The sequence below is a fragment of the Hemitrygon akajei genome, chromosome 5 (assembly GCF_048418815.1).
Source record: "Hemitrygon akajei chromosome 5, sHemAka1.3, whole genome shotgun sequence".
NCBI classification, from domain to species: Eukaryota; Metazoa; Chordata; class Chondrichthyes; order Myliobatiformes; family Dasyatidae; genus Hemitrygon; species Hemitrygon akajei.
In genome coordinates, this window is record NC_133128.1 from 11,750,291 (window position 1) to 11,894,469 (window position 144,179).

The window sequence follows — 144,179 nt, forward strand, 5'->3', positions numbered from 1 at the left end:
TTGCTTTCCTTCTCCCACTAAAACCATAGGTCAATTTGTTTTCAGGTTAAGTAAAGGACACCACTCCTACACTCGTGTAGGATGTGAGACAGATGCCCTAGAATAATGCTAGAAGCCCTAACACAATCGGACCACCATCACCAAATGCCAGGAAGGCCTTGGGATTACATATGTGATTGGCTGACCACTGGCCAATCAGAATGTTTCCCTCCAGAACCTCCAGCCACAGCCAGCTCAGTTTGGCCCAACAGCTAATTGATTGCCTGTAATGCATGTTGAGATGTGCACAAGATATAAAAGGCTCCACAGAAATGAATTCCATGACTTTATTTACTTCTCATTGCTACTCCAACCCTTAACTCATTTTCTTTTTAATATTCACAACATGTGTCATGTGTGCTGTTTATTCTTCCTTTCCCCAGTCAACAGCAGCACTAAATTAAATAGTTGTCGCTGAATAATTGAAATGCAATTAGCAATTACGTTGCAATTTCAGCCTTCGGCAAATATCGTGCAGAAGCTTGAACACAAATTCAGAGCGGAACGCTGAGAATTTTTCATCTCAATTAACTTTGGACAGAGATAAAAGGGAGAGAGAGCAGCCAAGGTCGACAAATCGAAAACACCTTTGAAAATGGATCAGATATCAATTCTGTACCTTTTAAGGGAGTTGACAGAGTGAAAATCCAAGGAATGATTATTTTTTTCCAGACTGCTTTTCAAAATCACTATGCTTGAAGGGAAAGGACAGCCCTACTCTAAAGCTTAAATTCAGAGCATGCACTAGGAAAATAATTAGGTTCAGATGTGTTTTCTTTTATTTCCACTGTGACCTACAAGTGAGAGTCATCCAGCTCTTTAAGGTGTGTTAATGAATCCTATTTTTTATTATCTTCATACATATGCCAGACACAACCAGAATATAAAACAATGGAATATTTCTCCATGCGAAATATTATGAGGGTCTAGAGAGGGTAAATGCAAGGAGGCTTTTTCCACTGTGGTTGGGTGGGACTACAACCAGAGGTCATGGGTTAAGGGTGAAAGGTGAAAAGTTTAAGGGAAACATGAGGGGAAACTTCTACACTCAGAGGGTCATGAGAGTGTGGAATGAGCTGCCAGCTGGATGCAAGCTTGTTTTCAATGTTGAAGGGAAGTTAGGATAGGTACTGTACATGAATGGTAGGGATATGGCCCTGGTACAGGTCGCTGGGAGGAGGCAGTTTAAATGGTTTCAGCATGGAATAATTGGGCTGAAGGGCCTGCATCTGTGCTGTACTTCTCAATGACTAGATTAGGTCATTGGTTCATGTCTTGATGGCAGTGGTCACTTTGTGAGCCAGTGATTGGCCACTGAATGTAAGGAACTGCTTTGTTATCGACAGTGGACTTTGTTATCGACAGTAGCCTTCAATCCACGAACGGGTACACTTTGATGTGGAGTGCACAGGGCAGATCGAGGAATGAAAACTCTCCACATTAAGTCCAAGCTGAGTGTGCAACTAGGCAGGGTGCACTGAGGGCCAGTGGTCCTCTTGGAGGAAAGAAGTCCCGTGGCCCAAGTCCTGAGTCTGCAAGTCCGTGAGTCCACTAGGGAAGTCAAAGGCCCAATATCCATGAGTCTACTGGGGTATGAAGGCCAAAGCTGGCTTGTTCTGGGGTTGGAGGGCTATCTGTTTGCGTGTGCGAGTAGGTGAGTAGGGAGGAATGGGCCTTGTTTTGCTGTTGCTGCTTTGTTTAGAAGAATGGAGGGGGGGGTTATTGAAACCTACAGGATATTAAAAGGCAAAGATAGAGTGGATAAAGAGTGGATGTTTTCAATAGTGGGAGAATCTAAGACCGGAGGGCTCAGCCTCAGGACGTCCCTTCAGAAGAGAGATGAGAGGAATTTCTTCAGCTACAGGATCTGTCAAACTCATTGCCACAGACAATGGTAGAAGCCAAGTCATGGAGTTTATTTAAAATGGAATTTTATAGGTTCTTAATTAGTAAGATAACCAAAGGATTACAGGAAAAAGCAGGAGAATGGGATTGAGAGGAAAATAAATACACCGTGATTGAGTGATGGAACAGACTCAATGGACTGAATGGTGTAATTCTGCTCCTATGCCTTATGATCTTATTTTTACAAGAAAGAACAAAATTAGAAGAAGATATCTATTTTAGTGCAGATGATCAAATTGTTTCTCATGTTGCTAAACAGTAGTGATTAGGGTTTTGCCATTTGATTCAAGAACCAAACGTTTGAAGGAAATCTTCTTTTCTCCAGTCCTTCTGAAGGGTCCCAGCCCGAAAAGTCAACTGTACTCTTTTCTATAGATGCTGCCTGACCTGCTGAGTGTCTCTGGCATTTTGTGTGTGTTGGTTGAAGGGAAATAATTGTTCTTGAACCTGGTGGTGTGAGACTTCAGGCTTCTGTACCTCCTGCCTGATGGTTGCTGCAAAAAGGTTGTTGATGGCAGATGTTGAGGCAGAGTCTCCCATAGATACTTCCAATGTTTCAAAAGATCAAAGTTCAATGTAAATTTATTAACAAAGTACATATATGTTACCAAATACAACCCTGAGATTGATTTTCTTACAGGCATTCACAGTATGACAAAAATAATGAAAAACTACACACAAAGATTTACAAACAAGTATGCAAAAGAAGAAACACTGTACAAATGAGTTGTAGAATACTTCAAAGTGAGTCTATACATTATGGTAATGCACATAAAATGCTGGAGGAACTCAGCAGGTCAGGCAATGTCTATAGAAAAGAGTAAATAGTCGACATTTTGGGCCAAGACCCTTCACCAGTCCTGAAGAAGGGTCTCAGCCCATAACGTCAACTGTTTACTCTTTTCTATAAATGCTGCCTGACCTGTTGAGTTCTTCCACCATTTTGTGTGTATTACTTTGATTTCCAGCATCTGCAGATTTTCTCTTCTTTGCTTTATTTTGTGGAGTCAGTTCAGAGTTGAGCTGAGTGAAGCGATCCATGCTGGTTCAAGAGTCTGATAGCTGAAGGGTAATATTGTTCTTGAACCAGCTGGTGTGGCTAAGGCTCCTGTAGCTCCTCCACAATGGCAGCAGTGAGATGAGAGCATGGCTTGAATGGGGAGGGTCTTTGATCATGGATGCTGCTTTCCTGTGACAGTGCTCCTTGTAAATGTGCTCAATTATGGGAAGGACTTTTCCTGTGATGGACTGGGCTGTATCCACCACAGCTTCCCAGTAGCCCAACATTTTAATTCCTATTCTCATACCCATTATAACACATCAATCCGTGGCCTCCTCTTGTGCCACAATGAGGAGCAATATTTTATATTCCATCTGGTAGCCTCCAACCTGATGGCGTGCATATCAATTTCTCCTTCCAGTGAAAATAATTTCTCTCCCCCTCCCCTCTTCTTCTATTCCTCATTCTGGCTTCTTACTTCTTTTCACCTGCCTATTACCTCCCCCTGGTGCCCTTCCTCCTTCCCTGTCTTCCATGGTCCACTCTCCTCTTCTATCAGATTCCTTTATCTCCAACCCTTGACCATCCTACCCATCTGGCTTCACCTATTACCTTCTAGCTAGTCTTCTTCCCCTCCCCCTCCCTCCTTTTTATTCTGGCATCTTCCCCTTCCTTTCCAGACCTGAAGAAGGCCTTTGGCCCAAAACATTTGTTCATTTCCATCGATACTGCCTGATCTGCTGAATTCCTCTACCATTTTCTGCATGTTGCTTTTGAAAATGTTTCTTATCTTGGGCACTGGTGTTTCCACATCACTCTGTGATGCAACCAGTCAGAATACTCTCTACTGTGCATCTATAGAAGTTTGTCAAAGTTTTAGATGACTTTTAAGGAAGTGGAAGAACTGTCATGCCTTTGTGATGGCACTTCTGTGATTGTCACAGGACAGATTTCAGATAGTCCAGGAGTTCACATACTTGGGGTCAACCATTAGCGACACTCTGTCCCTCGATGCTGAAATCAATAGGCGTATCGGCAAAGCAGCATCGATCTTTGCTCGACTCTCCTCGCGCGTCTGGGAGAATCCAAAACTCGCTACAAAGACCAAGACTGCTGTGAACAATACATGCATTATCAGCGCCCTCCTGTATGGTAGCGAGACTTGGACAATCTACTCCAAGCAGGAGAGGAAACTCAATAGTTTTCACCTGCACAGCCTTCGCCGCATCCTCCGCTTCGCCTGGAGAGAGAAAAAGTCCCAAACTCTGAGGTCCCCTCTCATGCTGGACTTCCCACAATGTTCACGCTTTTAAGACAACGCAGACTGCACTGGCTGGGCCACGTCCATCGTATGAAGGATGGTAGACTGCCAGAGGACATCCTCTACGGAGAACCAGCAACAGGCAAGAGGAATGTTGGTAGACCCCAGCTTCACTTTTAGGACCTCTGCAAGCACGACATGAAAGCCTTAAAAATCAGCACAGTGCTGGGAGGATACAGAAGATGACTGCAACAAATAGCAAGGTACTCTTCAGCAACACCTAGAGCAATGCAAAAGAGTGATCCTGAGTCAGTTTGAGGAGCGGAGAGCACAGCGGACAGCGGACAACAATTCCACAATGCCCTACACATGCAGCAACTGTGGCAGAGCCTGCCGTTCCAGGATTGACCTCAATAGCCACAGTCGACGCTGCTTGACAAACCAGTGACTACCAGAGGCGCAGTACCCATGGTCGACCACGACCGACGGAGGCCACACACACAGGACAGATTTGCTGATAAGGTAACACAAGAGAATTTAAAGTTATTGACCCTCTCCACCTCTGATCCCCTAATGACGACCTTCTGTAGTAAATAATGGTGGGTCAGATGTGCTCATAACGTCCAGAAGAAGGGTTTTGGCAGAATCTCGTTTTTACTATTCCCTACAGCTCCTTGCATCCTTGTACGTTCAAATTGCTGTACCAGACTATGATGCAACCAATCAGGTTATATTCAATAGTACATCTACAGAAATTTGGTAGAATTAGTTAAATACCACAGGTCTTGAATATAGGAAAAAAGCTTCAATACAAACTGTAATGCAGGAAATATTCAACTGATGAGACAGCATCTGTTGAGAAAACAAAGAAAGAATTAACATTGTTAATCTTTTGCCAAAATTACTTGAAGCAGGCTTTAAATTGCAGAGAACGTGTGCATTACTAGAGAGAAGGTTCTTGGGAAACTGAAAGGTCCGACAGAGATAATTCACCTGGACCAGATGGTGTACACCCCAGGGTTCTGAGAGAGGTCATGAAGGCATTAGCAATGATCTTTCAAGAATCACTAGATTCTGGAATGGTTCCAGAGACTGCAAAATTGCAAATTTCACTCCACTCTTCAAGAAGGGAGAGAAGCAGAAGAAAGGAAACTTTAGGCTTTGTTGAAAAGTTTGCGGACGATATGAAGGTTTGAGGAAGTAGAGAGGCCACAGAAGGAGTTAGACAGATTAGGAGAATGGGCAAAGAAATGGCAGATGGAATACAGTGTCAGGAATTGTATGGTCATGCACTTTGGTAAAAAAAAATGAAAGTTTTGACTATTTTCTAAATGGAGAAAAAATACAAAAAAAATCGAGGCACAAAGGACTTTGGAGTCCTTGTGCAGGATTCCCTACAGGTTAATTTGCAGGTTGGGTCTGTGGTGAGAAAGGCCAATGCAACGCTGACATTCATTTTAAGAGGAGTGGAATATAAAAGCAACAATGCAATGTTGCGACTTTATAAAATTCTGGCGAGCCGCACTTGGAGAATTGGGAGCAAGTTTGGGCCCCATATCTTAGAAAGGATGTGCTGAACTGGAGAGGGTTCAAAGGAGGTTCATGAAAATTATTCCAGAATTAAATGGCTTGTCATAAGAAAGCATTTAATGGGCTTGTATTCACTAGAATTCGTAAGAATGGGGGGGAAGGGGGCACGGTAACCTCATTGAACTCTATTGAATGGTGAAAGACCTTGATAGAGTGGAAGGTGGAGGTGACGTTTCCTATGGTGGGAGAGTCTAAGACCAGAGGACACAGCCTCAGAATACAGGGGCGTCCTTTTAGAATGCAGATAAGGATGAATTTCTTTAGCCAGAGAGTGGTGAATCTGTGGAATTCATTGCCACAGACAGCCATGGAGGCCAAGTCTTTATGTACATTTAAGGCAGAGATTGATAGGTTCTTGATACAGGGGGAAGGCAGAAGATTGGGGCTGAGAGGAAAATATGATCAGTCATGAAGAAATGGCCTAATTCTGCTCCTATCTCATATGGTCTTATGATCTTATATATTAAATAAAGTAAGTTATGCAAAAGATAGCAAAGGAATATTGCAATAGTAGTCATTGTCTGTTCAAAGTATCAGAGGCAGAATCATTATCACTGATATATGTCATGACATTTGTTGCTTTGTGATAGCAATACAGAGCAATACACTGTGTACTATAAATTACAAGATACAGTGAATGTTCATGGTCTTCTGCTGCTGGAGCCCACCTACTTCAAGGTTCGATGTGTTGTGTGTTCAGAGATGCTCTTCTGCACTCCACTGCTGTAACGTGTGGTTATTTGGGTTGCTGTCGCCTTCCTATCAACTTGAATGAGTCTGGCCATTCTCCTCTGACCTCTCCAATTAACAAAACATTTTCAACCACAGAACTGACGCTCACTAGATGCTTGTTTTTGCTTATTGCACTCTTCTCTGTAAACACCAGATACTGTTGTGTGTAGCATCTTACTCTGTCAGAAGCTGTCATTTCAAATCAACTCAAATCAAGTTTAACTATCACCCAACTATACATGGATACAAACAAATGAAACAGCGATCCTCGGGGGCCAAGGTGCAAAACATACACAGCACGTTCAAAATAGCAAGCAAGAAACATAGTCATGCAATAAAAATACATATCTAGCCCAAGACCCTGAGCAACAAGTTGACGGTCCAGTTCACAGCACTGGTCTGCAATGGTATTTATCCAAGAGCGATGGATCTGGATCTGAATCTGTATGACCAAGAACTATGCTGCACTTACCTACTGAGTCATTAGGAGAATTCTGAATATTTTATGGCAGCTCTTTGTACTTGGAAGTTTGTTTGCCTTTGAATATCAGTGATTACTGTAATGGATCATACAGTTATGACCACACACAGATTTGTTATTTTTCTCTCTATTTTCCCCTCTGAATGGAACACTTCTTTCCACAGTGCCAGAACTGGGCAATCTTTAAATGCACATCTCTACAAAACAAAAAGAAAAAATTAAATTATGTTGTTTCTTTGGGACAATAATAAATAACATGCATTTACATTTTGAAGTACCTCATCAACATATAATTGATTTGATATCATTATGAAAATATATAGATATTGGTGAAATGGTCTATTTTAATGGAAAACATTTTTGAAGTGAATAACATATAGTTAATAAAAACCATCTGAATCTAAATATAGGTCAACCTTTATTTTATATAAAGAGAACTGATTTATAGTGTGGCCTATATTGTATTGGCACGTCTCAAAGGTTTAGATGATATTTTATCCAGAGGTGCCATATATGAAAGCAAGTACAGCTTTATAACGTGCTTTTAACATATTTGTCGAGATCCTTATCTCTGCAATTAAAGGGGATGCAATAACTTTGAGCTGGATGATGACTGATATAAGGTACAGCTATCAAATCCCCTTCAACTGCAAGACACAGTTGGCAAGGGTGGCGGAGTGGTGATACATATCTACCAAGGTGGTAACTTCCCTCTGCTAACTTGAGCAAGGTATAGCACCTGCTTAACCCCAAGCCCCTCACCTATCAGGGTCACATGAAGCCATAGGAGCAGCTGGTACATATCAGAAGTCCTGGTTATGCGACCATTGACACCAGGCAGACAATCTCTGAAGAGTATTGATGATGGCTGGGCTCACCCCTCTTGTAAAGACACTGTCCAAAAGAAGGAAATGGCAAACCACTTCTGTAGAAAAAATTGCCAAGAACAATCATGGTCATGACTAAGACCATGATTGCCTATGTCATCCCACTCATCCATCCAGCATCCTCTTTGATTTTCTACCATCAGGCAGGAGATTCTGATGCATAAAAACAAGAACGGTTAAGAGAGAAAACAGTTTTTTCTTCCAGGCTTCAGAACTCCCTGTTATGTTATACTTGAAGTGGCACTGGTTAATCTGCTCCATACCCTACAATATTTAATATTAATGCACATTAGTTTGATGAATAATATCTTCTCGGGCTTCCAGCCAGATACTGGTATTGATTATAACCGACATTTCGATGACAAACTCCGCCATCTTCTTCAGGAATGATGCCTGGGCATGTCTAGTCCAGTGGTATTTAGTCCCCTGTATTCCATCCCTCATGATTGGTTAGTCCTCATCCAATCAGGTTTCTGCTCTCCCAACTTGTTTACAATCGAATATATGTCATCATATTTACTGGGAAAGCTCTAGATCCTTTTGCACTTTAGTTTGTTATTTATGCATGATTCATCTGTAGATTTATCCTTACCTTCATAAGTTATCATGTGTGATGTGTGTTATAATTACTGCTGTGCTTTACAACCTAATTCAAGGAAATGTTGTTTTGTTTCTATATACATGGTTATATACATTACATGTATGTATATAGCTAAATGTTAATAAACTTGACTTGACACAGAACATAATGATGATGATGAAGGTTGTTGACAAATATATTAAAAGCGCCTTAAGAAGCCATATTTGTTTTCTTCCCGTGACTGCATAGGTTTTCTCTGGGTGCTCTAGTTTCCTCCCACATTCCAAAAATAGATTTCAGGTTAACTTTAGTAAATTGTGGGTACATTATGTAGATGCTGGAAGAATGGTGGCATTTGCCATGTGCCATCAGCGTATTCTTGATGCAAACGTTGCATTTCACTGTATGTTCTGAAGTACATGTGACAAATAGCACGAATCCCTCTAACCACATAGATGACATACAACAATGAATCTACAACCAAACCTTGTGACACACTACTGTTCGCAGGACTCCAGTCCCCAAAACAGTTCTATTCTACCATCCTCTGACTCCAATTTTATGTCCAATTGGCTGGTGCACCCTGGATCCTATGTGAACTAACCTTTTGACTTTGATAAATCATATATGTTCCATACTGGACATGCAGAAGTCATCCGTGTCAGAAGGGTTTGTTATATTAATGATTTGTATGAAATTAAAAAGATTATCCCTATTAGAATTGAAGCTCACTCCCACGAACTTTAGTTCTGAATGTCATTTGCTTATATTTCATTGTTTGCACAATTTGTTTTTTTCTGCACATTGGGTATTTGACGTTTTTTTTAATGGGTTCTATTGGGTTTCTTTGTTTTATGGCTACCTGTAAGGAGATGAATCTCAAGGTTGTATATAGTTTACAGACTTAAATAATAAATGTACTTTGAAATTTGAACTTTTAAATTTTATTTGCCACATGTACTTCAAAACACAGTGAAATATGCCATTTGCGTCAGGATTGTCCTGAGGACAGCTATAAGTGTTGCCACACTTCCAGTGCCAACATAGCGTGGCTACAATTTACTAACCCTAACCTGTACATCATTTTTTGGTCACAGGAAGAACATAGAAACTCCCCTCTCCTATCAGATTCCTTCATTGCCAGCCCTTGACCTTTCCCACCCACCTGGTTTCACCTATCACCTTCCAGTCAGCATCCTTCCCCTCCCTCTACCTTTTTATTCTGGCATCTTCCCCCTTCCTTCTCAGTCCTGAAGAAGGGTCTCATCCCTAAACGTCAACTATCTTCATTTGCATAGATGCTACCTGACCTGTTGAGTTTCTCTAGCATTTTGTGGGTGTTGCCTTAAATCAGGTTATAACATCTGCAGAAAAAAATAGAGAAAATGGAGTGAGGAGTGGAGTGGTTTCAGCTATTGGATCATCACTATGCCATATGGTATAGAGATGATCCATCTTCCACTACACCTTACATCATCTCCACCTCCCACTACACCTTACATCATCTACACCTTCCACTACACCCATCTTCTCCACCTCCCACTACACCCCACTTCTACAGCTCCCACTACACCCCACATCTTCTCCACCTCCCACTACACCCCACATCTTCTCCACCTCCCACTACACCCCACATCTTCTCCACCTCCCACTACACCCATCTTCTCCACCTCCCACTACACCCCACTTCTACAGCTCCCACTACACCCCACATCTTCTCCACCTCCCACTACTCCCTATATGTTCTACACTTTCCACTACACCCTATACATTCTACACCTTCCACTATGCCTTACATCTTCTACATTTTATGTCTTCTATCACTATTAATGATAGAGAATGTAATACTGACATTTGGTATAGTGATGATGGAGGAGTTAAGTTGAGGAGACAAAACTCTAAAGAGATTGGGGGGGGGGCAATTTTCTGCAAGAGTATGGTGACTGGTACAAGCTTCCAGACAAGGTGGTAATGAAAGATACAACACTGAAACTACATTTGCACAGGTACTTGGATGCTGTGAAACATTCCACATTTTGTGCAGGCAAATGGGATTAGAACAGATAATCATCATGGTCGTCACGGACAAGGTGCATTGAAAGGGCAAATTTCTGTGTGGTACGATTCTGTGGTTCTGGACACCATAATCATTGAAGTTAAGTGAGCAATGGATCTGTTATAAATGGAATTTAAAAACTAGAAGTTGTTCCAAGGCACACAACAGAGACTGCAGATGCTGGAAGTCTGTATCTGCACATGCAAAATGTTGGAGGAATTCAGCAGTCAGGCAACATCTATGGAGGGGAATGAACAAGAGAGGAAAAAGATTTCTTCAGTGTGCATGTAACTCAATGAGACTACACAGAAAATCAATAAACACAAGATTCCCCAGATGCTGTAAATCCAGAGCAACACACACAAATCGGTGAAGGAACTCAGCAGGTCAGTCAACATCTACGGAAGTAAATAAACAGTCGACATTTCGGACCTGACCCTTCATCAGAACTGGAAAGGAAAGGGAAGGACACTAGAAAGATGGGGGACGGAGAGGGGAAGGAGACAAACTATAAGGTGAGATGAAGCCAGATGGGTGGTTAAGTTAAAGGACAATGGGAGAAAGGGAAGAAGAGAATGGAGAATGGGAGAAAGGGAAGAAGGAGAGGAACCAAGTGATAGACAGGTGAAAAAAAGATGCAAAAGGTTATAGTGTGGAGGGGAAGGAGGAAACAAAATTACCAGAAGGAGAGATCGATATTCATGCCATCGGGTTGGAGGGTACCACAATGAAATATAAGCTGTCACTCCTCCACCCTGAGAGTGGCCTCATCTTGGCAGAAGAGGAGGCTATGGACTAACACATTGGAACGGGAATGGGAATTGGAATTAAAATGTTTAGCCACCAGGAAATTCTGCTTTTAGCTGATGGAGCGGAGGTCCCTGACAAAATGATCCCCAAATCTACATTGGGTCATACCAACGTAGAGGAGGACACATCATGGGCACCAGATACAATAGATGACCCCAACAGATTCACAGGTGAAGATTTGCCTCACCTGGAAGGACTGTTTGAAACCCTGAATGGAGGTGAGGGAGGAGGTAAGTGGGCAGGTGGAGCACTTCTGTCACTTTCAGGTACGAGCACCAGGAGGGAGGTTAGTGGAATGGGACAAATGGTTAAGGGAATCATGAAGGGAGTGATCTCTCCAGAAAGTGGAGAGTGTGGGGAGGTAAAGATGTGTAGGATGATAGGTGTCGTGCATTTAATATTTCAGTAGTATTTGAGTAATATTGTAAATATATTGTTTAATTAAGCATTCTTTGTTTACATAATTCATTATGAGTTGTAAGTACTAAGTACATGAATGGCATAAGTCATTATGCCAGCACGTTGTATTTATGCGCCTCACTAGAAGTAAAGAAAAATGAGACTAAACGTACTCGAGTTATCCCCAGCTCTTCCGTGTTTTTATTTTGATTAATTTCTGGAGTTAAGAAGCGTAACAGTAGGAACCCCTTGAAGATGGTGGAAGTTGTAGAGGCTCATGGGCTCATAGGTGAGGACAAGAGGAGCTCTATCCCTCTTAAGGTAGCGGGAAGATGGGGTGAGCATGGATGTCCAGGAAATGGAGGAGATGCAGCAGAAGGCAGCATCAATGGAGGAGTATGTCCTGTAAAGGTAAGCTGCACCTTGGGAACATATGTATGGGAGATGAAGAAACTGAGAAAAGGGAATAGCAATTTTGCAGCAGACAGGTTTGGAAGAGCTATAGTCAAGATAACTATGGGAATCGGTAGGTTATAAAAGGTGTCAGTAGACAGTTTGACTCCAGTGATGGAGGCAGAAAGCTCAAGAAAGGGGAGAGAGGTGTCAGAAATGGACCAAGTAAATTGAAGGGCAGGGTGTAAGTCGGAGGCAAAGTTGATGAAATTGATGAGCTCAGCATGGGTACATGAAGCAGCAACAATACAGTCGTCGATATAGCACAGAAAGAGTTGGAGAGAATTACTGGAGAAGGCTTCGAACATGGATTGTCCAACGTAATTCAATGCCCTACATTGATGCTACCTAACCTTCTGACTTCCTCCAGCATTTTGTGCGTGTTGATTCAAGGCTAGTGAACTATCTAGGTCCCTGTTAGTCATTTTGTATAAAATCTTGTTGAGAGATGTGGCATTGTAGAATGCAAAAGTACAGCTATCAGCATGTGTATAATAAAGATAGATTGGTTTTCAAACATAATAAGATTCAAATAGATTGGGGTGAGAAAGTTAGCTAAAAAGAGAGCAAACTTCTTCAGTATGTTTAAGATAGGTATTTTTGCAACACTATGCTCTGATACTAAACAAGCATGGGCCGTATAATTATAACAATGACTAATTAGCCATTTTGGTTAACGGCCCAACAATTAATGTCCTTCTAATAATGATAATACTATCATGGAGCTGGTTGTATGATTTAAAAGGGAGAAATGTAAAACAAGTTGTTTTTCTTTAGATGAACAATTCAACATAAGAGACTTTTATGCTAAATTCTACAAAGCTGATATGATATGGAGAACAACAAAGAAGACGCTTTAAAAACAGTAGGCTTTCATCAACCAGTGCCTAAGAAGGATTCTAAACAGACGGGCTGACAAAGTAGCCAACAAAACAGTGTAGGAAAACACCAAACAGGAATTGACATAGATGCAAATACACAAACGGAAATGGAGATGCATTGGCCACACCTTGAGGAATCCAACCAACAACATCAACAGGCAGGCATTAAAATGGAATCCCCAAGGAAAGAGAGAAAAGGAATGTATGAAGAACAAATGGAGGAGAGACACTGAATCCAAAATTAATTGATGGGAATGTTCCTGATCCACCATGGAGAACAGAGGACGATGGAGACCGGAGGTCATCAATGGCCTATGCTCCACTGGGAGTTAACAGCCAAGAGAAGAAGAAGATGTTAAGTTTGACAGAGCTGATATGAGTAAAGCCACCTACAAAAAGCTGAAGTAACTCTGTGGGTCAGGCAGCATCGGTGGAGGGAAATTTACAGTCCATTCTTCAGATCAAGACCCTTCAACAGGACTGCGTGCTGATTGAGTTCCTCCAGCATCTTGTTTGTCTGACTCAAGGTGAAGGGTCTGGACCCAAATTGTCAACTATCAATTTCCCTCAATAGATGTTGCCCGACACTCAGAGTTCCTCCAGTATTTTGTTGTTTTGCTCCAGATTCCACATCTGCAGTCACTTGTGTGACCAATGAGTGAAGACACATCAGAGAAAAGTGTTCAAGAATACACTGAAGCCTCTGTAGATCAGTGTTGTGTCCCAGCTGTCTAGATGTACGTGCCAGGACAGTTTAATAAGGAGAGCAAGCTGTTGCCCACGTAGCAGGCTCCCTCACTCCAAGCATCTGAGGAATCCAAAGGAACAAAGAGACTAAAACAGTTTGGCACCAGCAGCATTGCAGGAGTTGGCAGTCAGGTTGACCTCAACATAGGACTGCCTTAGGGACTCCAGTTCCAGATTTTTCCCTAGGGGTTTACTCTTGAAGCCTTCCCCATCAGTGTGTGTAGCCACAAAGCAGCAGAGGTTTGAGATCAGAGTTTTCCTTCTCATAGATGAGTTGCCAACCACGGTTGACAAGAACCATCTACCCGAAGTGACTGTTTTTAAGGCACCAGTAACCTGCCTTTAATCCTTCTCCTGTCAGTAGCATTGGAAAAGAACACTGGCAGGAATGGTGACACAGCAGCAATGGCTAGAATTTCTGGAAGCAATTTGGAAGGTAGAGGATTTATACATCCCAATGAGGAAGAATTATTCTAAAGGTAAGATGACACAACCATGGTTAACAAGATAAGTCAAAACCAACATAAAAGCTGAAGAGAGGGCATACAATAGAGCAAAAATTAATAAGAAATGAGATAATTAGGAAGCTTTTAAAAACCACCAGAAGGCAACTAAAAAAGTCATTAAGCAAGTAAAGATGGAATATGAAAGTAAGCTAGCCAATAATATTAAAGAGGATACCAAAAGCTTCTTCAGATACATAAAGCATAAGAGAGGTGAAAATGGATCTCAGACCACTGGAAAATGATGCTGGACAAGTAGTAATGGGGTCAACAAAATGACAGACAAGCTGAAAAAATAGTTTGCATCAGTCTTCACTGTGGAAGATGCTTCCAATATGATGGAAGTTCCAGGTGTCAGGGGGCATGAAGTGTGTGAAGTTACCATAACTAGAGAGAAAGTTCATGGGAAACGGGAAAGTCTGAAGGTGGGTAAGTCACCTGGACCAGATGGTGTACACCCCAGAGTTCTGCAAGAGGTGGGAGAAGAGAACATGGAGACATTAGTAATGATCTTCCAAGAATCACTAGATTCCAGAAGATTGGAAATCTGCAAATGTCACTCCACTCTTCAAGAAGGGAGAGAAGCAGAAGAAAGGAAACTATAGGCCAGTTAATCTAACCTCAGTGGTTGGGAAGATGTTGGAGTCAATTATTAAAGATGAAGTCTCAGGGTATTTGGAGGCACATGATAAAATAAGTTAACGCAAGGGAAAAGCTTGCCTGACAAATCCGTTGGAATTCTTTGAAGAAATAACAAGCAGGATAGCCAAAGGAGAATCAGTTGATGTTGTGTACTTGGATTTTCAGAAGGCCTTTGACGAAGTGCCAAACATGAGGCTGCTTAATAAGTTACGAGCCCATGGTATTACAGGAAAGATTTTAGCATGGATAAAGCGATTGTTGATTGACAGGAGGCAAAGAGCTGGAATAAAGGGAGCCTTTTCTGGCTGGCTGCTGGTGACTAGTGGTGTTTCACAGGGGTCTGTGTTGGGACCAACTCTTTTTTTTGTTATATGTCAATGTTTGAATGATGGTAGTGATGGCTTTGATGAAAGGTTTGCAGATGATATGAAGACAGGTGGAGTGGCAGGTAGTTTTGAGGAAGAGGAGAGGCTATGGAGGAACTTAGCCAGATTAAGAGAATGGACAAACGTGACAGATGGAATGCAGTGTCAGGAAGTGTATGCTCATGCACTTTGGTAGAAGAAATGGAAGGTTTGATTATTTTCTAAATGAAGAGAAAAAATACAAAATACTGAGGCACAAAGGGACTTGGGACTCCTTGTGCAGGATTTGCTAAAGGTTAATTTGGAGGTCAATGAAAGAAATGAAAACTCCTTCCACAGATGGGACAGGTTTTGACTTAGGAGGTGGACAAGTTGGTACACCATGACCATTAGACATAGGAGCAGAATTAGGCCATTTGGCCCATTGGGTCTACTACGCCATTTCATCATGGCTGATCAGTTCTTACTCTTAGCCCCAGTCTCCTGCACCTGTATCCCTTCATGCCCTGACCAATCAAGAATCTATCAACCTCTGCCTTAAATATACAAAAAGACTTGGCCTCCACCCTGCCTATGGTAAAGAATTACAAAGATTCCCCACTCCCTAGCTAAAGAAATCCCTTCTCATCTCCGTTCTAAGAAGATTCCTCTCTATCCTGAGGCTGAGTCTTCTGGTCTTAGACACTCCCACCATAGGAAACATCCTCTCCACATCCACTCTATCAAGGCCTTTCACCATTCAATAGGTTTCAGTGAGGTCACCCCTCATTCTTCTGAATTCTAGTGAATACAGGCCCAGAGCCATCAAACATACTTCATACAAGAAGCCATTCAGTGTTGGAATCATTTTCGTGAACCTCATTTGAATCCTCTCCAGTTTCAGCACATCCCTTCTAAGATAAGGGGCCCAAAACTGCTCATATTACTCTAAGTGAGGCCTCACCAGTGCTTTATAAAGTCTCAACATTACATCCTTGCTTTTATCTTCTCGTCCTCTTGAAATGAATGATAACGTTACATTTGCCTTCCTCACCACAGACTCAACCTGCAAATTAGCCTCTAAGGAATCTTGCACAAGAACTCCCAAATCCCTCTGCACCACAGATTTTTGTATTTTCTCTCCATTTAGAAAATAATCAACCCTTTCATTTCTTCTACCAGAGTGCATGACCATACATGTCCCGACACTATATTCCATTTGCTCATTCTCTTAATCTGTCTAATTCCTTATGTTGCATCCCTATTTCCTCAAAACTACCAGCCCCTCCACCTATCTTCGTATCATCTACAAACATTGGAAAAAAGCCATCAATTCCATCAACATCAACCAATTCTTGTTTGGCTATCATGCTTGTTATTTCTTCACGAATTCCAACAGATTTGTTAGGCAAGATTTTCCATGCTATGGCCTATTTTGTCATGTGCTTCCAAATACCATGTAACCAGATCCTCAACAATAAACTCTAACATCTTCCCAACCACTGACGTCAGACTAACTGGCCTATCATTTCCTTTCTTCTGCCTTTCTCCCTTCTTGAAGAGTGAAGTGACATTTGCAGTTTTTCAGTCTTCCAGAACCATTTCAAAATTTAGTGATTCTTGAAAGATCATTTGTAATGCCTCCACAATCTCTTCAGTCACCTCTTTCAGAACTCTGAGGCATACACCATCTGGTCCAGGTGACTTATCCACCTTCAGACCTCTCAGTTTCCCAAGAACCTTCTCTCTGGTTATGGTAACTTCACACACTTCATGACCCTGACACCTGGAACTTCTACCATACTGCTAGTGTCTTCCACAGTAAAGACTGATGCAGTTTGTTCGCCATTTCCTTGGTCCCTATTACTACCTCTCAAGCATAATTTTCCAGTGGTCCGATATCCACTCTTGCCTCTCTTTTACACTTTATATATCTGAAAAATCCTTTGGTATCCTCTAATATTATTGGCTACCTTAGTTTCGTATTCCATCTTTACCTTCTTAATGACTTTGTTAGTTGCCTTCTGTTCATATTTAAAAGCTTCCCAATCCTCTAACTTACCAATAATTTTTCCTCTATATATGCCCTCTCTTCAGCTTTTATGTTGGCTTTGCCTTCCCTTGTTAGCCACGGTTGTGTCATATTTCCTTTAAAATATTTCCTCTTTAGGATGTATATATCCTGTGCCTCCCGAATTGCTCCCAGAAATTCCAGCCATTACTGTTCAGCTGTCATCCTGCCAGTGTTCTTTTCCAATCAGTTCTGGCCATCTCCTCTCTCATGCCTCTGTAATTTGCTTTACTCCACTGTAATACTGATACTGTACAGTGGTGCTAGAAAGTTTATGAACCCTATAGAATTTTCTCTATTTCTGCAAAAATATTTCCTAAAATGTGATCAGATCTTCACCAAAGTCGTAAAACTGGATAAAGAGAACCAGATTAAATAAATAACACAAAAATTACACTTGTTCATTTATTTATTAAGAAAAATGATCCAATATTACATGTATTTGTTGGATAAAGTTTGTGAACCTCTGGAGTAATGCCTTCGACAAAAGCTATTTGGAGACAGGTGTTCCAATCAATGGGATGAGATTGGAGGTGTGGATTGTAGAGGCGTCCTGTCCTATATAAAAAAAAGACACACAAAGTCAGGTTACTGACAAAGCCTGCTCTTCTCTGTTTATGTTCCCTGCTCTGAAAAATCTGTTTATATGCACCATGCCGTGATCAAAACAACTTTCAGAGAACATTAGAAGAGCAGTTGTAGAGATGCATGAAGCTGGAAAAAGGCACAAAAGCATTTCTAAAGACTTGAGTGTTCATCAGTCCACAGTAAGAGAAATTCTCTACAAATGGAGCAAACTCAGTACTGTTACTACTCTCCCTAGGAGTTGGCATCCAGCAAAGATCATACCAACAGCCCAACATGCACTGTTGAGGAAGGTGGATAAGAACCCAGGGGTAACAGCAAAACACTCTAAAAATCTTTGTTCATGTGCTCGCCATAAGAAAAACACAGAACAAGAATGGTGTTGATGGAAGGACACCATGGAGGAAACCACTGCTCTCTAAAATAAAACATTACTGCATAACTCAAGTTTGCAAAATACCACCTGGATGTTCTACAATGCTGTTGGGACAATGTTTTATGAACAGATGGGACAAAAGTTGAACTTCTTGACAGAAATGCACATTGCTATGTTTGGAGGAAAAAGGACACAACACACTAACATCAAAACCTCATCCCAACTGTGAAGCATGGTGGAAGGGGCATCACGGTTTGAGGCTCCTTTGCTGCCTGAAATCCTGGACAGCTTGCAATCATTGAGGGAACAATGAATTCAAAATTGTATCAAGACATTTTACAGGAGAACGTCAGGGTAGCAGCCCATCACCTGAAACTTAATAGAAAGGGGTTAATGCAACAAGACAATGATCCGAAAGACATGAGTAAATCAACAACAGAATGGTTTAAAAAGAAGAAAATTTGTGTTTTTAAATGGCTGAGTCAAAGTCCTGACATTAATCCTATAGAAATTATGTGGAAAGACCTGCAGCAAGCAGTTCATGCAAGGAAGCCCACCAACATCCCAGAGTAGGAGCAGTTTTGTAAGGAGGAATGGCCTAAAATTTCTCCGAGACAGATCAGAATAACAGCTACTGGAAACGTTTGTTTGAAGTTAATGCTGGACAAGGGGGGTCACATCAGTTACTGAAAGCAAAGGTTCACATACTTTTTCCAATAAATACATGTGATAGTAAACCAATTTTTCTCAATAAGTAAATAAACAAGTATAATTATTTGCAATATTTATTTATTTAGGTTCCCTTTATCTAATTTTAAGGCTTGCATGAAGATCTGATCACATTTTAGGTCATATTTATGCAGAAATAGAGAAAATTCTATAGGATTCACAAACTTTCTAGCACCACTGTACATCTGACTCCAGCTTCTTCTTCTCAGATTGCAGGGTGATTCGATCACTTTCTCCTAAGGGTTCTTTCACCTTAAGCTCTCTAATCAATTCCAGTTCATTGCACAATACACAGTCCAGAATAACTGATTCCCTAGTGGGTTCAACCAGGAGCTGCTCTAAAAAGCCATCTCGTAGCCACTTTAGAAGTTCCCTCTCCTGTAATCCAGCACAAACCTGATTTTCCCAATCTACCTGCATATTGAAGTGCCCCATGACTATTGTAACATTGCCTTTTTGGCATGCATTTTCTATCTCCTGTTGTAACTTGTAGACCATATCCTTACGACTGTCTCAAGGTCTGTATACAACCCCCATCAGGTTCTTTTTACCCTTGCAGTTCTTTAGCTCTATCCACAATGAATAATCACCTTCCGACCCTATGTCACCTCTTTCTAATAGTTTGATTTCATTTTTTACCAACAGAGCTTTGCCACCCCCTCTGCCTTCTGGCCTGTCCTTTCAATACAATCTGTATCCTTGGACATTAAGCTCCCATCTATAATCTTCTTTCAGCCATAATTCAGTGATGCCTACAACATCATACTTGCCAATCTATAACAATGCTGTAAGTTCATCGATCTTATTCCGTATACTGCACAGATTCAAATATAACACCTTTAGTCCTGTATTCACCTTTTCCATTTTGTCCGTTTTTTTCCAGTTCATTGTGTTGATTTTAATTTTGCCCTATCATCAGCCTCTCCTTGCTAGGAGTCTCACTACACACTGCCTCTGTTTGCAAACCAACTACCTCTTCTTCAGCACTATCACTCCAGTTCCCATCCCCTGCCAAGTTAGTTTAAACCCATCTGAACAACTCCAGTCAATGTGCCTGCAAAGATATTGTCCCCCTCAGGTTCTGGTGTAACCCTTGTGTACAGGTCATACCTTTCCCAGAAGAGATCTCAATGATCTATAAATCTGAACCCCAGCCCCCTGCACCAGTTCCTCAGCCACACCTTCACCTGCCAAATCATCCTATTCTTACCCTCACTGGCATGTGGCACAGCCAGTAATCCAGAGATTACTACGCTGAAGGTCGTGTTTCTCAGCTTTCTACCCAGCTCCCTAAAATCTCTCATCAGAACCTCATCACCTTGTCCACCCATGTCATTGGTGCCAGTGTGCACTAAGACTTCTGTCTGCTCACCGTCACCCTTGAGAATGCCATGGACATGATCCAAGACATCCCTGATCTTGGCATCAGGAGGCTACATACCATCCAAATGCCAGTATCGCACCCGCAAATCCTCATCTCCATTGCTGGCTACAGGACCTCCTATCAACACTGCTGTCCTCTTCACCTCTCTGCTCTACTGAATGACAGCAGACTCAGTGCCAGGGACCTGGTCACTGTGACTCCCCCTTGGTAGGTCGTCCCCCTCAATAGTATCTAAAGTTATACACTTATTATTGAGGGGAATGGCCACAGGTGTACTCTGCACTGTCTGTGCAATTCCTCTCCTTCTCCTGAATGTCACCCTGTTACTTATCTCCTGCAACCTAGGGATGACTACCTCCCTGTAGCTCCTGTCTATCACCTTCTGATTGTCCTGTATGAGTTGAAGGTCATCAAGTTGCAGCTCATGTTCTCTCAGGAGCTGCAGATCAGTGCATCCTGGTGCAGATATATTTATCTGGGAGACCAGAGGTCCCCCAGACTTCCCACATCCCACACGTCAAGTAGGGTTAGGGTTAGGGTTGCCCCTGGAGCCAACCTCACTGCACTTTACACTAATAGATGCACACCTTCTGCTGTTTCTGAGTGTTCACAATGTATGGCCTTGAGGCTCTCTGTGCCATCTTGAATGCTCCTTCTCTAATGGGCAAGAGAGAAAAAAAACAACAATGATAAAAGAGCAATTCTACAAAACTAAAAGAAAAGACATATAAAATGAAAAGTGAGCACAGATCTTAGCAATGGACTTACGAAAAGAATAGCGAAGTGTCAAGACATATGAGAAGGAATGGAAAAAGAGGGTCTGAAAGGAATATCAAATTTGACATCAACCTTTTTTTACAATTATGGCACGAAAATAACAGTCATCAAAACCAAAGCAACTGCATTGAAAATGGTAGGGGGGAAACTTGATTACATTTACAAATTTACACTCAGCTTAGTATCTACAACAATAGGGCGCTGAACATTGCATGGAAACTAATGCTAAATCAGAGATGGATCAAAACAAAGTTAGTAAGATAATAGCAATGAAAAAATATAATACTATTGAAGTCAGAAAATCAGAATCAGAATCAGGTTTAACATTACCGGCATACAATACATTGTGGAATTTGTTGGTTTGCAGCAGCAATACACTGCAATACATAAAGAACTATAAATTACAATAAAAATTATGCATATAAAAATTAAATTAAAGAAGTAGTGCAAAAAGAGAGGGGAAAAACTTACATAGTGCGCAAGGGTTAAATGTCTAGAGTCAGAATTAGGTTTAATAGCACTGGAATATGTTGTGAAATATGTTGTTTTGTGGCAGCCATACATTGCAATACATAGTAATAAAAGCTTTGGATTACAGTAAATAATAGTTAAATTAAATTAGTGCAAAAAAGAAGTAGTGAGGTAGTGTTCCTGGGTTCAATGTCCATTCAGAAATCAGATCACAGAGGAGAAGAAGCTATTCCTGAGTCGTTGAATGTGTGCCTTTAGGTTTCTGTACCTCCTCCCTGATGGTAGCAATGAGAAGAGGGCATGTCCTGGATGGTGAGGGTCCATAATGATGGATGCGGCCTTTTTGAGGCATTGCCTTTAGAAGATACCCTCGATGCTGGGGAGGCTAGCGCACGTGATGAAGCTGGGTGAGTTTGCACCCCTCTGCAGCTTTATCTGATCCTGTGCAGTGGCCCGTCCATACCAGATGGTGATGCAACCAGTTCGAATGCTCTCCACGGTGCAGATAAGATGCAATGCTAGAAGGTTTTCATTTTAGGATGCCAGTAGGTGAGAATTCAAAAAATACAACCTACAAAGTTCTCTTAATTTAGGAAAACCAGAGAACCAGAGGACACAGCTTTCAGATGGGGGTGGAGGGTGTCATCTGGACTGTAAGGTCCTGTGAGTGATTGTTTTAGGACTGACCTAGAATAGCTGAACTGGAAGGTAAGTGTAAGAGTAGATTTTAATGAATGTGGACAAACACTGCTGGTTTTAAAATGCAGAACTGCATCTGTGGAGATAGCAGTGATGAAGAGAATTGACCTGAGCATGTTGGCTGTTTCTTTATTCACAGATGCTACCTGACCCAGTCATTACACAACACGCATGTTAGCTGTGAGACCATTAGCTGATTACAGGCTTGAGGACAGGTTAAGGCTGATAGGTGAGCATTTAAGACCATAAGAGAAAGGAGCAGAAGTTGGCCATTCAGCCCATCGAGTCTGCTCTGCCATTTTATCATGAGCTGATCCATTCTCCCATTTAGTCCCACTCCCCCGCCTTCTCACCATAACCTTTGATGCCCTGGCTACTCAGATTTAAAGGGAGGAACATCTTCACTCAGACTGTGGTGGGAGGTGGAACGAGCTTCCAGCAGAAATGGTGGATGCAGGTTCAATAGTAACATTTAAGAGAAGGTTGGATAAGTTCATGGATGGAAGTGGTTTGGAGGACTATGGTCCAGGGGCAGGTAGATGGCACTAGGCAGATTAATAGTTCAGCACAGACTAGATGTGTTGTGTATTTAATATTTCAATAATATGCGAGTAATCATGTTTATATATATGTTAGATTAAGCATTCTAGTTCATTTAAATAATTAAGTACAGGTTATATGTAAAACTACATTAATTAAATACATCACCACGCTATCACGTGATACGTGTGCACCTTGCTTAAAGTAAAAAACAAAGATACACCCACATTTCAGAGTCCCCGTGAGTTTCTTTGAATTAATTTCATGTTTCGAAGTTACAAAACATAACAAGATGGGCCAAAGAGCCTGTCTCTGTACTGTAGTGTTGTATGACTCAATGACTCTTCAAGATTCAAGGTAGTTTACTGTCATTCTTCAGTACACGAGTGTAAAGGAGAACAAAATGGAAGTTACTCCGGATCCAATGAAACATAAAAAACACAATAAACATAAAACACAATAAATATGATTATAAATGCAATGCTATAAACACAATGTACAAGTAACTGTTTGAGTATGGTCATATATACATAAGATTAGCTTATATACATAGATTGATTGTACGCACATAAAGTGACGCTAGGTGCAGGAGTGTCTGAACATAAGGTGACTGACAGAAAATGATAAAGTGTTGAAATGATTGGTTTTTTAATAATTTTTTTATGAGTTTCTACAATGCGACAAAACAAAAAAAAGTAAAAGAAAAGGTCTATACAGTGCAAAACAAACATATCAAATGTACAGATCATAACAATTAAGAAAAAGCACCCATAGTAGAATTGTATAAAGTTAGTTACCACCCCACCCTCCCACTACCCAACTCCAAGCCAACCTTACGATATATAAAAAAGTTAATCAGAACTTTTATCACCACAGAGCTGTATTTATAAAAAGAAGATATATTGCCTACTACCTGAACTATAATAAGTTTACACATCAAAAAAAACATAAATCTTAACCGTAAGAAGCTGGAAGTAAGGGATTTAAATGCAAAAGAAAAAAAAGGGAGGGATGCACCCCTTATCTAAACAGGAATTATGAAAATATTCAAGAAAAGTTTCCCACACCTTTTGGAACTTTATGTCTGAATTAAGGAGTGAATAATGAATCTTTTCAAGGTCTAAGCAGGACATAATGTCTCTGAGCCATTGAGCATGAGTGGGTGGGGCAGCATCTCTTCACCTAAGAAGGACTGCACGCCTGGCCAAAAGAGAGACGAAAGACAATGTACGACGCTTAGTCGGAGTCAAATGCATGTCAACTCCTCCCGAAGTACCGAAAAGAGCAATCAGAGGGTTAGGTTCCAAGTAGCTATTAAGTATTTGAGGTAAAGTTAAAAAAACATCTCTCCAGAATTTCTCCAAGCTAGGACAAGCCCAGTACATATGAATAAAAGAGGCTTCGCTCCCTTTGCACTTACCACAACAGGGACTAATATCTGGATAGAATCGCGATAATTTAGTTTTAGATGTACAACCTTAAACTGTAAAAGGCAGTGGCAAGCACATAGAGAAGTTGAATTAACTGACTTGAGAATTGAATACCAAACTTCGTCGGACAAAGGAAAATTTAAGTCATGTTCCCAGGCAGTTTTAATTTTGTCAAAGGGGGCTCGCTTCAAACGTACAAACGTTTGTATTTCAGATAGTAGAAATTAAACCTTTACCCAATGGATTCATACGAAGAAACAAATCCACAACATTTTTATCGGGTACCTCAGGAAAGTTTGGTATTAGAGGATTGATAAAATGTCTAATTTCAAGATATCTAAATAAATGACTGTTAGGTAGACCAAACTTTACAGACAGCTGTTCAAAAGTTGCAAAGCGCTTATCTATGAAAAGATCTTCAAAGCACCTAATGCCCTTTCTGTGCCAGTCTAGCAATGTTAAATCCTGCATAAAAGGCTGAAAAAGATGATTATGTAGAATAAGACTAGAGAGAGACAAACCGTGAAGCCCATTATATTTTCTGAACTGAGCCCATATTCTCAGAGTGTGTCTGACAACCGGATTAACAATTGATTTAAGCAAATGGCAAGGAAGTGCGGAGATGGAGAGATCCTTGTTAGAGTTCAACTCCATTGCCACCCATATTGGGCAGTCAGACTGATTATAAAAGTAAGATCGAAAGATAAAACGACGTATGTTGGCTAACCAGTAATATAAACAAAATTGGGCAAGGCCATACCACCTACCCTTTTGAAGGTGAGTTTTATTTAGTCTGGGATGTTTACCCTTCCATAGATAGGACAAAATAATAGAATCTAACGAGTCACAAAAAAGCTTCAGAAATAAAAATTGGTAAAGATTGAAATAAGTATAAAAAATTAGGAAGGATATACATTTTAACAACATTAATTCGACCTATCAGAGACATGGACAAGGGTGACCACTGTGCTAAACTCTGTTTTGTATGATTTAAAAGATTAGTGAAATTTTCTCCAAAAGGACGCTTATAACTTCTTGTTACTGTAATGCCAAGGTAAGTAAATTGATTATTTACTACTTTAAAAGGGAGGTTATGAAATTCTAATAATTGTTCTTCTCTATTTATTGGAAAGAGTTCACTCTTAAGTAAATTAAGTTTGTATCCAGAAAGCTGTCTCAATTTGTTAAGGAGTGAAAACATTGGGGATAAGGAGGTAGTCGGGTTTGTTATAAAAAGTAAAAGATCATCAGCATAAAGAGAGACTTTGTGCTCAGCATCCCCCCCCCCCCCCCCACCCACCAAATCCCTGTCAATTCAGCACAACTACAAAGCGTAATCGCCAATGGCCCCATGGCCAGATCGAAAAGTAAGGGACTTAAAGGGCACCCTTGCCGGGTGACGTTAAAATGATTGTTGGCAAGAGGAACTCTTCTAAGTAGCATCGGGGCGTATGAAAATACAATAGGACAGTGACTGTAGGTGTGAGATGTGGAGTGTAAGTATACTGTAAAGTGGCAGTGCATGGAGGGATGAAGCATGCTGAGGGGCTGTGGCAAGGTGTGACTGATGCCTATGTAGTGTTGGTGTGGAGTAGAAGAGTAGGTTAGAGGGTGGAGGTGTTGATCAGCCTTACTGCTTAGGGAAAGTAACTGTTTTTGAGTCTGGTGGTCCTGGTCTGGATGACTCCTCTCTGATGAGAGTGGAACGAACAGTCCATAAGTAGGGTGGGTGGATCCTTCATGATAGTACTGGTCTTTTTTCCAGATACAGATACATGTCTGTCTATCTATCTACATCCATTGAGCACATCTACATGGAACGCTGTCACAGGGAAGCTGCACCCATCATCTGGGATCCTCACCACCCAGGCCATGCTCTCTTCTTGCGGCTGCAACCAGGAAAAGGCACAGGAGGCTCACGACCCACATCACCAGGTTATTACTCATCAGCCACCAGGCTCCTGAAGCAGAGGGGATAACTTCAGTGAACTTCACTCGCCCCAGCACTGAACTATTCCCATGACCTATGGACTCACTTTCAAGGACTCTTCATCTCATGTTCTTGTTATTTATTGCTTTTTTTTATTATTGTTATTCAGTTTGTTTTCTTTGTACTTACTGTGAATGCCCACAAGAAAATGAATCTCAAGTTTGTATTAGGTGACATATATGTACTTTGAAAATTCACTTTGCTGATGGGCAGGTCGGTGTTGGTGATGTGTTGGGCAATTTGAACTACCCATTTTAGAGGCTGCCTTATCCTACTGTACTTCGCCATCTAAAAGAATTGGCCAAGAGAACTCGCTTTATGCAATAAGCTGCTTTGATCCTTCCAGCTTAATTTAATCTTTAAATGAATTTTAAGTCGGCATGAACACAATAGCTAAAATGGTTTCTTTCGGTGTTGTGGAAATTCTATGATATCACGTTCAGTCCTCACACTAGATGTAACCCAGACCTGTCCATAGCTTATCGCTAATTCTTCTAATAAAGTTCCATGGCATTTCAATTCTTCTGCAGCCTTCTGTCGCTGGAATCTTTGGAATTCTCCACCCCAGTGAGCTGTGGATGCCAAGTCATTTAATATGTTCAAGGCTGAAATAGATTTCTGGACTACAGGGGAATCATGAGCTGTGGAAATCAGGCATGAAGAATTTGAATGCAATAGTCCGATCGGCTAAGATCTTACTGCACAGGCTCAAGAGGATTTATGACCTTCTCCTCTTCCTACATGTTAGATACATAGATCAATCTGTCATTGAGAGATTCTGAGACTGTGAGTATCTTTATATATATATATATTTCCAAAATAAACCTTATTCATAATAAGCATATATAAAAAGGAATTAGCACCATGCAAAGCACTTTATATTCTTAGTATTCTTACTATGGTGGTTGGGATGGAAAATAAATCAGCCATAAAGATAAGAGATTCTGCAGATGCTGGAAGTTCAGAGCAACACACACAAAGTGCTGGAGGAACTCAGCAGGTCAGGCAGCATCCATGGAGCGGAATAAGTAGTCAACATTATTTATTTATTATTTGTTTGTTTATTGAGATGTAGCACAGAACAGGCCCTTCCGGCCCTTTGAGCGGAGATGCTCACAAATCCCCCAGTTTAATCCTAGCCTGATCACAGGCCGATTTACAATGAGCAATTAACCTACCAACCGGTCTGTCTTTGGACTGTGGGAGGAAACTCACGTAGTCCCAGGGAGAATGTACAAATTCCATACAGACAACAGCGGGAATTGAATCCGGGTCACTGGTACTGTAAAACGTTGTACTAACCACTACACTCCCATGCCACTCTGGCCAAGAATGGCAAAGCAGACTTGATGGGTCATAGGACCTGATCCTGCTCGTATATCTTATGGTATAATGAGCAATGCATTCAGTTTCTGCTGGATCTATACATGGTAGTGTTAGGATAGCACCTTTGCCACTCACGACTTCCGCTGTTTGAGTGGCTTTCCTGCTGGAATCGACCCCTCAATGCCAGTTGCGGAAGGAGCCTAGGCTGTGGTCCTTCCCCACAAAACTCTTGTGTTGGCTGCGCCGAGCTTCAATGCGTCCCTCAGCATGTACTCCCACAGTCTGGAATGTGGGAATGCCAGTCAGCAGCATTCCCTTACGGACATCTCACCATGCCGGAACATCAACGAGCTCAGGGAAACTAAGGGGCATCTTTCACTGAATTGATGATCTTCCAGCAACACTTGATTGTGTGATGCTGCTAAAAAAAATTGTTATAATTTCTTTAATTAAATTGTTTGAGTACACTTCAGTAAGAATGCATAACCAAGCTTTAAACCCCACCACTTAACAGAGGGCCATTAACTTCAGATTTCAGGGCTTGGTGGTGAAACACTTGTACCTTGGTGGCAGTTTGATAAATATGGTGTAAAACTAGAATCAGTTCAAGTTTCAGCTCTGAACAGGCGACCAGCTGTCTAAAGGGATCTCACGCCATGTGAAGTGCAACCAATTTTGTGTCAAGTGAATTATATAATGTTTAGAAAATTTCCAGTCACTTCTAAGATTAGTACAGTGATAAAAGAGAAGGCTAAGTCTCAGAATCCTGAGTAGAGTTGGATTTTACACGTGCAAATACACTGTTCAAACTTAAATCTCAAAACTAGACTAATAGTGTCAGAATGGGTACAGTATCAGGAATATCTATACCCTCACTACACCATTCTTCTTCAATTATTCACATTCAGTTTTACTTATCACATGTACACATATCAAAACATACAACAAAATGCATCTTATTCATTAACAACCATCACAACAAAGGATGTGCTGGGAACAGCCCACGATCGTCACACCTAATTGAAACCTATCGAATGCTTACGTTAAAAGGCCTTGTTAGATTGGATGTGGAAAGGATGTTTCCTAATATGGGAAAGTCTAATATCAGAGGACACCGCCTCAGAACAGAAGGGCATCCTTTTGGAACAGAGATGAGAAGGAATTTCTTTAGGCAGAGAGTGGTGAATCTGTGGAATTAGTTGCCACAGGCAGCAGGGGAGACCAAGTCTTTATGTACATTTGAGGCAGAGTTTGATAGATTCTTGATTATTCAGGGCATGAAGGGATACAGGGACAAGGCAGGAGATCAGGAATGAGAGGAAAAATAGATCAGCCATGATGAAATGGTGGAGCAGACTCGATGGGCCAAATGGCCTAATTCTGCCCCTATATCTTATGGGCTTACGGCACTATGGTTGTATATTCGGTGCAAACATAGCATGCCCAGCACGCTCAGCAGAACAACACAGAACAGAAACATACCAAGCCACAATGTAACAACAGTGAAACAAGCCCCATTCCTCCCTCCCTACCCTGACCCCTAACTCCTCCCTCCATCCCCAAACCATCCCTACAAACTGAAGCAAAACCTAAGAAACCAACTAAGCCAGAGCTGTTTCCTTGAATCTTGATGAAGATCGTAGTTTGGCACCATCTTGACTTCTTTTAGAGTCAATCACAAAAGAAACATGAACGTGTCACCCGTGCCAATAGCACCAAGGCGTAGTATCACACACAAAATGCTGGAGGAACTCACCAGGCCAGGCAGCATGTATGGAAAAAAGTACAGTTGATGTTTTGGGCCAAAACCCTTCAGCAGGACTGGAGAAAAAAAAAGCTGAGGAGAAGATTTGAAAGGTGAGGGGAGAGGAGGGAAATGCCAGGCGATAGGTGAAACTTGGACAGGGAGGAATGAAGCAAAGAGCTAGGAAGTTGATTGCTGAAAGAGACAGTAGGCCACGGAAGAAAGAAGAAAGAGGGCCAGAGAGAGGCAATGAGCGGGCGAGGAGATAACATGAGAGAGGGACAAGGGGGTGGGAATTTGTGGGAGGGGTGGGAATTACCAGAAGTTTGAGAAATCGATGTTCATGCCATCAGGTTGGAGGCTACCCAGACAGAATATAAGGTTTTGTTCCTCCAACCTAAGTTTGGCCTTATCACGACAGTGGAGGAGGCCATGGATGGACATATCAGAATGGGAGTGGGAAGTAGAATTAAAATGTGTGGCCACTGGGGATCTTGATTGGTTAGTGCATGAAAGGATACTGGGAGAAGGCAGGAGATTGGGGCTGAGAGGAAAATTGGATCAGCCATGATGAAATGATGGAGCAGACTTGATGGGGCAAATGGCTTAATTCTGCTCCAATATCTTATGGTCTTATTTTCTAAATGGATACAAATAATTTTGAAAGGTTTGTTTTGAAGGACAGACTATCCTTCAGTAATACAGGTTTAGTCAAAGAGCTGGAGATTTGGTGGGGTGCATGATTTATAGAAACAATCTATTTTACAGAAAACAGAGTCCATTAGCTTTCTGAGAAGCAGGTCATGCCTCATGAGCCTGATTGAATTCTTTGAGAGCATGACAAAACAGAGGGTAGAGAGTGATGTGATGTATATGGATTTTAGTAAGGATTTGGACAAGTTTCCCCACAGTAAGATCATTCAGAAAGCAGAAAGCATAAAGCATGAGATCCAGTGAAACATGGCTGTGTGGATTCAGAATTAGCTTGCCCACAGAAGGAAGACGGTGATATTAGATGGAACACATTCTACCTGGAGATCGATGATGAGCGGTGTTCCACAGGAATCTCTTCTGGTTCTTCTGATTTGGATGAGGTAGTCCGGTGGTAGACATGCCAGGCATCATCCCTGATGAAGATGGCAGAGTATGTCATCAAAGCGTTGGTTAAAATCACTATCTGTATCTGAGAATAGCCCAAGAAGAGTTTATTTATTTGTCATATACACTGGGAAAGCACTAGTTCCTTTTTCACTTATCTGGTAAATTCATAAACAGTCTGAAGTTAAAGGTAACAACAGGTAAAGACATGAATAACAAAACACTGGATAGGAAAGGTTTAGAGGCAAATGGGTCAAATGCGGGAAAGTGGGACAAGCTCTGATGGTCATCTTGGTACGGACGAGTTGGGCTGCAAGGCTTCTTTCTGTGCTATATTATGCTATAACTCTACACCACATCCCCATACTATTTTCTCACTGCTGCCATTGGGAAGGAGGTACAGGAACCTCAAGTCCCACACCACCAGGTTTAGGAACAATTATAATTCAAGTTCATTGTCACCTGACTGTGCATATATACAACCAAATGAAACAGCGTTCCTCCAGACCACGGGGCACCCACAAAACATATATCACACATAGCGCATAAAACAAAATATCACATTATAAATAAGTTAGTAAAGCATAACTCAAAATGTGAGTAGTAAAGTGCAACAGGGATAAGTAGTAAACAGCTCACTGTCCTAGTGCAAGACGTCGGTGGTGGCAGGGTATTCATTAGTCTCAGAGCCTGAGGTAAGGAGCTGTTACCCAGTCTGGTAGTCCGAGTCCTGATGCTTCTGTACCTCCTTCCTGACAGCAGTTAATCAAAGAGATTCTGGGAAGGCTGGTAAGGGCCCTCAACAATGCTTTGGGCACTTCGTCTGCAGCACTCCTGGTAAAGGTCACAAATAGGGGGGAGGGAGACTCCGATGATCCTCTTGGCAGTTTTCACTGTCCTCTGGAGGGCCTTGAGGCTCGATGCCTTACAGCATCCATACCACACAATGATGCAGCCGTAATGGACACTCTTGATGGTGCTCCTGGAGAAGGTTGTTAGAATGGGAATGGGAGCCTTCCACACCTCAATTTCCTCAGGAAGTGTTTATGCTGCTGGTCCTTCTTGACTAGTGAAGAGGTGTTGTGGGTCCGGGTTAGATTGTCCATTATGTACACACCAAGGAACTTTGTGCTCTTCACTCTCACCACAGCAGAACCACTAATGTGCAATAGAGACTGGTCAACCTGTGTCTTCCTGAAGTCCACAATCATCTCTTGGATTTATCCACATTGAGACATAGGTTGTTGTTCTTACACCATGTTCTCAACCTCTCCAGCTCAGCTCAGTATGCTGATTCATTATTGTTGCTGATGAGTCCAACCACTGTAGTATCATCAGTGAGTCTGATGATGCAATTTGAGCTGAATCTGGCAGTGCAGTCATGAGTCAGCAACATGAATTCCAACCATCGGGCTCCTGAACTAGCGTGGATAACTTCACTCTCCTCAACTCTGAACTGATTTTGCAACTTACAAACTCACTTGCAAGGTCTCTACACCTCATGTACTCAGTATTATTTATTTACTTATTTTTGTGTTTGCACAGTTTGTCTTATTTTGCATGTTGGTTGTTTGTCAGTCTTCCTGTGTAATTTTTCATAAATTGTATTGTATTTCTTTGTTTTCCTTTGAATGCCGGCAAGAAATTGAACCTCAAGGAAGTACACGGTGACATATACGCATTTTGGTAATAAATTTAATATGAACTTTGAATTTTTGGGAGCAGGGTAGTCATAGGGATATTTGTGAAGCAGAACTTCTGAATTATGAGTACAGCCCAAGAATTGTCTTCCTCTCTCAGTGCAATTAAAATGGTTTAAAACCAAATGAGACCAGAGAAACTATCAGGATAACAATATTATTCCATGTTAGGAGCAGGTTATTATTGGTTCTCAAAAATTGGCTAGCAGTGCTTCTCCTGTCATCTGGCAGAAGGAGACGAAGAAATTCCCACCAGACCACAGAAATATTGTAGCACATGAAAACACCACATCAGCCAAAGGCATTCCAGCTCTTTCCACACACACACACACACACACACACACACACACACACACACACACACACACACACACACACACACACACACACACATACACACACTCACACACACACACACTCACAAACACACACACACCCACACATACACACACACACACACACATACACACATACACACACACACACACACACACACACACACACTCACAAACACACACACACCCACACATACTCACACAGATACTCACACACTCACATGCACACACAGACACACTCACACACACAGACACTCACACATACACACACACACACACACACACAGACACACACATACACACACACACACACACATACACACACACACATACACACACTCACACACACACACACACTCACAAACACACACACACCCACACATACTCACACAGATACTCACACACTCACATGCACACACACACACACACACACACACACACACACACACACACACACACACACACACACACACACACACACACACACACACACACACACACCTTTCTAAATAGATGAGGCTGGAGTGCTCCGTCTGGCTCTAAATTTCACCATAGCCTTGGTTCAAAAGTCAACCAGAGTTTGAGAGGTGAGATCAGATCAGTTTCAGATTTATTTATCAGGCGTATATTGAAACAGTGAAATGTGTCATTTGCAATTAACGACAAACATCGCAAGGATGTGCCGGATGCAGGCTGAAGTGTCGCCACACATTCCAGTACCAGCATCGCGTGCCCAGAATGTTCAGCAGAACAGCGCAAGCAACAACAATAACAACAACAAAATTTAAAAAAAGGACCACAACAGCAAAACAAACCACTCACACACACAGACAAGCCTTCAGCCCCAGGACAGGCCACCTCTGGGCCTCCAGTCCTTGGCCCTGAACTAGCAGACTTGCAGACATCTGACAAGGAAAACCAAGAGCTTCAACCTTCAGGCCATGTATAAGATGATGAGAGACATTGATCATGTGGATAGCCAGAGGCTTTTTCCCAGGGCTGAAATGGCTAATACGAGGGGCATAGTTTTCAGGTGTTTGGAAGTAGGTACAAGGGAGACATCAGTGGTAAGTTTTTCACACAGAGAGTGGTGGATTTGTGGATTGCACTGCTGGAGACGGTGGTGGAAGCGGATACAATAGGGTATTTTAAGAGACTCTTAGATAGGTACACGGAGCTTAGAAAAATAGAGGGCAATGCGGTAGGGAAATCCTAGGCAGTTTCTAGAGTAGGTTACAAGGTTGGCACAACATTGTGGGCCAAAGGGCCTGTATTGTGCTGTAGATTTCTATGTTCTATGTCCTATGTTCCACCTCCAGACTCACTGACTTCAACCTCCGGCCTTCAAGTTTCTACCTCTGTACTCACTGGACTTTGATCTTTGGCATTGTCCTCTGGATTTCTCCAACCTCTGAGTAACAACCCAAGAACTTGCCAATCACAAGACTGACTTTCAGGCCTTGACACCTCCCCCACCCCGGCACTCACTGATCACAAGTTTGACCTTTAGGCCTTAACCCCAGGATCACAAGTATGACCTTCAAGCCTCGACTTCCAGCCTCACACGAACCTCCAACCCCAGCGACCTTGTGGGGGGGGGGGGGTGGTCACCAGCAATGTTACCTCTAAGGCGTGCGCCAGTGCACACACACACATCTTTTGCTACTAGCGCACAGAAAGTTGACATCCTCTGCCTTGTTGAGATGTTACATATATTTCACGATCAAACACAATCACATTTCCTTTTCCATTTTCTGATGTGGACAGTATTGACAATGTGAAGTTTATGGAACTGGCTTATTTAAACTGTTTTTATTGAAGAAATTATTCAGTGCACCCATGTTGTCACAGGGCAAAAAATTGCTCAGCACAAGATTTTTGCTCACATTGGTCATTACAAATTAGTGGGAACATTGGTCACCAGCCCTTGTGAGTCCCACCCATATGAACCTTCAACCTAGAACTTACCAACCTGGGGATTGCTGTTCTCCTCAGCACCTGCCTATCCAACATCCAGGATTGCCGACCTTTGAATATGGAACACTCCAAACACCAGCTCCTATCCTCACTCTTCATTATTACCTCTGACCTATAACTCTCCCTCATTCCTGTCCCTAAACCCTAATCTGAACCTTAACTCCTCACAATATCCCCATAACCAACCCTACAAAATCTAAAAAACACTTGTCTAAGCTATAAAATCAATAGACATCTCAGCACCATCTTGACCAGAAGATAGGAGTGACTCCCGTTGACCACAAGGTAACAGCTAACTGAACAAGACAGGAAGGAGATCTGGTAAAATTGGTGAATGGCCATCAAGTGGAAAACACTTCAACATTTGGTGTCATATCTCACACAAGGCAAGTTGGTTGTTGTTGTTCTCAGTCAATCTTCCCAGTCCCATGACATCACCCCAAGAGTTCCTCAGGGCATGGTACGCTCTCCACTTGCATGGGTGTGCTGTTCCAGCAACTCTCAAGAAGCTTCACAACATCCAGGTTAAGGCAAACCCACTTGTTTGTCTCAATGCAAAATATTCATTCCCTCCACCACCAGTGCATAGAGTCCATAGTGTGTACCATCTACAAAATACACCTCAGGTACTGGCCTGAACCACAGTGACAACACTTCCCAAACTTGGTCTACCACCAAGGACCAACCACCTCAGTAGGACCAACCAGGGTAGGTCTTACACAGTGAATGGCAGAGCACTGACGAGTGTGGTAGAACAAAGGGATCTGGGAATACAGGTCCATAATTCCTTGAAAGAGTCATCACAGGTGGATAGAATTGTAAAGAGAGCTTTTAGAACATTGGACCTTCATAAATCAAAGTATTGTCTACAGGAGATGGGATGTTACGTTAAAGTTGTAAAAGACATTGCTGAGGAGTATTGGAGTATTGTGTGCAGTTTGGTCACCTACCTACAGGAAAGATGTAAATAAGGTTAAAAAATTCAGAGAAAAATTACAAGGATGTTGTCGGGTCTGGAGGACTCGAAATGAAAGATTGAATATGTTGGAACGTAGAAGATTTGATAGAGGTTTACATAGTTAAAAGGGGCATAGATAGGGTAAATACTAGCAGACTTTTTCCACTAAGGGTGGGTGGTTCTACAACTAGAGGTCATGGTTAAGGGTAAAAGTTGAAAAGTTTAAGGGGAACATGAGGGGGAAATTTCTTCATTCAATGGGTCGTGAGAGTCTGGAACAAGCTGCCAGTACAAGTGGTGCATGTGAGCACGATCTTGGCATCCAAGAGAAGTTTGGATAGGTACAGGGATGGTAGGGGTATGGAGGCTATGGTCCTGGTGCAGGTCAATGGGAGTAGGCATTTAAGTGGCTTTGGCATGGACTAGATGGACAGAAGGGCCTGTTTCTGTGCTGCACTTTCCTATGACTCTACGACTCTGAGGACGAAGACAGCAGGTATAGGGGGAACACCACTACCTACAAGATAACCATCTTCCTAACTAGGATCCTAACATCAATAGTTTATTCCTGGCTGTATATGTCAACTGTTTATTCCCTTCCATTGATGCTGTGAAACCTGTTAAATACTCCAACATTTCCTGTGTGTTATCCAAACATGGAAATATGTTGGTTACACCATGGTCAGGCTGAGCAATTCAAATACACAGGAATGAAAGAAACTGCAAAGAATAGTTGACTGCCCAAAACATCATGGGCACATCCCTTCCCACCATCAGCCATATCTACAGAAGGCAAATTCCTTTATCAAAGATCCCCACTATCTGGGCCACAGCATCTTCTCATACCTTCTCATGGCAGGAGATACAGAAGCCTGAAGTCCCAAGGTGTGGAAACAGCTATTTCACTTCAACCATTTGGTTCTTGAACCAGCTGGCAGAACCCTAATCACTACCCTAGTATCTCAATCCTATGACCACTTTGCACTACAATAGTCTTTGTTATACTTTTTTCTAATCATGTTATTTCTTGTTAAAAAAAATCATTTCTTATTTATGTATAATTTGACTTTTTCTTGTGCATGTTTTGTCCAAAATGCTTTGTGCCTGTGATAATGTTCTACAGGCTTGTACTTATGACAATAAACTCCAACTTTGAAATATTTTACAAGTTTATTGTGGTCCCTGGGTTTAATTCATTAAGTTCCTCCCCAGCTATACAGTGGGAGCCTTTTCACCAGCAGAACCACATCAAATCAAGAAAGTACATCACCACATCTTCATGGACTACTAGCATGGACAGAAGCTTGGCTGACTGGCAGGAGGCAAAGAGTGGGAATAAAGGGGGCCTTTTCTGGTTGGCTGCCAGTGACTAGGGGTGCTTCACAGGGGTCAGTGTTTGGACCAATCCTTTTCACATTATATCTCAGTGATATGGATGACAAAAATTATGACTTTGGGGCTAGGTTTGTGGGCAATACGAAGATTGGTGGAGGGCCAGGTAGTGTTGAGGAAGCAGGGAGTCTGCAGAAGGACTGGGACTAATTAGGAGAATCAGCAAAGAATTGGCAGATGGAATACAGTGTAGGGAAGCGTATGGTAATGCACTTCAGTAGAAGGAATAAAAGCGTAGACTATTTTCTAAACAGAGAAAATTCAGAAGTCGGAGTTGCAAAGGGATTTAGGAGTCCTTGTGCAGGACTACCTGAAGGTTAACTTGCAGGTTAAGTCGGTGGTAAGTAAAGCAAAGACAATGCTAGCGTTCATTTTGAGAGGATTAGAATATAAAAGCAAGGATGTAATGCTGAGGCTTTACAGGGCATTGCTCAGAACACACGGAGTATTGTAAGCAGTTTGGGGCCCCTTATCTAATAAATGATGTCTTGACATTGGAGAGTGTCCAGAGGAGATTAACAAGAATGATCCCGGAAATGAAAGGGTTAATGTACAGGGAGTGCCTGATGGTTCTGAATCTGTACTTGTTTGAATCTAGAAGAATGGGGGAGGGGGGGGAGCTCACTGAAACCTGTTGAATATTGAAAGGCCTAGATAGAGTGGACATTGGGAGGATGTTTCCTACAGGGGAAGAGTCTAGGACCAGAGGGGGCAGCCTCAGAAGAGAAGGATATTCCTTTAAAACAGAGGTGAGGAGGGATTTCTTTACCTAGAGGGTGGTGAATCTGTGGAATTCATAGCCACAGACAACTATGGAGACCAGGTCATTGAGTATATTTACTGAAGTGGAGGTTGAAAAGTTCTTGATTAGCAGGGGTGCCAAAGATTACAGGGAGAAGGCAGGAGAATGGTTTGAGAGGGATAATGTCAGCTGTGATTGAATAGCAGAATAGACTTGATGGGCCAAATGGCTTAATTCTGCTCCTATGTCTTATGGACTAATGGGGACATGCAATAAATGTTGACTATGCCTATTAATCATAAATTAAGAAACAGAAACCTTGCTAGGAGAAGAGGATCATGTATATGATCTCCAACCCAATTAGTTCCCTTCTAATTTTCTTCAGGCCTCTCTTATTTCCTTTCCTCCTAGGAGAATTCTTCAAATTATTACCCGTGCAGTGTAATTTCCTTCAATATTCTTCCTCTGTTCCTTTTGCAAGCACTGATGTCCCAGCTGCCAAATGAATCCAAGAGGTCAAAAAGGAGCAAATCCCAGCAACTGTGTCCAAGTTATTCACCACTGATACCTAACATTGTTTATATCTTGTGTGTCCATTTCCAAACACAGGAATACACAAACACACAGCAGTTGGGTCAAGAAACAGATAGATAGATAGATAGATAGATAGATAGATAGATAGACAGACAGACAGATAGAATGATTATAAAAACAAGGATGTAATGCTGAAGATTTATAAAGCAATGGTCAGAACTCACTTAGAGTATTGGGAGAAGTTTTACCCCCCTATCACCCCCCCCCATCTAAGAAAGCATGTGCTGCCATTTCAGAGGGTCCATAAGAGGTTCATAAGAATGCTCACAGGAATGAAAGCGTTAAAGTATGAGGAGCATTTAATGGTTCTAGGCCTCTACTTGCTAGATTGACTGAAACCTATCAAATATTGGAAGATCTAGATAGAGTGGACGTGGTGAGGAGGTTTTCAATAGCGAGGAAGTCTAGGACCCAGGGCACATTCTCAGAAAAGAGGGATGTCCATTTAGAACAGAGGTGAGAAGGAATTTCTTTACCTAGATTGTGGAGAATCTGTGGAATTTAATGCTACAGTCGCGGAGTAGGCCAAGTCATTGGGTATATTAAAGGCGGAGGTTAATGGGTAAGGACGTCAAAGGTTACGGGGAGAAGGCAAGAGAATGGGGTTGAGAAAGAAAATGGCAGAGTGGTATCGACGAGCCGAATGACCTTACTTCTGCTCCTATGTGTTATGGTCTTATGGACACATAGATGAACATCTTAAACTCGTGCGTTTTCTCTCTATGTGTAGGCAGAGTGATGCTAGAAGTTACACCAGAATAATCGTACGTACAAACTTAAACCTGCGTTTCCCGCACGCAGTCTATGAACACTGCTCCCTACTGGGGACTGAGGACATTACACCACAATCCATACTGGAGCATTCCACCGATTAATAATTTCGGCTATTAAAATTTCTTAAATATAACTGTGCAGGATTCTTTTTATTATTGGATTTGGTGTATGTAAAATAGATTGAACCGCAAATAATTCCATATATTTCAGTACATGCAGTTGTTCTGTCAACAGAATAAGCCTGCCACCTCAGCTCAGTGACAAGCAAGAGAAAATCTGCAGGCGCTGGAAATCCGAGGACTCACACAAAATGCTGGAGGAGCTCAGAGGGCCAGGCAGCATCTGTGGAAAAGAGTAAACAGTCGACCTTTCGGACCGAGACCCTTCGGCAGGACGTTTCGGCTCGAAACGTCGACTGCACTCTCTTTCTTGAGTTCCTCCAGCATTTTGTGTGTGTTACTTTAGCTCAATGGCCAGCATTTAGGGACCACAACCAGGTGGCTGAGGTTGGATGCGGCTAGGACAATGGACAAAAGGCTCATTAACGCTCACCAGCAATTTGGGAAAAAACTACATTTTTAAACATCTCCTTCCAAGTGAAGTAATGTTTTGCACATTCCCCAAATTCTCACCCAGAAACTATAGACGGGCTCGGACGAGAATGAAAGATATCCTGTCGCAGGTGGTTCTACAGAACGCTGAGGAGTGGACAGAAAGGGGGTAGGAAGAGATTCATTGTGGTCTGCATAAAAGGACCGGTCTCATGACCTGCCCTTTCCCGGAGGTTCCTACTCTTGTTGCTGTTCGGGGCCGGGATTCACCTGCAGAGTGAAGTGGGGATACATCATACCGTCATGCCAGGCTCAGCAAATGGGAAATCCAATAGCGAGAGTTTCTCCACCACGAGACGTTTTCTTTACGCCCCAGGCACCTCGCACTCAAGCTATGACTCTGTCCGCAGTCCTAAGAGCTTCCGAACAGAGTCATAGCGTAATACAGCACGGAAACTGGCGTTTCGGCCCATCTCGACCATGACAAAATGCCCACCTAAGCCAGTTCCATTTGGTCCATCGACCTCTAAACCTTTCTTATCCGTGCACCTGTCTTTCTTTATTTTATCTACAGATACAGCACGCTATCAGGCCCTCCCAGGCCAATGTGATCAATTACACCATGTGATCAATTAACTACTAACCCATACATCTTTGGGAACATGGGGGGAAACCGGAACACCTGGAGGAAACCCATAGTGAGAACGTGCAGTCCCTACAGGGAACCCGGGTCTATGACGCTCCGGTAATATTACCATAAACCGCAGCTACGCAAGCGTCGTGTTATTTGTGCCTTCACCTGTTGTTTTTCGCTATGTCCATCCCACATCATTTAGTGCGCTAAAGATGCCAACCCGCTTTCAGAAGACAAAATTCCAGGAGCCAATTCCCCTGTCAACTCGGGAGTCCTGGGAGATTGCACATGCTGGGATCACGAGCAAAGAAAAACAACAGGCTAAAAATTCCCCAACATTTTTATGTTGGTGCCTTTGTGAACTTGCAGTGAGATTAAAGAATACGTGCAGGTGCACAGAGAGAGAGCGAGAGAGAAACAGATGATTCCTTCTATCATTTATCCCAATAAACCTTCCTTCAAAATTACTGTCCGCTGGAAGTAAATAAATAATAGCTCCTAATTGACCCAATGATCCACATATTACGATCGTTTATGACGATCAACATGCTACGTCTCCAAGTTCGGGTGAACGAGAACCCGCGACGCTTTCACAACCGTATCTTGCCTAAGTAAATGGGTGACGCTGTTTGGACAGCGGTGATTGGGTCGCCGCCAGGATATTGCAGGAAGGGGGAGGGCGCGATGGGAACCTCGCCTTTAACACGCAACGGTGACGATCTGTTACAGCCGGTGCCGGTTTGAAAACTCCGCTATAAATTCAATGGTACTCTGCCTTCTGTCTTAGACTCGACTCCCTTCTCCGCTGGTTCGCAGTGAAGGAGGGGGAGGTGACAGCCGCTTTGCAAAGAATTTTACGTACAAAATAAACATTTTGACGCATCTCCAGTTGCGAGACAAAAAAAATTTGGGAACTTGGAAAGTTTGCAGAGACTTGTTTTTCATAATTTAGCTTTGAGAATAACTATCTATCGACCGGTGCGTTTTATTTTTTTTAAATCATACCCTGCTTTGCCTGCGGACAATGTTGTTGCTCGCCTTGTGGAGTCTGCTGGTGCTATGCCTTGCGGGAGTGCAGCCTGCTCCCAGTCAGAGGCACGCCGAGCGCAATCTGTTCCCCCTGCGACCGGGATGGAGAAGGAGAAATGGGGTAGTACAAGCGGTGGATCGGATTTACGCGGGGGACGGCAAGCTCGGTTACATGCTGTACGCAGACGGTAAGAGGTTCCTGCTGGACCTGCAGCGAGACGAAGCTGTCACCTCGCCCCGCTTCGGCGCCTCCATCGTGGGGGGCTTGGAGCTTGACGATGGGACGAGCGGCCGCTGCTACTACCGGGGGACGGTGGACAATAACCCGGTGTCGCTTGCCGTCTTCAATGTGTGCGGGGCACTGAACGGTTTCTTCGCGCTGGGCAAATCGCGCTACACCATCAGCCCGTTGACCGACATAGGTTCCCGGGGCCATCGGGCATTCGGTGACGGCTCGGAGCCGGTGCTTCACGTCTTCGCCAGGGATGCTTTCAGGTTCCAGACTTTGGCACAGCCCAGCCGTTGCGAAAGCCGTGACAAGGACGGGCAGCATCCCAACTCCTCCGACAGCCCGGGAGAGCAGAAACAGCCCGGGCGCTCCAAGCGCTCGGTGTCCCGGCCGCGGTACGTGAAGCTGCTGCTGGTGGCCGACGCATCCATGTCCAGCAAGTACGGGCGCAACATCCAGCACTACCTCCTGTCGCTGGCTTCCATCGCTTCCAAGCTCTTCGGCCACGCCAGCATCGAGAACTCCGTGCGCCTATCCGTGGTCAACATCACTGTGGTCAGCCAGGCGGCCGAAGGGCCGCAGATCGACAAGAACGCCGCGGCCACCCTGAAGAGTTTCTGTAAGTGGCAGCATGCCAGGTACGGCGGGACGGATGGGCAGACAGAGCGACACGATGCTGCCCTCCTCTTCACCCGAGAGGTAAGCCACTTAACCCCTGGTCCGTGTCCTTAAACCCCTGCCCAGTGCCAGTAACGTGCAGCTTCTGCTGTCTGCTTTGAGAACGCTCCCTGTGTAACAGCGGATTGGAGCATTGGCGGGAAAAGGACACTTAGTCCCAAGGAGTCTGACCCTTTGCCCCCACTGACTAAAGATTTGTGTGTGTGTGTGTGTGTGTGTGTGCGCGCGCGGGGGGGGGGTTAACTTTTGTAAAATAGTTATTAATCTCCTGGTGAATTAATTAATTGCTTTTCCTCCAACCAATTTACAAAATCGCTTCAAAAATAACCTTTATGATACCCCAGGGGCATTTCAGGATCTCTGAGTTAGGCACACAGATGATAGGAAAATGGAGGACTATGTGGGAGAGAAGGGTGAGATTAATTTTAGAATAGGTTAAAAGGTCGTCACAATATCGTGGGCCGAAGGGTCTGTACTGTGCTGTGATGTTCTGTGTTTAATGTAGTGAACTATCTCAAGGTATTGTAACCCATCTCCTCTCGCCTTTTTCCCTCATGCCACCAGTCCTATCACCCCATCTCTTTCCCCTCCCGGTCCTTTCAATCTGCCCACCGCCCACACATTAGTTCCTCCGATTCCCCTCCACACCCTTTATTCCGTGGTCCATTGTCCTCTCCTATTATGCTCCATCTTCTTAAGCAGTTTATCATTTCCACCTATCGCCTCTTGCATCATTACCGGTCTCCCCTCTCCCTCATCTGCCTACCAGCCCCCTCACCTGGATCACCCGCCCTTTCCCCTCACGTGTTAATATCGGCTCTCTCTTCCCCCTTTCTTTCGAGTCCCGATGAAGAGACACGACCCGAAATGTTGACTGTCTGCGGTCTGGTACTGTGCTGTGATGTTCTAGTACGGGGTTTTGAAAATAAATTGTATTGCTGGCTGTCATCTGTCAAGCTGCTTGATGGACATGCCCTTGGGGGTCCCGAGTTCAATGTTTAGTTGACTGATGTCCCGCTGCCCATCCCTCCGTTTCGGGGTAGCAAGCACTTGGAAAGCGCCTGCGGACGAAGTCAGCCTGAACCAGCAAATGCGAGGCAGTGAGATGTTTGTAAACACTGCTCTATCGCTTGCAAGCATGGAGCACGTGTTTGCGAAATTAAAGGGGCGCCGAGCTCATTGAAGCGTCCTCTGCCGAATGTTATTCCGCAATCGTTCACAAACATGTTGTGCCAGTCAAGTGCATTGTGTCATGACGGATAACTTATGGCCGTATTCCCTCTGCGAGCTAGTGACGCTGTTTTGCCAGCCGTTTTAAATTTCTCATTAAAGCGCTTGGAGGAACCCTTGCTAACAGAAACCTCCACCTCACACTCGCTGTTTCCGCAGGTTTGTGTTGTTTATTCTATCTGTTTACAGCAAGGGTTTCCCAACCTTTTTTTTGTGCCTTGGACCAATACGATTAATCAAGAGGTCCGTGGCCACCAAGTTGGGAACCCCAGATTTAGAGGTAGGGCACTGAACTGGCCCTTCTGGCCCTTGGAGCGACCCAGCCCACTAACTAACCTATTTAACCTTAGCCTAATTGCAATGGGACAGTGGGAGGAAACAGGGTACCCGGAGGAAAACCCGCACTCTCAAGAAAAATGTACCAACTGTGAAGTCCATCACCCCTAGAAGTGGACTGCAGGACAGTAACAGTGAGAGGAGAAGGCTGGGATGGATAATCCCCACCCTGATTATTTGGGTGCCTGTTCTCTTTTGTCTCCACTCCTTGCGCCACAACCCCAGGGCTACCTGCTCATCTATTCCATCCTCCTTTTCTACTAACCCACACGTCAACCCCCATCCCTTCCCTCAATGTTTTATTAAAAAGATTTGCATTGGAATATTTTGTACAGTTCTGGTTGCCACACTATAGGAAAGGAAGTTATTGCACTGGCAAGACTGCAGAGGAGATTCACTTGGATGTTAGACTCTAAGACATAAGAACAGAATTAAGTCATTCAGCCCATCGAGTCTGCTCTGCCATTCCATCATGGCTGATTTATTATCCCTCTCAACCCCAGTATCCTGACTTCTCCCCGTAACCTTTAATGCCCTTGCTAATCAAGAACCTATCAACCACTGCTTTACATATACCCAGTGACGTGGCCTCCACAGATTCCACAGATTCACCACCTGGCTGAAAAAGTTTCTTCTTGTCTTTGTTCTAGGGGACATCTTTCCATTCTGAGGCTGAGCCTCCACTCCCAGATGTTGCCACTATTGGAAACATTTTGTATGTAACATGGAGGATTTTGGTGATGTGGAGAGAATAGATAGGTTGGGCTTGTTTTCCTTAGAGCAAAGTAAGCCAAGGGGTGACCCGATGGGGGCATAGATAGGGTAGACAGTCAAAATAATTTTTCCATGCTGGGGCATCTAAAACAAGGGGACATAGATTTAAGATTGGAGGCTGATAGGGGTGGCATAGTAGCATAGCAGTTAGTGTAATGCTATTATAGTGCCAGCAACCTGGGTTCAATTCCTGCCATTGTTTGTAACAAGTTTGTTCCTCCCACATTCCAGGTTTGTTGGTTAATTGGTCACATGGGTGTAATTGTGCAATGTGGGCTTGTTGGGGCAGAAGTGCCTGTTGCCGTACTGTATCTCAAAATTTAAAAAAAATAAAAAAACTTAAAGATCCTGGCAATTAGATTATTGCATAATGGTCGATATCCAGTACATGCTACCAGAGGAGGTGCTGGAAACTGTTTAAGGAGAGTTTGGACAGATATTTAACTAGACAACGTATAGGTGAATGGATTAGTGTAAATGACCACACTCCTGAACCCGTTCAAGTAATACTACTGTTTCTTTATATCTACTATGAATGACTGCAAGAAAATAACTCTCAGGTAGTACAGTGGATTCCAGTTAATTGGGACACATAGGACCAATCAGTTTGACCAAATTAAGCAGCTGTCCCAATTTGGTGAAGTTTCACAGAAATAGTTTAAATGGTATATAAAAAAGACAAACTACCATTTAATTGATTAACAACTGTATATTTAAAAGAAATGCAGAACAAATTGGAAGACTATCAATACTACTACAGTATTATAAAACTGTGTATTAGTTCCCTATAGTTATCAAAGGATGAATTATGATGTTGTGTTCTTTTGACTGTAAATGAACAAAATCAGCACCGATACCTTGGTGTAGAAAATGTACTGCCTTTGTGCAGTTTCTGACAATTGCATCCTCCAAATCTTCATTTTCATTGTAACATTGAAGATGATTTTCAATACCTTCAAATTCTTCATTGTTCCTACCTTGATGAAGTAGTGAAATTAGTGAAATCGTTTCAGTTTTACTCTCACTGTTTCTGGCATCTCCAAGCCAGAAACCGCAGTGTGTAAACCTGTTCTGAATTGTCTTGTTGCTCACTAGCTAACAATGACAAAATTTGCTGTTTTTTTTTAACACAGTACACACATTTGATGCTATTTTTAAACTGTTCTTTCAAAGTATGCTGTGGTGTTTAACGGACACACAAGTGCACACGTATGACACTAATTCAGCAACAGTCTCCTGTCCAAATTAAGCTGCGCAGTGTCCCAAAAAATCAAAAGGAATCCTGGCTATTTCTCAATTAGGTTTTGTTCTTTAAGAGTTGTCCTAAATAAGTGGCTGCTCCTATCAACCAATGGCCCAATTAACCAAATACATTGTATATGGTGACATTTAGATACTTTGATAATAAATTTACTTAGAACTTTGGATGTTGAACCAGCATAGATAACTTCACTCACTTCAACTCTGAACTCAGTCCACAATCTGCAGATTCCCCTTTAAGTACCCTATGACTCAAGTTCTCAGTATTATTTGTTTAGTCTTTATCTGCAAAATTTATCATCTTTTGCTTATTAGTTGTTCAGCAGTCTTTGTTTATGTATAGTTTTTCATTCAATTGTATGTCTTTATTTTCCTGTAAATGACTGCAAGAAAATGAATCTCTAGGTAGTATGTGGTGACCTATGTCCTTTGCTAATAAATTTACTTTGAAAAGGTCAGCATGGAAGTGAAGGGCTGAAGGGCCTGATTCTGTGCTCTGTGATTGATATTAAGCAATGACATTTTTAAGTGAATTGTAATGTTATCATTTTTGCAAGTTCTTTTGTCCTCTAGATGCTTCTTAAAGTGTCAAGGGTAGTGCTTATATAGTTTTGGCATCCTTCCATGACTATTTATCCACTCCTCCCACTAAAGTGATTGCATTAGTAAAGCAATGGAAATTCAACTGTTCCAAACTTGTTCTTAGTAAAACCAGATTTCAGAATAAGGTGAATCACCACAGTCATCTTAAACACAAGAGATTCTGCAGACGTTGGAATACATATACACATGAAATGCTGGAGGAACTCAGCAGATCAGGCAGCATCTATGGGCTGGCTCCCTTCATCTGGAAACCACAGTTGGAAAACACTTTTGGAATCTGGGTGTCACTGACAATGCCAGCATTTATTACCCATTCCTCCCTGCCCTTGAGAAGATGATGAGATGCCTTGAACCACAGCAGTCTGGGATATAGACTGTGTATTCACCCTCCTAATTCAAAGATTCAGATTTAATATTGGAAAGGTTTTTTCTAACTCTGGATTGCAAACTAAGGAAGTAATATTTCACATCGCTGCCATACCCATACTCACCCCTTGCCCAAGCTAACAAGGATTTGGTTATTAGTTTTCCCATTGAAAATCAAATGCAGAACCGGTACATGGACCATGCGGTGGAGGGAAAACCATGGTATTGATGGTTACGGTGTCCTGACATTGACTTGGACACTAATGTGCAGTGACTGTATTGAATGTGTAACCAGAGGCATTCACATTCCTCAATGACCATCTGCCTGACCTCTCGTTAATATTAGTTGAAGGAGCAGTGAGTCGTGGAGGAGAGAGGTGGAGCTCCTTGGGACCAGTGCTGGAACTGCTGCTTTTAATATTAATTCATGTTTAGGGCGCAATTCCCAGGTCAAATTACAAGTTGAATTTATTGTAACATGCACCATTGCTTGTATGCACAAGCGCAATGAAAAAATACTTACAGTAGCATCACGGGCACAGAGCATCAAATGCACAACATTCACAAGAGAAACAAATCATACAAATATTGCACAAGGAAGAACAGAATTAGAACAAGAGACCATTGTAGAGAAAGTGGTCACAGCGTTGCTATACTGAGTTAATCATTGGGGTTGTGCAGATTGGTTTAATATCCAAATCGTTGAAGGGGAGTAGCTGTTCTTGAACCTGGTGGTATGGGACTTCAGGCTTCTGCTCAATGGTAGCGGTGGTCTCGGTGCTGCAGAAGGGTTGGGAGGGAGAGTGAGCCATGGGATGGTGGCAGAACAGTAAACCAGAGCCCTGCACGAACAATCCCGAGACCTAAGAGCAACACAGTATGTGGTGGGTAGAATCACAGCTCCAAAGGTCCAAGTTTAATCCCAACCTCTTGGTACTGTCCATGTGGAGCTGCACATTCTCCCTGCAACCACGTGGGTTTTGCCTGAATGTTCCTGTTTCTCTGGCCAGCCTCCACCCCCCTACCCCATCCCCCTCCACATCCCAAAGACGCATGAGTTAGCGAGTTAATCATAAAACAATGGGCAAATGGAGAGTTGATGGGCAGGTGGGAGAGAATGGGAAGTGACTACACTCAAAGGGATTGTTCCCCAGGGAGCCGGGATGGTTCCTGGGTACCGAATAATCTCTTTCTGTATTGTTCTACAGGTAAAATAAATGTTCCATCAGCCACTGAACATCTGGGATTAAAAGAAGTGCAGTCCAGTCATTAGCAATAATAAACACAAAACACGGGATTGTCATGCAACGCACTCAAAATACTGCAGGAACTCAGCAGGTTGGGTAGCATCTATGGAGCCATGGCCCAAAATGGCAACTGTTTATTCCCCTCCATAGATGCTGAGTTCCTCCACCATTTTGTGTGTTGCTCAAGCTTTCTAGCATCTGCAGAATCTCTTGTTTAGGATTGTCATAGAGAGTGCTTTTGGTGACTGATGTCATTTGGGGATGAGAACTGTTGTCTTCATCCATAAGATAGAGAAGCAGAATTAGGCCATTTGGCCCATTGAGTCTGCTCCCCAGTTCCATCATGGCTGATATATTAAGCATCTCAAACTCATCCAGTACATGATTCCAGACCCATCCATGGAGTGGACTCGTATTAGCCGTGTGAGATAGCCAGCCAGCCACTCAGCTCCAGAGCAGCAAATGTGTGGGATTAACAGTAACATCCAGATTCAAAAACAGGATTTGAAAAAAGAGTAGATGAGCTGGTGTAAACTGGTGAACAAGTGGCAGTTCCAGGCTCAGGACTGGGGGTGTTACATGTTGGCAGCGAGAACAAGCAGATGTAACGCAAGTGTAAGGGTGTACAAGACTCAGTGGTCTAGGGATAAGTGGAGTATTGTGATCAGTTTAGGCTGCCCCGCTATACGACAGATGTTATTAAACTGGAAAGAGTACAGAAAAGATTTATAAGATGCTGTCAGGACTCAAGGGCCTAACATCAGGGAGATGTTAAACAGGCTTGGACTTTATTCCTTGGAATGTAGGAGACAGGGTGGTAACCTTATAGAGGTGCATAAGTTCATGAGGGGCATCGAGAAGATGATATGACAACATATATGTACTTTGGTAATAAATCTACACACTTTTTAATCACAGGTTTGGTAAATCAAGAACTACAGGTTTAAGGTGAGAGGAGTGAGATTTGTAGGAACCTGGGGTGGGTAACTTTTTTTACACAGGGTGGTTTGTATGTTCTGCCAATGGAAATGACCGAGGTAAAATTCAAGGTTCAAGTTTATTTATCACCTGTACATTGAAACATACAGTGAAATGTGTAGATTGCATTAACAACCAACCATGGTGTGTTGGTGTCAGCCCGCAAAAATATTGGGCTAGTACATGGATAGGAAAGGTTTGGAAGTTTATGAGCCAAATGCAGCCAGAGAGCCATCTTAGATGTGCATCTTGGTTGGCATGGACTAGTGGGCCAAAAGGCCTTTTTCCCTGCTGTATAACTGTAAGGAGTCAGCTATTCTCTTAATATCACAAGGGTAGAATGATATTGTTCAAAAATAGCAGTTAAGCCAGTTTCAGCAGCTGCTTCTCCATGTCCGGATACCTCTGAGACTGCTTTTGGAAAGTCATTGGCTTGTGCTTTAGAATATAGCAAGGATGTAAAGCTAAGGCATTTGTCAAACCAAATCTGGAGTATTGTAAGTGGTTTTGGACCCCCTATCTAAGAGAGGATGTGCTGGCATTGGAGAGGGTCCAGAGGTGGTTCTTGAGAATGATTCCAGGAATGTGAGGGTTAACATGGGAGTGTTGGATGGCTGTGGGCCTGTACTCGGTGGAGTTTAAAAGAATGAGGGGGTGATCTCATTGAAGGCTATTGAATATTGAAAGGCCAAGATAGAGTGAATGTGGAGAGGGTGTTTCCTCTATTTGGGGAGTCTAGGACAAGACAGCACAGCCTCAGAATACAAGGACATCACTTCAGAATGGAGATGAGGGATTTCTTTAGCCAGTGGGTGGTGAATCTGTGGAATTCATTGCCACAGACCGCTGTGGAGGTCAAGTCATTGGGTATATTTAAAGCAGAGGTTGATTGGTTCTTAATTAGTCAGGTCATCAAAAGTTAGAAGGAGAAGGCAGGAAAATGAGTCAACTCTCCTCATCTGGATCAGAATCTGAATCGGGTTTAATATCACCAGTATGTGTCATGAAATTTGTTAACTTAACAGCAGCAGTTCAATGCAATACATAGTATAGAAAAAGAAAACAATAATAGAATAATAAATAAATAAATAAATAAATAAATAAGCAAAACAATTGTAGTATATGTGTACCGAACAGATCAAAAATCGTGCAAAAAACAGAAATAATATATATTTTAAAAGTGAAGTAGTGTTTACGGGTTCAATGTCCATTTAGGAATCGGAATCCACCTATCACCTGCAGCTCTTGCTTGCCTCTTCCTCTCATACTGGCTATCTACCCTCTAACCTTCTCTTGGGAAATAAAATCATACACTGTTCACTTCCTTTCACAGATGCCGCCTGGCCCACTGAGTTCCTTCAGCAGTTTATTTTTTTTCTCTCTATAGATTCCAGCATCTGCAGTCTCTCATGTATTCGCTTTATTCTCTCTCAGTTCCACCCGGTAGTTGTGTCTTCAATGTATGCACTCAAGCCACTTAAACTCAACTCTTAATCTCTTTTCCCAAAGAATACCCAAAGGGGACAGTGCTGTGAATCTTAAAATATTTATTTTTTTAGAGAAACAGCACAGTAACAGGCCCTTCCAGACCACGAATCAGTGCCACCCAGCTCCATCTGTACAACCAGTTAACCTATTAACCGATACATCTTTTGAATGTAGGAGGAAACCATAGACCCAGAGGAACACCAAGCAGTCACGGGGAGAACATACAAACTCCTTACAGACAGTGGCAGGAATTGAATCTGTGTTCCTGGTGCTGTCTTAGAATTACACTAACCGCTACACTACCATGTTGCCACAATAGTAATTGAAACTCCAACAGTACATAACAATTGTATTTTCAACATAGTTAGATATATACTTTCAACATACACTCAGTGGGTACTTTATTAGGTACAGGAGTGGAGTGTGGTAGAATCTTCTGCTGCTGCAGCCCATTACCACTTCAAGCTTCCTCTTCTGCATACCACTGTTGTAACGCAAGGTTATTTGTGTATCTTCTAAGTTCTTTTACGCTCTCATAAGACATAGGAGCGGAATTAGGCCATTTGGCTCATTGAGCTTGCTCTGCGCTGTTTGATCATGGCAAATCCATTTCCTGTTTAACCCCATTCTCCTTCCTTCTCCCCATAACCTTTCACGTCCTGACTAATCAAGAACTATCAACCTTCACCTTAAATGTACCCAGGGACTGGTCTCACAGCTGCCTGTGGCAACGAATTCCACAGATTCACCACTGTCTGGTGAAAGAGGTTCCTCCACATCTCTAAATTAATGTCTGCATGTCAAACCGAGTATCAACAGAATTACCCATTGACCACCCAGTGGAGGAATAGGGGGATCTTGAGGTCCACGACCATAGATCCCTCAGAGCTCCTGCGCAAGGTGATAGGGTGGTTAATAAGGCATATGGCAAGTTAGCCTTCATTACTCAGGGATTGAGTTCAATAGCTGCCAGGTAATATTGTAGCTCCATAAAACTCCGAGTATTGTGTTGAGTTTTGGTTGACTCATTTTAGGAAAGATGTGGAAGCTTTACAGAGGGTGCAGAGATTTACCAGGATGCTACTTGGATTAGAGAGCACGTCTTGTGAGGAAAGTTTGAGTGAGCTAGAGCTTTTCTCTACGGAGCTAACAATGAAAGGTGACTGGATAGAGGTGTACAAGATGATAAGAGGTGTAGATAGAGTGGACAGCCAGCATCTTTTACACAGGGTGAAAATGGCTGTTATGAGAGGAAGTCATTTTAAGGTGATTAGAGGAAGATATAGGGGGATTCAGACGTAGATATTTTCGTAAAAAGAGGATGGTGGGTGTATGGGACACACTCCCGGGAGGGCAGGGGAGGGGGCGGTAGATTAGGGACATTTAAGAGACACTTAGATAGGTAGAATTTCCTGAAATTCAAGAGTGCTAGTGACAAAGGTGAGTGCAGTTGCTATTACTAAGGACAAGATGCTTGGGAAACTGAAAGGTCTGAAGGTAGATAAGTCACCTGGACCAGATGAACTACACCCCAGGGTTCTGAAAGAGGTAGCTGAAGAGATTCTGGAGGTATTAGTAGTGGCCTTTCAATAATCACTTGGTTCTGGAGGTCTGGAAAATTGCAAATGACACTCCACTTTTCAAAAAGGGAGGGAGGCAGAAGGGAAGTTATAGGCCAGAGTCTGATTTCATTGGTTGGGAAGATGTTGGATTCCAATTATTAAGGTTTCAGAGTACTTGGAGGCACATAATAAAGTAGGCCAAAATCAGCATGGTTTCCTTGAGGGGAAATCTTGCCTTACAAATCTTTTGGAATTCTTTGAGGAAATAACAGGTAGGACAGACAAGGGAGAGTCAGTGGACATTATTTACTTGGATTTTCAAAAGCCCTTTCACAAGGTGCCGCACATGAGTCTGCTTAACAAGATAAGAGCCCATGATATTATAGGAGAGATACTAGCGTGGATACGAGATTGGCTGACTGGCAGGAGGCAAAGTGAGGGAACAAAGGGGACCTATTCTGTTCACTGCCATGACAAGTGGTGCTCCACAGGTACTGGGACTGTTTCATATATTATATGTCAATGATTTGGATGATGGAATTAATGGCTTTATGACCCAGCTTGCAGACAATACAAAGAATAGGATGGGGGTGGACAGGCAGTGTTAGGGAAGCAGAGAGTCTGCAGAAGGACTTGAACAGACTGGGAGAATGAGCAAAGCGGTAGATGGAATAGAGTGGAAGGAAGTCCGTGGTCATGCACTTTGGTAGAAGGAATAAAGGCATTAACTATTTTCTAAACAGGAAGAAAATTCAAAAGTCAGATGTGCAGAGGAACCTGGGAGTCCTTGTGCAGGGTTCCATAAAGGTTAACTTGCAGGTTAGGTCAATGCTGTCATTCATTTCAAGAAGACCAGAATATAAGAGCAAGGATGGGATGCTGAAGCTTTATAAAACATTGGTCAGACTGCATTTGATGTATTATGGTTCCTTATCTAAGAAAAGGTGTCCTGGTATTGGAAAGGGTCCAGAGGAGGTTCACAAGAATCATTCTGGGAATGAAAAGGTTAACGTATGATGAGTGTTTTGTGTCTGTGGGTCTGTACTTGCTGGAGCTTAGAAGCATGAGAGGAGATCTCATTGAAACCTATCGAATATTGAAAGGCCTAGACAGAGTAGATGTGGAGAGGATGTTTCCTATAGTGGTGAGTTTAGGACTGGGGCACAGCCTCAGAATACAAGGACATCCATTTAGAATAGAGATGAGGAGGAATTTCATTAGCCAGAGGGTGATGAGTCTGTGGAATTCATTGCCGCAGACTGCTGTGGAGGCCACGTCATTGAGTATATTTGAAGCAGGGGTTGATAGGTTTTGATTTGTAAGGGCATTAAAGATTACGGGGAGAAGGCAGGAGAATGGCATTAATAGGGATAATAAATCAGCCATGATAGAATGGTGAAGCAGACTCAATGGGCTGAATGGCCCAAATTCTGCTCCTATGTTTTATGATCTTATGGATGGATGAAAAAAGTGGAGGGTTATGTGGGGCGGAAGTGTTAAATTGATCTTAGAGTAGGTTAGAAGGTTGGCACAACATTGTGGGCTGATGGACCTGTACTGTGTTGTACTGTTCTATAACACAGTAAGGGCAGTGTCAGGATCAAAATACCAATGCCATAGCCACAGTTCAAACACTTTAACCCTCTTGGCAACAGTAAGCCTATCAGCCCTACTGGGGCATTAGGCCTCTGGCAGTAGCTCGTTTTTGACCTCTGTCTGGAGACAGTCTTTCACATTGTCCCCAAGTGCTGTCCGTATTCAAAGATCCTTCCTTTCCCAGGGATCAAGTCGTTGGAGCTTCTGTTGGTATGGTTTTTTTTTACGGGATGGATTTGCGAGCCCAGTGTCTAATACTCTTTCTTTCACAGCCAGGTTTGGGCCACACATGGTGAAGTTGCCTACTCTTTAGCCCCAGTGCCAATGCAATAATCACATACTATAATCTGTCAGCAACACAGTATCACCCCAGCGCGGATAAAAGTCAGTCCATGTCAAAGGCCAATACGGTACTCCGAATGACAATGCATAATCCCTCGAGAAAAGAACTTAACTCCCATGGTGAGACAGTGACCACATTGGTCATGCTGTCAGCAAAATTCTATTGCTTTTAGATGGTAGTATTTTTTAAAAATGGGTTTAGAATTCCCTCCATCCTCTTGGCATGAACATCAATTTCTCTAACTTCTGGTAATTTCTCCCCCTCCCCCTTCCCTCTTTTTCCATTCCCCACTCTGGCTCCCCTCTTTCCTCTTCTCCTCCTCACCTGCCTATCACCTCCCCCAGTGACCCTCCTCCTTCCCTTTTGCCGATGGTCCACTCTCTCCTCCTATTGGATTTCTTCTTCTTCAGCCCTTTACCTCTTCCACCTATCACCACCCAGCTTCTCGCTTCTTCGTCCTTCTTCCCCCACCTAACATCTGCCAGTATGTAGTCCGTCCCCTCCCCCCCCCCCCACCACCTTATTCTGGCATCTTCCCCCTTCCTTTCAATCCTAATGAGGGTCTCAGTATGAAACATCGACTGTTTATTCATTTCTCCAGATGCAGCCGCATCTGCTGAGCTACTCCATCATTTTGTGCATGTTACTCTGGATCTCCAGCATCTACAGAATCTCTTGTGTTTAGGATTCCCTTGTGGACCACTCCTCTCTCTCTCTTTCTCTGTCTCTCTCTCTATATAAACTCTACTGGGAATCTCGTGCGACATTTCAATCAGAATTCAGAGTGCCTTTCATTGAAGAAACCAGTCATTTGGTATATTGCAGGGGGAAAATGTCCATTAATTACTTAACTATCTGCTCAACATGTGGTATGTTATTTCTGGAAGTAATTCTGAATTCCTATCCCATTTTAGAGTGGGTGCATGGGTTCAAAGATCGAAGCAGATGTGTAGGAGCAGGTAAAACCTATTTGGTTGGTTTGGTGAGGGGGTTTCAGTTAGAGAGTAGTCAACACCTTGTGTTTATTAATAACTATACTATGAATAGATGAACTTACTCAGAAAAGGCTGACTGCTGACAGGGTAACCATCAAATCCCACACTGGAACGTAATTGTGACCAATAACATACAAGGGGTTTTGGGTCCTAATATTGTGTAAATAGCGAACACTGGGACTGTTTGTTTCTGTATATTTGTCCATGTATATTTGTGCATGTGAGTGCACATGTTCCTACACACATCCACAGACATTTATTTATTTTCCCGACAAAATTGCATCAGCAAAAACGACAAGCATCCTCGCCATGTTACCCTGCACCTTTAATTGGACGCATCAGTCAGTCCAAACAGTGCACTGACCAGCAGACACCTGACGTGAGCAGCTTCTGATCTAAAACACTACTCCTTGGCTCCTCTCTCCACTGAGTTATTTGGTATAATCACTATTTTTTTTCCTGCTGAAATGTTATTTTTCTCTCTTCCTCTCAATTTACAGTGACCTTTGAATAAATGTACTTGAACTTTGACCTACTAATGGGCAGTTTGCACAGTCTGCCCTCTTCCTTGGTCACTAACCAGTTTTTGCCACCATCCACAGAGTGAGAGGAACCCCAGTTTATGAATTTCACTGGATAACTATCCCCTCTGAGAAGGAAGCAAGCATTTTAATAGCAACAAGAGCCCTAACTGCTCTGAGGCATTCTTTGAATCATCAGGTTTGCACTGGTGGTGATCCCTTGAAACGCCCTGTGGCTTATTCCTGCTCCTATTTTTTATGCTCTTGGGAGTGTTTTACGATTTTCAAAGCAGAGCTGGTAAAAGTGTAGGACACAGTATGGGAACTGCAAGGCATCTGACCAAAGAACCTTCAGTGCATTGAGGGCTGCAGAATGTCCCTTCAGAGCAGCAATGAGGAGGGATTTCTTTCACCAGAGGGTGGTAGATCTGTGGAGTTAGTTGCCACAGACAGCTGTGGAGGCCAAGTCCTTGGTTATATTTAAAGCGGACGTTGGTAAATTCTTGATTAGCAAGAGTGTCAAAGGTTATGGGGAGAAGGCGGGAGAATGGTGTTGAGAGGGAAATCAAGTCAGCCATGGCCAAATGGTGGAGCAGAATCAATGGGCTGAATGGCCTAACTATGTTCCTATGCCTTATGGGCCCAGCTTTCACTTCACTTATTTTTAGTCAAGTTAGTAGGCATAATAACTCCGCAGTGGTATAAATACCAGTACTATGGAATCATACAGTGCAGAAATAGACCCTCCAACCCATGAAGCTATTCTCCTCTCAGATTCAGATTCATTATTACTGCCTTGGATGGCATGAACTTTGTTGTTTTATGCCAGCAGAACAGTTCCAAGTGTTTCTCTAGATATGTCTTGGGTTGTGGATATACCAGTCTCCACCAGCTCCTCAAGGAGTTTTATCCTAATGCTTCTTAGCAAATGTTTTTAAAATTATAAGAGGTGTCGATGGAGTAAGGAATCAGAATCTCTTGCCCTGGGTACAAATGGCAAATACCAGAGGACATGCTTTAAGGTGCATTTCCCTGCATGCTTCAATATACATGTGATAAGTTAATCTGAATCTGACTCTGAAACAGAGAGACAATGACTAAAGATGATGTGAGAGAATTATTTTACAGAGAGAATGGTTAGGGACTGGAATGGGTTAACAGGAGAAGCAATGGAAGCAGACAGTGTGAGAGGATTGTGCTTAGGCTCATGAATGTGAAGGGAATGGAGGGATACAGATGATATGCCGACACAGGATATTTGGTGTAAACTGGCGTCAAAATCAGCAAAACATTGTGGCTGAATGCCTTGCTTTTCTTGGGTGGGTCTTTCACAAAGACCAAGGAGAAAAGAGAGGACCTCATCCAAAAGGCAGCTTAAGTGACTAAATTTGGACTGGAATCAATAACTGTATGACTCAAAATCATCGATCCACTGAACCACTCAGCAGGACAAACATGGCAGAGGAGAAAGCACAGCCGAATAAAATGAATCTGTTGTGAGATGTTAATTTGAACCTATCAGTTAGAAAACAAGCATATACCCTCAGTGGCCACTTTATTAGATGCACCGGTACACCTTGTTAATGCAAATATCTAATCAGCCAATCATGTGGCAGCAACCCAAAACATAAAAACATGCAGACATGGTCAAGAGGTTCAGTTGTTATTCAGACTAAACATTAGAGTGGGGAAGAAATGTGATCTCAGTGACTTTGACCATAACATGTTTATTGGTGCTTTGCAGGCGGTTTTGAGTATCTCAGAAACTGCTGATCTCTTGAGATTTTCACACACAATGTTCTTCAGAGTTTGCAGAGAATGGTTTAAAAATCCAAAACAAAAATCAAGTGAGTAGCAGCTCTGTGGGTGAAAATACCTTGTTAATGAGAGAGGTTGGAGGAGAATGTTCTAGACTGGTTCAAGCTGAAGGGAGGGTGACAGTAAGTCAAATAACCACACGTTACAACAGGGGTGTGCAGAAGAGCATCTCTGAATGCACAACATGTTGAACCTTGAAGCGGATGGGCTACAGCAGCAGAAAACCATGATATAAACATGCACTCAGTCACTTTTTTAGGTACAGGAAGTAACTAATAAAGTGGCCACTGAATGTATTTTTGATTATTGTACCACAATGGTGTTAAGAGTCTTTAAATATAGCAATTCAGATGCCTTTGGAAAATTGGAATGTATATAACTCAGAAATATAAACAATTTTAAAGATAAAGACATAAGAAGTCAATTATCTATAACAGAGTTCTTCTGAGAATAAATCTGAATTGTCAATAGTCTGTAATTATACAAATGTATTTATTTCAAACACTGGCTTCAGCAATCCAGCTTAAATGGGCAGATGTTACAATGTTGCTGTGGACTCTCCTCAAACAATGGGAGTTGAGGTTGGATAATATGAAATTATCTAATCTCTGTAAAATAGTACAATCCATGAGAAACAGAAAATGAATTATTTGTCTGCCTTCAATGTAAATATTTATGTAAATATTACAATTAATTGAAGCATAAGACATAGAAGCAAAATTGGGCCATTTGACCCATCAAGTCCGCTCCACCATTCAATCGTAACTGATTTATTATCTGTCTTAACCCCACTGTCCTGCATTCTCCCTGTAACCTTTAATGTCCTTATTAACTTAAGTACCTACCAGTTTAAATATACTCAATGACTTGGCCTCCACAGCCGTCTGTGGTAAAGAATTCCACAGATTCACCATCATCTGGCCAAAGAAATTCTTCCTCATTCTTCAAGAAGAAACAGCCAATGAGCATTCTAAAGAGAAAAGACTCAGCAGGTCAGGCAGCATCAATGGGAACGAGTCGACTTTGAAAGGTCTCGGCCTGAAACGTCAACTCTTTATTCCTTTCCGTTGATGCTGCCTGGCCTCCTGAAGGGGGAAGAGAAAATACCTGGTGCAGCTTGCGTCTTTGACTATCCGGCTGCTTTACCGAGGCAATGAAAAGTGTCGACAGAGTCCACAGAGGAGAAGCTGACCATTTTAGCCCACTTTTGATAGACCTATGTATGGCTCTGAACAACCTCTTGCTCAAACTCTAACTTAAGTCTAATATATTTTACTTCTCTCTCGCTCACAGAATCTGTGCGGACACCAGTCGTGTGACACCTTGGGAATGGCAGATGTGGGGACCATCTGCTCCCCTCACCGTAGCTGTGCAATCATTGAGGACGATGGACTCCACGCTGCATTTACAGTCGCTCATGAAGTTGGTAAGTTATAGAAAGCTGAATCGTGCATTGCCCACTCAAGAGACTCCACAACAATTTACAGGGTAAATGAGTCTGTCTCAGACAACATCTCAAGCATTACCTGCATCTGCTTAGAGCTCAAAACTTGAGTAAACATGGGCTAACACAATGAAATGAGAGATTAGCATGCGAGTGCTAGAGCGATAGCTGGACTGCATTTCCCCAGTTCTAGCTACTTCAGAGTAAATTATGCTGAGCTTTGGCAGTAGTACAAGGGACCAGTATCATTGATTATGTCTGTTGGGGAGGAAGTACAAGAGCCAGAAGACTCACACTCAGTGATTTAAGAACCACTTCTTCCCACTCCATCATCAGATTTCTGAACAGTCCATGAAATGAAGTTTAAAGTGAGAACCGACTAGAGTCATAGAGCACTACACCACAGAAACAAGCCCTCGGACCCTGTTATCCATACCAAACTATTATGCTACCTAGTCCAATTGACCTGCAGCCTTAGCATGGGCTGAAATGCCTATTTCTGTGCTGTAGTACTTTATAATTCTATGACTTTTGACAGCTCCACACCTGATCATTTTGTGTTTGATCACAGGGCATCTGCTGGGACTATCGCACGATGACTCCAAATTCTGTGAGGAATCTTACGGCTTGACAGAGGATAAGCGACTAATGTCTTCCATCCTGACCAGTATTGACGCCTCCAAACCCTGGTCCAAGTGCACTTCAGCCACAATAACTGAGTTCTTTGATGACGGCCATGGTATGTATATTGACAGGCAGGTTACTTATAACCCTACGGTAGGCCATTCATTTCGAGGTTCGACATGTTGTGCTTTTGGAGATGCTCTTCTGCACACCACTGTTGGAGCACGTGGTTTTGTGAGTTACTGTCACTTTCCTGCCAGCTTAAATCAGTCTGGCCATTCTCCTCGGATCTCTCTCATTAACAAGGCATTTTCACCCACAGAACTGCATCCAAAAATCTGAATTTGTTTTTATTTTTTGCACCATCCTCTAAAGTCTAGACATAGTTGTGAGTGAAAATCCCAGGAGATCAGCAGTTTCTGAGATTCTCAAACCACCCCAGCTGTCAAAGTCACTTTGATCACATTTCTTCTCCATTCCAATCTCCGGTCTGAACAGCAATTGAACCTCTTGACCACATCTGCATGTTTATGCATTTAGTTGATGCCACATTATTAACTAATTAGCTATTTTAATTAACGAGCAAGTGTACCAGTGTACCTAATAAAGTGGCCACTGAGTGTGTACCGAGATGCAGATGGAAAAACTTTGTGGACCATCCAGAAAAACTATTCCACACGTAACTACATCAGTGTGGTATAAAAGAAAAGATAACAGAGTGCAGCATAAAGTGTTACAGAAAGTGCAGTGGAAATCAAATAAGTTACAAGGGCATGAAGGTAAACTGAGCGATCAGGGGTTCCTTACGGTTGAGAGGTCCATTCAAAAGAGGTGCAGGTATAATGGAAAAACTTGCCTGCAGCAACATCACAGGCACATGCAGTAAGTTCAGACAATGCTCAGAACATAATTGAATTGAATTGACTTTATTTCTTACATCCTTCACATGCGTGAAGAGTAAAAATCTTTATGTTGCGTCTCCATCTAAATGTGCCATGTGCAATCATAGTAATTTATAATAGGACAGTCAATGTAATATAGAGTGTACTCAAATCAGTGTGAGTTGATCAGTCTGATGGCCTCGTGGAAGAAGCTGTCCCGGAGCCTGTTGGTCCTGGCTTTTATGCTGTGGTACTGCTTCCCAGATGGTAGCAGCTGGAATAGATTGTGGTTGGGATGACTCGTAAATGTCCTGAATCATGGGAAGTTCACAACTGCAGATGTGCTGGACTGTCCACACCACTCTCTGCACAGTCCTGCGATTGAGAGAGTTACAGTTCCCATACCAGGCAGTGATGCAGCCAGTCAGGATGCTCTCAATTGTGCCCCTGTAGAAAGTTCTTAGGATTTGGGGGTAAATACCAAACTTCCTCAACTGTCTGAGGTGAAAGAGGCACTGTGGTGCCTTTTTCACCACACAGCTGGTGTGTACAGACCACGTGAAGTCCTCGGTGATGTGGATGCCAAGGAACTTGAAGCTGTTCACCCTCTCAACCCTGGATCCATTGATGTCAATAGGGGTTAGCCCATCTCCATTCCTCCTGTAATTTACAACCAGCCATCAAGGCAGAGATATGGGTGCCTGAAGGTAGACACTCAGTGTTTCAGGAACAGCTTCTTTCCCCTCCACCATCAGATTTCTGAATGGACAATGACCTATGTACACTACCTCACCATGGTCTCATCTTGTGCCAAGAAGAGTCCACTCTCAGGGTGGAGGAGCAACCCATTTATATTCCAACCTGATGGCATGAATATCGATTTCTCCTTCCAGTAAAATAAATTTTCCCTCTCCTTCCCCCTCCTCTCTTCTATTCCCCATTCTGGCCTCTTATCTCTTCTCACCTGCCTTACACCTCCCCTAGATCTCCTCCTCCTTCCCTTTCTCCTAAGGTCTACTCTCCTATCAGATGTCTTCCTCTCCAGCTCTTTACGTTTCCCACCGACCTGGCTTCACCTATCACCTTCCAGCTATCCTTCCCTCTACCCAACCCCCCCACCCACCCCCACACACATTTTTTAATTTTGGCATCTTTCCCCTTCCTTTCCAGTTCTGAAGAAGGGTCTTGGCCTGAAATGTCGACTGTTTATCCATTTCCGTAGAGGCTTCCTGATCTGCTGAGGACAGCATTCTGTCTGTTTTCCAACCTTACAAATGCCCGTCATATTAAAACTGATTTTAGTTCATCAGTTATACAGGACAGTGAAGAGAACAAAAAGTGTGCAAAGCAAGATATTAGTGCAAGGAAAAATTTGTCATTAATAGTGCAAGTGGTGGTCTGTAGGGTTTTGTTGCAGAGGTAGAATTAGGATTGCATTGTGCACTGTGTTAATGCTCAGATATTGGGTTGATGGATTAGGTTTCTGATGCACCATCAATAACTCTCCGAGACGTGAGGCGAGATATAGGCTTTTATTGGCTGGAAGAAAGAACAAGCAGCAATTGACCACCATACTACATCCTGGAGACTGAGGGCAGGGCTCAGGCTCCAATCGCCTTTATACCGGGGTCTGTGGGAGGAGCCACGGTCAGTGGGAGGAACCACAGGAGCAGTCAGCGGGGGGGGGGGGGGGGGGCGTGTCCAGACAGGTATATGTAGTTCACCACAGTTTCTCAATCACATGTACATTGAAACATACAGTGAAATGCTTTGTTTGAGTTAACAATCAACAAGGATGTTCTGGGGAAGGCAACAAGTGTTGCTACACTTTTGACAACAATATAGGATGCCCAAAACGTTTAGCAGAGCAACACACAGTCAATATACATCACAACAGCAAAACAAATTCCTTCCTGCCCTTCTACATTGAATTGGGGATCACTGTCCCAGATTTCTGCGGCCCATCAACCTTGGGAATCTTGACATTGGAAATCACAGGTCTTCATTCTAAGCTCCTGCCAACCCAGCCTCCGTCTTTGGGGATCGCTGGAGTCTGACGTACAGATCTTCCAGCTGACCTTGGGCTTCTGAACATGCTAGATGATCTTGAGCCTCCTATCCAAATGATATTGATTTACCGACTCATAATTCCTAAAAGCAGAACAAAGGCCAGATGCTTTTGCATTAATTATGCCCATAATGATCACATACTTTCATTTCCCTGCAAAGGGTCAATTAGTCAGGCTACCAAGCTAAACGGACTCAGAAACTCCACATTTGATCCCAATCTGTGCTATATTGCTGGATGGTTGGTGCCCAGGTTCCTGAACTGAAGGGTAGGGGGAGGGGAATTCTGATGCCCAAAAATTGTGTGGGCCTTAATAGAAAAACTCAGACACAGTGTTCCCAGCAAGCAAACAGCCTGCCACTGTCTTCATTCATGTGTGAATAATGACCGTGGGGAAGTTAGTATGTAGAACCATGATTCACCTTTAAAAGTAAAGGCTATGAAACTGAAGGGAGATTCCAAAGAAAACATAGAGTAACATTTGTGTAAACAGATTTGAATTGAAACATCTCAGTTGCTTATTTACCACAAAGTTCCAGTGGAAAGTATGAATGACCAAGCTTACACTTACGTGGAAGTTTGTTACCTCCCCAGGCTGCACTAAAATCATTCACAGCCAGCGAATCCATTTCTGAAGTGTAGTTATTGGACAGATTTTAGAAGGATGAAGGGGGATCTCACCGAAACCTACTAAATACTGAAAGGCCTGGATAGACTGGATGTGGAAAGGATGTTTCCGTTAGTAGGAGAGTATAGGATCTGAGGGTACAGCATCAGAATCAAGGGGCGTCCCTTTAGAATTGAGATGAGCAAGTATTTCTTCCGGTAGAATGTGGTGAAGCTATGCAACTCATTACCACAGAGAGCTGTGGAGGCTAATAAGTCGCTAGGTATTTTTAAGACAGAAATTGATAGGTTCTTCATTGATAAGGGATTTAAGGGTTACAGGAAGAAGGTAGATTCTTGATTGGTCAGGGCATGAAGGAATATTTTGCTAATGTTGCCCTTGAAGCGACTGATGTAAATAGAATAGAAAAACCATACTTCCAGCCACAGATCTCCAAGATGTCACAAGGACCTGGCCCCATTTGACTTCAGGAGGGACAATGATGTCAGTTTGTTGCCACATTGCATTGTTTCAAAGTTCAAAGCAAATTTATTATCAAAGTGTGTAGTTGTCACCAAACACTACTCTGAGGTTCAATTTTCACAGAGATTTACAGGTAAAATAAAGGAATACAATAGAATTTACAGAAACTATACATAAAGATTGGCAAACACCCAATGTGCAAAAGAACAAACTCTACAAATAAGAAAATCTGCACTTTTATTCATTCAAACACTGAAATTGAAAGAACTGATGTTTATTCCAATTTTCTCCTATCTTCACCTTTTAAGTCTTGACTCTCGCTAAGGATTACAGTTGCATGGGAGTCACCTCTGCTTCTACATCCAGCTCCACACTTCTGTATTCACATGAGTGTGTGTTACTATTTGACTGTGTTAAGAATTAACCACTGATCTTGGTCTGCCTTCTCTTGAACTCTGTACCCCTGTTTATCACACATTCACACAGCAATACACACACATGCCTGCATTTACAGACACAGCACCACGTGAACACACTTCAAACAAGAAGTACACAAACACACACAGATAAACAGTGTTTTAGGAACAGCTTCTTCCCCTCTCACATCAGATCTATTATTCCTCTCTTCCTCGATAGTCCCCTTTTGCACTATTTAGTTATTTTTTATTGTATCTTAGTAATTTGTTACACCTACACTATACTACTGTCACAAAACAACAAATTTCACAACTTAGGTCAATGATAATAAACCTAATTCTAAAGAAATCTCGCAGGAGATTTTTTCCACCCTTCTGCAGGTCCAGGCCAGGGACCTGAGGTCTGCAAGTCTAAGAATCCACGGTCAAGGACTGGAGGCCAAGAGGCAGCCTGGCCTGGGGTCTCAGGCCTGTCTGTGTTGGGTGAGGTGGCAGCCTGGCCTGGGGTCGCAGGCCTGTCTGTGTTGGGTGAGGTGGTGGATGGGCAGGAGGGTGGGAAAATGGCTTCTTTTGCTGCTTGCACAAACTGCTGGAGGAACTCGGCAGGTCAGGCAGCATCTATAGAAAACAGTAAATAGTCGACATTTCAGGCCGGGACCCTTCATCAGGACTGCTGTCATCTTTTGTTCCATTATTTTTGTCAAATCTTGTGTTCTGCCAAGCATGGTGGCCCTGGAATGTGTGGTGACACTTGCAAGCTGCCCCCAGCACATCTTTGGATGTGTTGGTTGTTACTGTGATGCATTTCACTGTCTGTTCTGATATACATGTGATAAATAAATCTGTATCTGAATCCACCTCGTTCAGTGAGAAGGGGCTCCCTTCACAACACCAGGTCAAACCTGGAACATATTGCGAGCAGTTTTGAGCCATAGTCTAAGAAAGGGTGTGCTGACATTGCAGGGGGTCCAAAGTAGGTTCACGAGAATGATCCAGGAACTGAAAGGGTTAACATATAAGGACCATTTGTTGGCTCTGGGCTTGTACTCACTGAAGTTTAGAAGAATGAGGGGGGAATCTCATTGAAACTTATTGAATATTGAATGGTCTGGATAAAATAGATGTGGAGAGTATGAGTGAGTGAGTCTAGGACCAGAGGGCACAGCCTCAGAATAGAAGGACTTCCAATTAGTACAGGGATGAGGAAGAATTTCTTTAGCCAGAGGGCAAATTAATTGCCACAGGCGGCTGTGGAGGCCAAGTCATTGGTTCTGTTTAAAGCAGAAGTTCATAGCTCCTTGATTAGTCAGGGTGTCAAAGGTTACAGAAGACTGGAAAATGGGATTGAGAGGGATAATAAATCAGCCGTGATGGAATGGCAGAGCAAACATGATGGGCTGAATGGCCTATTTCTGCTCCTGTGACCTAAGGTCTTCTTAGTCGTCTATGAAGCTACCTCCCACTGTGCTTTACGATTAATGTTGCTGTAGCTGCTTTCTGGAAGCTCTGTATGTGGGAGAACGTTGCCTTATGTTGGGCTATTTGCTTCCCTTTTCTAGGGGACTGCCTCCTCAGTCCTCCACTGAACCCCATGCGGGCACCAGAGGAGCTTCCAGGTCAGAGCTACGACGCGGCTCGCCAGTGCAAGCTGGCTTTCGGACCGGAGTACACAGTCTGCCCGGGGATGGATGTTTGTTCCCGTCTGTGGTGTGCTGTCATCCGCCAGGGACAGATGGTGTGCATGACCAAGAAGCTGCCCGCCGTGGAAGGGACCCCTTGTGGGAAGGGGAGGATCTGCTTGCACGGGAAGTGCGTGGACAAAACCAAGAGGAAGTATTACTCGGTGAGTGAGGGATCTGTGAGTGATGGCGTTATTGGAGAGCATGGAATGAAAGGCCTGGATAGGCTGGAAGGGAAGAGTTAAAATATGAGGAGTACTTGGTGGCTCTGGGCCTGTACTCACTGGAGTTTAGAAAAATGAGGGGTTATCTCATTGAAACCTACCAAATTTTGAAACTTTTAGATAGGGTGGACATGCAGAGGATGTTTCCATCAGTGGGAGAGTCTATGCCTAGAGGACATAACCTCAAAATAGAAGGATGTCCCTTTAGAGATGAAAAAGAATTCCTTTAGCCAGAGAGTGAAAAATCTGTGAAGTCATTGCCACAAATGGCTGTGGAGGCCAAGTCACTGGGTATTTTTAAAGCAGAGTAATAAGTTCTTGACGAGCAAGGGGGTCAAAAGTTATGGGCAAAACATTGAGAATGGGGTTAAGAGGGATAATAAATAGCAATGATTATTTGGTAGAGCAGTCTCAATGGGCCAAATGGCCTAATTGTGCTCCTGTGTCTTATGGAATCCATCTTGAGCAACACATACAAGATGCTGGAGATGCTCTTCAGGCCAGGCAGCATCTGTGGAGGGGAATGAAGAGTCGCCGTTTTGTGGCAAGACTTTGGAAAGGAAAAGGGCAGAGGGCAGAAGCCAGAATAAGAAAGTGGATAGAGGGGAAGGAGTACACTCTGGCAGATGACGGGTGAAACCAGGTGAGGGGGTAGGTGGGTGGAGGAGGGGGTGAAGTGAGAAGCTGGGAGGTAACAGTGCAAAAGGTACATAGCTGAAAAAGGAATCTGATAGGAGTGGAGAGTGGACCATGGGTGAAAGGAAAGGAGGATGGGCTTCAGAGGGAGGTGATGGACAGGTTGAGAGTAGAGAAGTGGTGGGAGGTTAACCATAATGGAGAATGGGAAAAGAGAGAAGGGGAGAGTGGGGAGTGATTACCAGAAGTCAGAGAAATCTATGTTCATGCCATCAGGTTGGTGGCTACCTGGACAAAGTATGAGTTGTTGCTCCTCCAACTTGAGCTTTGTCTCATCGTAGCAATAGAAAAAGCAATGGTCAGACATGTCGGTGCGGGAATGGGAAACAATTGAAATGAGTGGCCACCAGGAGAAATTTGCACTTCTGTTGAAACATTTTGTGTGCGGTGCTCACGATTCACAGCATCTGCAGAATCTCTTGTGTCTGTGGAATTCATCTTGATGTAGACAGGGACTGGGCTCCCACTCAGAGTGATAGATGTATGGAGGCAGTGGTACAGGCAGATGCATTAGGGACTTTTAAGAAATCCTTAGACACATGGATGAAAAGAAAATGGAGCACTAGGTGGGAGGGAAGAGACTGATAGATCTTGGAGTAGGTTAAAAGGACAGCACAATATCTTAAATCGAAAGGCCTGTACTATGTTGTGTCACTCTGCCTAAACAACAAAGGTGCAAAAGTCCAGTAGAATGGCTAATTGTATGGGAAGCTGGAGTTCTGTCTGCCCTGGTGCTGGGAGAAAGACCCACAGGGTAATTGACTAAGCATCTGTGACATTCCAGTACCGTGTTAAAAGCAGGAACACAGCTGGCAAACCTACCGGAACTTTGTTCCAATGGAAATAATGTTAGCCAGCTCAAGAACAACAGGCCCTTGACTGGAATGCACAAGATGAAAGCTATTTTCCCACAGACCCTTCTTGCAGTCAGCTGCCAAACAGTAGTTGATTCCTTCCAGTTCCCAAGAATTATGAAATGCCCATCTGATCATTGCAGAACGACCTAATGGCAGTGCTTTGTCTGATCTCTGGCCGACTGCCCAGGTTTGGTGTCTCACGGCCCTATGGTCATGGACCCTCGGCTACAGAAGGGGCTGGTTACCTGATGCTGAATCAGATTGTTTGTTGCTCCAGATTCCAGCGTCTGCAGCCCCTCGTGTCCCCAGCTGACTTCTACTGATTTTATGCCATTAACTCCTTGTTTTGTTTCCTGGGTTACAGGCTTCAGCAAACGGCAACTGGGGCTCCTGGGGCTCGTGGGGCCCATGTTCACGGACGTGCGGAGGTGGGGTTCAGTTTGCCCGCCGGCACTGCAACAACCCGGCACCCCGGAACAACGGCAAATACTGCGTAGGCAAACGGGCAATCTACCGATCATGTAACGTGACTCCATGCCCGCAAACTGGTACGTGTCTCCAGCAAGCTATAGTGGCTTGGTAGTGACAAGATGATAAGAGGCGTCAACTGAGTGGATAGCCAGAGATGCTTCTCCCAGGGCAGAAATGGCCAGTACAAATGGGCATAATTTTAAGGTGATTGGAGGAAAGTAGAGGGGGATGTTAGGGGAAAGTGGGTGCATAGAACACACTATCAGGGATGGTGATAGAGACAGATACATTAGAAGCACATAAGAAATTCCTAGACAGGTACATGGATGATTGGAAAATGGAGGGTTATGTTGGATGGAAGGGTTAGTTTGATCTTAAAATAGGTTAAAATGTTGGCACAACATTGCAGGTCAAAAGACCTGCCTGTGCTGCACTGTTCTACGTTCTTGTTCCATAAGATATAAGAGTATAACTAGGCCATCAGTCTGTTCTGCCATTTAATCATAGTTGATTTACTTACTCTCTCAATCACATTCTCCTGCATTCTTCCCACAAGTTTCAGACATCCTAACTAACCAAGAGGTTATCAACCTCTGCTTTAAATTTACCCAAAGACCTGTCCTCCACAAATGTCTGTGGTAATGAATTCCACAGATTCATTCCCACTGCCCCACTCTGCCTAAAAAAATTACTCCTCATTTCTGTTCTGAAGATACATCCTTCCTTTCTGAGGCTGTACCCTCTGGTCCTAGGCTCTCCCACTATTGAAAATGTCATCTGCACGTCCACTCTATCTAGACCTTTCAATAAATGGTAGGTTTAATGAGATCCCCTTATTCTCTAAACTTCAGTCAGTACAGGCCCAGAGCCATCAAACTCTCCTCATGCATTAACCCTTTCATTCTCGGGATCATTGTCTTCTGCACACCACTGTTGTAACGTGTGGTAATTTGAGTTACCGTCACTTTCGTGTCAGCTTGAACCAGTCTGATCATTCTCCTCTGACCACTCTCATTTTCACCCACAAAGCTGCCACTCACTGGATTTCTCTTGTATCTCACAGCATTCTCTATAAGCTCTAGAGACTGTTGTGTGTGAAAATCGCAGATCAGCAGCTTCTGAGATGCTCAAACCACCCCATCTGGCACCAACAATCATTCCACAGTCAAAGTCACTTAGATCACATTTCTTCCCCATTCTGATGTTTGATCTGAACAGCAACTGAACCTCTTGACCATGTCTGCATGCTTTTATGCATTGAGTTTCTGCCACATTATTGGCTAATTAGATATTCACATTAATGAGCTGGTGTACAGGTGTTCCTTATAAAGTGACGACTGAGTGTACATTTATTTCAGTAAATGCACAATGTGTAAACATCATACTATATAATCAGTGAAACACTACAGCATGGAAGGAGGCCATTTGTCCCTTCGTATCCATAATGGTCCATGTAAAATAATCCAGCTGAGTCCGCTCCCCCATTTTTTCCCTAAAGCCTAACAAGCACTTATGCAGCTCCCTTTGAATACTACATCTGAATAGTAGACATGCTATGTTGGTGCCAGAATGTGTGGCCACACATGCGGTCAACCCCCAGCACATCCTTAGTTGCGTGGGTTATTAACGCAAATGACACATTTCACTGTATGTTTCAAACTACCTATGATAAATAAATCTAAATCCGAATCTTCTTCCAACACTGTCCCTAACAGTGAATTCCAGACCTGAGCAACTGGCTGTGTAAAAATAACTTTCCTCCTAGCGGTCTTTGTTCTTTTGCTAATCACTTATGCAGGTGGGAACGATCATTCTGTTTCCTTCGTGATTTCAAATGCTTCTCTCAGACTCCCTTACAACTTTTTCTGTTCCTCATGTCTGCTTTACGTCTACTGAACTGAAGTCCCTCAACACTGGAATCATGTTGGTAAATCTCTTCTGCGACCTTTCTCAAATCTTTGCATCTCTGTTGGTGCTCCCATGGAAACGCAGCTACACAGCTCGTGCTGACTTTTAGGCCCGATTCCCAGATACCATTCTTACTGCACAAGTCTTTGGCATATTTGTTTATCAAAGACAACATTGCTGAACTTGTTCTCACCCTACACCCATTATCCATGCATACAACCTTCAGCCAAGTTACACCATTATGATTGGTTGTAGGAAACTTAACTGATTTTCCTCTCCCCTTTCTCAAGCTTAGGGCACTGAGGTTCATTGTAGGTCCTTAACTATAGCTTCAATTAACATCACTGCTAAGTAATCATGGTTTACAGTCGCACCGGGTGGTGCCCATACCCATAGAGATGGTGCTCAAGAATGTTAATGTTAGAAATGATTAGAGAAACACTGCAACTATTGTCCAACAAATAGAAGTATCGGAGGTGGCATCCTATCATTAAGAATTTTAGAAGCCCAACCTCAACTAATAAGGAACTATTCATTGACATTAATGCATTCATATTTACATTTGTGTTCTGTGAACTCTGGTGCAATTTCAACATTTAAGAGAAATTTAGATAAGTACACAGATGGGAGGGGTATAGAGGGATATGGTCCAGGTGCAGATCAATGAGGTTTGGCCCAGACTGGATGGGCCAAAGGGCCTGTTTCTATGCTGTAGTGCTCTTTGGCTCTATGTTTACATATATTATATAATGTTATATTCTACATTATACTTTATATATTCCATCATAATTCCACCCACTGACATGCAACAATTATTATTAATTATAATTAATATTACTACAATTAATGTTCCAATTATAATTATATGTATTAATTATAATGAAACATAAATTGCATAATGCACCATATACTGTATATTATATATAATCTCCATTATAGCTTTACACACTACAGAAATATCAGCAAAATCTCACCTTGATCTATTCCAATATATTTAGGATTCAACACTTAACATTCCACCAAATATTGCACTTCTCACTTCTCATTAGCTGCTGCCAATTGGTCTTAACGTTATCCCTGATTAAATTCCCTCCTTTTAGTCTTAAAGTTAATCTCTAGTTGGTGATTCTTCATTGGAGGTATCACTGAGCCAAGTAACTCTTTTTTTTCCCAGTTGCTCTTTCTCAATCTCAGAACTAAGCACTGACCTGTAAAATGAAAGGGAATAAACAGTGGATTTATCATTAGCCTACGGTAACTTTATTTCAGATTTACTGAGTTCCCTGGAATGACAGAGACCGCCTCAATTTGGCACCAGCGGTGTCCAGGAGTTGTCAGTCAGTGTTGAACTCAACGTGTGACTGCCTTAGGGACTCCAGCTCCAGAAATATTCCCCTGGATTTACTCCTGAGCCCTTCCCCAGGAGTGGGTATAGCTGTAAAGCAGTGTAGGTTTGAGATCAGAGTTTTCCTTCTCCTAAATGAGCTGCCAGCCCTGATGAGCCCTTTTAAGGCACCAGTACTGTGGCTTTGCCCCTTCGCTTGTCAGTAGAAATTGTTCCATTGGGCTTAGTTGCTAAGCCACACGTGAAGGCCAGGAGCTGGGCTTGATTGTCAGAGGCTATTTGAGACTCACGTCACTGGGAGCATTTAATAGCTAGTTGGAGCATATCCCCAGTACCATCCCCCACTATCCACCGTCTATGACAACCTCACTACTGTGCTGCCTGATAGTCAAAGGAGATAAGATATTCTCATGGATCCTGAGGAGTTTCTTTCCAGTGCTGTAATAACTGCAGGAATTTTTCCAACAATAATTCCAAAATCCTTGCCAGAAGTAATAATAAAAACAGAAACACAAGGGAATATAGAAAAAGAATCAAAAGAATTTGTCCTGATGCAAGCTCTCGACCTGAGATGTCAGCTCTCCCTTTGCTTCCACAAATGCTGCCTGTCCTGCTGAATTCCTCCAACAGCTTGGTTATAGCTTAGTGAAACCACGTATGTGTGCGAGGGATTCCTGGCACATTTTCGGGAGTTCTCAACAGGGCAGGAGCACCTTTCCGCGCATATCTGGAGGGAAAATTGGACCAAAAATTATTCAAATGATTTATTGAATAAATGTTATAGTCTACCTGCTTGAAACACATTTAACCTATGCAAGAAGTACTTCAGAAGTGTATCTCCAGATGGGATTTGCTAGTAAACGCCAGGAAAATCTCCAGGATTTTCCATGTTGACTTGAGCAGCTAAGCAGCCCACAGCACAGTGGCTGGGTAATTAAAGGTTATGAGAGAGAGCAAGAGAATTCCTAACACCACACTTGTAAGATGGGTGCTATGTTTGACAGGGAGATAGTTAGGGGATGCTCCGATCATTTTTGACATAAAGAAATAGTCGCAAACCTGAAACATTGACTGTTTCCACCTCCACAGATGCTGCCTGACCAGCTGAGTTTTTCCAGCACTTTGGCTCTTTGAACCTTCTCAAACTTTCAATACTATCATTTCAAATCATTTAGGATTAGTTCCTTGTTCCTGTTTTCTCCCCATAAATTTTGAGGCCTCAAGCCCTTGGAAAAATACTCCTTCTCCCTCGAGTGTGTTTAAAGATTTTACTTTTGTGTCAATGTCAAGATTGTTTACCATTGTTTCCAGTACACGATTGTAAAGGAGATTGAAATAATTGTTACTCCAGATCTGATGCAGCTCAACAAAAAATGCAATAAGATAAAGAATACAGTAATAAAAAAGTAAATATAAATGCTTAAGATAGCTTATATACACTGATTATATGTACATAAAGTGGCACTAGGTACGGGAGTGTCTGGACGTAAGGTGACTCTGACAGGACATGATGAAGTGAGGTGGGCATGGTGGATTGTGTTAGTGAGCGGAGGTGTTGATCAGCCTCACTGCTTGGGGAAAGTAACAGTTTTTGAGTCTGTTGTTCCTGGTGTGGGTGCTGCGTAGCTTCATCCCTGATGGGAATGAGAGAAATAGTCCATGAGCAGGGTCAGGGGTTCCTTCATGAAGGATCTGTGGCAGAGAATTCCAGAGGTTTATGGTAGGGATACTGTGGAATAGCAAATTACTGCCCCAAACTTTGGATAACATTCAAATAGAGTTTAAGGTCTTGGGAGTTAAAATCATAATGGGAGCAGATCATAATACATTTTTTAATCCTGTAAGACTAAGCTGTACTTTTAGTGCATAATGCAGTGGAAAATAACTAGAGTAGAGGCTTAAATGCTGGGGATAGGTCTGCGTCTGGCACGTTTAAAATGATGAATGTATAATCTGGCTGCCTTAGCTCTCCAAAAGAATTCTGACCATTGGATCGTATTAAATATAAACTAAGCCATAGCAATGTTTTCTAAACACTTCTATAAAATATGAATTAAGTGTTGATTGGAGTTAACTTTCTCAAGAGATCTAAATGTGTAAGGAAATTAGATCTGTGTGTGCTCAGAGTAAGGGGAGGGAGAGTTGGTGGGGTCACTCACTTGAAAGACCCAGGGCTTATTTACTCTTTCAAGCATTAGAGGGGGCTAGTGTTTGGAGGTTGCTGTCAGATCCTGTTGTTCTTGGCTTCTAGTGGCCCAATGTCTTACTGCAAGATGCCAGAGGACTTAATATTTTCCAGCATACGACACTCTGGACTCTACTTTATATTCTGATCATGCCGTTAAAAAATATGGCTGGATTTCCAAAACACTGGGAAGTATTATTTATCTATTTAGAGATACAGTGCAGAATAGGCTCTTCCGGCCCAATGAGCCACGTTGCTCAGCAACCCACCCTTTTAACCCTAGCCTAATCACAGGACAATTTGCAATGACCAATTAACCTTCCAACCAGTACATCTCTGAACTGTGGGAGAAAACCAGAGCACCCGGAGGAAACCCATAGGCTCACAGGAAGAACATATAAACTTTCTGAGAGAATTCTGGAATTGAATTCCAACCTCCAATGTCCCAAGCTGTAAAAGAGTTGTGCTAACTGCTACACTATTGTGCACCCAAATAGATTACTTATGGATAAAGGTTGAATAGGTTAGGACTTTATTCCCTAGAGCGTAGGAGAATGAGGGGAGATTTGATAGAGGTGTATAAAATTATGAGGGGTGTAAAAAGGGTAAATGCAAGCAGGGTTTTTCCACTGAGGTTGGGTGAGACCTCAGGGGAACTCAAGGGCGGCCTTCTTTACTCAGAGGGAGGAGAGACTGTGAAACAAGCTGCCGACAGAAATGGTAGATGTAGATTTGATTTCCAGATTTAAGAGGAATTTGGATCGGTACATGGGTGGGAATGAGGAAAAACTTCTTCACACAGAGAGTGGTGAATCTGTGGAATTCTCTGCCACAGGAAACAGTTGAGGCCGGTTCATTGGCTATATTTAAGAGGAGGTTAGATACGGCCCTTGTGGCTAAAGGGATCGGGGGTATGGAGAGAAAGCAGGTACAGGGTTCTGAGTTGGATGATCAGCCATGATCATACTGAATGGCGGTGCAGGCTCGAAGGGCCGAAGGGCCTACTCCTGCACCTATTTTCTTTGTTTCTATGTATGGAGAGCTGGGAAGCAGTTGATGGGACTAGGCAGATAAACAGATTGGCGCAGACTAGATGGGGTAAAGGGCTGGTTCTGTACTGTAGTGATCTATCACTCTGTAGACTATGTGCACAGAACATTGAAGCTAAAGGGACACAGCAGAAACGATTTATCTGAGACACTGCAGAGCGTGCATGGAATTAGGTTAGTCAGGAGAGGGAGTGAGATTAGTAAGTATAAGGGAAAACTAAAACATAGGTTGGGAGTGTAGTCTTGTAGCAGATAAAATTCAGTGAAGAACAAAATGCACAGAAGGGACATCAAAAGAGCAGGAGGATCAAGGATCAACTTTACTGGACAGACACTAGCCTGAAGAGATTCTCTGCCTGACATCAGTGGCCATACACATCTACATCATTAGGAATTTGCTGTGGTGGGTTGGTGTGGCATGCAACAAATTAAAACAACATTCAAACAATGATCATCATTAGGTGTTGTGTCATATGATGGGGGTGACCATGGTCTTCCTTCTCTAACCATGACCATGATTGTTCTTGGCAAACTTTTCTGCACAAGTGGTTTGCCGTTGCCTTCTTCTGGGCAGTGTCTTTACCAGACGGGTGACCCCAGCTATTATCAATACTCTTCAGAGATAATCTGCCTGGTGTCAGTGGTCACATAACCAGGACTTGTGATGTGCACCAGCAGCTCAAACAACCATCCACCACCTTGTCCCATGGATTCACGTGACCCTGATCAGGGGCTAAGCAGGTGCTACACTTTACCCAAGGGTGACCTGCAGGCTAGATGAGGGAAGGAGCACCTTACACCTCCTTTGGTAGAGATGTATCTACCCTGTCACCCAAAAACAATTATAAAGGATTATAGAAAATAAAATTAGAAGCATGGATATTGAATAATATGTGCATAAATACCAGCATGTATTTACAGTGTTAACAACATTTTTAAAAAGTGGTTTAAAGTGTTTACAGAGCAGTGCAGTGACTGAGGTGCCAGAAAGAGAGGGTGAGGCCTAACTAGAATGGTTGATCAGTTTAACAGTCTAGAGGAAGCAATTTTTAACCAAATTCTTGGAAGGAATGCAGAACGAGCAGAATGTAGTTATTGAAGAGGTTAAGCAAAAACTTTAGGAGCATACAATATTTAGGCAGTGAAGACATTAGTTGTGCCTTGGTGTTTCTGGAGGAGCTTAAATAAGGCAAAAAAACATATGATTGAAAAGGGTATAAGGAATGACAAAATCACCTTGAGAGGAATGGTGGAGGTTAACAGATGATTAAAGAGAGCCAATATTAGAGGTGTTGTGACTGTGATTGAAGTTGCCAGGAGACACTGAAGTTGATGATATAGAAGCCTATTTGGCACACAAGCAGGCATCATACTGGAGACACTCTTAGAAAGGGTTCCCTGACCCAGTATTACATGACATTTTTACATGCTAAAGAACAAAGGTAACAGCAGGACAATTCTATAGTTACAATGTATCTACAATGCTTCCTTTAAATTGCATATAATTATCAAACACTTCTATCTTCACACCCACACTCCAGACGCACAAAATGAATGTTAATCACCACTGACCCTGGGCTGCTTTCATGCATATGCAGACATCTCAGGTCAGTGGAGTGTTTCTTGGTTTGCAATCAACCCGGTCTGCAGCTCCAAGAACACCATTAATCTGGTTTGTGTATTAAACTCTATCTACAATCCACCTTCAGGTCTAAAGACAGGTTATTGTTGTTGAAATTAATATTTGCTGTACACTATAACTTCAGAATGCACCCTAACAGGAGGCAGTTTGTGGGAAGAATGAGAAGCAGGTTTGTTATCACTGACATTTGTCATTAAATTTGTTGCTTTGCTGCTAGTACCAACCACTGGTTACTGTTACTTCCTCTGTCTTGTCAGGTGCTCAGATATATATGGATGGACCACCTCTGTAGTGATGCCCACCTCCACTAAATCCAGTATCGAGTTTGTTGATAAAACGTCTTTTTTATCCAAATAGGCAAATCTTTCCGGGACGAACAATGTGAAGCAAGGAATGGGTATCAGACCGACGCCAAGGGAGTCAAAACGTTCATGGAGTGGGTCCCAAAGTACGCCGGAGTGAGCCCTGCAGATGTGTGTAAATTAACCTGTCGTGCAAAGGGAACGGGATACTATGTAGTATTTTCCCAGAAGGTAAGGGGCAACCTTTTTTTCAAACACAAAGGGTGATATCTATGTGGAATGAACTGCCAGTGGTTGAGGCAGGTACAATGGCAAATTTTAATAGACATTTGGACAGGTGCATGGATTGGAATGGTTTGAAAAGCAATGGGCCACAAGACATAAGAGAAGAATTAGCTCATTCATCCATTCAGTCTGCCCCACCATTCTATCATGGCTGATTTATTATCTCTCTCAGCCCCATTTTCCTGCCTTCTCCCTGTAACCTTTGACACCTTTACTAATCAAGAAGCCGTCAACCTCCACTTGAAATATACCCAACGACTTGGCCTCCACAGCCTCAGAATAGAGGGACATCCCTTTTAGTACAGAAATGAGGAAGAATTTCTTTAGCCACAGGGTGATTAATCTGTAGAATTCTTTGCCACAGACAGTTGTGCAGGGCAAATCATTGGGTGTATTTAGAGCGAAGGTTGATAGGTTCTTGATTAGTAAAGGTATCAAAGGTTATGGGGAGAAGGCAGGAGATCGGGGTTGAGAGAGATAATAAATCAGCAATGATGGAATGGCGGAGCAGACTCGATGGGCTGAATGGCCTAATTCTGCACCTATGTTTTATGCTATGGAGTTGTGCGTAATGAGCATTTTCTGACTAAACAAACTCGTGTGACAGAGACCTAGTAGCTTATTCAGCAAGTGCAGTTCCGTCAACAGAATGATGTGAAGCCATTTGTACACCAACGTGTCCGCCAGTTGGTTTACTTTGAGCGATGTGATTTGGGACTGGGTGGTGCTTTTGGCTGGTGGACAGCAGGATGGACGGGGCCTGTCTTGCTGCCAACTGTCGGAATCCTAAGTGAAACAGTTCTGGAACAGACCCAGTCCAGCCTCAAGTGATCGTACAGACTGAGGTTTAGTACTAAGTGTCAGCCTCACCCAGTAATTCCATTCATGTGGTTGAGGGAAGGGATGCACAAGAGGGTGTGTTATAATGTCCCTGAATTAAAACACATGGGCAGATATTCTAAGTTTGTGGCAGAAACTGCAAATCTGTTTTTATGATGAATGCATATAATTCCATGTATGTGGTTGAAGGAGATGAAATGGCTTTCTGGTACTTCAGCTGACCTGAGGCAACTCAAGGGAAAGGGCATCATCGGTTACGGGGAGAAGGCAGGAAAATGGGATTGAGAGGGATAATAAATCAGTCATAAGGGAATAGCAGAGCATACTCGATGGGCAGAATGGCCTAATACTGCTCCTATGCCTTATGAAATTATAGTCTTGTGTAGATGCTATAACCCATAAATGTGACACTATGTCCATGGCATTTTTTTTTTGCCTTGATGAGCTCAAGCCTTTAAGTCTTCATAACTTCAAGATTCTGACATTTTTAAGAATTCTGCAATTTTGCTTATTGCAGCTACAATAAATGAGTGGTTAAATCACTAGTCAAACAACTTAATGGTGTGAGTTCAGATCTCACCTCTGCCTTTGGGGCATTTATTAAAACTTACATGTCTAAGTCAAGTCAAATCAATCAAATTCAATCACCAACAAGAAATTCCAGCAACACACACAAAATGCTGGAGAAACTCAGCAGGCCAGGCAGCATCTACGGGAAAGGATACAGATGACATTTTGGGCTGTGACCCTTCATCAGGAGTTCTTTTTTTCCCAGCTGCCTGGCCTTCTGAGTTCCTCCAGCATTTTGTATGTGTTGCTTCAATCAAATTCAAGTTTAATTATCATTCAAGCATACATGAATACAACCAAACGAAAGAGCATTCCTCTGAGGCCAAGGTGCAAAAGATACACAGCACATTCAAAATGGCGAGCAAAGAGCATAGTCACACAAAAAAAACGTATGCAGCCCAAGACCCAGAATGACGTGTCCCGCAAATTGATGATACAGTTCCCGGCAGTGTCAGTACAATCCAGCCTGTCATTCCACCAATTGAACCCATTGAAATTAAAGATAACCTTTACTTGTCACATGTGAAATGTATCATTCGTGTTGCTAGCATGCTGCCCCTAAAATTCTGCAATGGTGACTGTTTAAATGCTCGATTCTTTGCTTTAGGGAAGTAGATTTCCTGGCCTACCTGTTGCTCCGGAAATGGCTGAGAAATGCGTTGAAGATTAGTTTGGGGACAGATGTTCAATGTCAGCTTTTTCTGTCAGGTTCACATTCCATGAATAAGTTTAACAAAAAAAAACTTTGAACAGCAATGTGAAATTAAATATGAATTAGTGCTTAAGAGTTGAATGCATAAAGATGTTAAGTCCTGCAGTTCTACAGCAGTGTAGTGGTTAGCACAGCGCTTTACAGTACCAGCGACCCGGGTTCATTTCCCACCGCTGTCTGTAAAGAGTTTGTCTGTTCTCCCCGTCACTGCGTGGGTTTCCTCTGGGTGTTTTGGTATCTTCCCACAGTCCAAAAACATGCTGTTTGGTAGGTTAATTGGTCATTATAAATTTTCCTGTGATTAGACCGATTAAATCGGGGGTTGCTGGGCAGCATAGCTCAAAGTGCTGAAAGGGCCTGTTCCACATTGTATCTCAATGAATAAATAATTAAAAGACATAAGTGCAGAATTAGGCCATTCAACCCATTGAGTCTGCTCCACTGCTGATTTATTATCCCTCTCAACTCCACTCTCCTGCTTCTCCCCCTAACCTTGAACGCCCTTTCTAATCATGAGCCTATCACCTCCACTCTAAATATACCCAATGACTTGGCCTCCACTGCTGTCTGTGGCAATGAATCCCACAGATCCACCGCCCTCTGGCTAAAGAAATTCTTCCTCATCTTATATTTTTAGAGTAAACACTTCATGTAATATGGTGACCAAAATTACTTCGCTTCTTGGCTCTTTTCATCTATAATTGAAGAAAGATTGTGTTACTGAATGTCTTTGCCAATAATGATCCAAAGTGTCATCAAGTGAGCCTGCCTGTGCTTTGTTAATATTGGCTTTGACACATTCCTTCCCCACCCACTGTTAACTACTGATCTATAACCACATCCTAACTGAGAAACGTAAAACCAATATTTAGTGCCCATGACTTTGTAAAGCCTTTTACTGGCTTTCTTGATGGACGTCCATTTCACATGAAGGGCGGAGAGGAATGGACCTGCAAGGGTGTGGCTCAGAACCTAGACGCGGTTGAGTTCACTGCTCATGAAAGACTTAGAAAGTAGCTAAATAAGGAAGGAAACTTTCTTAGAGAGTTGCTGCACACGGCTTCCATCCTCGAAAGCAGCTAACTACTTTGCAGTATTCTAATTAACCGTGGCTGGATCCAAGAAATGTCATGTCAGATAAGTGACCTCTCTGTCTAAAATTCTCTGCACTGCAACCAAGCTGAACTTGCACCAATTTAAGTCGGTAACTTGCCCCTTTGAGACTAGGAAAACAAATTCAGCCCCAATATTAATTCAGTTTGCCAGATGACAAACTGGCTGGCTGGCAATGTTCAAAGTAAATTTATTATCAAAGTACTTGTATATCATCATGTACAACCCTGGGATTAATTTTCTTGTAGATACATTTCAGTAGATACAAAGAAACACAATGGAAAGAGTGAAAAACTACACACAAAGACAGATAAACAACCAATGCAGAAAAGAAAACAAACTACAAATGCAATAAAATCTATAAGTAGATAAATAAATAATAATAAGAACATGAGATGTAGAGTTCTTGAAAGTGAGTCTATTGGTTATGGAATCAGTGAGGTGATTGAAGATATCCACGCTGTTCAGGAGCCTGATATTTGAGCGGTGATAACTAGACCTGAACCTGGTGCTGTGGGACCCAAAGGTCCTGTAGCTCCTTCCCAATGGTAGCAGTGAGAAAAAAGCATGGCCTGGATGATGGGGGCTCTTCATGATGGGTGCTGCTTTCTTGTGGCAGTGCTCCTTGTAGATGTGCTCAATGGAGGGGAGGGCTTTGCGTGTAGGCTGTATGCATTATTTTTTGTAGACTTCTCCATTCTTGGGTATTGGTGTTTTCATGCCAGTCAGGATACTCCCCACTGGGCATCTATAGAAGTCTGTCAAAATTTTAGATGACATGCCGAATCTGTGGCAACATCTAAGAATGTAGAGGCGCTGCTGCGTCTTGTTTGTAATCGGACTTGCATACTTGTGTTACATTGGGGGGAGGTGGGTGCAAGAAGTGGGCAATTGAAGCCTATTGCGGTGGCACCTCCACTATTTTAATGACTTGTGCTATGGGGGACATGTCTGCAGGGACTCCCTGTCCCACAATGGTACTTGCTCCAAATTAAGGCCGAATGCACCTTTCGACCCTTCTGCTACACTGAGAATTATTTTCAAACCCAAGCCAACCATCTCCCATTTTGTGATTTATCTCCACCTTGCTCCCATTCTTGTCAATGTAGGTGATATTCCCTGGCCCTTCTTAAAAGCATCTGGAAACACTTGGGTTTTGACTGCATGGAGGTCCCTAGAACCTTAAAAAAAACACAAATATAATTCTGGCAATTGGCTCCTACACTACAGAGGCCTTCTTGTTTGAATGAGTTATTATTTAATTGGGCCTTACAGGAGAGATGATTGAAGGTCTGGATAATATTGCTTGACTAAGTCATGGCTCAGAATGTGAAGTATCAACTGAGTTAATATGCAACATCGTTAGATTGCCAAATCAAAACGTATTTACCATAATGTTTTACAAAGTTTCCGTCTAAGGAAGATCCTGGTTCACCTGCACCAGTTCTTAACTTTGAGATGGGTTTCTATGTCCTCCATATGCAGTTTGTTTACTTGGAACACAAGTAACCCTTGCATTTTTCAGGGGTTGCAACAAGGCGGTTTGATTAGTCAAAGCCACTGCTTTGTAGTGCCTGAGACAGATTCAGTTCTGACCTCAGTTGTCGTCTGTGGGGAGTTGCACAGAACGTTGAACACTATAGCACAGTGCAGGCCCTTTGGCCCACAATGCTGTGCCAGCCTTTTAACATACTACAAGGTATAAGGTCTATCTAACCCTTCCCAACAACATTGCACACATATATTTAACCAAGAGTTTCTCAACTCTCCCTAAAGCTTGAAGTTCAAAGTAATATATTATCGAAGTACGCATATGTCACCATCTACAATCCGAGAATTTCTGTGGAAAAGTTTGCCAAGAACAATCATGGTACTGGAAAGACCATGATCGTCTACGTCATACGACACGGCACGTAATGAATGAATGATAGTCAGGATAGATGGTCTGAATCTTTTCCCCCAGTGGAGGGAATGAGGTCATTGGAGCTTGTCCTGGTGTTTCTGTACCTCTGGGTTTTTACAGGATGGGTTGCTAGTCCCATGTCCAACCCTCCTCATTTCACATTATTGGGACTGTCCATAATGGAATTCAGAGTAGTATATGGTTACATATGCATACTTAGATAATATATTTACTTTGACTTTGACATTGGTCTATAACCTATGTTGGACCTCGTGGTATATTTCCAGTTTCTCAGATTGTATTTTCTTTTCATCCCAGGTAATAGACGGGACGGAATGCCAACCATACAGTAATTCACTCTGTGTGCGTGGCCGCTGTGTGAAGACGGGCTGTGATGGCATAATTGGCTCCAAACTTCAGTACGACAAGTGTGGAGTGTGCGGTGGAGATAGTAGTACATGTGTGAAAATATCTCGGACCTTTACCAAGAGAAGGTAACGTGAGTCAATCTGATACATTTTGCGGTAATAAGATGAACAGGGTACATGGTTTATATAGGTAGCAATGTATATTATACAGGGTCACGTGAACCCATGGGATCAGGTGGTGGACGGTCATATGAGCAGCTGGTGCATATCACAAGTCTTGGTTTTGCGACCGCTGACACCAGGTACACAATCTCTGAAGAGCATCGATAATGGCTGGGATCACCCATCTTGTGGGTAACCCTAGGTAAATTCTATAGTAAGGATATGTTCAGCACAGCTTTATGAGCCAAAGGGCCTGTATTGTGCTGTAGACTTTCTATGTTTCTATGACACAGCCCAAAAGAAGGCAATGGCAATCCACTTCTGTAGAAAAATTTGCTGAGTCCATGATTGAGTCACTGAATCATTGTCAAGTCCATGATTTCCCATATCATATGACACAGCCCATGATGATAACGATATTGGATGTGGTATAGACTTGAGGGACTGAGTTATAGTGAGAGATTAAGTAGGCTGGGACTGAGAGGTGATCTTTTAGAAGTGTGTAAAATCATAAGGGGCATAGTTAAGGTGGATGCAAACAGTCTTTTCCCAGGGTTGGGGACTCAAGAACTAGAGGGCATAGGTTTAAGGTGAGAAAGGAACGGTTAATAGGAGCCTGATGGGGGCAACTTCTTTCACACAGTGGGTGATCCATGCGTGAAACAAGATGCCAAGAAGTGATTGATAAATAACTCCTAGAAGACATGAACTTGTAAGTGGATAGGAAAGGTTTAGTGGGTAGACCAAATATGGACAAATAAGACTAACTCAGCTTGGCACCGTGGTCAGCATGGATGAGTTAGGCTGAAGAACCAGTTTCCAGCTCTATACCTCGGTCATTGGAGACCGTCCCGAGGAGGTTTACGAAGTGATCCCTGGAATGAAAGGGTTAACTTATGAGGAGCCTTTGGCTGTGGGAGAGTACTCACTGGAGATTGAGGGGGATCTCATTGAAACCTACCGAGTATTGAAAGACCTAGACAGAGTGGAAATGAAGAGGATGTTTCCAACAGAAGGAAAGTCTAGAACTAGTGAGTGCAGCATCAAAAAGGACATTCTTTTAGAAAGAAGATAAAGAGTAATTTCTTTAGCCAGAGGGTGGTGAATTTGTGGAATCCATTGCCACAAATGGTTGTGGAAGCCAGGTTATTTAAAGCGAAGGTTGATAGGTTTTTGATTCATAGGGCATCAAAGGTTATGAGGGGAAGGCAGAAGGATTGAATGGCAGAGCAGACTCGATGGGCTAAATGGCCCAATACTACTCCTGTGTCTTATAGTTTTATTGTCTATTGGTGGGGAACAAAATTGCTCTGTGGGCTGGTATAGAATTGATGGGCAGAATGGCTCACTTCTGTCATCAGGGAGTAAATGTGGAATTTAGCTTGTGATATTTATTAACACATCTGTCTGATTAATATTAAATAATACCCATCTCTCATACACACCCCACTCCCACACAAAAACCTCTAAGTATTGACATCATCCACAGTGATGGGAGATTCCATCTTCCTCTGTTTGTCTGTCATGGGGTCAGAAGTGTTTATGCAGGGAAATGGAATACTATTTACATTTCCTTTTCCTATTTTTTCTCTCATTTGTAATGATTGCTCACTACCATTCCAATGGCATCTGGGGATTTCTGGTGCTCTGTTCAAGCTGCCTTTCTTGATATGTAATCCTGCACTGTGGCTGCCTGCAGCCAGTACCGCAGTGGATGCAACATCTGCAACGCTGAAAATCGGAAAAAGCTGAGGCTGAAACACTTCAGTTGCAGCTTTACAAAACTCTCATTAGCCGCATCTGGAGTATTGCCCACTGTTCTGGTCGCTCCACCACAGGAAGAATGTCAAGGGTTTGGAGAGGCTGCAGAAGAGGTTTACCAAGATGCTGCCTGGATTAGAGAACATGTGCTTAATGAGTGCTTGGACAAACTTGGGTTGTTTTCTCGAAAGCGGTGCAGGCTGAGGAGAGATCTGATAGAGATATATAAGATTATGAGAGCCATAGACAATAACTTTCCTGGGGTTGAAATGTCAAATATTAGAGGCATGCATTTAAGGTGAGAAGGGGTAATTTCAAAGGAGATGTAAGGCGCAAGTTTTCTACACAGAGTGGAGGGTGTCTAGAATGTGCTGCCTGGGGTGGTCATTAGGGATTTTAAAAGACTTTTAGACAGGCACATCAATATGAGGAATGTGAAGGATATGGACATTGTGTAAGTAGATGAGATTAGTTCAGTTGGCCATTTACTTACCAATTTAATTGGTTTGGTACAACATTGTGGGCCAAAGGGCCTGTTCCTGTGTTGTACTGTCCAATGTTCTAACACTCAGTGGGTCCAGTAGCATCCACAGAACGTGAAATGGCCAATGTTTCAGGACCAAGACTCTTCATCAAGATAGCACTGATAAAAGTTAGCTGTTTCTCCTTCCACAGAAACTGGTTAACCATAGTCCTGTTGAGTTTCCAGCATTTTCTATTGGTTTATTATTACCACATGTACCAAGATGCCGTGAAAAGCTTTGGCTTGTGTCCCTTTTGAGCAGGCCATGTCATCAAGATAGTAAAAAGAAACGAGGATGCTGAATCCGAATCAATATCACATTTAATATCACTGACATACGTCCTGAGATGTGTTTTTTTGTGGCAGCAGTACAATGCAAGGCATAAAAATTACATTACTGGTGAAGGGTCTCGGTCTGTAACATCGACTGTTTGTTCCTCTGCATGGATGCTGTCTGACCTGCTGAGTTTCTCCAGCATTTTCTGTGTGTGTGTGGGGCATCTGCAGAACCTGTTGTGTTTATAAGATTTATTATAGGCTGCCAAGCTAAACCGTGCAAAAGAAGAATAGCAAGGTTGTGTTCATGGATTGACAGACCATTGAGAAATCTGGTAGTGGAAGGGAAGAAAGAGAGGAGAATATAGTGTTACAGATACAGCAAATGTGCAGGGCAGATATTTAAATAAAGTACAAGGGCCATGATGAGCTAGATCAAGCGATCAAGAGATCATCTTTCAATGTACAAGAGACCATAAGACCCTAGGATATAGGAGCAAAATTAGGCCATTTGGCCCATGGAGTCTACGCCGCCATTTCATTGTGGCTGATTCATTTCCCTCTCAGCCCCAATCCCCTGCCTTCTCCCCGTAACTCCACATCCACTCTTTTAAGGGCTTTCAACATTCAAAAGCTTTCAATGAGATTCAGCCCCTCATTCTTCTGAATTCCAGTGAGTACAGGTCCAGAGCCATCAAACGCTCCTCATATGATGAGCCTTTCAATCCCAGAATCATTTTTGTGAACCTCCTTTGGTCTGTACAAGAGTCCTATAACAGTGGAGTAGAAGCTGCCCGTGAGCTGTTGGTACATGCCCTCGAGCTTTTGTATCTTCTGCCCGATGGGAAAGAGAAGAAGAGAGAATAACTAGGGTGGGAGATGTCCTTTATTATGATGTCTGCCTTCCTGAAGCAGCGGGAAGTTTGATGGAATCATTGAAGGGGAGGCTAGCTATGCCAGGACCAGCAGACTCAAAAACTGTTTCTTTCCACAAGCAGTAACATCAACACCTCCTCCCACTAACTCCCCCCCTCCACTACCTGATCATTTCCTGTCTGAGTCACCTGATGTACAGACACTCCTGTGCCTAGCATCACTTTATGGACTTTATCAATCTATGTATATAAGCTATCTTATGTATTTATATTTATTGTTTCTTTTATTATTGTATTCTTTATCTTATTGTATACTTTTTATGCTGCATTGGTTCTGGAGTAACAATTATTTCAATCTTCTTTGCACTTGTATACTGGAAGTGACATGAAACAATCTTGAATCTTTGGCATGCTAGATAGGGTCTATCTATCCAACTGTCAGATACACAGTATCTTGCTGTCTTGGGCAGAGCAGTTGCCGTACCAAGTTGTAATTCAGCCGGATAAACTGATCTTGTTCTTTCACTGCGTGCTTTCCAATCATTGCAAAGCCTCTGTCTGCAAGACCCCCAGCTTCATTCTCTGGCCCGAGAAGACTAAGGCAGCCCAAGTGCCTCCAATTCCTCTTCAGATACAAACTGCATCTGGGTGCAGTCTGTTAAAGAAGAAGGTGAAAGCAAAAGGCTGAGAAGAGGAAGAAAACTTCCTCCATTCCAGTGTGGATCAGATCCATGTAAGGAACCAAGCTATAAAACATAGGAGCAGAAGTAGGCCATTTGGCCCATCGAGTCTGTGCCACCGTAACAATTTAAAGTTTATTGCTATTCAGCCATACACGTGTATACAGCTAAGTGAAACATTGTTCCTCTAGGGCCAGGGTGCAAAGCACAGTACATACAGTCACACACAGCACGTATAGTTACAACCCAGCCCGTACAGTCACAAAATAATATTAGCACACATCCCTGAGTGATCATTACCATGGAATAATAAACCAGCCCTGTTTATCCATCGTGACTGATTTGTTTTCCCTCTCAAACCCATTCTCCTACCTTCTCCCTGTAACCTTTGATACCCTGACTAATTAAGAACCTATCAATTTCTACTTTAAATATACCCAATGGGCTGGCCTCCACAGTTGTCTGTGGCAATGAATTCCAAAGATTCACCACATTCTGGCCAAAGCAAGGGTTCCTAACATTTTTTTATGCGATGAACCAATACCATTAAGCAAGGGGTCCATGTCCCTAGGATGGAAACCCCTGGGCTAAAGAAATTCCTCCTCATCTCTGTTCATCCTTCTATTCTGAGGCTGTGCCCTCGGGTCCTAGACGCCCCCACTATAGAAAACATCCTCGCCGCATCCACTTTATCCAGACCTTTCAGTATTCAGATTTCACTGAGAACCACTTCACCCTCCCCCACCCCATTCGTTCTCCTGAACTCCAGTAACCAGACTGAGATTCATGTTGTGGCTTCTGAAACAGCCTGGCAGTTGTAAAAGTTTCAGAATCTCCTCAGAACAGGAGCAGGGATCAAATATCCCCATGAGTGGAGGGCGGTCAGTAATTAGCAAGTAGCTAGTTAAGAAATGCACTTAAGATACGTTAATGCGCAATAATTGTCAGGAAGAGAGGGAAGGCTGTTTCCAACAACAGTCTCTAAATATTTACAGGCCTGACTCCCTGGGGTTTCTCAGTATCCTGAGTTTCACTTGTTTATATAACATCAACGTTCAAAGTAAGTTTATTATCAAAGTACGTCTAAGTCACCAGATACTACCCTGAGATTCATTTTCTTGTGGGCATTCACAGTAGAAGGAAGAAATGCAATAGAATCGATGAAAAACAAAGAATAACAAACAGCCATAAGAAGAATTGAGAATGTTTCCTAGTCTAGCACCAGAGGGCATGGCCTTCTGAATAGAAGGATGTTCATTTAGAACAGAGATATGGAGGAATGTCTTTAGCCAAAGGAATTCATTACCACAAATGGCTATAGAGGCCAAGTCATTAACTATATTTAAAGTGGGGGCTTGATTAGCCGGGGCATCAAAGGTTACTGGGGAAGTCATTGAGAGGGATAATAAATCAGCCATGATGGAATGGCAGAGCAGACTCGATATGCCAAATAGTCCAATTCTGCCCCTATGTCTTGTCGGCTTGTGGTGTTAAGACAAACTGTGCAAATGCCCACGGTGTGACACTAACTTACAGCAGCTCAGAAAGTTCACTTCACCATCTCTGCTAGGGAGCTAGCTGAGGTGCTATGTTATTCCTCAGCCGGAGAGCTTCAACCAGCTTGCCCACCCCCATGCAGAAGCCAGTCTGAAACAGACAGTTTATTTTTACTGAACCTTCCTTTGAACACTGGAATTTCCTTTAGTTTAACCCATGGGAGCTGTCTTATCCATGATTACAGTTGTGGAGGCCTTCGAGATGGAATTCTACTCCTGATGACAATTTATTGACCCACTTGCTGGAAAGTGAATGGAGGACTGGGTCCAGCTATGCTGCTGTTCGTAGTTAGATAACCTGACAACTTGCAGCCTGGAACTATGCCCTATGTACAGAGGGATCTTGGAGTGCAGGTCCTCGGCTCTCTGAAGGTAGTGACACAAGCAGATAGGATGGTAGAGAAAGCACACAGTGTCCTTGACTTCATCAATCAGGGAGCTCTGAAGCTGTCTGCATGTTCGCCAAGTAGTGAAAGGGTTACTACACTAGAACATTGAACACATAACATGACAGCACAGTACGGGCCCTTTGGCCCACAATTCTGTGCTGACCTTTTAACCTACTCTAAGATCAATCTAAACCTTCCCTCCCACATGGCCTTCCATTTTTCTATCATCCATGAGCCTATTGAAAAGCCTATTAAATGCCCCTAATGTATCTACCTCTACACCCACCCCTAGCAGTGTACTCTACACGCCCACCATACTCTATGTATATATTTTTTTTAATTACCTCTGATACTCCCCCTATATTTTTCTCCACTCGCCTTAAAATTATGCCCCCGCTTATTAGCCGTTTCTACACTGGGGTAAAAGTCTGGTTATTGACTCTATCATCTTGTACACCTCTGTCAGGCAGATTCTCCTCCTATTTCAGTCCAAAGAGAAAAGCCCAAGCTTGCGTCATAAAACATGCCCTCTAATCCAGGCAGAGTGCTGGTGGATCTCAGCACCCTCTCTACATCCTTCACGTAATGAGGTGACCAGAACTGAACACAGTACTCCCAAGTGTGTGAGGCATGATGAGTGAGGGAGGCCTCTGTCAGTCAGGGTCAAGCCATGGATGTTGTGTCCTAGCTGTCTAGACATGCAAGCATGGGCAGTACGATATGGAGGGCAAGATGTTGCCCGTGTCCCAAACTCCCCCTCTCCGTGCATCTGATGAACCCAAAGGAACATCAGAGACCAGTACAGTTTGGTAGCAGCGGCATTGCTGGAGTTACCAGTCAATGTAGGAGTGCCTTAGGGACTCCAGCTCTGGAATTTTCCCCCAGGGTTTACTCCAGAAGTCTTCCCTATAAGAGGGTATAACCACAAGGCAGTGGAGTTTAAGATCAGAGTTTTTCTTCTCCTAGATGAGCTGCCATCCTCAGCTGATGAGTCCCATCTGCCAAAAGCAACTGGTTTTAAGGTGCCAGGAACCCACTTTTGCCCCTTCTCCTGTCAGTAGAAATGGTTCCACCAAGCTTAGTAGCTAAGCCACATGTGAAGGCCAGGAGCTGAACTTGGTTGTCAGAGGCTATTTGAGACACACACCATTGGGAGCATTTAATAGACAGTGGGAGCTTATCCCCATTATCCAACCCCACCTCCACCCCCCCCCCCAATTATAACAACCTCAGGGAACTGAGCTTGGTAATAAAAGTAATAGTAGAGAGGTCACTCAAGTCGAGTATGATGTTCTCCTAAGAGTTTGTCTACTGGTAGGTCCTCAAGCGGCTGTAGAGGCTGATCCAGGGTCCGCAAATCCTGGTGCAGTGTGGACATGAGTAAGTGGTGGCGGTGATGAGTGTTTGGGTCTTTTGGTTGTTCAGTCTCTGCTTCCGCAGCTGCCGCTAGTTCTCTGTGGCACAGCACAGGTCGATCTCATATAGCACCACTCCCTCTTGAACAGATATCCTCCAGTTGCACCTATTGAGTGTTATGTCTTCCCAGTTTTTAGATGTAATGTTGAATTTCTTCAGGCTGATTTTGATGTTGTATTTGAAGTGTTTCCTTTGCCCACCAGGGGCTCGCTGACCTTTCTTCAACTGGAAGTAAAGGATCTGTTTGGGGACGTGTGAGTTAGGCATTCTGATGACCTAACCTACCCATTGGAATTGGTGTTGCTTTGTCATGGTTCATGTTGGCCTCCTCCAGTACACCACAGTAGCCTACTGTAAAAGCCTACAGTGCAATTTTAATGATATTTGCAACCCAATGGCTGATTCACTAAAGTGTTAAACACTTACTAGTCTGGGCTCGTCTGCTTTGATCTACGTTGGCCAGTGCAACATTGGGTTTATACCACCTACAGCTCCTGCAGGTTAAAATGAAGGAAATTCCTGCATTCCGCAGAATGCTGTGAAAAAATAAATGGCATCAGTTGCAGTCTGGTCTCTGCTCAGTGACAGAAACTTCCACTGAAGCAGCCTCTGCGCCATTTCTAGTTCAAGGGCACAATTACCAAGGTCACAGGGTCATCAAAGACCGTTGTGTGGTCTGGGCCACTCCAGCATAGTCAGTCTGATGTCCGTAAACCTCGAAAATCAAGGGGTTTTTTTGAGAGAAAAAAAACACACAGATGCTAATCTCCTGCTCGTGAATGAAGGTCTGTCTAATGGTGCTGGAAACTCTATTCACAAACACGCGATCCAGATGTGGAGGCTGGATGCAGGGTCTCACAGGCAGATGTGCGCTGGGCCAATGAAACTTCCAAACATCAAGTGTTACCAGCTGTTTAACAGAGAGAATATGTACAATATGTGCAACACGTAGATCGAACTTGCAATTAACGTTGTCATGATAAATGCAACCAAGCTAGAGAGGGTGCAGGAAAGATTCACAGAATGTGCCAGGTTTAAGAACAGCTCTTCCCTCCACTATCAGATTTCTGAATGGACCATGAACACTACCTCACTGTTCTGCTCTCTTCTTACACTATTTATTTATTTTATTTCTTATTGTAAATTATGCTCATTTTTTCTGCATTGCACTGTAGTACTACTTCAAGCCAACAAATTTCATGATGTACACTCAGTGGCCACACTTTATTTGGTACCTCCTGTATCTAGCAAAATGGGGGCTGAGTGTATATTCATGCTGCTGTAGCCCACCCACGTCAAGGTTTTGACATGATGTGCGTTCAGAGGTGCTCTTCTGTGTGTGATTATTTGAGTTACTGTCACATTCCTGTCAGCTTGAACCAGTCATCCCATTCTCCTGTGACCTCTCCCATTAACAAGGCATTTTTCCCCACAGAACTACCGGTCACCAGATGTTTTTTTTATATTTCGTGCACCAGTCCCTGTAAATTCTAGTGACTGCAGTGCATGAAAATCCCAGGAGATACGGAGATACTCAAATCACCCCATCTGGCACCAACAATCATTCCACGGTTCAAGTCACTAAGATCACATTTCTTCCCTATTCTGATGTATGGTCTGAACAACAACTGAACCCCTTGACTATATCCGATTACCTTTATGCATTGAGTTGCTGCCACATGATTGGCCAATTAGATATCTGCAGTACCTAATAAAGTGGCCAGAAGTGTATGTTAGTGATGATAAACCTGATTTTGAATCCAGGAGACTGGATAGGCCCGGACTGTTTATCCTGCAGTGAGGGAGCCTGAGTGGTGACCTCACAGAATTTATAAAGCCATGAGGGTTGTTGATAAGGTGGATGGACAGTCTTTTTCCCACAGGTTAGGAGAGTCTGAAACTAAAGGGCACAAGTTTAAGCAGAGAGGGAAAGCATTAAAGGGGATCTGAAGGGTAACTTTTTCCACAAAGGGTGGTTGAGTGTATGGAACGGGCTGCCAGAGGAAATGGTTGAGGCAGGTACAATTACATAGAAAAGACATTTGAGTAGGTTCACAGATAGGAAGGGTTTAAACCAGGGGTTCACAATTTTTTTTATACCATGGACCAACACCTTTAAGCAAGCAGTCCGTGGACCCCATGTTGGGAATGCCTGCTTGAAAGGAACATGGGCCAAGTGCAGTCACATTGGACAAGCTCAGGAAGGTATCTGGGTTGGCATGGATGAGCTGGGCCAAAGGGCCTGTGTGACTCTTGGTGTGAGGCTCTCATTTAAGGAATTGACAGCCAGCTGTGGTACATTGCACGTGGCGGGAACGTGCCTGTGATGGCCAGCACATCACTTGAATGCTCTCGGGGGGAAAAGAGATGATGTGCCTGGAAATTCCCAGCCTTCAAACCCATCAGATCTATCCCTGTACATCGAAACATACAGTGAAACGCACAATCTGCCCAAGGATGTGCCTTGTTTTCTGCCACCAACAGAGCATGCCCATGATGCTTAGAAGAGCAACACAAGCCTCAACAACAACAACAACAACAACAACAACAAAACAAAGCAAGGACCAGAATAACAACAGCAAAACAAGCCCCTTTCCCACCCACCCACTCACCTACTCACATGGACAGGCCTCAAGCCCATCACAGGCTGCCTCTGGGCCTCCAGTCCTTGGCTCTGAACTCTCAGACTCGTAGACATCAAACCTTCAAACTCAAGTCCCTCGTCTGGACTGGCAGACTCGAGCTTTAGGCCTCTACCTCCGGACTTGCCGACACTTGTCTCCCAGCTTTTGAGATTAGATTGTAAATGAGATATGAAATTGTGTGTTAAATATTCCAATGATAGTATTAATACCTTTGTTTTAACTGAATATATCCATGCAGCAAGTTCCACACACTGTGAGGAGCATTTGTTCAGTGAGATTGGCATAATTTTCTAGCTCAGTCTCGTTACCATGGATACCAGTATTTGTACATGGCAATACATGTAAGATCCCCATAATCAAAAGCTGAAATGCTGCGATGTTACAGTTTGTTGCTACATAATGCAAAGAAAAGCAGGATTTGTATATCTTATTTATTTAGGGTTACAACAGACCAACAGTTGATGGGAATGTGGAGAGCAGGTAAAGGGATTAGTGTACGTGTACACTAGTGTTCACCATCTAGTGTACGTAGATGGGAATGTGTTGGTCAGCATGGACTCAATGAGCTAAAGGGCCTATTTCAATGCTCTGAGTTTAGTGTCCGCACCCCAAGGACTCATTCTTCCTACCAAAATACACCACTCTCTCGAATTTCATCAGTTATATGTCTGCCCATTTTAACAGTCTGCCGTAGCTTCCTTGGAGCGTAGCAATCAGCGGAAGTGGTGGATGTGGGTTCCATTTCAACATTGAAGAAATCTGGTTAAGTACGTGGATGGAAGGGGTGTGGAGGACCATGGGCCTGGCGCACATCAATGGGACTAGGTAGAATGAGTTTGGAATGGGCTAGATGGGCTGAAAGGCCTGCTTCTGTTCTGTACAACTATTTTACAGGTTTCATATGAAGTTGTATCTGTACAGAGTCACTTATGTATCAGACGTGTAACACAGATGGCAGTAACCCCATTGCTGACCTAGGAGCTCCTTCAATCGGACAGCATTCTACACACTTCTCAGCTCCATCCCCTATTTATTTATTCCCTATCCAACTTTATTTTTATATAATTCTTTGCTCTATAATCATCCCTCCAGCATTTTGTGTATGTTACTCTAGATTTCCAGAATCTCTTGTGAAGGTGAAGAAATCTTCAGGTTTAATGGAAATAACAAGTGTTTGATAATAAAATAACGTGTTTATCAGTGCTGACTACATCTTTTCTTATCTCTACAGTGTTGGGTACAGAGAGGTAACGAGAATCCCAGCTGGGGCAGTCCATATCAAGGTGAGACAGTACAAACCCAAGGGTCAGCAGCGATTCACTGCTTACTTGGCAGCCAAGAGGAAGAACGGCGACTACCTCTTCAACGGCAAGTACATGATTTCAACGTCTGAGACTATCATCGACCTCAACGGCACGGTGCTCAACTACAGCGGATGGAGCCAGAGGGACGATGAGATGCATTCAATGGGCCACGGCCCACTGAAGGAGCCACTGGTAATTCTGATTCTGGCCACCGACCCTAGGAAACCAGTTGACGTGCGTTACAGTTACTACATCCCGAAGAAGCCGCAGGCTGCACCCAGTGAGAATGCCCTGAAAACTCTGGCCGCGCAGTCTCATCTTCCCCAGTGGATGACAGGACCTTGGTTATCCTGTTCCAGGACCTGTGATACTGGCTGGCAGACTAGAACCGTTCAGTGCAAGAATGGAGAGGGGAAGTTGGCCAAAGGATGTCCTCTGTCCCAAAGACCATCAGCATTTAAACAGTGCTTTCAAAGAAAATGTTAATGCACTTTTCACTGTGAGAGTTCCTTTCTTTTTAATTTTGCCATTCCATTTTCTGTTTTAATTTAAAATTCTCGAAGGAAAGGAAGGAAAATATTCTCAGTATACCTTGGTGTGAAGCAGAAATGGCTTCAGCATCAAGGACGTGGGCAGAATCTGTCTCATCCAAATGACTGCACATCAGAGAGTGGGGGAGCATCGGACTCATGCCCCTAGGAGTCCGCAGGCTCGGTGAGAGTGAGAGGGTGGAAGCCAATGGCAGCTGGCACGTCACCTACCTCAGATGCCTCCCTCGTCTACACTGAAGTGAGAACCAAGCGGCTGTCTTTTCCACAGTCATCGGGCAAGGCATTGACTCCAGAATCCTCTCCGACCCTCCCGGCAAAGCAGATATCCAAATTTCTGGCACGGCCACCATTTTCTTTTGCTCTTCCATGGCCTCTCAGTTGTGGCCAGTGACTGATTCCTAGAAGTTTGGGAGAGTGCAAGACTGGCATTTTCTTCAATGACTCCAAAGACGATGCAAAACGCCAGACAAGCGGCCATTTGTAAAAGGAATGGTTAAACTGGTGACTTAATGAGATCACTGCACCTTGCAGACTCTAAGTTGAACTTATGCCACAGTGTTTGCGTTAGAGTGCTTGTGGACGTTGCCTCTCACTACAATCCTGTTGTGAACCATTTGAAATAGACTTTCTTAAATGAGGCACTGACTGATTCCAGTTTGTAATTGCAAATCTCTCTGGCACAAAATAAAGAGCTGACTGGAATTGAACAGCAGAAGAAATGTGAGAATAGAAAATCCAGCGTTGTATTCCTGAAGGATCACCAGCTGGACTGCATTCCAATGCGCACCTCCAACTGATGAGTAAAAAATGCAGGCTTGAGGCTGCACCAAAAGAGCTTTCCCAGAAAACAGTGGCTTTTCAGAACACCTGAATCAATCATCATCTCAACTTGCCATTCTTGAGTGAATATCTGTCCACAGTTTGTCCCAACCCACGGCGTACTCTGCTTGGCGGGTCAGTAGCCCGCACAGAACTGCAATGGACAGAAAGGACATGTTTGCGTTTAATCTCCGACTGAAGGAATTCTTTTGTTCCTTTGACACATGCTTTATCTATGGTGCAGGAAAATCTTGTTATAAGCCAGTGGGAACATGGCATTAATTGTCAATAAGGTACTGTGATCAGATGAAACAGCACTTCCTTGCAAAGTTGTCTCATGAGGGGATGGGGATATTGAAGGGAAGTAAATTCAGACCCAGTTCTGGTATTTACTTGGCAAAAAAGTTCGTCAGATCGTTTTCAGTATCTATCAATTCCACGTGACGAGAGAAAGCAGCGTGTGGGAGGCAGGCTTTCTTTTGCAAGAAAGTTGACCTTGCACTCCAATTAGAATTGCTGCCTGAAAAACCAGACTGTGTATTACTGGATGGCATGAGGGGCAGCCCTGGTCCAATGGAGACCAAAGGCACTCATCCCGAGAAACCTCTGCCTCACAGCTGTGAGCTCGCCAGAGGTCAAGGGACAAGTTGGTCAGTCTGTTAGTGAGCTTCACCGAGCGCCCACTGCCAATTCCACAATTTAAAGAGGGGTGTGGTGACTTGCGTTAGAAGTAGTTGACTTTACTCACCATTCTGCAGTGGGCTGTATGGAGACATTTAGGCTGTTTCTGATCAGCTAGCTGGGATTCCCATGGTAACAATCAAAGCAGTGCTTAGAACCTTTGATCTGCAGAAGTTACTTGCAGGTGGGAAAATGTGCAATTTTTATAGTTAATACTTTTATTTTCATTTCTTATTCCCTCATTTTAATGGTCAGCTGCCATGCCACTTATAAGATGCATCATAATCTCTTTCCAAATAGCTCCGTTATTACTCATTCCCAAACTAGAGTTGTACCTGTGGCGTCAGACCTTTCCCTGTCCCTATATATCAGGAGAATGGGGTTGAGAAGGGATAATAAATCTGCCATGATGAAATGGTGGAGCGGACTAGATGGGCTGAATGGTCTGATTCTGCTCCTGTTTGGTACAGAGAATCCATTGCTGGCAGGCTTGGTACAGCAGTGTGTCAGTCAATCAGATAAGAATCAACCACGTCGGCCAGTCACTCATAGGCTGGTGGTTTACAAGCAAGTTTCCTTCTCAGAAGCGCATTAACCGATCACTTCAGCACTTCAGATAACCCAACCACTAATGGTCAGTTTTACTGCTGCCAGCCTTTAAAGTTCCAGACTCTCTGTAAACTCAATGTGAAGTCACAGACTCGCTAGAGGAGAGTTGGCATTCCATTCTTTGGATTATTTCTCCAGAGTTCAGGCTATACATGACGTCCGTCCGATAACATAACCACTATGAATAAATGCACCATGTGGCATTGAACCACAAGTTCAGTCCTTTCCCTACGCTTCATCTCAATGGAACAAGTAAAGATAAACACAAGAGATTCTGCGGATGCTGGAAATCCAAAGCAACACACACAAAATGCTGGAGGAGCTCAGCAGGCCAGGCAGCATCTGTGGAAGGGAATAAACAGTCAGTGATTTAGACTAAGTGAAGATCATTGAGATAAGATTGTTCAGCTCCTCTGAAGGCTGACCCCCTCCAGTCTGTTTATTTATCTTTACTGTGTTTAGGCTAAGCATGCCTATCTCCTATCAGTAAGTAGCCTCCTCACAATATCAGCCAAGATTTTTTTTATCTTATTGAGTTACAGCATGGAATAGGCCCTTCTGGCCTTTCAAGGTGCACCACTCAGCAATCCCCCAGTTTAATTCTAGCCTAATCACAGGGCAATTTACAATGACCATTTCTACCTACTGGTACAAAACTGGCATGTCTTTAGACTGTGGGAGGAAACCAGAGCACCCAGAGGAAACCCGCGTGGTCACAAGGAAAATGGACAAACTCCTTACAGGCAGCGGTGGGAATTGAACCCAGGACGCCCGTACTGTAAATCATTGGGCTAACCACTACATCGCCATGCTGCCATTTATAAGCGGAGGTTTCACTTTCCCAAGGGGGGGATAAAAATTACCTCTTATAATGGGGTTGAGTGACCATCCCAATCCAGGGAAAACCCTCACCGCAGCATCTTGTGTCTGCAGTGCACCCCCGGTCTGGCTGTAAACCCACAGCACGTGGAAGAATGTGGCCTTGCAAGCCGCTCAGTCCAAGAGAGCAGACTTGAGCATTAAAAATCAGCTCCCAAATCCTGTGAAAGGATAAACCCCTCTGTCACAGGGATCAATGTAAACCACTCCTGTTAATTCTCCAAAGCCCATTTAGACCAATTAGGAAGTAGTCAAAGTAGGGTCAGAAGCGGCAGGATATAGATTCGAAACCTTACACAAAACAGCTCAATTTGTCAAGGTTAAAATAAATCTTCATACCAGGAAGCTCAGTGGGGAGTTCTAAAGAGAACGAAGTTCCCCTCTATTCTTTGTCAATGGAGATATGTTGGATCCAGATGCTTTTGCAATCCAGATGTTCTACAGAAGTCAAGAACGAGACATAAAACCTATTGATAGCAATTTTATTAAGTGTTACAAGAACATTGAAAAGACTAAGAGAAAAGTAATTGTGTCGTCTCACACCCAGAGCAAAGAAACAAAAATTCCAGTGATAGCAATTAACTTATAAAATAGCCAGATTCAAGTGGTATGACACCTGCCACTGAAAACTAAGAAGTTTCTAGAAAAAATACAGAAGCAATTATTTGTACCATAATTACCGGAAAATTCACCATTACATGTATATAAAAATGCAAGTGAGCATAAGGAAGTTAGACTGCGGGAAAAAATAACAATTCTATACTCAAATCCAACAGGTGCAGAAGTCATCAACTCCTCCAGCACCATGTAGATTATAAACCTTTGAACATTCAAAGCTGAGCTCCAATACAATGGCCGCTGGTGTAACAAACCGGAGAACCAGAATCACTCTGACATGAGACTGAAAGCCCAAATTTCAAGCTAAATTGAAAGTATAATGAGTAGTTTTGGGCCCCTTATCTAAGAAAGTATGTGTTGGCATTGGAGAAGGTTCATTAAATGATTCTGGGAATGAAAGTGTTAATGTATGAGGAGTGTTTGCTGGTTCTGGGCCTGTACTCGCTGGAGTTTAGAAGTGGGGGGGGGGGATCTCACTGAATCCTGAAAGGCCTAGATAGAGTGGGTGTGGAGGGGATGTTTCCAATATTGGGAGAGTCTAGGACCAGAGGGCACCACCTCAGAATGGAAGTACATCCATTTGGAACAGAAATGAGGAGGAATTTCTTTCACTAGAGGGTGGTGAATCTGTGGCGGCCAAGTCATTGGACATACTTACAGCAGAGGTTGATAGGTTCCTGGTTAGTCATGGTGACAAAGGTTATGGGAGAAGGCAGGAGAATGGGACTAAGGATAATAAATCAGCCTTGATGGAATGAGAGAGCAGACCTAAAGGGCTGAATGGCCTAATTCTGCTCCTCTGTCTTATGGTCTAAATTCCTGGCAAGCCCTCCTCTATGTTCATCTCCCACTGGATAATTGTCTCTGGTACAAAGATGAGAAAATCTGCAGATGCTGGAATTCCAAGCAACACACACAAAATGCTGGCAGAACTCAGAAGGCCAGGCAGCGTCTATGGAAAAAAAGTAACAGTTGACATTTTGGGCTGAGGCTGTTCATCAGGAATTAAGCAGGACAAATCATCAACAGTTTACTCTTTTCCAAAGATGCTGCCTGGCCTGCTGAGTTCCTCCAGCATTTTATGTGTGTACTTGTCTCTGGTAGACAGGTGTGACCATGTCAAGGATAGAAGGAGCTCCAAGAATGTGTCAAACTGTTCACTAAGTCTGTAAATCTTTCCATAACTTCTCAAGTTTACCCCAGGGAATCTTGACAACAACCATTACTCTTTAGCAAGATGGAGCTTTCAGCACTTCAAAACAAATAGTATTGGTGTTATTTGAATGGGAATAGGCAAGAAATAAACTTGACTCTGGCCTTTACAGTTTATGAAGGCCAATGTCTATTATGCATCACTACCTGTGGATATTATCTCATGACGTGGCACATTTTCAAATAGGGAAACCTCTAGTTCCAGCAGCCAACGTTTGCTTCTGGATGGAATAAAGGACTTCTCTAATTCCCAGGGAGCGTGATGAACTGCCAGTTCAAAACTGAGTTCAGGCGCCTCAAAGCTTTAGGGGTTGGTGGGGAGAAGAACAGGTGGTGGGGGGAAGGGGATGGGTAGAAGCTCGTGGAGGGTGCAGGGTCGAGTGATGGGCAAGAACATTATCATTTACACCTGCAGTCTTAAACTCGGGTGACATGTTTATTGGAAAGGAAACAAAATGCTCTTCAGGTCAGGCAGCTTGTGTGGAAAGAGAAACAAAGATCTCAGGTCAAAGAAAAAAAATGTCATGCAAAACAGAAGTTTTTCATTGTACCTCAGTACATGAGACAGTAACTTAACAATATACCAAAGGGTCATGAACCTGTAATATTCAGTCTGTTCCTCCCTCCACAGCTGCTCCCTGACTTGCTGAATGTGAACACCATTTTTTAAACAGAAGAGATTCTGCAGGCACTAGAAATCCAGGGTAACACACCCAAAATGCTGGAGGAACTCAGCAGGTCAGACAGCATCTACAGAGAGGAATCAACCATTGATGTTTCAGACCAAGACCCTTTCTTCAGGATCCTTCATTCTCGAGTCCTGATGACGGCTCTCAGCCCGAAACATCATCTGTTTATTCCTCTTCATAGATGCTGTCTGACCTGCTGAGTTCCTCCAGCATTTTGTATGTGTTGTTCTACAATTTCTTTTATTTTGGGTCTAAATGATTCGCAGGAGATTTTTTTTGGCTATCTCAGTGTGCGCTATTGAGTAGCAATGGATAGGATGTGTTATTCTGGACTCTGCACCCCACACTCTTCATTGTTTTCATAGCTGGACTATAGACATTTGAAATTTGTTCCACAGTGGTTTAACAAGTCCCTTTTAGATCTAGCAGCTTAAGAAAGAAGAAAATATATTTCTGCTGTGAAAACCTTTCAATGGGGTCTCCAGAAAGAGCAGGGGGAAAAGCATTCCATTTAAATTGTGGAAAAAAATCCTGAGGCACAGCACTGAAATAATTTATTTTGTTTTTGTACAACCGATATGTGTGATTTTAATGTTTTATTTATTGTTATTTAATTTTGAGAACACCAAACAGGCAATTTTTTTTTGGAAGAGAAAAGAATTTGCTGTTGTGTCCTGTTTTACAATTGTGTTTAATTTATGCTTCACTCTTGTGAATTTTCACTTTTTTTTAAATATATGTATGTATGTTTACGTAATGTACAGCACTGGTTGCCTTGTGTATTATTGTGATGTGTTTTCCTTCATGCAGTTATTTTGCCGTTTGTATTCTTTGAGATAAACTGCACTTATCTTTTATGAAAAAGTAATTGACTGAGGCAGGATGTCAAATCCACTCTAATACTTGTTTCAAAAAACGTAGCAGTTCTATAATGCATATTAATCATGTCAAAGACATCTTTTTTATCAATTATTTTAAGCCCAGCAGTAATATCCTGTAATATACTGTAACATTAATCATTGCTGTATGTGGAACTAATGCCAAAATTCATCTTTTTTTTAATGTGTGTAAATTATATATTCTCAAATGCAATACTACAGTCTCACAATTTAATTCTGATGTTTAATGGTTGCATTTCAAAGATTATTTCCGTATGCAGTTTCAACCCTGCAGTTTCATATTTTATACACTCCCTCTTATCTTGTCAACACATGGGGGGTGGGAAACAGAAAAGAATAATTTCATGAGTTCAAGAGACACAGCAATGAAGCATCTTTGAAATTGTGTTTTAGTGTGGTCTGGGAGCAGAATTAGGCCATTTGGCCCATGGAGTCTGTTCCACAATTTCAACATGACTGATCCATTCTCCCTCTCAGCTCCAATATCCTGCCTTCTCCCCTTATCTCTTCATACCATAACCATTCAAGAATCTATCAGCCTCTGCCTTAAAGATACGTACAGATTTGGGCTCCACAGCCACCTGTGGCAAAATATTCCACAGATTTGCCACTATCTGGCTAAAGAAATTCCTCCTCATCGCCACTTAAAAATCGACGCTCCTCTATTTTGAGGCTGTGTCCTCTGGTCGTAGACTCTCCCACCATGGGAAACATCCTTTCCACATCCACTCTATTGAGGCCTTTCAACATTCGATAGGTTTCAATTAGGACGCCACTCATTCTTCTGAATTCCAGTGAATACGGGCCAAGAGCCAAGAAACACTCTTCATATGACAAGCTGTTCAATCCTGGAATCATTTTTGCTTGTATATGTGGTGCATTCTTCCTCGCAATTAGGATTTCCAGAGCTTTCTATTGTAGATTGCTCCCATCTCCCTCTGTGAAATAATGGAAGATACTTGCGATTCCCTTGATTTTGATCTTAATGGCTGCCTGCTATGTGGGCCAGAAAACAAATATAACTGAAACTGAATACAGAAACCTCATGCGATTTGATTCAGCTTGGAAGCTGAAGGGAGTATTTCCATTCACTCAGTGGCCTTCTGCAAAATTGGAATGCTACCAATGTATATGGAAATGTGACAGTTCTTGCAGTGCAGAAGCACACACTGATCAATTGGCACTTGTAATGGTGGGCAACTCTTGGTGGGATAAATGATTTTATTTATTTATTGAGATACAATGACCAATTAACCTACCAACCAGTTCATCTTGGAGGGAAGCAGAGTGCCCAGGGAAAGCCACACAGCCCTGGTGAGAACGTACAACCTCCTTACAGAGGATGCTGGGATTCATCACCGAACTCTGATCCCCCCCCAGGCAGTAATAGTGTTGCACTATCAGCTGGGCAACCAGGGCACCCACCCCATGATTAAGTAGCACAATTCACAAAAGCTGGAGGAACTCAGCAAATTGATTTTTCAGGCAGAGAGCCTTCATCAGACCCAAAACGTTGACTGTTTCCACAGATGCTGCCTGATCTGCTGAGTTCCTCCAGCATTTTGTGTGTGCTGCTCCAGATTCTGCACCTGCAGAATCTCTTGTGTTTCTAAGCAGTAAGATTTATTTGATGTTGGGGCCAGCCCATTGGAGAACTTATCAGAAAAGCCTCAATATAATTCATTCAGGGGTTTGGAATACCTCAGGAAAACTGTAGCCAGTGAAATACTTTTGATGTAGGACAGGGTTTCCCAAGCTTTATTGTGCCATGGAGCCTTACCATTAACTGAGGGGTCCGTGGACCCCTAGATTGGGAACCCCTGATGTTGGGAGATGAAGCCACTATGCACAAACCAGCTATTCTGCTTCCTCTTAGACTCACAGAAACTGGTGATATTAGATCAGATTTATATATGAACCACACATACATTGAAACATACAGTGCATTGCAACAATTGCATTAACAACCAACAAAATCTGCACTTTCTCGGACTAGCCTGCACTATCGCCACGCATTCTGGCGCCAATGTAGCATGATTATGATGTTCAGTAGAACACACAACCATCAAACAATAGGGTCATAGAGTCATAGAGAAGTACAGAACAATAGCAGGCCCTTTGGCCCAACAAGTCTGTCCCAAACCTTTAATCTACTTACTCCCATTGACCTGAACCAGGACAATAGCCCTCCATACCCTATGTACCTATCCAAACTTCTCTTAAATGTTGAAATCCAGCTCACATGAACCACGGGCTGGCAGCTCACTCCACACTCTCACAACCCTCTGAGTGAAGAAGTTTCCTTTCATGTTCCCCTTAAACATTTCACCTTTTATCTTTAAACCATGACCTCTGATTGTAGCCCCACCCAACCTCAGTGGGACAAGCATGCTTGCATTTATCTATACCACTCATAATTTTGTATACCTTTATCAAATTTCCCCTCAATAGAAACATAGAAAACATACAGCACAATACAGGCCTTCAGCTCACAAAGCTGTGCCAAACATGTTCTTACCTTAGAACTACCTAGGCTCTACCCACAGCCCTCCATTTTTCTAAGCTCCATGTATCCATCCAGGAGTCCCTAAAAGACCCTATCGGTTCCACCTCCAACACTGCCGGCAGCCCACTCCACGCACTCACCACTCTCTGAGTAAAAAACTTACCCCTAACATCTCCTCTGTACCTACTTCCAAGCACCTTAAAACTATGCCCTCTCGTGCTACCCCTTTCAGCCCTGGGGAAAAGCCTCTGACTATCCACACGATCAATGCCTCTCATTATCTTGTACACCTCTATCAGGTCACCTTTCATCCCCCATCGCTCCACGGAGAAAAGGCCGAGTTCACTCAACCTATTCTCATAAGGCATGCTCCCCAATCCAGGCAACATTCTTCTAAATCTCCTCTGCACCCTTTCTATGGTTTCCACATCCTTCCTGTAGTGAGGCGACCAGAATCGAGCACAGTACTCCAAGTGGGGTCTGACCAGGGTCCTATATAGCTGCAACATTACCTCTCGGCTCTTAAACTCAATCCTATGATTGATGAAGGCCAATGGACCATATGCCTTCTTAACCACAGAGTCAACCTGCATAGCAGCTTTGAGTGTCCTATGGACTCGGACCTCAAGATCCCTCTGATCTTCCACACTGCCAAGAGTCTTACCATTAATATTATATTCTGCCATCATATTTGACCTACCAAAATGAACCACCTCACACTTATCTGGGTTGAACTCCATCTGCCACTTCTCAGCCCAGTTTTGTATCCTATCAATGTCCCGTTCTAAGTAATCTTCTATGTTCTAAGGAATAAAGTCCTAACCTATTTGATTTTGCCTTGTAACTCAGGTCCTTTAGACCTGGCAACATCCTTGAAAACTATCTCTGTACTCTTTCAACCTTGTTTACATCTTTCCTGTCGGTAGGTGACCAAAGCTGCACACAATTCTCCAAATTAGGCTTTATCAGTGTCTTATACAACTTCAACATAGCGTCCCATCTTCTGTACTCAATACTTTGATTTCTGAAGGCCAATGTGCCCAAAGCTTTCTCTATGACCCTATCTACCTGTGATGCCTCTTTCAACAGATAATGGACCTGTATTCCCAGATCTTTTTGTTCTACCGCACTCCTCAATTCACTGTGTAAGACCAACCTTGGTTGGTCTACCTAAGTGTATAACCTTGCCCTTATCTGCACTAGATTCCATCTGCCATTTTTCAGCCCATCTTTCCAGCTGGTCCAGATGCCATTGCAAGCCTCGATAGCTTTCCTCGCTGTCCACTAAACCCCAATCTTGGTGTCATCCGCAAATTTGCCGATCCATTTAACCACAGGCTTTAAATATTTCTGCTAGGGCCCCGGCAATTTCTGCACTTGCCTCCTGCAGGATCCAGGGAAACACTTTGTCAGGCCCTGGGGATTTGTCCACCCTAATTTACCTCAGGATAGCACATACCTCCTTCTCTGTAATCTGATAGGGTCCACGAAGTCGACGCTGCTTTGCCACATTTCTATCGACTCTGTGTCCATCTCCCGAGTAAATACAGATGCAAAAAGAAATCATTTAAGACCTCTCCCATCTCTTTTGGCTTCACACATGGATTACCACTCTGATTTTCCAGAGGACCAACTGTGTCCCTTGTAATCCTTTTGCTCTTAACGTATCTGTAAAATCCCTAATGATTCTCCTTCAGTTTGTCGACTAGGGGAACCTCATGCCTTCTTTTAGCCCTCCTGATGTGTCTTTAAGTGTTCTCCTGCATTTCTTATACTGCACAAGCACCTCATTTATTCCCACCAGTCTATACCTGCAAAGCACCTACTTTTTTATTCTTAACCAGGGCCTCAATATATCTTGAAAACTGAAGTTCTCTACACCAATTATCTTTGCCTTTTATTCTGACAGGCATATACAAGATTTGTACTCTCAAAATATGACTTTTGAAGGCCTCCCACTTACCAAGTACACCCTTGCTAGAAAACAACCTGTCCCAATCCACACTTACCAGATCTTTGCTGATGCCATCAAAATTGGTTATTCTCTAAATTAGAATCTTAACCAACAGGCCAGGCCTATCTTCTTGCATATTTACTTGGAAACTAATGGCATTGTAATCACTAGATGCAAAGTGTTCCCCTAAACAAACTTTTGTCACCTCCCCTGTCTCATTCGCTAACAGCAGATCAAGTATCGCACACTCTCTTATTGGGATTTCTACGTTCTGATTAAGGAAACTTTCCTGAACGCATTCACCAAAGTCTATCCCATCTAGCACTATAAGGAACAACAGCAAAACAAACACCTTCCCCCTTTCCCTCCCCTCTGCACACACACACCTGAGCCTCTGACCTCCAGACTCACCAATATAAGGGCTTTCGGCTCAGACCTCCGGACTCTCTAACCTCAGGAAATGCCAATCACGAGCTTCTGACCTCAAGACCTGCTGACTAACCTTGGACCTCCAACTCACCGATCTGGGACCAGGAATCCCAGGATTCATTGGCCTCGGGGATCATTGACACTTAGTCTTAGGGCATGAACCTCTGACCTTTGACCTCCATTCTCAGGGGCTGTTGGCCTCTGACCTCGGAGCACTCTGACCTGAACTCCAACCTCCGGCTCCTTCCCCTAACTGTTTTGCTGACCTTTCATTCCACTCATGCCTGTTCCTACCCCTAACCTGAAACAGCAATCAGTAGCTCAGGCCCTCAAACTCAATGTGATTATGTCTGATCTTTGCAAGGCCACAACTCCTCGCCTGTACTAGTTCCATGTAACATTCACTGCCTGATCTTTGAAACATTTGATCAGAGCCAAGTTTATTGTCATATAAAGAAAGATAAGAGCTTATCTTTCTTTGTCACATGTACAGTGGACTGTCCAGGTAGGACTATTGTCTCTGCCTGGTCCTTCCCTACTGAACTCATGTCCTCATATCTCGATTCCATTCTATCCCTTTTGGTTCATTCCCTTCCCATCTGCATCCATGACATGTCTCACGCCCTCAATCTCCTCAGTCACTTTTAAATCCTTGGCCCTGACCATCTCATCTTCACCATGGACGTTCAGTCCCTCCACACTTCTATCCTCTTTCAAGAAGACCTTAAAACTCTCCGCTTCTTTCTTGACCAAAGAACCGACCAATCCCCCTGCACCACCGCCCTCCTCCGTCTGGCAGAACTGATCCTCACCCTCAACAATTTTTCCATCAGCTCCTCCCGCTTTCTCCAAACTCGAGGAGTAGTCGCAGGCCTCAGCTTTGCCTCTTTGTTAGCTAATAGAACAGTCTATGCTCAAAGCCTTCCATAGTTATGCTCCTCATTTCTTCCTCCGCTACATCAGAGCTGCCCCATGCACCATTGCTGAGCTTGACAATTTTATCGACTTTGCCTCTAACTTCCAGCCTGCCCTTAAACTCATTTGGTCTGATGCCTCCCTCTCCTTTCTTGATCTCTCTGTCTCCATCTCTGGAGACAAAATGTCAAATGACATCTTTTATAAACCGACTAATTCCCACAGTATCTCGACTACACCTCTTCAAGTCAAATCAAGTCCAGTTTATTGTTATTTAACTATATACATGTATATAATGTATATAACCATATAATGTCCATAGAAACGTGACAACCTTTCTCTGAACAAGGGTGTAAAGCACAATAGTACACAAATACACATAACACAAGATAACTTATGAAGGTAAGGATAAAATCTACAGATTAATCATACATTAATAACAAACTAAATTGCATTAATATTAAATATTGTAAGGTACGGAACAAATTAATCAGTGACACTAAGAATACAACGCGGCAGGGAGTTCAAAAGCCTAGTGACCTGTTTCTCATCCTGACCATTCTTGTTTTTATACATCGGAGTCTCCTGCCTGATGGTAGAAAGTCAAAGAGGATGCTGGATGGATGGGTGGGATCCTTAATAATACCAAGGGCCCTGCATATGCAGCGCTCCTGATAAAAGTCCCCTATGATCCTCTCAGCTTTTCTCACAGTCCTTTGTCAGGACTTCCCAACCTATCTCCTGGAAAAATGCTATGCCTATTTTTCATTTCCTTTGCCTCCACTACATCTCTCCCCAGGGCACAACTGTCCATTTCAGGACAGCAGAGATGTCCTCCTTATTTAAAGAACAGAGTTTCCCTCCCTATTGGTGCCTTCCTTACCCACATCTCCTCTATTTCCCATACATCCACACTCACCCCATCTTTCCACCGCCTTAACCATATAACCATATAACAATCACAGCACGGAAACAGGCCATTCCGGCCCTCCTAGTCCGTGCCGAACTCTTAATCTCACCTAGTCCCACCTACCCGCACTCAGCCCATAACCCTCCACTCCTTTCCTGTCCATATACCTATCCAATTTTACCTTAAATGACACAACTGAACTGGCCTCTACTACTTCTACAGGAAGCTCATTCCACACAGCTATCACTCTCTGAGTAAAGAAATACCCCCTCGTGTTTCCCTTAAACTTTTGCCCCCTAACTCTCAAATCATGTCCTCTCGTTTGAATCTCCCCTACTCTCAATGGAAACAGCCTATTCACGTCAACTCTATCTATCCCTCTCAACATTTTAAATACCTCGATCAAATCCCCCCTCAACCTTCTACGCTCCGATGAATAGAGACCTAACTTGTTCAACCTTTCTCTGTAACTTAAGTGCTGAAACCCAGGTAACATCCTAGTAAATCGTCTCTGCACTCTCTCTAATTTATTGATATCTTTCCTATAATTCGGTGACCAGAACTGTACACAATGACCAGAACTGTACAATATTGACCAGAACTGTACACCTTAACCGTGATAGAGTTCCCCATGTCCTTACCTACCAACCAATCAGCCTCCACACCCAACACATCATCCTCTGCAACTACCACCATCTCCAAAGGGATCCCACAACTGAACATACCTTTACCTCTCCCCCTCCTCCCCCACTTTCCGCAGAGAATATTCCTCTATGATTCCCTTGTCCATTCATACCTCCCCGCTAACCTCCCTCCTGGCAATTATCCCTGCAAGTGGCCAAGGAGCTACAGCTGCCAACTTACGTCCTCCCTCACCTCCACTCATGGCCCCAAGTTGTCCTTCCAGTAGAGGCAACACGTCACCTGCAAATCTACTGGGGTCGTCTATTGTGTCCAGTGCTCCCAACGTAGCCTCCTCTACATTGGTAAGACCCATTGAAAATTGGAGGGCCACTTTATTAAGCACCTCTGCACCATCTTCCCAATGGCCAAACATGTTAATTCTAATTCCCATTCCCATTCCATTGCCTCCTCTTGTGCCACGACGAAGCCACTCTCATGAATATTGATTTCTCCTTCCAGTAAACAAATGTTCCCCCCTTCCCCTTCCTCTATCCCTTACTCTGACCTTTTACCTCTTCTCATCTGACCTATTACTTCCCCCTGGGTCCCCTCCTCCTTCCCTGTCTCCCATAGTCCCCACTCCTCTGCTATCAGATTCTTTCTTCTCCAGCCCTTGCCCTTTCCCACCCACCTGGCTTCACCTATCACCTTCCAGCAACACACACAAAATGCTGGTGGAACACAGCAGGCCAGGCAGCATCTATAGGGAGAAGCACTGTCGACATTTCGGGCCGTTAGTCCTGACGAAGGGTCTCGGCCCGAAACGTCGACAGTCCTTCTCCCTATAGATGCTGCCTGGCCTGCTGTGTTCCACCAGCATTTTGTGTGTGTTGTTTGAATTTCCAGCATCTGCAGATTTCCTCGCGTTTGACCTTCCAGCTAGCCTTGTTCCCCTCTCCCCACCTTTTTATTCTGGCATCTTCCCCTTTCCTTCTCAGTCCTGATGAAGGGTCTCGGCCCAAAACCTCAACTATCTATTCATGTCCATGGATGTTGCCTGACCTGCTGAGTTCCTTCCTTATGTGTGTTGCTCTGGATCTCCAGCATCTGCAGAACCTCTTGTGTTTATCATTCTCACTAACCCTGTTTTACTCTATTTATTGATTTATTCTTGTAACTTATGGTAAATCCTTTACTGTTATTTACAACAATAATCTTGCTCTGTTCTGCTGCCCTAAAGCAACAAATTTCCCAGCATATGTCAGTGATAATAAACCTGCTTCCAATTCTACCTCCCGCTGGGTCGCAGGTCAGGGAATGCCTGCGGCAATTTGCTAATACTCAGCGCCATCTTTTGGTGCCTTCTCTACTCACAGGAGTCACAAAGTCAGTCCTGAATGCAGGCACATTGAAGAAACTTTGCACACTTCCTGCTTTGCCCACTGTTGTCAGATAATTGAACAGTTCTCTAGAACGTTAGGTTGGACTCTTAACGGAGTCAGAATCAGAATTAAATTTATTACCACTGACATATGTCATGAACTTTTTATGGCCTTGCACCTTATTGGCTGCCTACATTGCTCTCTCTCTCTAGCTGTAACACTTTATTCTGCACTCTGTTAATCTCGTCCTTAATACTACCTCAATGCTCTTTGTAGTTAAATGACTTGTATAACCATATAACAGTTACAGCACGGAAACAGGTCATCTCGGCCCTTCTAGTCCGTGCCGATGCTTACACTCACCTAGTCCCAGTGGCCCGCACTCAGCCCATAACCCTCCATTCCTTTCCTGTCCATATACCTACCCAATTTTAATTGGATAGTGCAAGGCTTGTATGCATGACAAGCAAAACAAGATTTTCAACTGTACCTCAGTATGTCAAAATTCGAAGTATTTTCATTACCGAAGTACGTATATATCATCATTTATTACCCGGAGATTTATTTTCTTGCAAGTATTCATCGTAAAACAAAGGAATATAATAGAATCAATGAAAAACTAACACAAAGGCTGATAAGCAATGTGCAAAAGAAAACAAACTGTACAAATACAAAAATAATAAATGCTCTTTTCTCGCTGCTGCCATCAGGAAGGAGGTAGAGAAACCTTAGGACTCACATCACCAGGTTCAGGAACAGTTATTACCCATCAACCATCAGGCTCTTGAACCAAAGGGGATAATTTCACTCAGCTTCACTTCATCATTGAAGTGTTCCCACAACCTATGGACTCACTTTAAAGGATTCTTCATCTCATGTTCTCAATATTTATTGCTTATTTATTTATTTTTATTATTTCTTCTTTTTGTATTTGCACAATTTGTTGTCTTCTGCACTCTGGTTGAACAGCCTAGTTGGGTGGTCTTTCATTGATTCTGTTACGGTTATTATTCAATAGATTTATTGAAAATGAATCTCAGGGTAGTATATCGTGACATATGTGTACTTAGATAATAAATTTACTTTGAACTTTAATAATAATAATAAATAAATAATACTGAGAAAATGTGTTGTAGAGTCCTTGAAAGTGAATCCATAGGTTGTGACAATGAGAAATCAATTTACCAATTTACCACCTTTAACGACAAAGTTAGTAAAACAATGACCTGAGCAGAGAGAATGCCATTTCATTGTGAAACATTCCCACTAACACATGAAACCCTGGTGATAATGCCAGTGGATCATCTGTGATGGCTGCTGCTGCAGTTGCTAAATGTATTGTACTTCACTATGAGTTTGGAACAAGCTTGGGAAAATTCCTCAAAATATTATGTAATACCCTGATTAGGATATCCACTGCTATACTGTGAGGTACTTTATATTAGCAGTTTTCTGTAAAAGCAGTCTGCGATGCTGGAAAGTGTGCTTTGGCTTCAGCTAAAGATAAAGACACATGCTGTCCAACTTAGGAATGCAAGTCAGCTAATCAGGATGGTGGAATCGGCAGAAAGTTCTAGAGAAAGATTTGTGATGACCAGTAATCTAGTTCGGGATTTTTTTTTTGGTGGGAGTTATGGAGAGGACAGGAGGGAAAATGCCGCAGTATGCTGTGTGATGGAGAGTCCCTGTCACAAAGAGTGCTTTGTGCAAGTGAATAGCTCCAAGGAAGAAGGGCCAGTAAAAGACCACTCCAGTATGAGCTCCAGAACCGGGTGAGATGTACCACAGGCTAGTGTGGGAGGCAAGAGAGGAGATTACTGAGCCTCTGGCAATGATCTTTGCATCACCAGTGGGGATGGGAGAGGTTCCGGAGGATTGGAGGGTTGCAGATGTTGTTCCCTTATTCAAGAAAGGGAGTAGAGATAGCCCAGGAAGTTATAGACCAGTGAGTCTTACTTCAATGGTTGGTAAGTTGATGTAAAAGATCCTGAGAGATAGGATTTATGAACATTTGGAGAGGCATAATATGATTAGGAATAGTCAGCATGCCTTTGTCAAAGGCAGCTCGTGCCTTACGAGCCTGATTGAATTTTTTGAGGATGTGACTAAACACATTGATGAAGGTAGAACAGTAGCTGCAGTGTATATGGATTTCAGCAAGGCATTTGATAAGGTATCCCATGCAAGGCTTATTGAGAAAGTAAGGAGGCATGTTGTGGATAGTGTGGAGGGCTATCAAAGGTTACAGCGGGACATCGATAGAATGCAAAACTGGGCTGAGAAGTGGCAGATGGAGTTCAACCCAGATAAGTGTGGTGGTTCATTTTGGTAGCTCAAATATGATGACAGAATATAGTATTAATGGTAAGACTCTTGGCAGTGTGGAGGATCAGAGGCATCTTGGGATCGGAGTCCATAGGACACTCAAAACTGCTGCACAAGTTGACACTGTGTTTAAGAAAGCATACAGTGCATTGGCCTTCATCAACTGTGGGACTGAGTTTAAGAGCCAAGAGGTAATGTTACAGCTATATAGGACCCTGGTCCGGCCCCACTTGGAGCACTGTGCTCAGTTCTGGTCACCTCACTACAGGAAGGACGTGGAAACCATAGAAAGGGTGCAGAGGAGATTTACAAGGATGTTGCCTGGATTGGGGAGCATGCCTTATGAGAATAGGCTGAGTGAACTCGGCCTTTTTTCCTTGGAGCGATGGAGGATGAGAGGTGACCTGATGGATGTGTATAAGATGATGAGAAGCATTGATCGTGTGGATAGTCAGAGGCTTTTCCCCAGGGCTGAAATGGCGAGCACAAGAGGGCACAGTTATAAGGTGCTTGGAAGTAGTTACAGAGGAGATGTCAGGGGTAAGTTTTTATACAGAGAGTGGTGAGTGCGTGGAATAGGCTGTCAGCGATGGTGGTGGAGGCGGATACAATAGGATCTTTTAAGAGACTCCTGGATAGGTACATGGAGCTTTGAAAAAGAGAGAGCTATGGGTAACCCTAGGTAATTTCTAAGGTAAGAACATGTTCAGTCTGCATTGTGGGCCGGAGTACCTGTATTGAGCTGTAGGTTTTCTGTGTTTCTATGAGCTCCAACGGTGTGTACACATTGGACTGGTTTAACTGTAATGGGCCTTTTATTTCTCTTTCCTATTAACTGTTCGATAAAGCTGAAATTTGTAAGTATACTCTCTTTATAATTTTATATGGTGTACAGTCTGTTATTTCTTGCTGACCAACAATTGTATATGGGCAGTTATTTCCACAGCATTTGCTCAAATTGAGGTTTCTTTAATCGGGAACATCACGATGTTCCCATTTGGTTAAACCCCAAATTATACTGATCCCAGACATACATTGTTTATGAACAATGTCCTTCTCACTGGTTATGGGCCAAATGCTGGCAAATGGGACAAGCTTGGATGGGGTATCTTAGTCAGCATGGACCAGATAGCTGAAGGGCCTGTTTCCACTCTGGATAACTCTATAATGCGAACAGTTCGTAACTGAGAATTGCAACCACAAGCTGAGATTTCGGGCATCAGGAGATGCCTGCAGAGGTCAGGTATCCCATAGAAATAGATAAACTGGAGAAGCAGGTTACAAATCATTTTGCCTTTCTTTATAATATAGCCAATATGATTTGACCCTGACCTGTTTCACTGATAATGAATTTCTTTAAAAACACTTTACTGCATATGAAGTTTCAAGTGCTACCAAAGGCTTTATAAAGGACACTGCTGCTGATGTAGGCAGTGGGTCTCTGGATAGGATTCACAAAATGGACGTCAACGTGTTAAATAGAAAATCATAAACACAAGAAAATCTACCGATACTGGAAATCGAAAGCAACACACACAAAATGCTGGAGGAACTCAGCAGGCCAAGGCTGCACCTATGAAAATGAATGAACAGTTGACGTTTAGGGCCGAGACCCTTCATCAGGACTGGAAAGGAAGGGGGAGGAAGGTTCTCTGCCTGAAATGTTGATTGTTTATTCATTTTCATAGATGCCGCCTGGCTTTCCAAGTTCCTCCAGCATTTTGGTTGAGCTAAATAGAATATCTCTACTTCGGTTTGACTCCATATCCAAGACAGTCGCTCACAGCCCTATACCAGCCAACAAGTCCACTCAGACGGTCTCCCAAACACTTGATCACATATACGGACTGTCCTCATGTTAGGGATTCATAACCTGGGGAGCACCTGTATCAATAACTTCCTCAATATCCAGGTTCAAGACTTAAAGAGAAAATCAGCTAAGACTAGTTCCCGAAATTTCTGGTGTACGTAGAACACTGAACAGTACAGTACAGTGCAGGAAACAGGCCCTTTGGCCCACAATGTTGTGCTAAACATGATGTCAAATTAACTAGATTCAAATTCATGTTTATTTATCACGTGTACGTTGAAACGTGTCATTTGCATTAACAACCAACAGAACATAAGGATGTGCTAAGGGACAGCCCATTAATGCCATCACGCATTCTGACGCCAACATAGCCTGCCCATCGTGTTCAACAGAACAACGCAAGCACCAAAACAAGCCCCTTTCTCGCCCTCTCACCCACATATTCACACACACAAGCCATAAGACCATAGGTATAGGAGCAGAAGTAGACCATTCAGCCCATCAAGTCTGCTCCACCATTCAATCATGGGCTGATCCAACTCTTCCAGTCATCCCCACTCCCTTGCTTTCACCCCATACCATTTGATGCCATGGATAATCAAGAACCTACCTATCTCTGCCTTAAATACACCCAATGAATTGGCCTCCACAGCCACCCGTGGCAACAAATTCCACAGATTTACCACCCTTTGACTAAAGTAATTTCTCTGCATCTCAGTTCTAAAAGGACGTCCTTCAAACCTGGAGTTCTGGCCTCTTGTCCTAGAACCCTCTACCAAGGGAAATAACTTTGCCATATCTAATCTGTTCATGCCTTTTAATATTTGGAATGTTTCTATGAGATCCCCCCTCATTCTCCTAAACTCCAGGGAATACAGCCCAGGAGCTGCCAGACATTCCTCACACAATCTTCCTTTCATTCCTGGAATCATTCTCATGAATCTTCTCTGAACTCTCTCCAACGTCAGTATACCCTTTCTAAAATAAGGAGCCCAAAACTGTACACGATTCTCCAAGTGTGGTCTCATGAGTGCCTTATAGAGCCTCAACATCACACCCCTGCTCTTATATTCTATACCTCTAGAGATGAATGCCAACATTGCATTTGCCTTCTTCACTACTGACTCAACCTGGAGGTTAAGCTTCAGGGTATTTTGCACAAGGACTCCCAAGTCTCTTTGCATCTCTGCATTTTGAATTCTCTCCCCATCTAAATAATAGTCTGCCTGTTTATTTATTCCACCAAAGTGCATGACCATACCTTCCAACGTTATATTTCATTTTCCACTTCTTTGTCCATTCCCCTAAACTATCTAAGTCTCTCTGCAGGCTCTCTGTTTCCTCAACACTACCCACTCCTCCACCCATCTTTGTATCATTGGCAAATTTAGCCACAAATCCATTAGTACCCTAGTCCAAATCATTGACATACATCGTAAAAAGCAGCAGTCCCAACACCGACCCCTGTGGAACTCCACTGGTAACCGGCAGCCAGCCAGAATAGGATCCCTTTATTCCCACTCTCTGTTTTCTGCTGACCAGCCAATGCTCCACCCACACTAGTAACTTCCCTGCAATTTCTTACCTTGCGAAGCAGCTTCATGTGCAGCACCTTGTCAAAGACCTTCTGAAAATCCAAGTACACCACATCTACTGCATCTCCTTTGTCTACCTTGCTTGTAATTTCCTCAAAAAATTGCAGTAGGTTAGTCAGACAGTATTTTCCTTTCAGGAAACCATGCTGGCTTTGGCCTACCTTGTCATGTACCTCCAGGTACTTCGTAATCTCATCCCTAATAATCGATTCCAACAACTTTTCAACCACTGATGTCTGGCTAACAGGTCTATAGTTTCCTTTCTGCTGCCTCCCACCCTTCTTAAATAGCAGAGTAACATTTGCAATTTTCCAGTCATCCGATACAATGCCAGGATCTATCGATTCTTGAAAGGTCATCGTTAATGTCTCCACAATCTCTCCAGCTACTTTCTTCAGAACGGGATGGTGCATTCCATCAGGTCCAGGAGATTTATCCACCCTCAGACCATTAAGCTTCCTGAGCACCTTCTCAGTCATAATTTTCACTGCACAGGCTTCACTTCCCTAACACTCCCTAGACAGGCCTCTAAGCCCAGGACAGGCCGGCTCCGGGCCTCCAGTTCTTGGCCCCCGACTCGCACAGACCTCCAACCCTGATGGCTAATCCCTCTACCTGCACATAATCTATATCCTTCCACTCGCTGTGTATACACATACCACTCTAAAAACATTGAGATGTCATAATCACCACCCCATTCCAGGCACCTACCACACTCTGTATAAACATCTTTCTCTACACATCTCCCACTTTCTCACGTGCCCACAGCTATTCGACATTTCCAGCCTGAGAGAAAGATTCTGGCTGCCCACCCTATCTCCATCTCTCATAATTTTATAAACCCCTGTCAGTTCTCCCTCAGCCTCCAGAAAAAGTGTAAAGCAATCTTTACCAGTGAAGACAAGAGAGTCTGCAGATACTGAAATCTGGAGTAACACATGAAATGCTGCAGGAACTCAACGGCACGGAATCAGAATCTGAAGTGAAATATATTACATCGTGGCAGCAGTACAGTGCAGTACGTTAAAAAAAAGTTGCAAAAGGAGAGCAAAATAGTGAGTAGTGATTCTATTTTATTTCTTTGTTCTACTGTGAATGCCTGCAAAAAATGAATCTCAGGATGGTATATGGTGCAGATGGTATATGGAAAGCGGCCAGTGAGTGAGTGGGCCAGTGAAGGAGTGGAGATTTGAAGCTTTGACTTGAGAGATTCTGGCAGTTTTGGCAGTTGGACTGTGCAATCAAGTCAATCAAGATTTGAATAGCTCAGACTCAGCAGAAAGCAGCTGATTGGGCAATCGAGGTCAGGTGACCAAGCAGTTTGAAAAGCTCAAACAAATAAATAGAGGGTTACCTCAAGCGGAGCGGCCTGTGGAGAGTGGGCCAGTGAAGGAGTGGAGATTTGAGGCTTTGACTTGAGAGGCTTCGACGAGAAGAGGCGGAGGACGAGCTTCACTACAAGTGAGGTAAGGCCCGGTAAGTTCCTTTCAAAGGAGAAAGTTTCAAAAGTTGAGGCAGGTATTGGGTGGGTCATGGCAGCTGAGATCGGTCCTGTGGTTTGTTCATCCTGCAACTTGTGGGAAAACTTCCAGTGTCCCTGACGACTATGTGTGCAGGAAGAGTGTCCAACTGCAGCTTGGCAGACCGCACTTATTTTCTATGTTTCTATGTCTATGTGCCATATACATACTTTGATAATAGACATACATTGAACTTTTTTGAACTTTGAGTAGGGCTCATGGGTTCATAGACCATTCAGAAATCTGATGGAAGAGGGGAAGAAGCTGTTCTTAAAATATTGAGTGTGTATTTTCAGGCTCCTACACCTCTTCCCTGATGTTAGCAATGAGAAGAAGGCATGCCCTGGGGGGTGAGGGTCTTTAATGATGGATGCCACCTTCTGGAAGCTTTGCCTTTTGAGGATGACCTTGATGGTGGGGAGGCTAATGCCCATGATGGAGCTGGCTGAGTTTATGACTCTATGCAGCCCTTTTCTGATTCCATGCATTAAAGCCTCCATCCCAGATGGTGATGTAACCAGTTAGAATGCCCTGCACGGTACATCTGTAATAATTTACTACAGTCTTTGGTGACATACCAAGTCTCTTCAAACACCGAATGAAATATGGCTGCTGGTGTACATTATTCACGATTGCATCAGTATGTTGGGCCCAAGATAAATCTTCAGAGATGTTGACACCCAGGATCTTGAAGCATCTGAGGCAGCACCTTTGGAAGGAAATGGGCAGTCAACGTTTTCGATCGAGATCCTTCATCCAGAACAGACCCGAGATGTTGACTGTTCATTTCTGGTGCTCAGAAATCCTTGGAGGTAGAATGGGAAACTGTTGCTGTCCTTCTGTGTGGTTGCCTGTGCATGAAGATAGCCGGATGGATAGGGCCAACAGGACAGTACAACAAGGGTCAGAGCTAAAGATTCCCTGTTCCTCATAATAGAGAAAACATAGAAAACCCTCAGCAAAATACAGGCCCTTCGGCCCACAAAGCTGTGCTAAACACGTACTTACTTCAGAAATTACCTAGGGTTACCCATAGCCCTCTATTTTTCTAAGCTCCATGTACCTATCCAGGAGTCTCTTAAAAGACCCTATCGTCTACGCCTCCACCACCATCGCCGGCAGCCCATTCCATGCACTCACCACGCTCTACGTAAAAATCTTACTCCTACATCTCCTCTGTACTTACTCCCCAGCACCTTAAAATGAAAGAAACACACATTTGGTGGCCATTTTATTAGTTACCTCTTGGACTTAATAAATTGGCCACTGACTGTATGTTCATGGTCTTCTGCTGCTGTAGCCCGTCCGCTCCACAGTTCAACATGCTGTTCATTCCGAGATGGTCTTCCACACACCACTGTTGTAACGTGCGGTTATCTGAGTGACCATTGCCTTCCTGTCAGCTTGAACCAGTCTGGCCATTCTCCTCTGACCTCTCCCTCATTAACAATGCATTTTTTGCCCACAGAACTGCTGCTCACTGGATGTTCCTTTTTGTTTTTCTCACCAGTCTCTGTAAGCTCTGGAGACTGCTGTGCATGAAAATCCCAGGAGATCAGCAGTTTCTGAGATACTTAAACCACCCGTCAGGCACCAACAATCTTTCCGCAGCCAAAGTCACTTTTCTTCCCCATTCTGATGTTTTTCTGAACAGCAGCTGATCCTCTTGACCATGTCTGCATGCTTTTATGCAATGAGTTGCTGCCACATGCTTGGCTGATTAGATATTTGCATTAACAAACAAGTGTACAGGTGTACCTAATAAAGTGGCCACAGAGTGTACCGCCGACATTAGAATTAAATTGTGTTTTATTAAAATGGCACAGGAATCCGTGAGGATTTTGCCACCTTATAAAGCAAAATGGAAAATACCACTTTCATGATAATCTCTTCTGACTGTTGGAGGCTGTTCACAATAATGTTCTTTCAGTGCTATTCTCAATATTCAGGTCACATAACTATCAATTATCCCACGCTTTCTGTTTCGAAAGCTCTGCTCCCTGCCTGTCTTCTGGCACGTTATTTATGTTGCTCTGCACGGCTCTCCTTGCCCACAACAGTGCCAGGCGTTGCTAGGTTAATCGAGGCTCCTGGCTCCCTTCCAACCATTTCCCAAACATTCAGTCTTCAATTATGCCAAACTCTGGACATCTTTTCTCCCCCAAACAAAAGACCAATGGGCAGTGACTACTTCAGGAGTCTTGAGGAAGTCAATGGACCTCGGCACTGAAATTTCATTGGTCAATTCTTGGCTTTTGCCCATTGACCATCTTCAACTGCCTCTCACTTGCAGGGGACTCTCCATCAAGTGAGGAAGTAGATGGTTTGGCTAAGACACAGGAAAGACTACAAATGCTGGAAAGCTGGAGTAACACATGCAAACAAAAAGTGCTGGAGACCTCAGCAGATCAGACAGCATCTTTAGAGGGAAATGAACAGTCAATATTATGGGCTGAGACCCATCATCATGACTGGAAGAACACTGATTTCTCTAACTTCCAGTAACCACTCCCCTCTGTCTCCAACTCCCCTTTGTTTTCGCTTATCCTTCTGGCCTGTTACACCTTCTCTCTTCCTTCCCCAACTCTCACAACTTGCACATTACCCTCACATTCCACCCTCTGGTTCCATACCTCCTTCCATTTATTCTATGGTCCCCTCTCCTCTCCTGTCAGATTCCATCTTCTTCAGCCCTTTACCTCTTCCTCCTATCCCTCCCCAGCTTCTTACTTCATCCACCCACCCTCACCCACCTGTCTTCCCCCTTCACCAGATTCACCCACCAGTTCGTCCTCCCTCCTTCATCCCATCCCTGACTTCTGCCATCTCGCCTCAAAATTCCAACTGCTCATTTCCTCCCATAGATGCTGCCTAACCTGTTGAATTCCCCAGTGTGAAGATGTTTTAACTGATTGATCGATCTTTCCCCATCACCAATCGGGGAGTAGTATCCGCTGCTCCACTGAAGGCCTGAAACCTCAATCCAACCAATCAGGAGAGAATAACGGACTTATTCCCAGAATGCCAGTATTTACTACACATCCCTAATTTCCCTCTGAGTCTGATGAGAAGCTACAATGCAGAAATTAGATTTAACTATAAAATAATGGTGAACAGTGGCCGTTGTTCGGCACGCCAAGGCCTCGGCCTAAGTATTCGGCTCGGCTTTAGAAGCCTAGGATCTCAGGCCTCTGGAGACACCTGGATCAAGGGTTGGTGTCATGACAGGAGACCTGTGTGTCGCCGGGGGAGTCGGAATATCTGCAGCTGTGGACCCAGAGACTCACGATCTTTGGGCACAGAGCTCAAAAAAAGCGACATGGCGGCCTTTTCACATCGTAAACCAGCGAGTTGTTTGTTATGTCTCCACGCTCGCTGGGAAAACGGAGACGCCTCTTTCTCCCCTGGTAGGGAGAGAGAGAGCCTGTGGTATGTCGAATGCCGGGTGAACGATGTAGTCTTTGGGGTACTGCAGGTCTGTGTCTTTACTGTTGCTTTGCTCACACTTGAGTGCTCGGTGGTGAGTGCTGATGCTACTTTTTGCCGGTGGGAGGGGGAGATTGTTGCTTGCTGCCACTTACGCACAAGAGGGGAGAGCTGGGTGGGGAATCTTTGGGGTTCTAACATTTGGCTGTCGTTCATTCTTTGGGGCACTCCTCTGTTTTCATGGACAGTTGAAGAAAAAGCATTTCAGGATGTACATTGTCGTTTCTCTGACATTAAACTGTACCTTTGAAACCTTTGATATCAGTGAGGGGGACTGTAAAACTGCTGGATTGTCACCAGCTTAGCAGTATCCTAAACCTGAATCATAGATCGAGTGGACACCCGGAGACTTTTTCCCAGAGCGGTAATGGCTAATACATTTTAAGGTGATTTGGTGGAAAGTATAGGGATGATGTTTATACAGAGAGTGGTGGGTGCGTGGAATGCATTGCCAGAGGTGGTGATAGAGGCAGATATATTAGGGATATTATATGGATGGTAGAAAAATGAGGATTATGTAGGCAAGAAAGGTTAGGTTGGTCTTAGAGCAGGTTAAGATGTCAGTACAACATTGTGGGATGATAGGCCTGTACTGTGTGGTAATGTTCTATTTTCTATGACTGCAGATACTATATGGTCAATTCTGAAATGCTCTCACATGCCATCAAGACAAAGTTCAAAGTTCAAAGTAAATTTATTATCAGAGTACATATATGTCACCATATACAGCCCTGAGATTCATTGTCTTGCAGGCATACTCAGTAAATCCATGATAGAATAATAACTATAACAGAATCAATAAAAGACCACACCAGTTGATTGTTCAATCAGTGTATAAAAACAAGAAACTGTACAAATACAAAAGAAAAATAATGATAATAAATAAGCTATAAATATCAAGAATCTGAGATAAAGAGTCCTTGAAAGTGAGTCCCTTGGTTGTGGGAACATTTCAAAGATGAGCAAGTGAAGTTGAGTGAAGTTTTCCCCTTTGGTTCAAGAGCCAGATGGCTGAGGGGTAATTGTTCCTGAACCTGGTGGTGATTCCTGAGGATCCTGTACCTTCTTCCTGATTGCAGCAAGGAGTAGAGAGTATGTCCTGGGTGGTGAGGGTCCCTGATGATGCATGTTGCTTTCCTGCAACAACACTTCATGTCGATATGGTCAATGATGGGGAAACGATCATTAAGAATGTATGAATACACCAGTCAGGAGCAGAAGTAGGTCACTAATGTAACCACAGTCTATCTCCCCATTTACTGCTCTCAGTTTTGTTGGATCTAACAGTTATTTTCCTTGTCATTTTTCAATGAGTTCTTTTGTGTTTCTTTATAATGTGGGTGAATGCAAGAAGATAAATCTACTGGTTGTATATGGTATACATACTTGATAGTAAATGTATTTTGAATTTAAACTTTGAATTAATTATCTATTTGTATTTTATAATAATTATTTATATGCAAGTAACTGCTTACTATGATTCCTAATGGCTATGGTATGCACATAACAGTTTAATATGCCTCTAGTACAGGTGCTCCCACCTTTTTTGTGCCATGAACTCCTACCATTAACCAAAGAGTCTATGGACCATGGGCTGGGAATCCCTACTGTAGTGGTTAGCACATTGTCTCACAGTACAGGAAATTTGGGTTCAATTCCCACCACTGCCAGCAAGGAGTTTCTACATTCTCTCCCTGACCACATGGGTTTCCTCTGGGTGCTGTGGTTTCCTCCCACAGTCTACAGACGTACTAGTCAGTTGATAAATGGGTCATTGTAAATTATCCCGTGACTAGGATAGGGTTAAATCAGAGGGTTGCTGGGTGGTGTGACTCAAAGGGCTGGGAGGGCCTGTTTCACACTGCATCTCAATAAACAAACAAACAAATAATAAATTACTTGACTGAATGAATCAATATAATACTGGAAGACTCCAGAAGTTTCTTTGTTTGAATAAGTGTTTTCTCATTGGTTAATTTAGAATTGCAGGATTGATTAAGTATTTTCTAATTGGTTGATTGTCTGTAGATTAGAATGGATTTTTTCTTATCTCTGGGTATAAAATAGCTAAACACAAATCATCTTTAATCGTCGCTTTCCCTGTCACTGTCTGTTCAGCTTTTTTCTGTTCCATCAGTTTTTAATAAACAATCGTGCAGCAACGAGTTCTGTGCCTCATTCCTGAGTTCCAAAAGAACCTTGGATCAAAAACACCAGAATCCAGCAGTTCCCTATTCTTAACATTCCCAATAATATTTTGTTCCTTCGACTTTCCAGACACCGATTCCTTCTCTTAAAATTGGTAAACAAATTATTATTGTCAAATGTACTGGGAAAAATTTTGCTTTGTCCATACAGATCATTACATCATATCGATGTATTGAGTTTGTACAAAGGGAAGCAATAACAGAGTGCAGAATAAAGTGTTGCAGTTACAGAGAAAGTGCAGTGCAGGCAGAGAATAAAGTGCAAGATCTGCATAGGGTAGGTTTTGAGAACAGGAGTCCTTCTTATTGTATTCACAGACTGTTCAGTTTTCTTCTGTGTACTGTTATTGATATTCCATTATAGAACCTCGAGATGCTGGTGTGGTCAATGATTTGTATGGGTGGGTTGCCCCTCAGTACATGTGACAATAATAAACCAATTTACCAATTTAAAAATACACAAGGCCTGGACGCCCATTGTGAAGATGAGACGGTGGAGGCCCGAGAAATGAACATTGCTAAAATGGTGGAGAGTAGCTGAGCTGTCTCAGAGAAGGGTGAGAATACCTTAAAATTTGTGATTTCTTTTAAATTTATTTTTCAGTATCTGGGAATTGCTGTGGTCAATATCTCAAAGGATCACTCCTGGGCCCAACTCAGTGATGCAGTTATGAAGAAACCACACCAACAGTTCTATTTCATTAGGATTTTGAAGAGATTTGGCTTGTCACCAAACTTACTTACTTACTGCCCGTTACACCACTGGTGTTTGGGCGCCAATGCTTGTGCCAGAAACCAATTTTGGTCTTAGCCTTGGAAAATGGAAATTCCTACAAAAAGATGTGGATACAGCCCAGTTCATCACAGGTAAGGCCCTCGCCACCATTGAGCACATCTACATGAAGCACTGTCACTGGAAAGCAGCATCCACCATCAGGGACCCCACCACCTAGGACATGCTCTCTTCTCACTGCTGCCATCAGGAAGAAGGTACAGGAGCCTCAGGACTCACACCATCAAGTTCTGGAACAGTTACTACCCCTCATCCATCATGTTGTTGAACCAAAGGGGATAACTTCATTCAACTTTACTTCCCTCATCATTGAAATGGTCCCACAGCTAACAGACTCACTTTCAAGGACTCTTCATCTCATGTTCTCAATATGCGTTGTTTATTTATTATTATTATTATTATTATTATTATTTCATTATTTTTGTATTTGCACAGTTTGTTGTCTTCTGTACTCATAGCAGTTTTCTTTAACTAGTCAGCATTGCTAGCCTTGAGTTGAGCCCCTGAACCTGGAGGACCGGTGGACCACTCTTTGTCAGGTTTCTACCCTGTGACCTGTTTGGCTTGGGTGACTTACCAAGAACTAAAGCATAAGGCTCTGACTCCATCCGGCGTATCTCTGGGCTACTGAGTCACGCAAGCCTCCAACCCAAGACGAGGCTGTGGACCTCTAGGAGGTTTGTCACCAAAGATTCTTAAAAATTTCTATATACATATATACAGTGAAGAGCATTTGGATTGGTTGTATCACAGTGTGATGTGGAGGTACCAATTTTTAAGAGGCTGAGAAAGTTGTAGACTCAGCTAACTCCCTCATGAGCACAACCCTCTCTATCATCAAGGATATCTTCAAGGGAAGGTGCCTCAGGAAGTCGGCGTCCATCATTTAGGACCCTCACCATCTGGGACATACATGGCTTCTCATTGACTGCATGAACAGTGTGAAAGGCAAGTTTTCCATTGTGACAATAATAACCAGTCTCCCCTCATTGACTCCATCTACACTTCTCACTGCCTCAGGAAAGCAGCCAATACAATCGAGGACCTTCCTATTTGAGGAGTGTTGCGAATGCAGCAGCAATGAATATGACTCTGAGACAGGGTTTAAAACAAATCCCAACTTTGTAACACCGCCCTCCAAAAAGGGGAAATTTTGGTCTATCATGAGCAAAATTTTTACAATCATTTACTAAAAGAAATTATACAGATGTATAAAACCCACAAAATATACAATAATTATTATACAGCACCTTACAAACTAATATACAGTAGGAGTGTTACAAATATTAAAATATCACTCCATTAAAAAATTGCATTGTAAATTCAACATCTGAACAGACAATCACCAATCACATTATCTTTGCCTTTAATATGCATTATTAAAATATCATATCGCTATGAAACTAAACTGCAATTTGATTAACCATTTCCATTTTAACCAGGTGGAATGAGAACATCAGGAATTACCTGAACTTTTGCCACATTAAATGCAGGAACCAATTTAACTTCCTGACTAGCAACAAATGATTCCCTAGAACCAGAGGACTGATTCTCGGTCCTTAACTTTGCTATTGCTAGCTCAAAATCCCTTTATTTTTCTGCAGCTTCTAATCGACTTTGTTTCAAGTCAGCTTCCATTCTAAGCTTTCCGAACACTACCTGTCCCAGGTGCAACTGGATTACCTCCTTACTGACAGGGAACTTATCTAACTCCGCTTCAGCAAATTCTCCAGAATTTGTATAGTGTTCCGCAATTTTTCTCTGAATTACTGGCTTAGTTGTAACCATCGGTATTCCTGTAAGCTTCAGATCTTTAGCAATCTCCCACACCTCACCCATTACTGCATACACTAATGACACAGGGATTGGTGTTTCCAGGAAATTATCAATATCCATTGCTGCCAACCCACACACCAATCAAGCAAAAGGAATTGAGTATCTCCCTCTCCCAAATCAGATCAATAACTAAACAAGCAATTAAACTCAGAATGGTTTCAAATCCCAGATGAGCCCCCCACATTTGTTACGAATGCAGCAGCAATGAATATGACTCTGAGACAGGGTTTAAGCAAATCCAGAGATTTATTAACCTTTGCTCAATCTTAGAAAAGTAAACAAACGACTAACTTAACCGGAAGTTAACAGTTAGGCAGCAATATCTAACAAACAGTCAAACTTAGAAACTGTTCTTAACGAGTTCTCATCCAAGCACAGACTTAAAGTGATAAATTCAAAAGTCCATGTGTTTTATACAGTCAGTAAGGAGATACTGACTGTATAAATCATCAGGAGTGAAGTAACATGGGATGGTCAAGGGGGGGGATAAGAAGTGGGGGGAGGGATGGGAAGTGATAGGCTGAAGGGAAATGGGCTGGAGGAAGGTGAAGAATTATGGGAAATGAAAGAGAAAGAAAGGTAGGGCTGGAAGGTTGATTATAGTGAGGGGGGAAAAGAGAGAGAAAGAAAACCAGACTAAAATTATAGATAGGGATGGGGTAAGGGGGGCAGGGGTATCAGCGGAGGTCTGTGAGTTGAATGTTCATGCCGGCATGAACATTCAACTCACAGACTTCCATTGATACCCCATCCCTATCTATAATTTTAGTCTGTTTCTCATTATCACTTGTATTGCTGCCACCTGTGTCTCATTGTGCTCCACCTATCATCTGCCTCTCTGTTTATTGCTCAGTGTATTTCAGTCCTGTGTTTTCACCTGTTTGTTGCCAGATTGTGCCAGTGAATTTTCCTGAGCCTTCCCAGCATGACTGTCTGTTTCCTGACTCTGGTTTTTGGATTTCTCTGGATGTTTTGATCTCTGCCTGAACTTTGACGCTGACTTTGTTTGCACCTCGGGATTTGTTACTCAATTAATGTCACTGTGTGCACAGTACTGGGCCTGTGATTGGATCCCTGCTCCAGCGTCCTGACAAGAGATGAACACAGAGTCTATGGAAATGAGGTGAAATGACAGTGAGATCATGAACTGTGTACAGATTCCAGGGGATGTGTTTAATGCTTTGAGAAAAATGAAGGTGGATAAATCCCCAGAGTCTGATAAGGCGTTCCCTCGGACCTAGTGAGAGGCTAGGGGCCTGGTCAGAAATATTTCCCCAGAGTCTGATAAGGCGTTCCCTCGGACCTAGTGAGAGGCTAGGGGCCTGGTCAGAAATATTTAGAACATCTTTAGCTAATGAAGTGCCAGAAGACTGAAGGATAGCAAATATGTTCCATTGTTAATTTATGCATTTATTTATGTGGTTATTTATTTGTTCACTGATGAGCAAAGTAGGCTCTTCCTGCCCTTTGAGCCATGCCACCCCAGCGACCCTACAATACTGATTCAACCCGAACCTAATCACTGGACAATTTACAATGACCAATTAACCTACCCGGTACGTCTTTGGACAGTGGGAGGAAACCAGAGCTCCTGGGGGAAACCCCTGCCTTGCACGGAGAGGAGGTACAGACACTCCTTACGAAACGGCACCAGAATCCAACTCCAAACTCTAAACTCCAGAACGCCCCGAGATGAAATAGCATCAAGCTAACCACTGTGTTATCGTGGCACCCAAGAAAATGTTTAAGAAAGGCTCTATGAATAAGCCAGGTGGGTCTGATGTCAGTAGTGAGTAAGTTATTGGAAGGTACTTTTAGAGACCATTTTTGGACAGGCACAGCCTGATTAAGAAGAGTGAACATGCATAGTAGGTCATGTCGAAACAATCTTTATAGAGTTTTCCGATGAGGTTACCAGGAAAGTTGATGAAGGAAAGGCAGTGGATGTTCTCCACATGTACCTTGAACAAGGTCCCAGAGGTGAGGTTCTGTCACTTGGCATTCAGGATTCAGTTGGATTAGACATTGGCATAGTGGGAGAAGCCAGAGAGTGGAAGTAGAGGGTTGCCTCTCTGACTGGAAGCCTGTGACTAGTGGGGTGCTGCAGGGATCGGTGCTGGGTCCGTTGTTGTCCGTCATCTATATCAATGATCTGGATGATAATGTGGTAAATTGTATCGGAGAATTTGCAGATGACACCAAGATTGGACTACGAGGAAGGCTATCAAAGTTTGCGTGGGATTTGAACAAACTGGAAAAATGAGCTGAAACTTGGCAGATTGAATTTAATGCAGGTAAGTGTGAGGAGTCACACTTTGGAAAGACCAACGAGGGTAGGTCTTCCATGGTGAACGGTAGGGTACTGAAGAGTACAGTCAAACAAAGAGATCTGGTAACACAGGTACATAATTCCTTAAAACTGATTTAACTTCTATTTTTTACAGCAATATATAGTTTTTATTATTATGTATTGCAATGAACTGCTGCCACAAGACAACAAAATTTCATGACTAATGCTGGTGATACTAAACCTGATTCTGAACTAGAACTGGAGGCATTAGATTGAGGGTGAAAGGCGAAATGTTTAAAGGGAAACTGACGGGGAAGTTCTTCACTGAGGGTGGTGTGAGTGTGGAATGAGCTGCCAGCCGAAGTGAAGGATGCTGGTTTGACTGCAGCATTTAAGAGGAATTTAGATAGGTACAAGGATGGGAGGTCTATGGAGGGTGTTGGCCCAGCTGCAGGTAGATGAGGCTACACACAACAGTTAGTACAGACTAGATAGGCCTTAGGGCCTGTTCTGTGCAGTGGTGCCCTGTATCTCTATGACGAAGGCCCTTACTGGAACCCTTAAGTCTCCTGCTGTGGATACATTTGCTACAACCAACTTTTTTTGTTTTTTAAAGAATTGGACACAAATTCTTAAAAAGCACGGTGGGACTTCATGTAAGTGAGTTTGGTGACTAGTCATCACAACACCAAAACGGGTCCAAAGTGCTTGGACAATGAAAATTTTGCTTTCCAGCTGTGAAGCTCTTGCAGGAAGTGGTGTTGGTTGTGCAATTCACGGTGGCGGGTAATTCATGGCTGGAATCTGGTTGTCTACCGCCACCTGGTGGGAATCTCTTTAACTGCTGGTGTTAAATTCCAGACCCGGATAACCAAGATAAAGTGAAAAGCTGCTCTTGTAGTTAGTCCTGACGAAGGGTCTCGGCCCGAAACGTCGACTGAGCTTCTTCCTATAGATGCTGCCTGGCCTGCTGTGTTCCACCAGCATTTTGTGTGTGTGGCTGGTCTTGCATACTGTTCATACAGATCAAATCATTATTCAGTGCATTTGAGGTAGAACAAGGTAAAACAAAAACATTACAGAATAAAGTGTGACAGTTATAGAGAAAGTGCAGGGCAGATGAACAATTAAGTGCAATGTCATAAACAAGGTAGATTGTGAGGTCAAGAATCCATTATATTATACGAGGGAACCATTATATTATACAGGGATGAAGAGGTCAATACTCCCCAATGCCATTAGGCTTTACAATTCAACCGCCAGGACTTAAGAACTTTTTAAAAGCTATTATTAATGCTTTTTGAGATAGTGATTTAGATGCATATCATATTTTTTACTGAGTTAAGTATTGTATGTTATTAGTTTTGCTACAACAAGTGTATGGGACATTGGAAAAAAAGTTGAATTTCCCCATGGGGATGAATAAAGTATCTATCTATCTATCTATCTATCTATCTATCTATCTATCTATCTATCTATCATTTGAAGCATGTTATAACACCAAAGTAGAAGCTGTCCTGATGAAGCGTCTCGGCCCGAAACAGCGACAGCGCTTCTCCTTATAGCTGCTGCCTGGCCTGCTGTGTTCCACCAGCATTTTGTGTGGGTTGCTTGAATTTCCAGCATCTGCAGATTTCCTCGTGTCAGCTGTCATTAGGCATGGTTTCACTAGCTTTCAGGCTTTTGCTCCTTCTGCCTGATGGAAGAATGTCCGGAGTGTATGGAATCTTTGATCAAGCTGGCTGTTTTACTATCCTGTGTTCCAGGTTTAGAAACTTTTTATTGACTGAACATATGTGCTTGATTTTAAATGATACACTGGCTATTCTTGTTGACCTCCAATTACAAATCCAGTCCAATTACACGACAGTGTAAAGGTCAGCACAATGCCTTTCAGCACCAGCAACCTGGGTTCAATTCCTGCCGCTGTCTGTAAGGAATTTGTATGTTCTCCCCGTGACCATGTGGGTTTCTTCCCACGTTCCAAAGTTGTACAGGTTAATAAGATTCAAGATTGTGTAATGTCATACCCAGTACACAAATATAAAGGAGAATGAAATAATTGTTACTCTGGATCCGATGCACCAAAAAATATATAAATCCATAAAATAGAGTATATACATAGATTAATTGTATGTCCATAAAGTGACATCTATACATTGCGAGCATTCTATGATGAAGCCAGAAGCATAGCAACAGCTGTGGGCTGCCCCCAAACATGCTTGGAATATGTTCATCATTGACAGAGAAAACATTTCACTGTATGCTTCAAAGTACATGTGAAAAATAAAAAACTCTTTGAACTTAATGGGCTCTGAAATCTATTCATTAGATCATAAAGGTAGTACCAAGAGACTGGTTCTTCGCAGGGAGATAAGACAGCAATCTCTCCCCCTCACCTGTAAAACACAATATTCAGTTAGTGCTCTGCATTGGTAAAATTAGTGCAGAAAGGAGTTTCTCTGCTCTGAAAAATAACCCTAGGATTATCATTTAACCAATAACCCTAGGATTACTATTTAACCCAGAGTTATTTGCTTTCTATAATATTTAAGAACTTGGAGCCGTTTGTAACAATCGCAGGGCTGCAGTTTTCAACATCGAACGGTATTATGGTCACATTTCAAAAACCTTTCCTTTGACACTTTTGGAAGTTTACTGGTCAGATTGGAGGATGCACCAGGGGCAATTTGCAAGTGTCACAATGCTTCCAGCACCTTTATAACATGCTCACAACTTACTAATCCGTACATCCTGGGAATGTGGAAGGAAACCAGAGTACCCGGAGGAAACCCATGCGGTCACAGGGAGAATGTACAGACTCCTTACAAAAAGTGATGGAATTGAACCCAGGTTGCTGGCACTGTAATAGTTAACCGCCACAGCGCTGTGCTGCTCCTAAATCACCTAATTACCAATAAAGTCAACATTCCAACAAGACCCCGTCATCAGCTTCAGCTGACACAGTGGCTCAGCGGGTAAAGTCACCGCCTCATGGTTCAAGAGAACAGGGTTCGATCCCACCCTTGGGTGCTGCCTGCATACATTGGTCACGAGTTCCCTGGGTGCTCTGGCTTCCTCCCATAGGCAATTGACCAGAGTGTGTGGGTGAAAATGTGGGGAGTAGGAGCCTGATGGTTGGGTTGGATTTGATGAGTCAAAAATGGTTCTGGTTAATCGGTGGAATTCATTGCCACAGATGGCTGTGGAGGCCACGTCCTGGGGTATCTTTAAAGTGGAAGTTGAAGAATGGCAGGGGATCTCATTGAAACCTATCAAATATTGAAAGGCCTAGATAGTGAACGTAGAGAGGATGTTTCTTATAGTGGGAAAGTCTAGACCTGAGGACACAGCCTCCAGACAGAAGGATGTCCCTTAAGAACAGAGATGAGGAGGAATTTCTTTAGCCAGAGGTGAATCTGTGAAATTCGTTGCACAGGCAGCTATGGAGGGCAAGACATTGGGTGTGAAGATGGATAGGTTCTTGTAACATCAAATGTTGCAAGGAGAAAGCAAGAGAATGGGGTTGAGAGGGGAAAATAATTGAGCCATGATGGAATGGTGGGGGAAACCCCGATGGGCCGAATGGCCTAATTCTGCTCCTGTGTCTTATTAGCAGCTCCCCTCTGGAATGCATAAATAAATAAATAAATAAATAAATAAATAAATAAATAAATAACTAACTAACTAACTAACTAACTAACTAACTAACTAAATAAATAAATAAGAAATCCTAAATAACCGTTAACAAACTAAAAAAAACCGCTGAGGTAAGGAAATACAATCATTGCAAATCGACGCAAAATGAAGAGGTTCCCTGAAGACGGTTAATTAATCACGTCAACGCTTCTAGTAGATTAGGTAATGTCACTATACAGTGAGAACTCGGGCTCCCAGAAGAGAGATGAAAGTGGTTGTCAGATCTAAACTGTTTGCTCGCACTAGGACCATGAAAGCGGCTGAAATTTTGTCTGTTGACCTATAACTGTTCCCTTGCACTCCGCCTGAACATCACAAGTCGGTTAAAATATTAGCGCAGGGGTGGTGGGGTTACAGTGGGAGCAAATGTGCGGTCAGGAGTCGCCATCTGCTGTCGAGTTTGGGAGTTGCGTTATGCGTTCAACTTGCGAGGAAGCTTTCTGTTCTACAACAGTACATACGTCGGTGGGCGTTATGACGGGGAAGGATTTGAACATGAGATAACTTCAAGATAGTATTATATATTTATTAACATTGTCAGAATTAACTGTAATACAGTGGATTGTTTGATATTATGGCCTAAAATGAGAGAAAAAAATAACTTGCAGTGCAGAGGCCCGAGAACGGCTCACTAATCAAAAACTGAACAAAATATGATTTGTTTCACAGACACCTGACTTACTTTTGAAAGGACTGCCGGTGTTTTTTTTTAAACTGGGGTGTAGCCTTACAAAATAAAGCAGACAAGTTCGGGGACAGAGAATTCAGGGTAAATTTGCCAGTGACTAAACAGTAGACTTAAACGATCCAAATTAGCCGCGGGCCATCTTGAACCACACATAGAAGTCTTTTTATTAAAAGTTGGATTTTAAAGAAATTAAATCAAACCAAATAAATCCGGTTTAATCTTTATTCATTAAGTTGAGCATCGATAATAACATTCTTTTAAATGCTTTTTTAAAAATAGATATTGTTTTAGCTGATAAAGTTGCAATCATCTTAGTACCATTTTGTTTTAGGAGGGTTTTGTCCCATCGAGTTAAGTCTTTGGAAAATAAAGGGAGATTTTAGTTCTGTCCAGATGTGTAATTACTTTTGAGTTTGATTCGGGAGTGGTAAGCAAAGGAGCAGACTCGACGAAATTTTCTTAAGGTGGACGAAACATGTTTCACTATGGATGTCATTACGAAGCAGATGAGATCTCGGTATCTGCGTTTAAAAATCTGTATGTTTTGTTGTGGTCTGGCGGCCTTAGAAATACCCTTAAAACAATTCTCAATGATCTTTCTGGTAAATCTTGTAAAAAAAAATTCGGTAATGGCAAGATCCGCCTTAAGAGGCACAAGCCTGTGCCGGCCTCGCTCGCTCTTCCCTCCACCGAGTTTTCAATCTGAAGACAATTTTCAAATGGTCGATGGCGGTCACCGGAAACGTGACAGTTTTAAAGAAAAAACTTGAAACGGAGAAATTGAGCGATTCGCGTTTACATTTATTTTGTTTGGGAGACTTTGGGCAAAGATCGTTTTTCTTTGTCCCCGTGATTTTTTACGCAGGAATTCAACTCCGGGGTGTGCAAGGAGAAGGGAGGGCGCGTTACACAGGGGTTACACAGACCGGGTCGGGGCTTCACGGAATAGAGAGGGGGGCAGAGAGAGAGAAAGAGAGAGAGGGGGGAGTTACTCGATTAACTTTCCGATGCCCCTGGGACTCGTCGGCTTCGAGCCAGCTGGAACTCTCCAGCTCTCGCTTACGCACTTGCTTGGGATAGGTTACAAACTTGTGATGGGGAAAGGAGAGGGCGGGGGCCCGGGCGAGGGGCTGCTTCGGAAGGCGAGCTAGCGGTGTATAAAAGGATCGCCGGGATCACGAAGAGCGGCAGAAACCAAGGAGCGTAAAAACCATCGGCGCTGGGAAAGAGAGAGCAACCATATAAAATCTGTGCACCCGGCTGCAGGAGAATTTAGACAATCCAGAACTGATCCTACTAATTATTTATTCCTAATCCAATCTCCGGGAGAGAAACTGCATTCTGTATTTTTTTTTTGGTCGAATTAGTGCATTGAAGTCGAAGAAAAGTTTTGCAACAGAAAAGTTTTGAGGCGGCGGCTGCAGAGTTCCTGCTGGGGATTGTGGATCTGTTGAAGATGTTGTGTCTGGTTCTGCTGCCTATCCTGGCGGTGTTCAGCCCCGCTCGGTCTGCCGCAACAGCCCCGGAAGAGAACCTCGTCTACCCGCAGCAGCTGAGCGGCGGATCACAGGGAGGTTCCCGAGAAGATGGAGCCACTGAGCTGGGGGAGAAGGTCTCCTACCGGCTTCGGGCTTTCGGACAGGAGTTCACTTTGGAGCTGGCAGCGGACCGGAGCTTCCTGGCGCCCGCTCTCACCCTGCAGAGGCTGGGCAAGGCCGGGCAGAAGGTCGAGGAAGAGGACGGCGACCTGGGTCACTGCTTCTACACCGGCACGGTCAATTCGCTGCCCGACTCAGTGGCAGCCCTCAGCCTCTGTCACGGTCTCCTGGGCGCCTTCGTGGTCTCCGGACACCAGTACCACATCCAGCCCAGTAACCAGAGCACCCTTGGGCGCGCTGGAGCGCACCTGATCCGGAGGACAAGCCTGGGACCTTCTACCGGCTCCAAGTGCGGGGTGAGCTGGCGGCTGCTTGCGATTCTCTGCACCTCCTTGACGGAGGAGAATTCGGTCCATTAGACTCCACGCGGAGCAATTCCGCAGTAGGGATTGTTTCTGCCTCCGCAGATGCTGCCCGACCCGTTTTGTTTTTATTTAGATCTTTTATTTCTCCTTTCCCACCCGTCCACAATTATTTTCCAGATTCCAGTGACAATTCCCCCCCCCCACACACACACAGATGTATTATTCCCCCCCCCCCCACACACACACACACAGGTGTATTATTTCTTCCCCACCCCCCCACCCCCCAATTTAGGGGTGACTTGCATCAGCTAATTTCCAGGGACGCCCGGCGCCGGGATCGAACTTGGGACACCAGTGTCTGCGGCAGCTGTTCTCCCGATTGCGCCACTGTGAGAAATGTAAACCCCAAATCTGACGGGAAGACTGTACTGTACTTAACCCCGGGTGTGCGTGTCAGACTGTAATGGCTTTTATTTGTTGATTGTCTCAGGTCAGCGATCAGAATGCAGCCCAGGGTGGCGGCGAGTCCCAGCGGCCAGCACCGGAGGAAGACCCCGCCCCGCCAGCGACGGCCGGCCACCGCAGAGCCAAGCGGTTCGTCTCCTCTCCTCGCTACGTGGAGACCTTGCTGGTGGCGGATCAGTCCATGGCGGAATTTCACGGCGCCGGCCTCAAGCACTACCTCCTGACCTTGATGTCAGTGGCCGCCAAGCTGTACAAGCACCCCAGCATCAAGAACTCCATCAACCTGGTGGTGGTGAAGATCCTGGTTGTCTACGAGAAGGAGAAAGGTCCCGCCGTGTCCTCCAACGCCGCCCTGACCCTAAGGACCTTCTGCAGCTGGCAAAGGCAGCATAACGTCGCCAGCGACCGCAACCCCGAGCACTACGACACGGCCATCCTCTTCACCCGAACCGTAAGTCAAATCCCCATCCACACCAGCCCATCGGTATTCGCGTTCACCCTCTAGGCAGCTTTTAAAGTCGTACCATTTATAACCCGAGCCCTTTGGCGACAGAAGCATTAATTATGAACTCATTCTAACCCCCGCCTGCCCGCTGGTTTACTAAACGCCATCTTCGTCTGTTGCCACTGAAGGATCTGTGCGGAGCCAAGACGTGCGATACGCTGGGGATGGCCGACGTGGGGACCATCTGCGACCCCGGTAGAAGCTGCTCCGTTATCGAGGACGATGGACTCCAAGCTTCGTTCACGGCGGCGCATGAACTGGGTAAGTGCCCCCGCCCCCGACGCGCGTTGCAGGAGCACCGCCCTTAAAATTCCTGATCTGCCCGCTGGCCGCACTGGCCCCGGGTAATCAGATTGGTGTAAAAATCAGCTTTATTTGTCACGTGAACATTGAAACATACGGTAAAAGGCGCTGTCTGCCTCAAGTTAGCGACGATTGCGGCGCCAACATAATATGCCCACAATTTATCCTGTATGTACGTGTGTGAGGAAGCCGGATAACCGGAAGAAATACTGGAGGTCACGGGGAGAACGCGCAAACACAAGAGATTCTGCAGATACTGGAAATCCAGAGCAACACACGCCCACAAAATGCTGCCTGATCAGCTGAGTCCCTCCAGCATCTTGGGAACCCAGAAACACCTTTCAGGCAGCGGTGGGAATTGAACCCGGACCTTCTAGCAAAGCGGCTACGCTAGCGTAAAGTTTCTGGCAAACTCTGTGAACTTTTGGTTAAACGAGATAGCTGTAAGATGAGAAGGGGGACGTGTGGAATGGATTTCCCTTAAAAGTGCGGGTTCCTGGAAGGGACGACCCAAGTGGTGATGGAAGCGGTATTAAGAGGCTCACAGAATTGATCATGAGGATGGGGGGGGGGGAATGTAGATTAATTTGGTGGAGTTTGGTACATTGTGGGCTGAAGGGCCTGTTCCTATGCGGTCCTATTCTATTATTTACTCAGAGATGTAGCATGAAACAAGCCCTTACACCAACGAACTGCACAGCTCAGCAACCCACCTATTTAACCCTGGCCTAATCACAGGACAATTTACAATGACCAACTAAACTACAAACCAGTGAAACCCACGCAGTCGGGGGGAGAACTCCTTACAGATCGTGAAGGAGTTGAACGCTGGAATTCCCCCCCACCCCACCCACCCCCAATGTAAGAGCATTGCACTAACCACCACACTAGTGTGGTGTAATAGTGACAATTCTGGTGAAACTTGTGTCATGTGTGTGTGCAGTACTGAAGGGTGTCGGCTGATTACATTTTTCCACTGGTGCCGAGTTCCTCCAGCGTTTTGTGTGTTGCTTTGGATTACCGGCGTCTGGGGATTTTCTTGTGTTTAAGACAGGTGTGTAGGGTACAGGTGGCATCACCTGGCATCTGTCCAAATCTAACATGGAGCACCTCCTCTTGTTACCCACCATCTAGGACACGTGTTCAACATGCCTCACGATGATGCCCGTCAGTGTCTCCATTCTGTCCAGCTGACAAGTAGCAGCTCCCACATGATGGCATCCACGCTTTCCAACCTGGATCGGAACCAACCCTGGTCTGTCTGCAGTGCTTACATGATCACTTCCTTCCTGGACAATGGGCACGGTAAGAGCTCTTGGCCCAAGGACAAGTTAGTTTTCCAGGCAGTGAATTTTATTGGCTATGGATATTAGCAAAGTATACATCATCAATTACAGGCATAATCATTAATAAACAGAAGAATAAATTATCCGAGGAACCAACTGCAAATAGCAATGTCTTCAAACTGCCCAAACAGGTTTTCAATTCTTAATTTCCAATTGTATCAATGCTTTTTTCCTCCTTACGATAAATTTATTTTAATTCATAATTAACTTATTTATTCATTAAGTTGCTCCAGCATAATTTGCATTTTCTGAAATTAGTTTGCATCTTTAAAAAAAAATTATCCCTTGTCAGCTGATTTTATTTCTGAGTGCAGCCTTTAAAATGCTCATTTTCCTGCGCCCTGTTGCTACCTAGAAGAGTTCCTCTTGCCAAGGATCACATTGGCACTTTATCATTTCCTGTATGAGTCACCTTATGTACAGATACTCCTGCACCGAGCGTCGCTTTCTGTACAGACAGTCTCCGTTTATAAGCTAGTTGGTATAGATACATACACACCAAACCGTTGTGTTTTATAGAATTGCCTTTATATTTACTGAGAGGTTTGTGTGCTCTTTTTGCAAATGTTTTTACTCTGCATTGGATCCGGAGTAACAATCACTTTGTTCTCTTTTATGCTGGTACTGAAGAATGACAATAAGCAACCTTGCTGAGCTGGTGTTTCCATAAGGTGATGATTGTCTTTGCACCTCTGTTCTCAGGAGAATGTCTGTTGGACAAGCCCCAGAGGCCCATCCAGCTTCCCCGGGAGATGCCAGGGGCCACCTATGACGCAGACCGCCAGTGTCAGCTGACTTTTGGGGAAGACTCTCGGCTCTGTCCGGACGCCGGCAACACCTGCTCACTGCTCTGGTGTACCGGCATGTCGGGCGAGATGCTCATCTGCCAGACCAAGCACTTCCCCTGGGCTGACGGCACCCGCTGCGGAGAGGGGAAGTGGTGCATCGAGGGGAGATGTGTCAACCAGTCAAGCGTGAAGGATTACAATGTACGTACTTCCCGGCTTTGCTTTCTCCCCGGCTGCGCGCAGACCCTGCTTGTGTTAGTTGTTTAATTGGTGCAAGTTCAGGTTCCCCTCAGGTTATAAATGCCCATTTTGTATATAACGGCCTCAGGCTGTCTTCTGGACCCAGCTCCCCTTAGCCCACAGTTCCTCAGACTTCCAAAGTTAGCTCCTTGTAGTTATCTGCAGAGAGATAGCCAGCCACGTGGAGTTGTCGCACAAGAGGCCTGGCTCAGCCAAGGGAAGGAAAAGGCACAACAGATTCCTGGATAGCAAGAACATTCAGGGATAGAAAAGGAACCGACAGTACTGATCAAAGGTATTGTTCCAGCAGCAGAAGGAGCCACGTGCTTGAGGCTTTGAAAACAAACATTTGTTTGGTTAAGATCTGTAAGGCATTGGCCAGACCACACTTGGAATATTGTGAGCAGTTTTGGGCCCTTTATCTAAGAAAGGATTGCTGGCATTGGAGAGAGTCCAGAGGAGGTTCACGTGGATGATCCCAGGAATGAAGGGGTTAATGTATGAAGAGCCTTTGATGGGCCTGTACTTGCTGGAGTGTAGGAAAATGAGGGGTTGAGGGGGGGAAGAATCTCATTGAGACCTACCATATATTGAAAGGCCTAGATAGAGTGGAATGTGGACAGGATGTTTCCTGTAGTGGGGGAGTCTAGGACCAGAGGACACAGATAGAGTGGATGTGGAGAGGATGTTTCCTGTAGTGGGGGAGTCTAGGACCAGAGGGTACAGCCTCAGAACAGAAGGACATCCCTTCAGAACAAAGATCAGGAGGAATTTTTTTTGCCGGAGTGTGTGAATCTGTGGAATTCATTGCCACAGACAGTGCTGGGTAAATTTAAAGTGGATGATAGATTTAAGGAAGTTGATAGATTCTTGATTAGTAAGGGTATCAAAGGTTATAGTAGAGATAGGAGAATGACGCTGAGACAGATAATAAATCAGCCATGGTGGAATGGTGGAGCAGATTTGAAGGGCTGAATGGCCTAATTCTGCTCCTATGTCCTATGGCCTTGTGCACACTTGAACGAGTGTTGAGTAGACTGGCAAAATGACTTATGAGCTGATCTTGAGCTCCAGGGCAACTCCTTCCAGATGGTAAGGCCATAAGATGGAAAAGCAGAATTAGGCCATTTGGCCCATCAAGTCTCCTCCACCGTTTCATCACGGCTGATATGTTTTCCCTCAACCTCAGTCTCCCCCCCTTCTCCCTGTATCTTTTCATGCCCTGACTAATCAAGAATCTATCAATCTTTGCCTTAAATATACCCAATGATTGGCCTCCACAGCCGCCAGTGGCAATGAATTCCACAGATTCACCACCCTCTGTTCCTCCTCATCTCCATTCTAAAAGGATTCCCCTCTATTTTGAGGCGCTGTCCTCTGGTCTTAGACTCCTTTTTGTTTTTCTCCTTCTCAGTCATGAAGAAGGGTCTCGGTTGAAAAGTCGACTGTCTGTTTATTTCCGTAGATGCTGCCTGACGTGCTGAGTATTTTCTGTGTGTGTGTATTTACCTCTGTTACCAGCTTTGGTCTCATTTGCCTGCTTTACTTGTCTTCACAGACCCCTGTGCACGGCGGCTGGGGAACGTGGGGCACCTGGGGCGAGTGCTCGCGCACGTGTGGCGGCGGAGTGCAGTATTCGTTCAGGCAATGCGACAGCCCAGTCCCAAGGAACGGCGGGAAGTACTGCGAAGGAAAGAGAGTACAGTACAGGTCCTGCAACGCCATGGACTGCCCGTACAAGAACGGTAAGACCCAGGGTGCTGGGAGTGACTTGTCAGCGGAAGTGGTGGATGCGGGTCCAATCTCAACATTTAAGAGAAATTTGGATAAGAATAGGGATGGGAAGGGGATGGAGGGCTTTGGTCCAGGTGCGGGTCGATTGGACTAAGCAGAATAATAGTTCGGCATTTACTAGATGGGCTGAAAGGCTCTATGACCTGCTACAGTGCAGTTAGTCATTCTGCATGTTCCTTCTCCACTGTGCTAACGCTTGGCCTTTGAAAGTGTACGCACTTGACCTTGAGCTGACTGGCGTCCTTGACCTTAACCCCGTCTGTTTCTTGTGCAACACAGGCAAAACGTTCCGTGAAGAGCAGTGCGAGGCTCACAACGACTTCTCCAAGTCCACCGCCTTTGGGGGATTACCGGCAGTCGAATGGATCCCAAAGTACGCCGGGGTGTCTCCGAAGGATCGGTGCAAACTCATTTGTCGGGCAAAGGGCACAGGATACTACTTCGTGCTTCAGCCCAAGGTACGTCTTCCGTCGGAAATCCGCTCCCTTCGGCCGCTTGCTCGACTGGTTTTCTGGGGAGCTGCAGGGTTTCTGCTTACTAGAGGACAGCTGGAACAAATTCTGTCATCTTAGTACACGTCAAGAGCTTGTCACTTCTTAAGGGCATTGCAAATGTGAAGGTTGTCCCACCTGTGAAGTTCGTTTTATTTAAGTTTGCACGCGAGGCACCTGGGACGAATGTTCACGCGTGTCTGGCAGCAGAGTGGAGTGTTTGTTCAGGCAATGCACCAGCCCTGTCCCAAGGAACGGAGGGAAGTCTGATTACTCTGCCAAAAGTACTATCCCTCATTCCCATTAGTGGTCGGAGTCGTACAACAGACCTTCGGCCTCCGCATTTGGCCCGTAGGTCATCGCGTAGGCAGAAGTGATTAGTTGCGTTAAGCATTTAACTATCAGCTAGCTTGACAGCTTGATTTCGGGCCAAAGTGACTACTGCTGTACTGTTCTAATACACTGAGACGATCTTGTGAGTAATTCCCTTGCACAGGTCGTTTCAGGTACTTTATCCAGCTTTGTAAAGTAGTGTTCTGCTTCCTCGGCAGGTTGCTGACGGCACTCCGTGTAGTCCGGACTCCACCTCCGTCTGTGTCCAAGGGCAATGTGTCAAGGCTGGCTGCGACCGAGTCATCGGCTCCAACAAGAAGTTCGATAAGTGCGGCGTGTGCAAAGGCAAAGGTTTAACCTGCAAGAAGATCACCGGTTCTCTCGAACGTTCAAAGTAAGAGCTCCCTTTTCACCTTTTTTTAAAAATTCTTCTATATGCAATCTTGCTACGTGCACTAGTTTTCATTTATATCTTGGAAGGGAATATCAGAATTATCGCTGACGTGTCTTAAAAATTTAAAAAGATGATCTTTACTTGTCACGCGTATGTGGAAACACACCGTGAAATGCGTTGTCTGTGTCAAATCAAATCAGCGAGGAATATGCTGGGCAGCCTACAAGTACCACCATGCTTCTGGCACCAACATAGTATGCCCACACGTTACTAATGCCAACCTGTGCATCCTTGGCACGTGAGAGGAAACTCACATAGTCATGGGGAGGATGCACAGACAGCGACGGGAATGGAAACCCAGTCTTACAGCTGGCACTGTAATAACATTACACCAACCACTAGTTTAATTAATTAATTGCCTGTAACACCGCCAGCCCTTCATCCTAGTCCGTCTTTGACCTCATGGAAGGAATCTTCGTTGCTGTTTACGTAACGTTTTTTTTTGACCAGTCAGGCCCTGATCCCAGTGGACCACTCTTAGTCTGGTCTGTACCCTTTGACCTGTTTGGCATGGGTGACCCTACCATGAGCCAAAGTATAAAGCCCCGACTCCAGCCAAGATAGCTCTCTGGGTCATTGAGGCACGCAAGCCTCCAAAAGCAACACCAAGGTTGTGGTCTGCGGTTTACAGCATTTGCCACTTCTGCTGGCAACTCGTGCCACACTCACACCATCCTCTGAGTGAAGTAGTACCTCCTAAGGTTCCCCCTTAAAGTACTGTCTTGGGCACACATATATAGCTAGGATGGCTGAGACATTGGAACTGTACTGTATTTGTCAACATGGAGTGGAGAACGAGTTTGTAAACCTGGTAGGAGCAAATGATGTTGGGAATGGTGTGGGTGCAGTGCAGTGGAAGGGGTGTGGGACAGGTGGCAGAGAAGGAGTGCCAAGAGTTGGCACACACACCCAGCCCTGAGACACCAGGCAAGGTCATTTGATTCCAAACAATTGGTTTATTGATCGTTACAGAATGTCTCTCTGGTGCTTCCCGCTCCCTCCCCTTCTCCTTTCCCCTTTTTCCCCAGCCATGATTCCCCTCTCCTTGCCCCCTTCCCACACTGTCCACAATAGACACGTATCAGAATCAGGTTTATCATCAATCTCATGTCATGAAATTTGTGGGGGAGTTTTTGTAGCAGTAGTACAGTGGAATACCTAAATTACTGCAGTACCATGCAAAAGTCTTGGGCACCCTAGCTGTATAAATAAATGGCCTAATTCTGCTCCTGCGTCTTGCGATGTCGCGTGTATAATCACATCCATCAAATTCCTGGTTTGCAAAAGTGAAGGTTGAAATAAACCAGACATTGATTTTGGACAGGGAGAGTTGAGAAAGTGGTTATAATGACTTTGAAAAGGAAAGGCATTGGATTAAGTTGACCCTGTTTTTTTTTTCTCTTTTGACAGACCCGGCTACCAAGAAGTTGTCACCATCCCTGCTGGAGCGACTAACATTGACATTAAGCAACGTAGTGTTCGAGGTACAAGGCACGATGGGAGCTATCTGGCACTGAAGAAACTTGACGGCACCTACCTCCTGAACGGAGAATACACGTTGTCCACTCTGGAGCAGGACATCTCGTACCACGGCACAAACCTGAGGTACACCGGCTCCTCGGTCTCGCTGGAGAGGATTCGCAGCTTTGGCACTCTCAAGGAGCCCCTCGTGGTCGAAGTGCTCTCAGTGGGGGACTCAACGCGCCCACGGATCAAATTCACTTTCTTTGTGAAGAAAGACTTGCTGCAGCACCCGGCGAAGTCCAACCCCAAGAAGCTGTCGTTCAACGCCATCAGAGAGACGGTGACCTCGGAGTGGGTGATCGGAGAGTGGGGAGAATGTTCCAAGACCTGCGGGCTGGGTCTGCAGCGCCGGTCGGTGCAGTGCCTGGGTAACTACGGGCTGCCGGCCAGCGACTGCAGGAGGGAACTGAAGCCGGACGACCTGCGGCTGTGCGCGGACGTGCCCTGCCCGAGGTGGCTGCTTGGCGAGTGGTCGGCCTGCTCCAAGACTTGTGGGAAGGGCTTTAGGAAGAGGTCTCTGAAATGCGTCACACGCGATGGTCAGGTGCTTCCGCTGGAAAGCTGCAACACCTCGAAGAAGCCAAAGCACTTGATTGGCCTTTGCACTGTGCAGGCTTGTAACTAAGGAATCAACGTCAGTAGAAAGACAATTCAGATGAGCAACGCGCGCACAAAAAGCTGGAAGGACTCACCATGTCACGCAGTGTCTATGGAGGGATGCGAGCGGTTGACATTTAGGCTCTCCTTTTATCAGGAGTTCACTCTGCCAATTTGCAACAGGCATGAGGAGGAATTTCTTTAACCAGAGGGTGGAAATTCTGAGACGGCTGTGGAGGCCAGGTCATTGGGTATATTTAAAGCGGAGGTTGATGGGTTCTTGATTAGTCAGGGTGCCAGAGCTATGGGGAGAAGGCAGGAGAATGGGATTGAGAGGGGTAATAAATCGACCATGATAGACTGGTGCAGCAGGCTGGATGGGCCAAATGGCCTAAATCTATGTCTTGTGGTCTAAAATGTCAACTGTTCATTCCACTCCATAGATGCAGCCTGACTTGCTGAGATCCTCCAGCTTTGTGTGTGTGTGTGTGTTGCTCGACATTTTCCAACATCTGCAGAATCTTGGGTGTCGCCAATTCAGATAAGATTTATGTTCAACCTAAATGCACTGAAAGGCTGTCCAAATCCATTGTCATGTGGCATGACATGTTGGTCGTCCCACCCATATTTCCCTTTGACAATGAATGTTTGAGTTAGTCATAACAGATTGGTAGATAGTGGAGGGGAGGGGGGGCAGGAGAGATGAGAAGCTCAATGCTTGCATTGTTTGGCTCTCACAACAAGTAGTCTTGTTAATATTCAGATATATTTCACTGTTGACAGTGAAATCAGATTTGTATTTGCTCTTAGATAAGTATGGAATTCCTAAGCTCATAAGTATCACCTTTTGTTACAAAATAACCAAGATCGTTTCTTCTAGAATGTTCCTTTCTTTGAGGAAATGACCTTGTGTTTTAGATATATTTCTAAATATTCCTGTTCCCACAGCGTTATTGAGAATTGAATCTTAATGCCACTGGGTATTGTACTTGATGCTCACTCATGCCCCACAGAGAACAATATCTGATATTACCATTGGTACTAAATAATAATCTGGTATCAAGTAGACCATAAGATATAGGAGCAGAGTTAGGCTCTTAATACATTAACCCTTTCGTTTCCAGAATCATTCTCAAGAACCTCCCTGGGACCCTCCCCAATGTCCTCTGGTCCTAGACTCCCCCGCTACAAGAAACATCCTCCCACATCACTCTGTCTAGGCCTTTCAATATTCAGTAGGTTTCAATGAGAGTTCATGGCTGTGCCGTCATTGGACAGCTGAAGGGGTTGGTGGTTGGTTTGTTTCCAGTTCTTTATGCCATTCACCCTGCAGTGAGGCCAGTTCCTGGCTTCTTTCCCGGTGTGAAAAGAGTACGGAGTAAGTTTTGGGTTGGAATACTGTAAGATAAATGGGTGGGTACAAAACCTTGGAACTAAAGGAAGGAAAGTTTGATTAGTGTCATTCGCACCTGAATGGTAGTGAGGGCACTGTTCAGGGCTTTGCCATTGTGTTCTAGCCTGGGGTCACAGGAGGCATGAATCGGTCCAAATCCTCACTTCCCACCCTTGTGAGGACAGGAGGCCGTGCACCATCCTGACCTCAACGTTGCCATTGTGGTTGGGTCAAAACCCCAGAATTCCCTCCCTTAGCAGTGTCGGTGGCCTGCAGTGGGTCAAAAAGGAAGCTTACCAACACCTTCCCAAGGGCAGATGGGAATGGACAGTTGAAAGGTTGGCAAGTTTGAAGAGAACAGAGAGCTTGAAAGCAAGACACAAGTTCCAACCTTGCATAGATCAGTGTCCTCATGAAAGGGTGAAGTTGGACTGGAAGTGGGGTTGGGGGGAGGGGGAATATTCTCTTTTTCAACAACCTTATCACAAGGCATTGCCCAACAACATCCTACCCTCCTGGCACATAGTCTGGTACCGATCATTCCCTTGGCTTGTGACC

At 43.5% G+C, this 144,179-nt stretch overlaps 2 protein-coding genes and 1 long non-coding RNA gene across 3 annotated transcripts in view; 2 read left to right on the top strand and 1 right to left on the bottom strand.

Moving 5' to 3' along the window:
- Positions 1-27,427: 27,427 nt before the first annotated feature.
- Positions 27,428-41,483, bottom strand: LOC140727487 (uncharacterized). Its single transcript, XR_012098868.1, has 3 exons — positions 41,193-41,483; positions 30,464-30,615; positions 27,428-28,109 (listed from the first exon to the last, which is right to left on the bottom strand). It is a non-coding gene; the product is annotated as an uncharacterized lncRNA (long non-coding RNA).
- adamts5 (ADAM metallopeptidase with thrombospondin type 1 motif, 5 (aggrecanase-2)) lies at positions 40,957-100,649 on the top strand. Its single transcript, XM_073044833.1, has 8 exons — positions 40,957-42,144; positions 58,534-58,666; positions 59,256-59,423; positions 65,323-65,606; positions 67,584-67,767; positions 76,177-76,352; positions 81,863-82,038; positions 93,427-100,649. Exons 1-8 carry the CDS (start codon positions 41,212-41,214, stop codon positions 93,983-93,985), a joined length of 2,613 nt encoding a protein of 870 aa, XP_072900934.1. The 5' UTR covers positions 40,957-41,211; the 3' UTR covers positions 93,986-100,649.
- A 31,947-nt stretch (positions 100,650-132,596) lies between these two features.
- The window catches only part of adamts1 (ADAM metallopeptidase with thrombospondin type 1 motif, 1), an 11,961-nt gene continuing 378 nt past the window's right edge, over positions 132,597-144,179 (top strand). The window contains exons 1-9 of the mRNA XM_073044835.1: positions 132,597-133,379; positions 133,879-134,304; positions 134,487-134,619; positions 135,796-135,966; positions 136,710-136,996; positions 138,594-138,780; positions 139,109-139,287; positions 139,872-140,047; positions 141,518-144,179. The exon at positions 141,518-144,179 is cut by the window's right edge and continues 378 nt beyond it. Coding sequence (XP_072900936.1) covers positions 132,882-133,379; positions 133,879-134,304; positions 134,487-134,619; positions 135,796-135,966; positions 136,710-136,996; positions 138,594-138,780; positions 139,109-139,287; positions 139,872-140,047; positions 141,518-142,256 — 2,796 coding nt within the window. The 5' untranslated portion in view covers positions 132,597-132,881 and the 3' untranslated portion in view covers positions 142,257-144,179. The remainder of the gene's footprint in view (positions 133,380-133,878; positions 134,305-134,486; positions 134,620-135,795; positions 135,967-136,709; positions 136,997-138,593; positions 138,781-139,108; positions 139,288-139,871; positions 140,048-141,517) is intronic.

Excerpts from the sequence above, each read along its gene's own strand:
- adamts5 (XM_073044833.1), top strand. The coding sequence starts at position 41,212 with ATGTTGTTGCTCGCCTTGTGGAGTCTGCTGGTGCTATGCCTTGCGGGA. Across the intron at positions 42,145-58,533 it reads CCCTCCTCTTCACCCGAGAG|AATCTGTGCGGACACCAGTC; the intron begins GTAAGCCACTTA and ends TCTCGCTCACAG. Across the intron at positions 67,768-76,176 it reads GACTCCATGCCCGCAAACTG|GCAAATCTTTCCGGGACGAA; the intron begins GTACGTGTCTCC and ends TTATCCAAATAG.